General features: G+C 43.2%; 2 protein-coding genes across 5 annotated transcripts in view; one reads left to right on the top strand and one right to left on the bottom strand.

Moving 5' to 3' along the window:
• Window positions 1-7,120: 7,120 nt before the first annotated feature.
• Window positions 7,121-69,296, bottom strand: NFYC (nuclear transcription factor Y subunit gamma). 2 transcript variants are annotated; one of them, XM_081962662.1, is made up of 10 exons: window positions 69,140-69,296; window positions 39,891-40,000; window positions 29,997-30,068; window positions 26,795-26,908; window positions 22,960-23,055; window positions 14,120-14,293; window positions 12,879-13,037; window positions 10,774-10,881; window positions 8,723-8,782; window positions 7,121-7,933 (listed from the first exon to the last, which is right to left on the bottom strand). In XM_081962662.1, the coding sequence occupies exons 2-10, from the start codon at window positions 39,990-39,992 to the stop codon at window positions 7,814-7,816; spliced, it is 1,005 nt and encodes a 334-aa protein (XP_081818788.1). In that variant the 5' UTR covers window positions 39,993-40,000; window positions 69,140-69,296; the 3' UTR covers window positions 7,121-7,813. The 2 variants fall into 2 exon arrangements, with proteins under 2 accessions (XP_081818788.1, XP_081818789.1); XM_081962663.1 differs by lacking the exon at window positions 69,140-69,296 and adding an exon at window positions 61,332-61,609.
• Window positions 69,297-95,710: 26,414 nt separating this feature from the next.
• The window catches only part of LOC309397000 (regulating synaptic membrane exocytosis protein 3-like), an 86,940-nt gene continuing 59,037 nt past the window's right edge, over window positions 95,711-123,613 (top strand). For 2 of the 3 annotated variants that reach the window (XM_081962659.1, XM_081962661.1), the window contains exon 1: window positions 95,711-95,826. In XM_081962659.1, coding sequence (XP_081818785.1) covers window positions 95,764-95,826 — 63 coding nt within the window. In that variant the 5' untranslated portion in view covers window positions 95,711-95,763. Of the gene's footprint in view, window positions 95,827-118,754; window positions 118,864-123,613 lie in introns of those variants that run through there. The other variant, XM_081962660.1, reaches the window with a different exon arrangement.

Below are 123,613 nucleotides of genomic sequence, written 5' to 3'. Positions count from 1 at the left end.
CAGCCAGCTCTGCTGGCTGGGGAATTCTGGGAGTTGAAGTCCACAAGTCTTAAAGTTGCCAAGTTTGGACACCCCTGTCCTAGAGGAAGGCAGTGGCAAACCCCCCTTCTGTGACACTGCAAAAAAATAATAATAATCCTCCCTTGATGCATGCACGAAGTCATCAGAGGTGGTTCTGCACTGGAAAAAAAAGATGTTTGCTTCCATGGAGAGCTTTCAAAATATTGTTGCTTTTAAAAGTAGAAAATCTTCCCTGAAAATTTTGAATTGCTTCTTCTCTGCTTCTGGTCTTTTGCTTCTTCCCTTCCAACTTACCATTCCTAGCATCCCTTAGGGAAAGGGAATGGCTGCCAAAGCTATTTAAAGCCGGGGGGATATGTTGTCCAGAGACAAATGTAACATTTCTCCTCTGGAAATAGGAAGGGGAATTGGCAAGTAATGAGGGCGGGAGGACCAGAAGAGGCACAGAATATGTTGCTGTTGTTGTCACTTGCTCCAATGATAGGAGGTGGATTTGGGTGAAGGAAAAGTAGGAATTTAGAGAAAGTTGATGCAGAGTTTGTTTTAGTATCAGCAGTATATCTGGGGGAGTATATCTCAAACCTACACCAAATGAGAAAATATATCCTGTTGCTCAATGGTGAAATTCAATTTTTTTTTACTACCGGTTCTGTGGGCGTGGCATGGTGGACATGGTGTGGCTTGGTGGGTGTGGCAGGGGAAGGATACTGTAAAATCTCTATTCCCACTCCACTCTGGGGTCAGCCAGAGGTGGCATTTGCTGGTTCTCCGAACTACTCAGAATTTCCACTACCGGTTCTCCTAACCACTCAAAATTTCTGCTACAGGTTCACCAAACTACTCAAAATTTCTGCTACCGGTTCGTCAAACTACTCAAAATTTCCACTACTGGTTCCCCAAACTACTCAAAATTTCCGCTACCAGTTCTCCAAACTACTCAAAATTTCTGCTACCAGTTCTCCAAACTACTCTAAATTTCCACTACCGGGTCTCTGAACTACTCTAAATTTCCGCTACCGCTTCTCCAAACTACTCAAAATTTCCACTACCAGGTCTCAAAACTACTCACAATTTCAGCTATCAGTTCTCCAGAACTTGTCGGGACCTGCTGGATTTCACCCCTGCTCTCACTGGCATTGCCCCACCTAAGATCAGGAGAAATGTAGCAGCAGATGTTGAGAGAACTAAGCAAGAGAAAGATGACATCTCTGGACGGACATGTGGGCCAAGCCCACCAATTCAGATCTAGGAACAGCTTTATGGCGAGGATAAACATTCTTGTGGGTACACAAGAATTAAATTGAGTTGAAAAGTGGAGGAAGGAGACCATCAAGCAAGGAATAACATTAAAGGAGGATATGGCTAACTTTCTCTGAACTTCACAATGCCTGCGAAAAAGGCCCCCATTCCTAAACCAGCATCGGCTCCATCTTCTTCTGTTTCAAGTCCTGTTCCACAACAAACACAACTATCTACCTTTTTATAACCAAAAGCCCCCAAGGGGGAACAGCAGTCTCAAGAAATGTTTCAACAAATGTTCCAGTCAATCTTAAAGGGACAGGACGAAATAAAAAAACAGCTGGCGGACTTAAGGGAAGAACTCAGAGAGAATAAACACCAGACTTGGAGGAGGGTGCTGTGGGGGTGGGAGAAGAGATGAAGGTTTTACAAAAAAAACATACTGGGATTGAGAATTATATGGAAAAAATGGAATTTGAAAGGATGTCTCTCTTTCTTAGATTTCAAAACATACCTGAAATGGAGGGTGAAGATTTAAGGGAGATTATGACAACAATGCTAGCAGATTATATTAAAAGAGATAAGCGACAGCTAGGGTGGGATATGGATCTGATATATAGAATTAACTCAGCATATGCTAGAACACACAATGTTCCAAGGGAAGTTCATGTTAAATTTTTTAGAAAGACCACAAGAGATGAAATTCTAGGAGTTCTAAGGGGGGAACCTTTAAGATATAAGGACAAAGAAATAACCATTCTGAAACAGATACCCGAAAGAATAAGAGATAAGAGGAAAAAATTCTTCTTTCTAACTAAAAAATTATATGAAAAAAATATCTGGTTTAGGTGGTTAATTCCAGAAGGCTTGTTGATTTTCTGGGGGGGGGGGGGGGGTAAAGTGAGAATTAATACAGTAGTGGAGGCAGAAGCCTTCATGGAAAAACACAAGAACCTCCTAGATGAAACAAGAGACATTGCACAAGACATGAAGGGGGGAGGAGCCATGGCTCAGCCAACAGACAGGGGAGAAGAGACAGCAATGAGACTTAGGTCACAGAAATGATTTAAAAACATAGTGCAATTGTTAATATAATGAAATGGTTAGAAGTGATATAAAGTATGGTTGAAAATGTTAAAGAATTTGAAGTAAACCTAAACTGCTAATATGTATGTAATAATGATATTTTGATATATATAAAATAAGAGAGAGATGTAAGACTCCGGGGAAGTACCACCTTCTGTATGATGTAGCTGTCAAAATTTTTCTCCACATTTATGTACCCTTTTCCCCAAAATTGAAAAAACCAATAAAACTTTTTTATTAAAAAAAAACATTAAAGGAGGATATGGCTGAAGGATCCCTTACACTACCTGGGGGACTCTAAATAAGCTGAGAGTTAAGAGTGCCTAAGTGTAAAACCAATATTTATTTGTTTGTTTGTTTATTTATTTGTTTATTTATTTGTTTGTTTATTTATTTATTTATTTGTTTATTTATTTGTTTATTTTATTTTCATGGCGACTCAAAGTGGCTTACAGAATATAAAACCACATTTAAGACAACAAAAACTAACAAAAAGAATCAAATGAACCTTGGTGGTGCAATGGTTAGAGTACAGTACTGCAGGCTATTTCTGCTGACTGCCAGCTGAATGCCATTTGGCAGTTCAAATCCCACCAGGCTCAAGGTTGACTTGAGGCAATTTCTGTTCCACTGATTAATTGTTCTAACTGTCAGGAAATTTCTCCTCAGTTCTAAGTTGCTTCTCTCCTTGATTAGTTTCCACCCATTTCTTCTTGTTCTACCCTCAGGTGCCTTGGAGAATAGTTTGACTCCCTCTTCTTTGTGGCAACCCCTGAGATATTGGAACACTGCTATCATGTCTCCCCTAGTCCTTCTTTCTCTTAAGCTAAACATACCCAGTTCCTGCAACCGTTCTTCATATGTTTTAGCCTCCAGTCCCCTAATCATCTTTGTTGCTCTTCTCTGCACTCTTTCTAGAGTCTCCACATCTAATAATACAAGTAGTCCTCAACTGATGACTACAATTCCAGCTGGAATCTTGGTTGCTAAGTGACTAAATGATGTGACCGTTAAACAAATCATCACGATGATTTTAGATTAATTTTACTGTGGTCATTAATCACATGGTCATTAAGGGAATCCCAATCGACTTTTCTCCTTGGAAGCCAGATGGGAAGGTTATGAACATGTGGCCACAAAACAACTGTTGTAAATGCAAAAAGGCTGCCACGTGCCCACATTCTGACAAGGTGACCAGAGAGGTGGAGTGATAGTTGTTAAGTGGAGGACAGGTAGTAAGTTGCTGTAGAATGATAGTTACATTGAGGACTGCCTATAATTTGATTAAGGTTTATAATTACAAAGTTAAAAGACTGAAACAAACTAAGAAAACTATAGAAAGCAGAAATGAAAAGAAATAGCAAAAAAGGGGGGGGGAGCAGTAAAGATTTTGCTCTAATCCCACATGGAGTTCATTTTCCAACTTCTAGTTGACCACCCTGACATAATTTTTGATGGTTGCCCATCTAAGGAGTAAGGAAGCCCATTCTTGCTTTGGACTTGCAGGGGAAATCATGAGAAAAATGAAATCAAGGGGTGGGGGGATCCTATCATTGCAATTTTGTTGGATTGGTCAGGAAAGAGACTTTTGCTGCTGGTATACAGTCAATATTATTAGGCTTTTTGTGTTGCGTTCTTATTCTTAGCGATTCATTCGGAAGATGATGCTCTAATGGCATAGATCAGTGATGGTGAACCTATCGCACGCGTGCCACCGGAGCCATTTGTCAGGGCACGCAAGGCGCTGCCGTGTCAGCTGGCCAGCGTGCATGTGCGCACTGGCCAACTGAGTTCACCCTTTTTAAAAGCCATTTTTCGCCCTCCCCAGGCTCCAGAGGCTTTATAGGAGCCTGGGGAGGGCGAAAAGAGCCTCCCCCACCCCCCAGAGGCCCTCCAGAAGCTTCATGAGCTTCCCTGAAGCCTCCGGAGAGCAAAAAAACGGCCCTACGGGCAAATCGGAAGTTCAGGAACGGACTTCCGGTTTGCTCGGAGGTTCATTTTGACTGCTCCGGAGGCTTCAGGGAAGCGTCCTGAAGGTCCCTCAATATTCACTCGATCCCTCCTCCTGATTGGGACAATCTCTCCCCAACACCTAGTGGTTGAGCGAGGCATTGAGGGATTTACTATTATCATTGAGTCTGAATAAAGTTTCAGTGTGGTTTTAGTTGATACTCTCCAAAGAGTGAGTCAATTTAGCCAGAGTTCAAATGACCAGAGCTGCTGTGTTAACATTTTGACTACAAAAGTCAGGTTTATGCTTCTTGATCCAAGTCCCACAAATGTCCATATTGCTATGTGTTCCTTTCTTGTTTTCTACACTGATTTATTCTGCAACCAACATTCAGGCAATCTTTATAATTTAGTCTACATTAATGAAAAGAACACAGGAGACAAGTTCAAATGTTGCATTAATATATGATGTGGATGGTTTGCTCTTGCTTCACTGGTCTTGCAATATGTAAATTTAACCACTGGTTTTAAAGCCATATTTACAGTTGAGCCAAAGTACAAACATCCAGGTCTGAAGTCCATATTCTCATGATAATTGTGACCATTTACTCTGAATCAGTTAGCTTTCAACTCTGATTCAGGTTTTGCCACGGTGACGCAGTGGTTAGAGCACAGCACTGCTGGTTGCCTGCAATTTGGCAGTTCGAATCTCACCAGACTCAAGGTTGACTCAGCCTTCCAACCTTCTGAGATCGGTAAAATGAGGACCCAGATTGTTTGGGGGCAATATGACAACTCTGTAAACTGCTTAGAGCGCGCTGTAAAACACTGTGAAGTGGTATATAAGTCTAAGTGCTATTGCTATTGGGTTTTACCTGGTGGTTGTTTCCCAGCCACATGAATTACTATACTTCTCTGCATTTTGCTGGCTCCAGGGTACCTCTATGAATTAAGAGAGTTGGAAGGGATCTTGTAGCTATTCTATTACTCCTACTCCTATTCCCATTCCCTATTCCATTCCATTCTTCTAATTATTCTTAATAATTCTCTCCAGCACAACTAGGAATATTAATAATGGGCCAGCTCCAACTTTCAGAATTAGCCAACCTCGTTTCCCTTACGTAGAAGTTCCTTTCAAGCCCATCGATTTCTACTTATGGACTTGTCTCATTAACTACAGAAGAGTTGTGTGTGTGTGTGTGGGGGGGGGTTACAGCTACTAGAGAACCACTCTGAACCCTCCTACGCATGTCTTCTGAACTTATGGGAAAGGCCATCCAGAAAGACTTTTTGCCAACAATTGCATTCCAAGTACTGGTTTAAAAAAAAAAAACCAAGATAAAAGCACAACAACATTTTTTAAAAATCCAAATTTCCTGTGATCAGCAAGCGAGAAACATGGTTATTGGAAGAGCAGCTCATCTGCCACTGCTAACTTGTGTACTGGTCTGACAAAGTTTGACTGTTACACAAACCAGATGCAGATTAAGACAAAAGACCTTACTAAGGAACAGAGAAACAGATCCAGAAGAGAGAATGTAGTGCCCTCTGGTGGTCCTCAGAAAGATTCTTTCTGAAAGAATTTAGCTCCTCTGGCCTCATCCTGCTATTGCACTAGCAAAACACAACTGGAGACCTGTCGGTTGACTCACCAGGAGAATTGTGCTGAGGTTATTTTGAAAACGTCCAAGGGGTTGATGAGGTATAGCAAAGGCTTCTGGCAGCCTAAGAGGATGTTGATGGGGAAATGCTAAAGCAGATCTACCCAATCCAAAGAGAATCCAATGGGCCTGGCTCCCGATTAAGTACTCATTGGTTTGGAGCCAATTCCCTTGGGTTTACGGTGAGTCACACGTTGAGCTTAAGCACAATTTATTGACAAGGGACAGGTGGCTGAGTTCCCATGCTAAGTCCCAACCAAGATCACAACTCGATGACTGGAGCTAATCACGAATTGCCTCCTTGTTTTGCCCCCCTTAATTTGTTGGGATACGGAAAGTGTGAACAGCAGGCCATATCTGGTAGCTTTCAAGGTTATTCAAGTGCAGCAGCTGAGTACCAAGCACATTTCCCTGTACTCTTGAAGTAGCTCCCTCAAGACATACCGGATGCCTGCAAAAAAAAAGACCTTGTCAGTATAGGAAATTCCTCTCCCTTTCTTCCACTCTTAGTGTTCCCTCAAGTGAAGGCCACAGGGAGAACTGTTCTCACCGAGACTTCCTGAGACAGTAAAAAGCACACACTTAGTCCCAAAAACCCTCTTTTTATTTCAAAGGCTGTGAATTATGTTCATTCACAGCCCGTTCCAAATAGTTGTAGAGTCCTACAGTAGGCTGCAGAGGGATAAGGCTGATAAGCACCCACCTTTATCTTCCTTGAAACGCTGCCAAAGACTTAATTGGCAATTAGCTTGGCAAGGCCACACGGAGCAGAGTCAAAACGGAGCTTCAGAAGGTAAACTGACCAGCATGAACCAAGTTGCTTCCTGCAAAGGCTCACGTGCCTTTGCTCCTCCTTTTATGTCCTATGGGAGGGGCCAGTCACCTCCAAGCCTCACTCCCCAGTCGTCCTTTCTGTCTTAACTGTTCTTGCCTTCTGGAAGCTTTCTGGTGGCCCAAAGATAGGAGTGGGGAATAAAAATGAGATTGGGGTTTACCCATTGGCCAATGGATTGATCTAAGCTTCTTTTAGCATCAACCTAAAATAGATAATTCCGTAGGATTTAGGCAGATTCTGAAGCATTTTGGCAAGTCTAAATCTGGCAAAGCAGAACCTGTTCTGGATCAGGATCAGCTGATGTGAGAAAGACACAAAGTATGGAATGTTATAGAAAAAAAAGGTTTATTGCATTTCATGCATTTTTTAAAAAACATGTCTTGGCTGAATTTTATACCATTACCCAATACATTGCATTTGCATGTCCAAATCCCTTTAAGTCATTCCAAAATAGTTTGAGGCCAAATTTAATGCCTTTAGAAAATAGGTTCATAAAGGAAAAGCTGGGTGTTTCCTGTTTATTTTCATACTTGGGAGCTGCAGTTAGCAGCACCTGGATTTGGGACATTAAAAAAAAAGAGGAATCCCTCGACCCATTCTCTCTTACGTACACACACACACACACGCACGCACACACCGTATATACACATGTGCACACTAACACACTTTCAGATTTAATGATAATGTGATATGCACAATCAGGGATGAAACAGGATAAAGATTTTTTTGATTTCAAATGTAATGGACGGGAGAACAGAAAGGGCAAAGAAAAGATCCCAGACATATAAAAAGAAAATACACATATTGCATTGTAGTCAGTTCCTGTGGCATCCTCTCCTCCCAGCCAACGTAAGCAGTTGATGCAATGCTGATCACAACCCTGGACATCTTTCTATCAATGAAGACACGTGGTAGAGAGGGAATGGACCAGTTAAAGGCTGCTTCTGGACTTGATCTGTGGGAACACCAATCAAGTCACTATGAATTCCGCCACATGAGGAAAGCTTCTGGCTGGAGCTGATCAGTCTCCCGTGACCTGTGGTGCCTGTCCATCTGTCGTCTGATTCGTGGACTGGATGAACATGGGTTGGGTGATATCTTGACCGGCAGGCATAGTCACTTGTTGGATCTGGTAGAGTTGCTGGGAGGGAGGAAGCAAAGAGAAGCTTGTGAAACTGTTTCTGGTGGATCCTTTCAAGGCATGGCCTCTACTGTACCCTCTTAGAGAGAAAGCAGTTCAATTCATGAATACACTTGCTAATGTTATCTACAAGCCCCTTCTTCTATAATAGTCCTCGACTGGGGAAAAACTCAGAACTTTAATCAGAGTCCCCTGAACTGCCGGGGAGCATCCAAAGCATGAAACTCCAAGCTAGTTCTCTCCTTTTTAAAAAATTAAATTATAATATCAAATACAAAAAATCTGAAAGAAAATAGTAGGAAAGATAGGGCGAAAAGGGGAAGGACAAAATTGTAGGAAAAAGGGGAAAAGAAAGACAAGGCGTTCACTTCCAACTCCCTTTGACGCATTAGAATAAGATCATGATATCAAACCTCAAGTTTTTACTTTTACATAAACCAGCCATTTCTAGAACAACAAACCTATCTAATCGGTAAAACCCCAAATCAGTTTCACTTTTTCCCCACCTCGAGCACAAAGTCTAAAAGTGTTTTCCAAGCAGAAACAAAAGTAATTGTGTGTTTTTTTTCTTTAATAAGTCAGTGTAGCTATCTTGACTCCAAGTAGTTCTCAATGAGCAGAACTAATTAATAGGGTAAATATCGTATAATCCACAGAACAATGTCTCTGGCTTCTTCCTGTTGGGTCAATAACCCTCCCAAGAAACTGGCTTCCTTCAGGAGAAATTGACCATGCCAAGCTGCTCCAGCAACCACTCCTTTGCCCAGCCCCAAATGCAAAGACATGTACCTGTCCATCGGTAAACTGGCTGAACTGCTGCTGCCCCTGTTGAACGTCTGTCTGCGCAATCTGGAAAAGACAAGCATGGATGACATTTGCAAGGCTCTGATCAAGAGGAGAATCAGTTTAAAAACGTAAGAGAGCCATTGAACCTCTGGCCTGCTCTTTCTCCTGTGAACCCCTGGCAATTTGTGGTTTTCATGGTTTATTTCCCAAACGAATTTACCTATCGATAGAAATAAATATCACTTCAAAGGAGGTTCAAGACCCTGTCAAAAGTAATATTCCCCACATAGTTGAGGATAAAAGGTGTAGAGGGGTGTGTGTGTGTGTGTATGTGTGTGTGTGAGAGAGAGAGGGGGGGAGAGAACGTGTTCTTTTTGCTGGTGCAATTGGGCACAATGCACAAGCCGTTTAGACAGTCTGTTAAGCAAGAGGCCTATTTGCAGATATAGCTACGAACTTTTCCAAATAAATGGCCTTCAATAAGCAAGGTCTAAAATTCCATGACTGTAGAAACTGGGGCATCTGGGACCCAGAGATCATTGAAGGCACACCCTTTTGGAGAAAAGAGATTGTAGGTACGTGTTAGGAAAGGCAAAGAGGAAAGGGAAGATAAGAGAAAAGCAATCCGATTTGATAATAATCAAGGCAGATCCCAGATTGCAGACAATGAAGGATCCAGATCCCAAAAGAGGTGAAAGCTACTTTTAGCCAGGACCTAAACAAAAGTGCTGCTTTTAATGAATGCATTTAGCAGTTACTAAAAAAGGTTTTGCAAAGCTGGGGAAATTAGATACGGCGCCTGAACACAAAGAATGGCAACGTGAAGGCTGGCAGGTGCTCCAACAGAAAAGCTGACCAATAACAAAGGGCCTGGGATTGTTTGGGGGGGGGGGAGGAAAGGAACGGAGTTTCACTAAATTTGCTGAAAGCTGGATAAAGTTTTGAAGTAGGAAAGAGATTTTGGATTCCAGCCTCCAAACACCAAGCCTTTTAGCATGCTGCGGTATTATTTCATTTTTAACCTACGCGAGGCATTTATTGAGAATAGTGAGGTCCAAGCAGAGGAGGAGGGAGTGTCAAAAAAAAGTCAAGATGTAACTGCATCCACCTTCTTTGACACCTCACAATAGATTCCCCTGAAATGGGGTGTTCACCAAACAAAGCGTGATTTGTATTTTTCACAGCTAAGCAAACATTTTTTAAAAAAAAACTTGTGTCTGGGCAGATTTATGACAATAGCTCTGAGCCAGAAATTTTGTCCCATTCCATATGCAAGGAGCAGGGTTAATACAACTTGTCCAAATGGATGAGGTTTCCTTTTAAAAAAAAGGGGGGGGGGGGCAATACACCATTAAGTAGAAAAGGAGGGGAGGGGGGGGAAATAGGGAAGAAAATAATGATATATAAGTATATATTCAAAAGTAAGATACAAAAGGGGAAAAAAACCAAAATCAGGATAGATTTGAGAAGGAAAGGGAACAAGAAATGATATTCAACTATTTTTAGGTCTGCGGAAATACCACTCCCAAGAAAATAAAAATTAAGACAATAGAACAATAGAAAAAGAAAGGAGGAGAGGAGAGGAAGAGGAGGGAAGGAAGCCAGAGGTGAGGAGAGGAAGATGGAAGGGAGAAGGAGAGAAGGAAGGAAAGGGAAGAGGAAGAGAGGAGTGGGGGAGAGGAAAGGGAAAGAAGGAAAAGGAGAGAGGAAGGAAGAAAGTAGAGGAGGGAGGGAGAAAAGAAAGTGGTATCAAAACAGGCGAGGGATGGTAACAAAGCAACCCAAATGATATGTTATAAATGAAAATGACAAATGTATAATAACGACGAATGCAAAAAAGAATAATAACTATGTGAATGTATACCTATAATTGTATATAGAGAACAAAAAAATAAAAAACTTTTCAGGGGGGGGAAAGGGGGGGGAGGGCAGGAGTCAGCAGAAATTCAAGACCAAAACTCCTCCCACGCTCCCTGGAGAAATCAATCCCTTTCTCAAAAGGGTCAGGGGTATTTTAACAGCTCTCTCAAGAAACCCAGGACATCAGTCTATACCTGCTGTGTGTTGGCGGCGAGCGTCTGGATCTGGCCCTGGACCACCTGAGTTCCGGACACAGGCTGAGCCAAGCGGATATACTGCAGCTGGCCGGCATTAAGTTGGACCTAGAAACAGCAGGAGGGAGAAAGAGGACACAGAACTGGTCACCTGAAAACAGAACTAGCCTCTCGTTTCTCAGAGATGCTGAGAGATTATATATATATATGATGAAACCATAAACGCATGTGCTTGGGGTGGAAAAGCTGCGTCTTCCTGCTATCTTAACTCCCGATTCTCTTTTACAGCAGCTATAAGCATAAATCTAAATTCACCTTATGCTCTACGATAGGAGTCCCCAAACTTGGAAACTTTAAGACTTGTGGACTTCAACCTTCAGAATTCTCCAGCCAGCATAGCTGGCTGGAGAATTCTGAGAGTTGAAGTCTACAAGTCTTAAAGTTTCCAAGTTTGAAGACCTCTGCTCTACCATCACAACTTTTGTTTTTTATTTCTAGAGTCATCTGTATATATATTTTTTTCGGTTCACCAAAACCATAAACCACAAGTTCAACAATGTAAAGACTTTGAGATGAAATTAAGGGGAAACTTGAACAAAGAACCACCTATGGCGCCCGTATCCATACTTCTTTTCCAAACCTGAAAGAATCCAACTTGATTCCTAATTTTCTGATTACTGCAAACCCTGTTCCCTTGTGACGCCCTCAGAACTGTGCCACCAAAATAGGGTATTTAACCATTGATTTTCAGCAGCATAATGCCATTTTTTTTAAAAAAAATGAAACAAGGGGATTTTAAAAAGTGAAGATGGACGCATTAAACCCGGTGTATGCTTAAGGCAATGATTTTGATGCCAGGAATCTCAATCTACCTCCTCTGATGATGGTATGGTGTCACTGCTGGATCTCTCAGGTTCTTCCTTTTGTGTTTTAAAAAGTGCAGCATCCAAAAAATGCTTGCTCAGCTCTGTTTTAGAACAACCTCATTACGTTTAGAAATAGTTAACCTCCTGTCCGCCCTGCTGTATTTGTACGAAACACAATTATATTGTGCCCAGGATAGCATCTTTTTAATCAAGGAACAGGTGGGGAAGATCTTTAGACAATCTGTCATTGATGCTCCAAAGCTCCTCAAGCAGAAATTACAGCCCTTGGACCTTGTCCCTCCACCGACTTCTCTAACATCTGGGATTTTTCTTCTTCTCTCCAAATAACCAGTCCCTAAAGGCAAAGGGCAGCCCCCCTGTTGCAAATGCATACTTTCTGCAAGCGAAAGCTTCTTTACAGCTGTCTTTCTGAAGGCACTGAAATATGCCTGCAGGGAGAAAAGCTGTTTGCAAGGAGAGGCCCTGGTTAGACTTTAACTAGAATAACTAACTTAAAATGGGCAACGCAGAAATTAAGGGCTTCGACTTACTGCTCTGGTGCACACCACCATGGAGCTCCTGTCTGGGAAACCACTTGTTAAAGATAAGAGTGGAAAAGCAGGAGGGGGCACTTTGGAGAAAGACCTTCAAAACGGGCCTGATTATGAAAATAAGCATGAAATGTTTTGCAAATATCTAGGCGTCCCTGGTGATTGCGTGACTTTTAAATGTTAACTCAGAATAGAATGTAAAACTGTTTCACAAGATGAGAGTGAAGGAAGGGGAGAAAGGAAGTCAAGAAACTGTGCTGACGAGTGTGGGGGGGGGGAAGTGGCTTCAGGAAAGGTTTGGACGAGCTGCCTTTTAGGACGGGCTTTCTCTCTGGAAAGGAGATGTCCAACCTTGGCAACTTTTAAGACCTGCAGCCTTCAACTCTTCAGAATAGCTAGCTGGGGAACTCTGGGAACTGAAGTCCACAAGTCTTAGAGTTGCCACAGCCAGGCTCCTCTGCTCTAGAAACTGACAGTCAAGATGCACACATGCAGTTGAGCCTGAACCCAGTCCAGCCAGCACAAAAAGGAGTAGGGTTGGTCATCCAGGGGTTTCTGCAGGAGAGGATACCAACACAGCCACCATGTTTTTTGGCCTTCCCTTGGGACATTGCTGCTGTTATCCACAACTCCCTTCTCAAATCAAGCCCAGGGCTTCTGCAACTTTTAGACCAATGTTGACTCTCACCGGTATTTGCTGGATTTCGCCTGTGTTGGTGATGATTTGCTGCATGACCTGCATAGTTGGCCCGGTCCCACTTTGCGCCGGCTGGGTTTGCCCCTGTGGCTGGGCCTGAACGATCTGCACCTGTTGCCCTTCTCCCACCTGCATGGTCACGGGAGTGGTCTGAAAGAAGAGAGGCACACAAGAGACAGTGGAGGGCATCTCAGATACATCCATCGGCTACGAACATGACCAGGACCAGACAACCAATCTCAGGACAGCAACCAAGTGGAAATGCTCCCTCTGTTCAGTATCACAATCTTTTGAGACAGGGAAGGCCCAGTTATAAAAAAAATCGGATGCTAACACTTCAAAGATTGTCCATTATTTCGTTCTTTTAAAATTCAAAGTATATCCTGCCCTTCCTTCAGTGTTTCAAGGTGGCATCCAAGACGCTGCTCCAATAATTCCCCTTGAGGACAACCTTGGCAAGCAATCATAGTGGCCAAACATCTTCTACGGAGTTGCCACAGTCAGAGATGGGCTTGAATGAAGTGAAAAGGAAGCTCCAGTCTGACCTTGTAAAACAGGAGCAGCCAGGATTGCCTGTTCCAAAATGACTGTCAGCATTAATGAAGAGTGCACTGTTTTTTTCTCATTGGTGTACTATAGGTACAGCCTATGGATCTGCTCCAATAACTAAACTACAGGGGACATGGACAACATACAGGTAGACAGATGTTGCTAGAAAGCTAATTCCATGTAGTCCCAGCCAATATGACCAGGGAGGGAGAACAGGGTCTGTAGCAAACGCCGTCTTCTTTCTTTGCTTCTCACTTAGGAAGGCAGTGAGAAACCTGATCATACTTCCACCCCCAACCTCACCCTCACTGGGTAGTTCTTCCCTTCTGCGAGTCTAAGCAGTTGACTTGAGTCTTAAGACTTGCAGTTTTGCCAACCTCATGAGATTGGTCCTTATAACACAACAAGGGCTAGCCTCAAACCATTCGGCACATTATAGGAATGCAACCACATTGCATTGGTTGAAAGAACCTGGTCTATATACTAAGCCACAATACCTTGGGGAGTTTTTTGTTTGTTTGAATGCTGCAAGGTACCCCAATGCATTGCATTTCGTTAACTTTAAAATGCTGCCTTGATCTCAGCCCACGTCTCCTTCGCAATTCGGAGGGGGCACCTGATGCCGCTTTCCACCTGCTCTCCAAATTCAGCGTGCAAGAGCCACGGAAGGCCTGCATACCAACCTGCCCTTGCTGAGGCTGGGCAATGATAATCTGCCCGGGCTGGATTGTGGTGGTGGATGTGGTTGTCTGTTGGCCCGTCTGCTGGCCCTGGACCTGGACAGCTGCTGGCTGCTGGGCCAGAGTGAAGTAGTACTGGACGGGTTCTGCTGGAGTCACAGCCTGGCGGACCTCCTCCTACGCCAATGGAGAAGAAGGTGGTCAGACACGGCAAGCAAAGCCTGAAGCATGGGATTCCAGCAAGTACGGAAACAGGTATGGCAAAATTAGTATTAGAGGTATACAAATGTTAAGATTTGCTTTCCCTCTGACTAGCCCATCAACTGTCTGTTCTGCCTGTTTTGCTTTCTCCCATCTTGAGAGAATCTTCGGGTCTGTTGGCTGAATTTCCATTTCTTCCTTGAAAGACAAGCAGCATCCAAGAGTGAACAAGGCCTGCTACTCTGGGGGGAAAGCTTTCCAGGCAGATGAAAGGAAAGAGGCATTAGCAGCAGGGAGGCCAACAAGTTGATGAAGAATGCCATTTGCTTACTTAAATGAGATTTGAAACGACAGGTAGTACTCAATTTACAACCATTCGTTTAGCGCAGGGGTGTCCAAACTTGGCAACTTTAAGACTTGTGGACTTCAACTCCCAGAATTCCCCAGCTGGGAGTTGAAGTCCACAAGTCTTAAAGTTGCCAAGTTTGGACACCCCTGGTTTAGCGACTGTTCCAAATTATAACGGCACTGGGGAAAAAAGTGACTTCTGAGCAGCACTTGCATTTACAACTATTCCCCACAATCAGATGATCAAGATTCGGGCACTTGGCAATCAGCATTTATTTATGATGGCTGTAGCATCCCAGGGACAGGCGATCACCATTGGTGGCCTTCCCAGCCAGCTCCTCATAAGCCAAGTCAATGGGGGAAGTTGATTTGCTTAATGACCATGCAATTCACTTTACAACTGCAGTGATTCACTTAACAGCTGTGACAAAAAAAGGTTGCAAGATCAGTTGTGACTCACTTAACAACTGCCTTGCTCTGCAATGGAAATTCTGGCCCCAACTGTCCTTAAGTCAAGGACTCCCTGTATTTGGGGTCCTCGGGGCAGATTATGAAAGCAAACAATAAAATGTACTCATAGCACAGAAAGAGGTAAGAATGAGACCTTAGCACAATGGCTACTGCAGCATAACTAGAGCACTTTATACCTTGAGTGGGAAGCATGTGGCTACCCAAACTCTCCCATGGAGACCTCTCCCCACCTACCTTTCCTGGGTCTCTGCCTCCCTCCAAACGATGAGCTGGGAAACAGAACTGTGAGAGGATAAGCTTGGAGCCACGCGCAGACACTTTTAGAGTCCCACAAGTCATAATGAGGGGTTACAATTTCCGAGAGGACCAGTCCATGCCAGGAGGCGTAAACAACCTTCTCCCAGCCACCACAAAGTCACAGCTGAGAGTGTAGGATGTTTACACACACTGCTACATGGCTAAGGTTAAATTGGTAAAATACACATGCGTGCTACTGGCCAGTTAACTTCTGTGCAAAATGGCTGAGCCCCCCCCCCAAAAAGGGGGGGGGGAGGTTACCAAGGATGCTCACCTCAACTGAGACTAAATTCAGTCTTAGTGACTCATTGTTCAAAAGCGATGCTAAGATCTACTTAGAAAAATAAGTCCCATCTTCAAAGGTTTTAAATAGCAAATCTGGTGAGCTGTTTCCTTCTTGAACTCTTTCAAAAAGACAGGCGTAGTTTTTTAGCATGTCCCTAAACGTGAGTACAATTGTTTAAAATCATTTGGCACTTAGAATGGCTACTAAGTTTGAATGAATCAGTGCTTTAAAAGCACCACACAACTGTTGTCTGGCCGGCTTGCCAGCAATGATGTCAGTGGGCACGACCAAGGGATGCTGCTGCCAAGAATGGATTCCATCAATAACACATAAGGACCTCTTGTGCAAAGTCACTGGCCTGCGTCAAAGCAGCTGACCCTGGACCTACAGGGTGGGAGAAAAACCTTTCTGGGAAAGAAAATCCCTTGCTGACTTCAGAAAAGTTGGAAGCCGTTGTCCAGACAGAATGGAAGCCGACGAGAGTCGCTCCTCTTCCCTTTTATCTAAAACCAGATTCATGTCACTACAAGACATTGAGCACCACACAAATTCCTCTTTGGTCAGTGAACTGGAAAAAAGGGAAGCCGACATAATTGGCTTCCTGCATTTTTTACGGCACCTGTAGAAATGGTGGTTAGGGCCCTGTTCAACCTGAAAGAGGCAACTGTGATGAGAAAGATCCAGCAGGAAAACCATCAGGGCTCAATTATTCCACACGTGGAATCCTGCATTAGGTTTTGTTGCCACAATGTAAAAAAGATGGGGAGACTCTAGAAAGAGTGCAGAGAAGGGCAACAAAGAGGATTAGGGGACTGGAGACTAAAACATATGAAGAACGGTTGCAGGAACTGGGTATGTCTAGTTTAATGAAAAGAAGGACTAGGGGAGACATGATAGCATTGTTCCAATATCTCAGGGGTTGCCACAAAGAAGAGGGAGTCAAACTATTCTCCAAGGCACCTGAGGGCAGAACAAGAAGCAATGGGTGGAAACTAATCAAGGAGAGAAGCAACCTAGAACTAAGGAGAAATTTCCTGACAGTGAGAACAATTAATCAGTGGAACAGCTTGCCTCCAGAAGTTGTGAATGCTCCAACATTGGACGTTTTTAAGAAGATGTTGGATATCCATTTGTCTGAAGTGGTGTAGGGTTTCCTGCCTAGGCAGGGGGTTGGATTAGAAGATCTTCAAGGTCCCTTCCAACTCTGTTTTCTATTCTATTCCATTCCATTCCATTCCATTCTTAAACGACTATGCTAGAAGGCTCAAGGTTTTAAAGGCCACTGGATGCAAATAGGGATGGTTGTGTTTCACAAATCACTGCATTTAGCACAATATGGAAAATGTAGCTGGTGTCTGGAGAACACCAAGCTGAAGGAAGATCCTTTACATAATGACTGGAAGAGGGTTATTTAAGATAAAAACTCCAAACTACAGGAAGAGAGATCTCCCCTTCAATATATCAAGCAATCCAAGTGCTCTTTACATATTTCATCTCCTCCTGTAATAATGCAAGATTGCTCTCCACATCTTGAAAACTCACAGATCCATGAGAAACTGTTTTTAACTTTTCTTCCCCAAGATTCCAATGTGGATACTGGGTACGTGTTTGTACAATAAGGAGACAACTGGTATGTGGAAGTTCCTTATTTTAATTTTAAGCAACTCTATTTTGTTTCAAACTAAAACTTAACTAGCGGAGTGCCTATTAAAGGAATACTATTAAGGTTGAAAACAAGAAGCAGCCCAGGATTGCCAAAATGGGAATCCAAACGCAGCTATTTGATTGCAGTATGATTTTCGTCCAGAGTTCTGCAATGTATGACTCAGGAACATGGTAAAAACATGATAAGAAAGCTCCGTAATGGGCCATCACACTTGTAGAACTCAGTGCAATAAAAAGAAAAAAAAGCAAGACATCCACAAGCATCCAAAGTTGGCTTCATTAAATCTGTTTCTTCAATTTAACCAATTGCAGAGATTACAAAATTCTTCATTACTCTCTCTATGTAGCTATAATTGTGATTGCTGATTCTCCAAATGGCTACAAATGATTATCTCAAAAACACAAAATAGTCACAAAACCTAAACATTAACTTTAAAATGTTGCTATGGGGCGATTTAAAGTGGTCTGCGGTAGTTTCGTAAGTTATATAGATGTCCACAAAGAAAAAAGGAAACACGGATACCTAAAGCTTCCTGGAAGATTTGGGAATAAGGATGTGCCTTTCTGCTCCTCTTATTCAAGGTCTCAAGTATGTCCGTATGCAGACCTGAGGTTAATGGATGTCTACTGCTTTTTTTCCCTTCATTTTATACTTCTGTATCTTTCTCCCTTTGTTAACTCAGTATGGATACCTTATTTAATATGACTCCGAAAGGATTCATATTTATCGTATCAATAAGGATGCATGGTTGTTGTTGTCTTAAATGAGCCAAGAATGCCATCTATTCAAAGCCGCAGAGAATTATTTGAATCTGCTCGTGAAATCTGGAGTCCGGTAACCCTTGCAACTGCCAATCATCCCCACATGTGGCCTCCAGGGACAACAGGAGGAGATCAAATATAAAAGAGTGCCTTGCCTGTTCTATATTTGTCCTCAAGGCTTCTATGAAACCAAAGCAAGCCTTCCTTGGCATTTGCCAAGGAGAGAAAGTGGAACAGACGTCAAAGCACTGCTATCCACCCTGCTGCTGGGAACGTTCATACAGTGCCTTGTTGAATAAATCTGCCTCTCCCCCCAAATCCCTTTGTGGCACACCTGGATCCTTTAGGAATCCTACATAACTGGCAAACTCCTTGCCACTGAGCTTGCCAAGGAGACAGAAGCCTTGATCTAAGTTACCTGCACAGCACTGTTGTTCTCCTCTGTGGCCTAAGGAGATTTGCAATGCTTTTGAAGTACAGGTAGTCCTCAAGGTACGACCACAACTGAGCACAAAATTTATGTTGCTAAGTGAGACGTGTGTTAAGCGAGTCTTGCCCCATTTTACTTTTTTTTTTTTTCTTGCCACATTTGTTAAGTGAATCACTGGAGTTGTTAAAATAGTAACACGGATGTTAAGTGAATCTGGTCTTCTAATTGACTTTGCTTCTCAGAAGGTTGCAGAAAGTCCGGGGACACCGCAGACCATCATAAATATGAACCAGTTCTCAAGCATCCAAGTCTAAATCATGTGACCATGGGGGATGCTGCAACAGTCATAAGTGTGAAAAATGGTCATAACTTTTTTCAGTGCCGTTGTAATTTGAACAGCCACTAAGTGAACTGTTGTAAGTTGAGGACTACCTGTATACTGTTGTCAATGTTCAGAAACGAGGGCTAGCAATCAGCCCTTTTCATTACAAGGTGCTTTGGAACATCAGTAAGGCAAAGGTAAATATTCCCCTCGCACATATGTGCTAGTCGTTCCTGACTCTAGGGGGTGGTGCTCATCTCCGTTTCAAAGCCAAAGAGCCAGCGCTGCCTGAAGACGTTCTCCATGGTCATGTGGCCAGCATGGCTAAACGCCAAAGGTGAACGGAACGCTGTTACCTTCCCACCAAAGTGGTCCCTATTTTTCTACTTGCATTTTTACATGCTTTTGAACTGCTAGGTTGGCAGAAGCTGGGACAAGTAACGGGAGCTCACTCCATTACGCAGCACTAGGGATTCGAACTGCTGAATTGCCAACCTTTCTGATCGACGAGCTCAGCGTCTTAGCCACTGAGTCACCTTGGAATATCAGTGTGATTCCTGATTTTATTTTTATGGAAGGAACAGTATAAATTAAGAACACCTCATAGCAAAGGTGGGAACCGTCCATTATCTCCTTTTCCTGGCATCCAAGCTGGACAGGCTGAGAAGAGCAGCTGAATAACATCTGGAAGATTGCAAGTTCTCCACTTCCAAAGTGAGGCCTCTTGAGGGACACTGCAAATGTACTTGTTATGTAGATATGTCTGCAAAGACATACATGCCTTCTCTGGTCCTCCAGCTGGAACGGTCTGCCTTGTTCTAAGGGGAGGGGAGATTTAAAACCATGGAGAGCAACCACTGTACTAGGACCCGTGTTCTTTTTACACCCTCCCTACAAAAATCCCAGGCTTATACTTGCTATACCAGCAGGAATAACATTTGGACAAGGCTTCTTTGTAGTCACCAAATGTCACAAGTGGAAGTTGATGTACAGACATGGGACTGTATTCCAGTGGCTCTTAGCTGTTCTCCCGCAGTCCTGAAAAGCCAACTTCCCCAACACAGGGGGAGAGGCTTCTCCATGGAATGTCTTAGATCAGGGGTGTCAAACCCCTGGCCCACAGGCCGGATGCATCACATGCCACGCCCAGTTTAGCGAAGGGGAAAGAATGTCGCGATACGTCATTTGATGACGCCGTGACGATGTGAGTTTGACATCCCTGACTTAGATAAAGGACAGACAGCAAACCTCAATCTTAAAAGGTCTGCCTGATTTTCTGTGTGAACATCAAGAATATAAAGCAATGGCTGAGGAAGCAGATATATCATTATGATTCCAGAACGGGGTATTTTCCGAGTACATTTAGCAGTTCAAGAATTTGTTTTCAGTACAACAGTAAAGCTCACAGGTTCCTTCCTCCCCCCCAATCCACCCGCAACCACAACCCCACTCCTAGTTCCCCAATTTTCCCAGGCATTTTTGTACTTCAGAGACCTAATATAGGCGGAAGAAGTGTGTTTTATTTGTTGTTCTTGTGAGTCAGACATCCTTGCTATCAGCCAAACTCTTCTCTGGAGGTCTTCCAAACATATCACCGCTGCCATAGGAAAGCATGTTTTACTAAGAGGCAAAGGAAAGGGACCACATACATTATCTTGAGGTCTCTGGGGGTAGATTACAAGAGCGCTAAATGCTTATGGCCATGATAGTTAAAAGAATATTTGCAGAGATTTTAACTGTCCGATATTCTTCTGCATTCTAAGTCTTGTTTAGCAGAAAGCAGCGACTGACTAGATCCCAAGTCTGGAGCCTTCCCTAGCCAGGTGTCAGCCAAGGGCAACTTTTCAATTCGAACCCATTCTGTTTCAGGAGGACTGTGGCATCCTGCCGCTGTAAACATCCGACTGAAAGCCTCTTTGAGCCTGCACAGCTTCCAGTCAAGGATGTTTACAGGGGCAACAACTGCCCGGATAGATTCACAATGGGCCTCTCCCAGGATGATGGATTCCTTGGGGCAAGAAAATCATGGTATTTGCATGTGTTGGCTGATTCCATGTCAAATGTGCTGGAAGTCCTGGAGTTCTAAGGAAGACGGTGGCTCCCCCTCAGCATAATTCTCTGTTCAAGCAGGAACAGACTGTTACCTTTATAACTCTCTGGCTACCATCTGTCCAGTCAATTGGATAAGGTTTTTTTGACCAAGCAAAATACAAAAGTTCCAAGTGGCTAATTGGAAAATGTGTCCTGTTTCTATGCACAAGGCAGAAACCTGTGACATCATGCACAGGTTATTACTTATGTAACAGAAACCTGCTGTGTAGACAATCAAGTTGTGAGCCCAAGGCAGGGAGGGCACACACTGTGTTGCAAATTTACCCTCAAGCTGCTAAATGCTTTACACAATTCCTAAAACATTCAATTATCTGAAAAGTCAAAAGCAGCAGCAGCAATACCACGTTACATTGTGATGAGAGCAAAATAAATTAAAAAATGAAGGATTCTGGAGAAGAAACGATATTAAATTCAACTGGCAGACTAAACATAATCATGCTTGCTATATACACACATCTGAAAAGAGGAGGACTGCCAAAGCTGGAGGAATAAGCTGTTCCATTCCCAAGACCGAATGTAAAGCTTGGCAGGCCTTCAGGGCAGCTGAAGTTGAAACTGTATTCAACAAGCTGAAGTCCAACTGAATCCTGCAAATACATCTGGGCCCTACACAATCCTGACTGAGTAAAGCTAGTAACATATTTGGCAGCTCCGCCAGTGACTACCCAAGGGCATGGCTAAAATTGCCCTCTAGAGCTGTGATGGCAAACTTATGGCACACATGCCACAGGTGGCAGGCGGAGCCATATTCGCTGCCGAGCCAGCCATAAGCTCTGGTGCACATGTGCACGGCAGCCAGCTGATTTTCAGCCTTCTGGAGGCCGGGGAGGGGTGATGCGCACATGTGCAGGTGGGTCATGTGTGCTTGCGCAGGTGAGCGGGGAGGATTAAATTGGTGTGGGCACACACAATTTTGGCACGCCATAAGAAAAAGGTTCGCCCTCACTGCTCTAAAGTCTAGACCAGTGTTTCTCAAACTTGGCGACTTTAAGTCCTGTGGACTTCAGCTCCCAGAATTCCCCAGCCAGCTATGCTGGCTGGGGGATTCTGGGAGTTGAAGTCCACAGGACTTAAAGTCGCCAAGTTTGAGAAACACTGGTCTAGACTCTGCAAACCCTCATGGGAAATTAAGACTTTTATACTACAATGAACCCCATATATACCCAGAAGCCCATTTCACTAGTTTGCTGAAGCTGAACCCTAATCTAGTCTTTCAGACTGCAGAGCAACAGAGGAGGAACATAAGGCTGCCTTCAAACCTTCAGAGGAGCCAGATTCAGTGGCTTTCAGAAGACGATAACTGAAGAGGAAGCAGGTTTACATCCCTTTGCAGCTGATGGACCCAAACTTTGGGGTTCTTCCTCTGTTTGAACTGCTTCCATTTTAGTTGGCCAGAAGACAATGGCCTATGGCCATCGATGTTAGTTTCACTGCAATTGATATTTGCATCTTTTTTTTTCTTTCTTGTAAGCGGTCTTTTTAGATTGCAAATCTAAGACAAATCTAAGATTTACTGGGTCTATGATTTGCTCCAGGGGGCTTTTGTCTGGGGAATAAGATATAAATCCACTTAATGTCCCATAATATGGTACAGGAAAAAAAAGGAACCTGAGTACTATCAGACAGGAATTTAGCTTGGTTTACACAAAATACTTGCACACCTTGGGAGGAGAAAGAACTTTTCAAACACGTAGAACAGACTTCACATTCTTTTCCATGGATAAAATTACATTTTGGTCTGTGCTGATCTGTTTCCTCAAGTTTTAATCAAGAAGCTTTTTCTCTCTCTCATTAATTTCCACTAACCATGATAACATCACAGTTAATCTGATTTTGGCATGTTACATCCTCAAGAAGGGCAAACAAAGCACGTTTCTTCTGGACTGATCAGATCCAGGTTGCAGACATATAAAGAGAACACACATGCACAGATTCTCTTTTGCCCTCACCTGCCGCTTTGGAGGTTTAAGTTCATCCCTTGGAACGATGTCAATGAGAAAGTCAAACTGATCAAACTTCGTGATGGCCATAGCAATATCATTTCTCTGTAACAAAAAAGAAAGCACAAGTAACATCTGGTTTCTGTAACTCTAGCTGAACGAACACTGTTGACACTGGCTTTAATCAGCTTAACCGGAAAGGTAGAGAGAACAATAGGTGATGAAGATGATGACATAAACTCTTAACAACCTGAAGATACACTAAAACATTTGACAGGAAAACTTTCCAGCTCCCTTTTTTGACATTTTTCTTGCATTGCTCTGCAAGATCAAGCAACACAAATGCTTTGCATTATGCAAAGTTACTTAATCCCAAAGATATGAAACGTTTTCAGTTGCATTCAGTACAAGTAGTCCCCAACTTGCGACCAGTTGCTTAACCACTGAAGTTATGACAGACCTCCCCAGAGGTATTTAAAGTCCTGAAGTTGTGAAGGCTGCTTCCCCCATGATCATGTGACCATATTTCGGGCACTTGATTCGCATTTTACAGCCGTTTACCAAGGTCCCACCGTCCCACAGTTGCTTTTTACAATTATTATTATTATTTTTTGCTGAAAACTGACATTTACTTGCAATTTTCAGCAAAATCAGCCATAGAGAAAAATCGGTTTGCTTAACATTTGTGGTAATCTCTTAACTATTGGAAAAAAAGTTTAAAAAAACCCAAAAAAACAGGTGGATCATGTGGATTACCCTCTTTATGACCATCATAACCTACAGCTCCAATGGGCAGGGTCGAGGACTACTTGTTTTCCATAGATGTTTGTTTGTTTGTTTGTAAAACTTTTAGGCTGCCCTCCTTACCTCAAAGTGACTCTGGGTAATTTTAAAACCCTGCTTTTTTCTACAGCATGCTGGACCACTTACATTTGAACTAGAACTGGAGGCGTGAAGGCTCTCCCATGGAAACGGGGAGAGCAACCTGCCCTCATGTCTATGGAGATTCTCAGCCATCCAGGTCATGGTTGTCGCAAGTGTGCTTTTTCAAGAGACAACTGGACTTTCTGGAAAGTCCAGTTGCCTTTTGAAAAAGCACCTTTGGGACAACCTGCCCTCATCCATTAGCCGGAGCAAGAAAGGTTTGCAGAGAGTTGGCATTACCCTTTCTAGTCAGAATCAACAACTATTTCAAAATTAAACAAGCTGACTCCACGTAATGGCCAAGAAGGCATTTCTGCTCCAATACAGCCGTCTTCTTCCTGCTGCCTCTGTGTTGTGGCTGCTAGATTGTGAGATTACAGCAGAGACTGTGTTATCTATCTGCATGACATTTATTAAGCAGTTAAAGCTTAGCAATAACACCACTAATAATTCCAAAATAGGTGGCCATCTTCTATTTTGCAAGACGGCATGGACCACTTCAAGCATTGGAATTCTTTACTCTCAACTGTAATTAATTCATCTTCAAGCCTGTTAATACAATTTCTATGCAGTTCTCATTTCAAGCATGATAAACTGTGTTGTCAGTCTTCAACAAACAGGCTATTGTACCACAAAAGGGGGGCTAAGATAGCGCACCCTTGTTCTATTCCACAATATCAACACTTGTGGTTGCAAACACCTCTTGGGAAAGGCAAAAGATGGGAACAGGGAAGATTTGAAATGATCTCTGCTGACGCCCAAGGTCATGATACAATATCAATCTTACCCACTTCAGAGGCAGGAGAAAGCAAGGTTTTCCTAAGCGTGTGGCATGAAAAAGACCAATATTCTTTAAACTTTTAAGACACGTGAACTTCAACTCCCAGAATTTTCAAGTCAGCATACTGGGGAATTCTGGGAGTTGAAATTCACACAGTTGAAAGTTGCCAAGTTTGAAAAACACTGCATTGAACACAATCCATCCTGCAACGTGTTTCACAATCTAGCTCAAGAGAAGCAAATTTGAGTATGTTGGTTAAAAGAAAAAAGGGAGGATTGTCAACTTGCAAGATTTGCTGAGCTAAAATAGTCCACCAGGACTGCTGCAATGGTGACATACTGGAATGTAGGCTTTTTCCTCTCCTCCTGTAGATGTTTGCTGACTTGCAAAGTGCTAGAGGTTTTGGGGGCAGAGGAATAAACAGTAACCGGGTGGCTTCAGTGCTCCGCTATCAGTTAGATAAGACAAAAGAGGCACAGGCTAAGTGGTGAACATGTTTGGAAAGTGCAAGGGGAGAAGAGAAAAAGTGGGAAGAGATATATTCAGGAGGTGAGCAAGTGAATCAGCGTATAATGCAACAAAATCTAAAGTGTATAAAAATCAGAAGACAGGAGGATGGACGAGTTTTCTAGTAATCGTGACTTTATCAATAGTTGGCTAGCGTTGTGTTAAATCACGGTCTGGAGGCTTTGGTAGCTTAGGGCACAGAGATTTTCTTGTCTAAATCTCAGTTAAGGGGAAAGTTAGTTTAAGTGATACAAGTCAGTGCAACTCAAAAGACGCCCACCTTGTCCTGCCTCTTTCACAGTAGTGAAATTTACAAGAAATCAAGACTCAGTATGCTGGATTGCTTCCAGAATTCTCCCCTGAACTTGTTTAGAAAGGGTCGGGCTGATGGAATCCATATTGATATAGGGGTGTGTGTGTGTGTGTGTGTGTGTGTGTGTGTCCGTCCGTCAGTACATACATACACACACACACACCAAATAATATACATTTCTAGAGCAGTAGGAGCAACCCCAGATCATCCAGGATTCACCATGGGGTAGCATACGGCTCTTAGTTTCTTATTCTTTCTGTTTCTATGCCTCAGGAGCATCTTGTCCCAGAGCACATGGCCAGTGCCATTTTTTTCAGTATTTATTCATTTATCAAATTTATTTGCCAACCATCTCACGGTTGAGGCGACTCTGAGCCGCTTATATCAAGATAAAACAAATTCTCAGTGATTATAAAGATGGACTAAAATTATAAAAATTAAAACAAGTTAAAACAAGCTTTACCCCTATATTGTGCAATCTTTTCAGTAGTCACGTTACAGGAGATGGGTGGCACAAAAATACATACATACATACATGATATTCAACTTTTGCAAATAAGTCACAGGAAACGTTTGATAAAACACACACACAAACCCCTTCCATGCCCCCTTCAGAAGCATCACTACCACATCTCTTGAAACTGACATGTTAGAGAGGGAGGGAGGGAGAGCAAGAGAGAGAGCAAGAGAAAGAAGGGAGGGGAGGGGAGGGGAGGGGAGGGGAGGGGAGGGGAGAGAGGGAGGGAGGGAGGGAGGGAAGGAAGGAAGGAAGGAAGGAAGGAAGGAAGGAAGGAAGGAAGGAAGGAAGGAAGGAAGGAAGGAAGGAAGGAAGGAAGGAAGGAAGGAAGAAAGAAAGAAAGAAAGAAAGAAAGAAAGAAAGAAAGAAAGAAAGAAAGAAAGAAAGAAAGAAAGAAAGAAGGGGACGGAATCCTCCTGGTACAAAAATGTCACCTATGCCTCTTCTAGAGCAATTCAGTGTTTGTTTCAAATATGCCCTAAATGAATATTGAAGGCAATGCTCAAAAAAGACATAGCTGGTCGCCACTGCTCCATCCTTTCCCCTTATGGGATGCTGGACATGTGTCTGCAGAGACCTAGAAATAGAAACTGAAATAAGAGTTAAGCTCCTGTTAGATGCTTCTTACTGTCAACTGGCTTTGCAAAGGAGATGCTATCATCAGGCCTTTGCATACCAAGACTGGCTAATAAAGATCTCGCTTCAATCTATTCTTGCTTTAATCTAGGCTCCACCCCTAAAGCAGGAACAGGCAAAAAGTAAAGGAGACAGAATAAAGCCAGCATGATGAGCAGTTCTTTACCTGCAAAGTCCTGCGTTTGTTGTCTTCGGTGTGTATCCAAGCTCGTAGTGTCAACTCCGTGATAAATATCTGAGCAGCCTTGGCGAACAGAACAGGAGCTTCTGCACTGATCATCTACAGAAATGAAGGTGCATTTAACCTACTAACTGTATTAAAACAATACAATTGCAGGACCCTGCACTACCCCCCACCCCATCCCATCCCCCCAAAATGCAAAACTTCCTTTGAAATGAATGAGAGCTATTATAACTTATTTATCTTGGAAAATAAAGTATAAATTACTTTATCTTCCAAGAAGATCAGAATGAAGCATATGGAAGTTATCCCTTTGGTTCTCAAAGCAACCCCAAAAGGTTGGATAGACAGAATTAGAGGTTAGTTTGAGGCTACTTGCTGAGTGTTTTGGATTAATTGGGAATTTTACTTGGAAATTCCCCAGGTTTTGCCACCTTGTCAGAGGTTGCCTTCCAGATATGTTAGGATGGAAACATGCCATTTCCCAGCCAGAGAATTCAAGACTTTGAACCTCAAGGGATAGAAATATGAAAGGGCTTCACTTCTGGGGCCTCACCTCGAGCCCAAGAAAACGACAGAGAAGACAAATGTGCATGTCTTGCATTTAAGAACAAGCATATAGCATTATGCTACACCTAAATAGGAAAGGAAGGAAGGAAGGAAGGAAGGGAGGGAGGGAGGGAGGGAGGGAGGGAGGGAGGGAGGGAGGGAGGGAGGGAGGGAGGGAGGGAAGGAAGAACAGCGCAGAGGTTTCTCCTTGGCTCCTGGACAAACCTCTGTTCTTACCAAACTAGATAATAGGAGTTTTGGCTGAAGTGTCGTCTTCGTCTATATAGGTCCTGGGTGGTCTTGTGACTGTCACCTAGTTTGGTAACTAAACGTCCAGGAGCCAAGCAGCAAGCTGGGAGGACATCCTCTGCCTAAATCTACAACCCAAGCTACAAATATTCTCCACAATTTCCAAATAAGAGCGAGCATGACATGTTCCAAGCCTTTGGCAAAGACTAGCCAGCTTCTTCCTCTCTGACACAGGAAATATCTCCCTTAATTTTGATTGCATTGCTGGCCTTGGTGAACTTCCTGTTCTCCTCAAGCTACAATCCCAAGTACAACAAATAATGCTGTCATTATCTGATCCTGGAATTTTAATCAGTGAAATATACTTATGAAGTAATACCACCATTCTGCAGTATTAAGCATGGTGAACCTTGTTTGCAGATGCTTTTCAGGAGAAGCATTTTCTCTAGTGAATAAAGTAAGATTGTACTAAGCATCTAAGATTTTTGTATCTATTCTCATTTTTAAAAAAAGTCTACTGTCCATTATTTTTAAGTGCTCACAGAACCTTTTGAACAAAATATTTTTAATGAAATAATGGACTAAATGTTCGTCCCTTAGGTTTTAAGATGGGAGTGAAAATGATTTCATCTGGTATTTTAAGAAACCTGTTTTAAGGAACCTCTTTGAAGAATTAGTTTTGCACTGAAGGGTAGACATTAAACATGGGCAGCCTTTGAAATCCACCCTGACTCAATCTGTAATTCCTTAGAAATAGGACAATATTTTACACACAGATTACTTCCCAGACAGCTTGGTCTACATGCAAAGCCTGGGCAATTCTGAAATCCTTCTTCTAAAAGGAACAGAGCAAACATTACTCGGTTTTCCAGCATTTGCCTGTTGAGGAAGAGAAGCTACAGCTTCTACTGCAAGGCTGAAGAATGGTCCATGCAATCAGATGCAATGTCTACACAAAAGGGGATAAATTGTTCCAATGAACCATAGGTCATTTGCACAGAAAGTTAAGAGGGGCATACAGACCAAGACTTTTTTTTTAAAAAATCACTATAAAATGTGCCTGTCAGGTGAATCTGTTTTTATCAACTGGAACAATTTGAAAAGTGCCCTGCTCCAAACCAATGAAGATTTTCACTTTTGCAATGGGGGTCAGTTTCAGTGACCCTATTCCCATTCTGTGAGAACTACAGTCAGCCTGGAGAAACCTAATCCTGGTACTAAGAATGGGAGGGGGTGGAGAGGAGAGAAAGGGAGAGAGCGAGTGAAGGAAGGGAAACAGGACTAGGTTTGCTGTTACAGGTTAAAGTGTAAGATCAAGTAAAGTATGGCTTCTCCGTGGTATCAACGGGAGAGTCCAGAATGGGTCATTCTAGCCTGCTAGCTCACTGACTGAAATTAAATTCTGAAGACACGCCTCCATGGCAACGGTGTGATGGACACTAGAAGGTTTTAAAGGAGTTTACTTATATTCAGAAATGGATATCAAGGTCAATCTACAATTAGAAACTTGTTTACTATGGAATGTCAGTTGCTGGGAGTAGCACCAACCAAAGAATGCCCTTATTGTAGACTTCTTAGGGGATCTCACCAGTCCTGGCACTTGTAATGACTAGTGGCGCTTCTGCTCAAACCAGCAATTCCTCAGCTATGATTTAAACAATGTCCATAGTTCTAATTTTAATAGCATATAACAGCATGTCCACCTAGCACGCCACATTGCTTTTCAGTTATATGAGCCTGGTGGCGCAGTATTTAGAATACGGTACTGCAGGCTACTTCCGCTGACTGCCGGCTGCCAGCACTTCGAGTCTCACCAGGCTCAAGGTTGACTCAGCTTTCCATTCTTCCGAGGTCGGTAAAATTGAGGACCCAGATTGTTGGGGGCAATGTGCTAATCTGTAAACTGCTTAGAGAGGTCTGTAAAACACTGTAAAGCGGTATATACGGTAAGTCTAAATGCTATTGCTATATTGCAAAACTTTCCATTTGGCACATATATTCAGAGAGAGAGAAAATAAGGAGAAAGCAACTCCTTCCTTTCCAGAAAACAAATGGACAATCAAACTGGAAAAGTGAAACATGGACAATCAACTTAAAAATGGAAATTTACTCTCTTCAAACCAAAATGTAATCTTCACTTGGTACCCCACCTATCTCCCTCCCTCCCCACCAGCTGCCATTGCCCACCCTCATTTGCCACAACGTCTCTCATGGCAGTATCAACACAACAGCCTGTGCTGCGTCATAAGTTTCCATTCAACTCCAAGCCAGTCTATGTTTAGTTTCTAATTTGAAAATAAAAAGACCGCCTCCAAGAAAGCATGCAGGGAAGTCCAATATACTTAGAACAAATGTTAGAGGTTTACATGTTAAGTGCCATAAAGTTTACCTTCACATCTTCATCTAGTTTCATGATCTTCTTAATGCGTGCCAATGGGAGCTCTTGAACTCTGAAGTCTTTCTGCAGAGAGTAACATAAGAGAAATCTGACATTATTCCCCAAAACCTACAATCAGTAAAGGGTGAGACAGCTGTCCAACTGTTATGGTGGGGGATATTGCAGAAACCTTCCCAAGATATGATAAAGTCTCCTGGGTCAATCTTTTTCATTAGTGATCCATTGTTACAGTTAGGCAAGTGGACCTCAGGACTACAAAGAACAACAGCATGATTTGCTGCAACACAACCAAATTCTCCGGGGATGCTTGGGTAAATACACAACCAGATAGATTGGTCATGGTTTCCATGGATGTTCAACCCGAAGTCTGTTTTACATTGAAATCTATTGAACTATACGGTGGCAACCATCCAGCTAAACAAACTTCTCTTGACAATTCCTTGTCATTCTTTTCCCAAATTAGGTAAACCTTCAAGCCCCTGTACCAGCTCAGGAACCTTCATGTCCCACAGACCAATCTGTGCAATTAAAATTTCAATCTTTCTCTTTCCCCAGAATGAAAATATGTAGCATAACCCAAGGTCTGATACTACAGATTCAATCATGCTTGAACAAATAACATTCTGCCCATTTTCTCCCTAAATATTAGAAGAAGAAAAACATTCCAAAAGCCTGTGGGTAAATATCAGGCACACAGAAAAAGCAAGTGCTTTTTTTACTGATAATTACCAAGGTAATTGGCATATGGCTAGCCTGTTCCTCCCGACTGAAGAAACCTCACTTAGAATAGAATAACAGAGTTGGAAGGGATCTTGGAGGTCTTCTAGTCCAACCCCCTGCTTAGGCAGGAAACCCTACACCACTTCAGACAAATGGATATCCAACATCTTATTAAAAATGTCCAGTCACAACTTCTAGAGGCAAGTTGTTCCACTGATTATTTGTTCTAACTGTCAGGAAATTCCTGCTTAATTCTAAATTGCTTCTCTCCTTGATCAGTTTCATCTGTTGCTTCTTGTCCTCCCTTCAGGTACTTTGGAGAATAGCTTGACTCCCTCTTCTTTGTGGCAGCCCCTGAGATTTTGGAAGACTCCTATCATGTCTCCCCTAGTCCTTCTTTTCATTAAACTAGACATACCATACTTAAGTAATATAAACAGACCAGAATCAAAATACAATAAAGTTCAGTTCCCTCTTTAAACCACTCCCAGAATAACTAAAATGAGGGTAGGATCAGAAGGATATTTGCCAGTTTGAGCTCACTTAGGCTTCTTTTCCTTTTGCAAGTGTATTCTAAGAAGGGATTAAAAGCCAGTCTTCCCACCACCTTGTATTTGTAGCCATTCTTGGCCTTTGCATTTAGCGGTGAAAATATACAAGAGCATCAGAAGGAAGAGCTTGGTTCTTACCATTTTTGTTTTTAACAAGGACCACTTCAGTAAAAATTAACAGGTAGCGAAGGTCATATTAGAGTGTTGGGCATTTTAAAGAGACATAGAAAACCTAACTTTGAGGTAGGCTTTAAAAAAAAACCATTTCGAACCCTGATCCAGCCCTAGAAATTAAAGGTAAATGTTCCCCGTGCACATATGTGCTAGTTGTTCCTGACTCTAAGGGCGGTGCTCATCTCCATTTCAAAGTCAAAGAGCCAGCGCTGTCCGAAGACGTCTCTGTGGTCATGTGGCTGGCATGACTCAACTCCGGAAGGTGCACAGAACGCTGTTACCTTCCCACCAAAGATGGTGCCTATTTTTCTACTTGCATTTTTTACTGGCTTCCGAACTGCTAGATTGGCAGAAGCTGGGACAAGTAATGGGAGCTCACTCCATTATGTGGCGCCAGGGATTCAAACCGCTGAACTGCCAACCTTCTGATTGACAAGCTCAGCGTCTTAGCCACTGAGCCACTGCGTCTCCCTAGAAATTAAAATAGCGTCAGCTAGAGATATTTGTATTTCCTCATTCTTGACAGCAACAAGATTTTGTACTCGCCAAGAGTCTATACTTCCCAAAGCTTGGGGGGGTGGGGGGGGCATAAAGACGACAGCCTGCAGGAAAAGGTGTGGCAGAAGCACCTGAGCTGAGCATTCTCCTTGGGCTCTGAAATCTGAGATGGGTGGGGAAGGCAGCTATTTGCTCCACTAGCAGAAACAAACAAACAAAAAACCCACAAGGCTAGAAATAACACCACCCTGTGTCAGCAACTCCATCAAGCTCCTGTTGCGAGAATTCTGGTTCATTGCTAATTCAGTGTAGCCCAACGATATTTCCTCCAAGTAATCGAAGCAGATCTGGCGGTTCCATGTTGTTGGGACATTTAGAACAGGGGCTGGGATTCTTTTGTTAACCACAACTTTTCAGCAACAGCTATGGTGGCAGAGTATTTTGGGAGTGGAAGGCCACATGCCTGACAAATGCCTGAGCTGAAAATATTGAATTGTAAAGAACAATTACAAGGCACCCTCCCACACACAAAAACAGATGATGTCTGCAACCTTCAGGATGCTCCTTTCTATGAGGTGACTGCAAGATGAGAGGAAGCAGGGGAAGTGCTACGTAGTCCCAGCCCCATAAAAGAAACCTCTCTTGTGCAGGAGTTTCTAGGGAAGACGAGTCAGTCTGCAAGAGAACACTAGGCGAAGTAGGAAACGATTGCTCTAAGAAATACAAGGTGTTCCCTTATTCTCAGCGCAGCAGCCAAGAATGCATGTCTCAGTCAGATCAGATATTCAACTAAGTGCACATCTCTTGTATGGATTACACGCAGCTCAACAATGAACACTGAGGTCACTGCAAATGAAAGGGAACCTGAACTTCTGTACTCTTGCTGATCACTTGGCACAGCTACAACAGAAGACAGGATTATAAACACAAACACACACGCACACACACACAAAATCTAAATTCAAGACATAATTTCAGCACTAGTTACAAGCAAGATAGCAGCAGATAAAGTGTGCTCCCCCCCACCCTTTTGTGGTAAATAACTTTTTCCCATAGCTCTAAGCAGAAAGGTTACGGCTCTGTATTCAAGATTGTACTTAATTAAGTATAGTTCATTGTTTCATACACAAGAATGCTTAAAATTTTAAAAAGCTGCCCTTCCCTGGAAGATTGCAGAGTAACTCTTTTGACTATGCATAGCCAAAATCTTAGGTTGGTTGAACAACTAGCCTCGTGGTGCGACCGGAACAATCTGGAACTGAACACACTCAAAACCGTAAAAATTGTGATAGACTTTAGGAGAAACCCTCCCATACTACCACCTCTTACAATAGTAGACACCACAGTATCAACAGTAGAGACCACCTTCAAATGTCTAGCTTCTATCATATCTCAAGACCTAAAATGGACACCTAACATCAAAAAACGCCATCAAAAAAGCACAACAAAGAATGTTCTTTCTGCACCAACTCAGGAAGCTCAAACTGCCCAAAGAGCTGCTGATTCTGTCCTACAGAGGAATTATTGACTCTGTCATCTGCACCTCCATAACTGTCTGGTTTGACTCTGCAACCCAACAGGACAGACACAGACTTCAGAGGAGAATCAGAACTGCAGAAAAAAACCATTGCTACCAACCTGCCTTCCATTGAGGACCTGTATACTGCATGAGTCAAAAAGAGGGCTGTGGGCAAGAATTGCCTTTGCCCAGAAATGGAAAAACAAACTAACTCCAAGTGAAGATGAAATAATAAGAAAGGTTATGGATTGTGCTGAAATGGACAAACTAACTAAAGAAATTCAGGGAAAAGAAGAATCAGAATTCTACCAGATATGGGATAAATGGCATAGGTGGATGGAGGAAAGAAACAAGAATCGATGAAGGAATATAACAAAACTCAAAAATAATAGTTATAAAATAAGAGAGTTAAGAATGGTGAAACTCAAATGAAATACAATTGAATGGGAAATAATATAAGGTGAGCACTATCGATTGATAATTGCTATTAGAAAGAACAGGAAGCTCCTGTTTGTATTGCATTGTGTAAATGTGGTGTCCGTCTAAGTTTTGTATGTGTATTTTATATGTTTGTTAATAAAATTGAAGATAAAAAAAAAGAGGGCTGTGAAAACATTTACAGACCCCTCACATCCTGGACATAAATTGTTGCAACTCCTACCCTCAAAAGGATGCTATAGAGCATTACACACCAAGACAACTAGACACAAGAACAGTTTTTTCCCAAACACCATCACTCTCCTAAACAAATAATTCCCTCAACACTGTCAAACTATTTACTAAGTCTGCATTACTCTTGTTAGTCTTCTCATTGTTCCTATCACCCATCTCCTCCCACTTATGATTGCAGGACTGTAACTATGTTGCTTATATCCTTACAATTTATATTGATATTGTTTCCTGATTGCTTTTTTGTACCCCATGACTATCATTAAATGTCGTACCTTATGATTCTTGATGAATGTATCTTGTCTTTTTATGTACACTGAGAACATATGCACCAAAGACAAATTCCTTGTGTGTCCAATCACACTTGGCCAATAAAGAATTCTATTCTACTCTATTCCATTCTATTCTAAGCTTCCATGTGGTAAACCTGTGGGAACCAAGCGATCAGAGTAATTAATTCTACTTTTTATGTTCTCTACTAGGCTCCAAGTGTCAAATGAAAATACAAAAGCTTTTCTGTTAGCAAGCTAGTTTTGTGCCCGGTTCTGAGATTTTAATATTTATTTATTTTTAAATGAAAGCATTTAAAATGCTGGAAAGTGGTGGTGGGGGGGGGGATATGTTGAAACTCAACCCTTCCAAGACTGAGTGGCTGTGGGTACCGGTGCCTCGGTTCAGCCAGCTGACCCCATCGCTGGCCATAGGGGGCGAACAGCTGTCCCCTGTGGAGCGGGCGCGCAATTTGGGCATCCTCCTCGATGCCCGGCTGTCAATGGAGGACCATGTGGCAGCCGTGGCAAGGGGGGCGTTCCACCAGGTTCGCCTGGTGCGCCAATTGCGCCCCCTACTGGACCGGAGTGCCCTGCGCACGGTCACTCATGCGCTAGTGACGTCTCGCCTGGACTACTGCAATGCTCTCTACATGGGGCTTCCCTTGGGACGCATCCGGAGACTGCAGCTAGTTCAGAACGCAGCCGCGCGGGTTATTATGGGAAGTACTCGTTACTCCCACGTAACACCTCTCCTGCGCGAGCTGCACTGGCTACCTGTGGCCTTTCGGGTGCGTTTCAAGGTATTGATTACCATCTTTAAAGCGCTCCATGGCATAGGACCTAGGTATCTGCAGGATCGCATCCTACCACACACGTCCCTGCGACCTATCCGCTCACACAGAGAGGGGCTCCTCCTGGTGCCGTCTGCTAGGCAATGCCAGCGGGCGACACCTAGGAGTAGATCCTTCTCTGTGATGGGCCCAACCCTCTGGAATGACCTCCCCCCAGACATTCGAACTACCACCGACCTCCGTTCCTTCCGGCAAAAGTTAAAGACTCACCTATTTCAATCAGCTGGCCTGGCACTTTCTTAGTTTTACCTCCCGGGGATTTATTCATTTTAATTGGGTTTGGGGTTTTAATAAGCTTTTAATGTACTATATTTATTATTCTATATAGTCTTACAACCTCCTTCACCTACGTATTTAATTATTTAACTGTTTTATGTATGTATTTTATAACGCATTTTAATGACTGTACACCGCCCCGAGTCCCTTTCGGGAGAGGGGGCGGTCTATAAATGTGAATAATAAATAAATAAATAAATAAATTAAATTGGACTACGGTTAATGATGTGGAGATGCAATTCTCTTACCAAGTCTTGTTAAGAGTCCCCACATTGAAAAGTTCCAGTTGCTTATTTTTAGCCTCACGCAAGCATTTTAAATAAAGCTTGACAAAATCAGTAGTGCTTCGCGGAGGAGGATTTAATAGATATTATTTAGTTCTCTCCCCTGCAATTAGATGCTAGCCTGGCTTTTCTTTGTCTTTTTTTTCCTCTGAAGAGTTCAATATTCAAGCCGTGGGATGGAAGCTGCAGAACTCTAGAGACAGTCCCATCCTACACAAATCTGTCAGCAGCACAGAAGACCATGAACCAATCAACGTGGAACAGAGGTAGCAGTCTTTTGATTTACGACAACAACTGGGACTGGAATCTCAGTTGTTGAATGGAGCGGTCATTAATGAGATGCTCACGTGACTGCTTCATTCAATGACTGCAATCTCAGCTCTCCTACTTGTGGTTGTTAAGCAACCACACAGATTAGGGGGATTGGCAACTTGCTGTAAGTGCAAATACAGTGATGTGGTAGCAGTGGAGTCTCATCGGAACAGAGCAGAGGTGAGCCGCCAATGCCGCCAAGACTTTCGTGAACGTGTGCGGTGCTGAGGCTAGGCCGAAGGGGAGAGCCCTGTATTGAAAGTGGTGTCCCTTGTGGGAAAACTGAAGGTATCTGCGATGGGCGGGCAGGATCGGGATGTGGAGGTATGCCTCCGTTAGATCCACTGATGCTAGGTAATCTCCACGCCTGATTCCCTGAAGAATAGATCCCAGGGAGGACATTTTGAAGGACTTGTATACTAGAAATTGGTTCAGGCGTTTGAGGTACAGAATGGCTCTCCATCCCCACGAGCTTTTCGGGACAACGAATAGATTGGAATAGTGTCCCAAGCCGTGTTCCATTACCGGGACCAGTTCCACTGCTTGAATGTCTAGCAGGTGTTGTATGGCTTGGGACATCAAGCGGGAACGATTCGGATCCCAGGAGGGATGGAGCACCCGGAAGAAGTTTGGCGGCATGGAGAGAAATTCTAGACGAAGGCCATGTCTGACCATGGTTTGTACCCAGGCATCTGTTGTAATCTGGTCCCACTGATCCGCAGAGTCAGGCAGGCGCCGATGGGAATGCTCGGGTTGGAGTCATTTCCCTTTACGGAAGGGACAGCCCCCCCCCCCGCCCCCCGGCGAAAGGGCTGCCTGGACTGGCCTTGGTACCTGCCCCTATCCTGATAGTATTATCTCTGGGGCTGTGTATCTGATCTATAAGGAAAGTACCTGGGTTGCTGGTACTCAGGTTCAGGAGCTTGTATGAATGTCTGCGGTAAGAAGCCGTCCAATTGTCCAGCCTCTTGGAATTGGTCGGCAGGACCTTCTTTTTATACTTATTCTCAAATGAGAATCGGATCTAATGATTCACCAAAGAGATTAGTCCCTGCGTATGGGGCAGACGCCACATTCCATTTAGACTTGTCCATTTGCCAGTTGCGAAGCCATAGTGGACGCCTAGAAGTCACTGTTGGCTGTATTGGAAAACATGGCCAGGTTAGGGTCCCTGGGTTGAGGGACAGCAGGATCCCCAGTCCCCACCTTAGTGGTCTTTCTGGCTTTGTGAAGCAGAGTTTTAAACATAGGAGGAGAAAAGAAAAGGCTGGAGGATCAGGAAGAAGAGACCCTTCATCCTCTGAAAACCCCATGTCTTGATGAGGGTCTTCGCCTAACACCGATCCCTCGCTAACCACCGAGGGGAGGGAGGCCTGGTAGGGACCTGTCTCTGAACAGAGGAAGAGTCCCTTGGCTGTTGAAAGGAGTGGGTCGCCCTATCCTCTGGAGGGGGGCCTTCTCTTTGAGAGCTGAGGTAACCCCTTCTGATATGGCTGAGGAAATCAGCCTCTTAATGCTCTCAGGCAATAATTTAAATTCTCAAATTCATCCTCATATTTGTCTGCAAGGGACCCCTGGGGAGCTAGGGTGTGATGAGGAAGAAAGTCCCTAGAGGAACCCTCCAATGGTCCCCGTCATCCTCCCGAATCCCTTGGGTAGGTCTGGGAGGAGGAGGAGAGACCTCCATGCCAGTTTGTCTGGAAGACCTAGCAGGGGAGACGGAGAAGAAGGGCTGAAGCCCATGGGAGGAGAGCCCAACTGGTGAGACCCTGGCCTTAATGGGGACCTGGATCTGCTGTGGGAGTGGGTCTGATGACCAGGGTTTGTTGTTCTGCCCTAGCAATCCCCTTTTCGAGGGCACACTGGTGCCTCAATTCATTCCTTTGGGCTGCCCTGGATGGTTGTTGAGCAGCAGACGGCTTAGCTGCTGCTGCCCTTGGTTCTAGGGCCTTCCATTCCCCCTGTTCCAGCCTCATTGAGTGCTTCCCCTAGGGCCTGTGATTCAGCCATCAGGCCACTCACTCGTCCGGACACTGTGGGATTGCCTGGGAGACACCAGCCGGTGAAAAGCAGACTGCCAGAGAACAAATTGCCAGCCCGACACTGGCTGCGATGCAATTATGAAATGAAATGAAATTTAATTTGTTAGCCGCACCCTCTCCAAGCGGACTCGGGGCGGCGTACAATAAAACACATACAATATACATATAAAATACATATACAAATACAAATAAACACATACACATACATATATACCTGGAGGAGGTAACACTCATAAAATATATATTAAAAATACAATTAAAATAGCTATTTAAAACACCCTCAGTTAAATTACAAAATTTAAAAAACCCGTCAGGAGCAATAGGATAAAACTATGGTTGAGCCAGGCCAGCTAATTGGAAGAGGTGGGTCTTGAGCTTTACACGGAAGGAGCGGAGATCAGAGGTAATCCTGATATCAGGGGGGAGGTCATTCCACAGGGCTGGGCCCGCCACAGAGAAGGCTCTGCTCCTAGGCGCCGCCCCCCGACACTGTTTGGTGGACGGCACCTGGAGAAGTCCCTCTCTGTGCGAGCGAATTGGTCGTAGGGATGTATAGGGCAGGACGCGATCCCGCAGGTAACTAGGTCCTGTGCCATGGAGCGCTTTAAAGATCGTTATCAAAACCTTGAAACGCACCCGATAGACCACAGGAAGCCAGTGCAGCTCGCGCAGGAGAGGTGTTACATGGGAGTACCTAGTACTCCCCATAATCACCCGCGCGGCCGCATTCTGGACCAACTGCAGTCTCCGAGTGCATCTCAAGGGAAGCCCCATGTAGAGAGCATTGCAGTAGTACAGGCGAGACGTCACCAGCGCATGAGTGACTGTGCGTAAGGCATCCTGGTCCAATAGGGGGTGCAATTGGCGCACCAGGCGAACCTGGTGGAACGCCCCCCTTGCCACGGCTGTCACATGGTCAATTAGGCGCAATTAGTGTCCAAAATGGCCGCCTCCACGTGCATGCTCCAAAATGGCCAACGCAGGTTCCCTGCGCACCTTAAAGCTTTCTTTCTCTTCGCCACGGCTTGTTTGAATAGCCACGGCTCCTTGGAGGGCACGCGGCTGAGATAGAGAAAAGGCGCTAATAGCCCAATCCAGCGCTTTCCGCTTTGTCACCTCACCCGCAGAGCTGCTGGAAGGAGCCCAACACCCCCGTAGTTCCAGGGATTGGTTGGAGTTCCCAGTGCCACGAGGAGAGAGCGAAAGGCCAATTAGCTCTCCTTTGAAGCGCTGCGAGACAGAGTACCCTGTCCCTGTGAGGCAGCAGCTTTCTTTGGAATTTAGAATGCCCAATGGATCAAATAGAATGATAAATAAATTTACCTATTTCTCTCAAATGATGCACTGGGAACCAAAGCAGTTGTTTGGACCAAAGACTGAGAGGAACTGGGAGCCATCAGGGAAAAGAGGAGGTTAAAAGAAATTTCCCTCAGTCTTTGGACCAATCAGGCTTTCGGAATATCCCATGTGTAGCCCCTCCCTCGAGTCTACTGGAAAAAAGGGTGAGTTTCCCACTCTAGTTGTTCTAGTAACTAGCAACCCATGGAGGAGATTGTTAAGGGTTGTTTTTTTTTAATTTTACAGTAACATTGTAAAAAGTCAGAACTTTCTCTCCTTCAAAAACACAACATGAAAAATCACTAAATGCTCATGGACGTAGCTAGTAAGAGGTCTATTAACAATTTCTCTGTGGGATGGTATGAAAAAAAAATCTTACCACTGTTAGGTTTCGAATCTCATCCATGACCCGAGGCCAGAAAGACTGAAGACACTGCTGTGCATCACTGTTTCCTCCTGCAAAACCCCCATCCGTGGACATTATGGTAACTGGAAAGAAACCAAGAAAATATATTAAATGTAAAGATGGTTTGGATAAGATACATTTTAAAAGATATATAGTATATGGTGAATTGTAAAGTAAAATAAAGATCTTCCATAAAGCTTCAAAGCAAGAATCTAGGGAGGATCTTGCAAAAATCCCTTCCAACAACATAAATTTTATTCCATCAAACCTTGGAATAAAGTAATTTTGTTAGTCAAGGATTTTTAAGGTCTGATTCTATTCCTATTTCCTATTCTGCTTGGTACACTTCAAGGTATATTTTCTGTGAGTGATCAATGCAGGGAGTACCTTTTCTCTCAGAGTTTTTTTTTAATCTTTTATAGATATACATCCTGATATTCCTTTTTCTTGCACAAGGCCATGAAGATCCTTCTCTACCAAGCATTTATCTTTACTATAATCTGTCAAGGAACATTCTATCTTCTCTTCCACTGATTTAATCCAGATACTTTTATTAGTCTTAGACCAGGGGTGGAGAACGATGACCCCTTTATGACTTGTGGACTTCAACTCCCAGAATTCCCGAGCCAACCAGGAATTCTGGGAGTTGTTGAAGTGCACAAATCATAAAGGGGCCATCGTTCCTCACTCCTGGTCTAAGACAAGGATAAACTTATTTCATATGAAGATGTTATCCTCGGCTAAGCACAGTAGGACTCCTTCAAATAATCTGTTTGCCTAACTTCTAAGTTCACCTGTACTGACTTGTTGTGCATGTATATGCATTTGTGTATGGTTACATCATCATGCATTTTGAATATTACTGCTTGAAGCATTCGTTCTGACTGCAAATTAACTTCTTTTTATAATGCTCTGGGAAACCCAAGATTGTATGGCTCCTCTACAGAGTGACAGTAGGCCCAAGCAGCCATGAAATCCTGGAAAAAGGTATGGCTTCTTAAAGGAGTATCCAAAGATGCTATCTTCAATCTCCCAGACAATTTTGGGAGTCAAATCTAAAGCTCTACACAACCCTGCTAGTGAAACAAGAGGAAATAGAAGTGAGGATCCTAAATCAGCTTTAAAAAAAAAACTCAGTATTTTGCTTTGGGGTGCAGTCTTTATTTTATTACCAACAGACAGGAGAGACAAATTATCTTTCAAGGATTAATTTCTGAACAATGTAGAAGAAAACATAAATAATTAATTAAAGTCTGTGGTTGGCCCAAAAGTATTCACTCATAAGAGACTACTCTCTGTGTCTTCCTATGATTCTTCTCTTTTTCCTGCTTTTATTTTCAGCTTTTTCTGATATGAATAATTTATTTTTATTTATGTATTCAATTTATATCCCACATTTCTTCTCATAGCAGCAGGTATTCCATATTTTACATTTCTCAATATTTGGTGCAGCTTAAAGCTTAAATCCAATGCAGAGAAATGTTGTGGCGATTGAATATATCCAGGTTTAGAAGATATCTGTAACTTCTCTGTAAGGGTCTGGCCTTGGCTTTTTCCATTCAGATGGAAAATCAAGATCAAATGTAAATTCATTCTAAATCCAACAAGTTAATTCCTTTGAGAGAATTATAAACATTCGTATCACAGACTTTGGGGGGTGGGGGTGAATAAGAGCCTTATAGCATTCTTTTTTTTTTAGGAACAATATTAGCAGCAATCAGAGTAGAGGAATCCCCAAATAAGGTCAGCTTTTATTATGGGAAATCCTTCTGCCGAATGTAGCAACTTCAGAAGCAAGCATACATACAAAGCACTCCAGGTACACATTGTGTGAAGAGTTTGTAGCAGCATACAAATCTAATAAATAAAGGATATGGACTGATGTTAATCCAGGAAGCATCCTGAAAGCTATAGCACATGTAGCTAACCTTTGAGGAGAAAGGCTCATCAGTTTACACTGATGACGTGACCTAGCTTTGTAATGAAATGTCTGCAAGAAAACCACAAAGTTTGGAGAACAACAAGGACATCAAATTTCATACTATTTTGGAGTGATTTTATTTAATCCTCTCCATAAAAACACAATAAAAGCTCTAGCTGGATTCACAAAATATACTGTAACCCAAAAGTGTTTAGCAAAACACAATGGCTTGTTTATCATGTAGTTGCATATGAAACATTATTTATTACATTTATTCCTTGTTTTTGTTCAGAAGCTTATTGCAATATATATAGTGGTCACATTTCACTGTTTCCCCCATAGCAACCACCCTGTGAAATGAATTGAGGTAGGTGAATGAGTATGAAGGACCCTAAACTGCCTAATGAACCTCTTTGGTTAAGAACTGAACTGCAGTCCAACACCTAAACCAGAAAACCACAATATTTATTTATTTAAATGGTTTAGCTGTCCATCTCAACACTAGTGACTCAGGGTGCAAACAACAAATGGATAAAAGCCACAGCTATATAAACAAGAGATATAAAAATATATGAGACAAGAGCACATAGTCACCTATGGTGATTCATACCACATGCTAAAATAATAGTGGTGTTTTCATACTAAAAGCCAAAAAGTAGCAAACGATATTTTAGCCTATCTTATTATTGCTGAGTAAATTTTACTGATAAAGATTATATCCTTCCCTTATTAGCTCCAAATTGAACCATGAAAGGATACATATTAACATACAAGGTGAGTAGAACCTAAGAGTTGTTCAATCAACATGTCAGCTCATCATCTATTATTGATCTGGATTTGAAAAAGAAACATGACAATTTACTTACCAAAAATTGCAGAATACTGACTTTCATGTGTAACCGTACAGAAAATATTGTTGGGTTACTTTGCCCTCATGAATGATATTCTAGTTTGAATGAAAGTGGGGAGGAAAAACCCATCTACCTCAATTAAGTAATATTTCCTTAAGAATGAGCTCTTCCAATGCACCACAACTGCAGAGTCAAAAGACACAACTGAAAGTGCAATGAACAAATTTGAAATACTGTATTTTTCGGATTATAAGACACTCTGAAGTATAAAATGCACCTCGCTTTTGGGGAGTAAAACAAGGGGAAAAGATCTGCCTCTGCCTCCCAGTAATTTTCCTCTTTGAAGCAAACAGCAAACAATACAGATGATATACACTGTTTGTGGTGTTACATTTCAGACTATACTTGTACACATTCTGTTAAAATTGATGTGGCTTTCTGGAAGTTACGTTATTCTCTGCTATTTAAAAGAAGATGGAATAGCACTAGGCCTCTTCAGATTAAGCATTTATTTTAAAAAGCTTCTTCATTTTGTTGTCTAGAATAATAATAAAGAAGTTTTTTAAAAAAAAGTCTAATAATTTGAACTTTCTAAAGGCAATTGTAGTTATTGACTTATCTCCTTGCAGCAAACAGTCTGTTTCAGTTTAGCCTGATTAGAAGAAGAAAAATCTGCCTCTGCCTCCCAGCAATTTGCCTCCTTGCAGAAAACAACCTGATTCACTTTCAATTTCGGCATTGGCCTCCAGATGATCAACTGTTACAGGCTGCAGGGATTACCATATAGCCTACTGCCACCTCTGCAGGCCCCATTTTCCCATTTGCTGCTAAGAGGTAAATTGCTGGGAGGCAGAGGCCAAAGGGTGGGGGCCAGCAGGTGGGTGGGGCTGCATTCAGTATATAAGACGCACCCAAATTTTCACCCTCTTTTAGGGGGGGAAGGTGCGTCTTATACTCCAAAAATATGGTACATCATATTTGCAAATAACCCTAAAGTTGTGGGTGTAAAGAGATATCACAAAGGGGCTTTCTTTGTTTTCCCTTGAAGATGTTTCGCTTCTCATCCAAGAAGTTTCATCAGTTCTGGCAGGATGGTGGGGGAAAATGGAAGGATGATGGGAGGGGGGCAAGGGAGAATGGAAGATGGATCCTTCCATACCCCCCCCCCCATCATCCTGTCCCAACCAATGAAGCTTCTTAGATGAGAGGCGAAACATTTTCAAGGAAAAACAAAGAAAGTGCAGTTACCTTTTGAGAAAGCACCTTTAAGACAATCATGATCTGGATGACGGAGAATCTCCATAGACATGTAAACAGATAACACCCTTTCTCTAACAAGCTGGGATGCTTGTTAAGGTTGCTATATGGTTTATGATTAGAGCAACATAAGTGTTTTTAATAACGTCAACTTTCTTTGGAAACAAGGCCCACATATGGAGGATGGCCTGGATAAGGTGGTGAAGGCATCAAATTATTTAAAAAGAACATTTACAGAACTCAGAACTCTATTTAAGAGCAAAACTGAACGTCTGCTTCTATACAGAAACAATCTGGATCAGAGTCAATTGTAAGGGATGTAAATTTAGGAGAGGATATGGAGGTTTTAAAAGAGGTCAGGTGTCTGCCAGGTGCTACTGCCAGCAGAGACAAGAGGCGTATTCTTAAGAATGCAAGTAAGGACTGTGACGTTGATGCTATTATACATCTTGGCACTAATGATCTGTCCCAGAAAGATGTACTTTCTGTGCAGAATGATTTCCAGAACTTGGGGTATGAACTTAATAGTATAGGTTGTAGGCTTATCTTTTCAGAGGTTCTGCCAGTATATAAGGAACAAAAAGGGAAGGCCCAGTGTGTAGCAGAGTTTAATGTGTGGCTAAAGGAGTGGTGTAAAAGGGAAGGCTTTGGTTTTATTAGTCATGATGTCTGCAGCTGGTCCAATGAAAAACTGTACAAAAGAAATGGTTTGCACCCATCCAAGAAAGGGACTGAGTTACTTGGCATTAAATTCACAGATTTTCTGGATAAACATTTAAACTGAACAGTGGGGACAGAGAATTAATTGATGCAGAACATTTCTGTCCCCAGCAATCTAAAATTCATAGGGTTATCAGTACATGTAACATAGATGTTTGTGCGGGTAAGATTATCACTTCTGCTGTCAAGCAAAACCAAGCATTTAATAGTGAGTGCCATACCATGTGCATGAATCATACAAGTTGCAAGAAACTAGGTGCAGTCAGGCATAATACAGGTTATGTAGACAGTAAACACAGAGTCAATCAAAATGGACTCGAATAAACAGGGTGAATTAGAAATTCAAGTAAATGAGGACAGATACGATATTGTTGCCATTACAGAAACTTGGTGGGATGAAACCCACAAATGGAACAGGACATTCAAACGGGGTCAGGACATCTGTTATGGGGATGCGTCACTGTATTTCCTGCAGCCACAGCAAGGATGATTGGTTGATGAAGGAGGCTGTGGTGGCTGCTTTCACCGCCCAAGCGGCCACCTGATGACCCCTCTGCAAGGTGAGGTCCGCCTTCCTGCCCTCCAACTTTAGAGCATCCTCTCGTTCCCCGGGCATGGTGGTAGTCGCGTGCAGAGCCACGACTGGAGCGTCGATGGAGGGTTCTGCAAGCATCTGTGCCATCTCCTGGTCCACGTTAAAGAAGACTCTGTCTGTGGATGAAGGTGAAGGGCCCGAAGTGGGGGATGCCCACTGGCCCTTGACCAGGTAGAGGAAGGCCTTGGGCATAGGTATCGTGTCAGCCTCGATGGCCTGCTCATTAAAGATGTTCTCCACTGAGAAGCCCTGGCGTTGAGGTGGAAACTCTGTAGCTTTGTTGCTCAGCTTGGCTGCTGTCTTGGCCTTGAAGAGCAGGGATTTGAACAGCGAAGGCTGGAACAACCTGGTGAATGTAGGGGATTGGGAGGTGGCATGCCTTCATCATCAGACAGCTTGTTCTCCTTGATCTCTCCCTCCTCACTTTCCAGGTCGCTGTCCTCCTGGGATGAGGCTGAGGAACTGGGAAGATCTGCCTCCTGGACATCCAGGTAGTCAGGAGCCCTGGGAGGGAGGGAAGGGGCCCCCTGTGGCTCTGGCTGTTGGAATGCCGCTGCCATGCATTGCTGAAAGGCCCCCATCATCATCTCTTGGAAATTGGGTGCCACTATGGGAGGGGGCTGGCCCATGCCTCCCTGTGCCGGAAGAGTGCCCAGGCCTGGAGGTCCTGTGGGCAGGGCTGCTCCCACTGCAGAAAGCGAGGGGGCTTGCCTCGCCTGAGCAGAGCCCCAAAGGCCAGAGGTGTCTATAGGGATCCTAGCTTGCCTAGCTGGATTCCCCTCTATGGCTCCAATGGGGGAGGGAGTCCCTGGAGTCTTCCCCTCTGTGCCCATGCCTGGGGTGCTCTTGTGGCAGCTTGCCTTCTTGCAGAGCCTTTCCAAGGCCTTATGCCTTCGCCTCTCGTACTTGGAAGGAGGCTTGGAAGGCTTCTGACCCCCCCCCCTGCCTTCCTTTGGATCTGCCCTGGGGGAGAGGTTTGGATTTAGCCTTTCCTCCCCGCCTCCTATGGGCAGTCTCTGGGGGGGCCACTGACCTGGTTGAATGCTTCTCTGCCCCCCCCCGGTAGGGCTGCTGGCTGGGTTTGAAGCTGCCTGGCTTCCTTCCTCCTCGGAGCTGCTGGGCGCCGCCATCTTGGACCATGTGGGTCCTCCCGGCTTCAAAATGGCGCTGCGCAGCTTGGAAGAAAGGGTGTGACTTTTAAAAGTGCTCACCTAGCCGCTGGGGCTCTCCGGAGCTGCCGCACACCCTTGCCGCTTGAATCCGAGCCTCCTGCCTCTGTCCGGTGCTGCTGTGGCCAGGGATCTCCTCTTCAGCTGCTCTGCGCTCTTCTGGCCATGTGGAGGGAGCGCGGGTGCTCCGTGGTGCTGGTAAAACTGCGGTTCGCTGCTTGACCCCTGAGGGGAGCAGCGGAGCGCTCCTGCGCTTGGAGAGCCTCCGCGGCAGGGCTTGCCTCCAGGAGGCTTGTGCCCTCTTTTTTTGCTTGCCCAGCAACGATCCTCACTGAGTGACTCCTGTCTCACTCAGTGGCCAGGGCACTGTGCCACCCCAGGGGGCTTTTGGCAGTCCTTGCTGGTGATCAGAGGCTATAGGTGGTACTGGGAAGCAAAATCCACGGCTCCAAATCTTTTTCTTTGATTTTTTAAAAAATTTCCTGGAGATCCAGAATGGTCAACCGTCCAGTGAGTGGACTGAGTCGATAACTGGGTAGTACCTGGTGACCAGTGGGCGTTCCCAAAGAGCTTATCTGACTCAGTCCAATCAATGAGAGGACAAGGTTAACCCAGTCTGGATACTCCTCCCCCTCACTATGGAGAACATAACTATTTAACTCATTTTCTGCATCTGTCTTTATGCAAAGAGATAAAACAGTCCAACCTATCAAAAACAGCAACACAAAAATCAGATTAGGAATACAAGTTAAAATAGGGAAGAAAATGGTGAGCACCTGTCTACCCTAGACGAATTCAAATCAACAGGACCGGATGGATTACACCCCAGGGTTCTGAAGGAACTGGCAGATGATATCTCAGAACCACTGAACTATATCTTTCAGAGATCCTGGAGCACTGGGGAACTGCCAGAGGACTGGAAAAGAGCTGATGTGGTTCCCATCTTCAAAAAAGGGGGAAAAAATAGATCCAGGAAACTACAGTCCCATCAGCCTGACCTCAATACCAGGAAAGATTCTGGAAAAGATAATCAAGCAACGAATTAGTGAACACCTAGAAGTAAACAAAGTAATAGCCAAAAGCCAACATGGGTTTGTCAAAAACAGATCATGCCGGACTAATCTTATTGCATTCTTTGACAAAGTGACAAAATTAGTGGACCAGAGGAATGCTGTAGATATAGTTTACTTGGAGTTCAGTAAGGCATTTGATAAGGTAGACCATAACCTACTACTAGATAAAGTAGAAGAATGTGGGTTAGAGAGCATCACCACCAGATGGATTCCTAACTGGCTGACCAACCGCACTCAACGTGTAGTCCTCAATGGAACTGCATCTACATGGAGGGAAGTATGCAGTGGAGTACCACAAGGCTCTGTTTTAGGCCCAGTACTCTTCAACATCTTCCTCAATGATTTGGATGAGGGAATAAATGGGGAACTCATCAAATTTGCAAATGACATTATGCTTGCAAGAATAGCCAACACTCCCGAAGATAGGCTTAAGATACAGAAGGATCTTGACAAACTTGAACATTGGGCACTATCTAATAAAATGAAATTCAATGGTGAAAAGAGTAAGGTTCTACATTTAGGCAACAAAAATGAAATGCACAGGTACAGTATAGATGGTACCTTGGTCAATAGTAGTAACTGCGAGAGGGATCTTGGAGTCCTAGTGGACAACCACTTAAATATGAGCCAGCAGTGTGCAGCAGCTGCCAAAAAAGCCAACACAGTTCTAAGCTACATAAACAGAGGGATAGAATCAAGATCCTGTGAAGTGTTAATACCACTTTATAATGCCTTGGTAAGGCCACACTTGGAATACTGCATCCAGTTTTGGTCGCCACGATGTAGAAAAGATGTGGAGACTCTAGAAAGAGTGCAGAGAAGAGCAACAAAGATGATTAGGGGACTGGAGACTAAAACATATGAAGAACGATTGCAGGAACTGGGTATGTCTAGTTTAATGAAAAGAAGGACTAGGGGAGACAGGATAGCAGTGCTCCAATATCTCAGGGATTGCCACAAAGAAGAGGGAGTCAAACTATTCTCCAAGGCACCTGAGGGTAGAACAAGAATCAATGGGTGGAAACTAATCAAGGAGAGAAGCAACTTAGAACTGAGGAGAAATTTTCTGACAGTTAGAACAATTAATCAGTGGAACAGCTTGCCCCAACACTGGAAGTCTTTAAGAAGATGTTGGATAGCCATTTGTCTGAAACGCTATAGGGTTTCCTGCCTAGGCAGGGGGTTGGACTAGAAGACCTCCAAGGTCCCTTCCAACTCTGCTATCGTATTGTATTGTATTACAAAGTGATTGTTTGCTTTTAAAATAAGATTAAAAACAACGTTCAACCAATGAAATTTAAATCTAAATGTTCTCTTCGAAAATAATGCCAAAGGTACTTTTAGAAATGACTGTGTTAACTATATCATTCAAAGTTTGCATAGAAGAGTGAGAGAAATAAAAGACTGCTTTATTTAAAAGATTCAATGCCTACAATCTTTTTATGCAGTGGCGTAATGGGAAATGGCTTAAGGCCAAGAACAATTCTAACATAAGTGGATATGATTCCCACTGACTTATGATCCATTGTGTGCGGTGGATTTTATTTTGGCCTTCTCTCCCGCCAAACACAAGTCTATTGTTTGGAACAAAATTGTCCAGAAACCATTACTGCATGTATTTTCACTCATGCGGTGTAAAACAGCAAGTACTTTTTTTAAAATAAAAACTACCTCTAAATCACCTATGGGGAAATTAATAGCAGTTAGGTTACTTATATGCACCAATGAAGAACAATTCTTCTCATACATAACTTTTTTAAAAAAAAATTATCTACAATTACTTAAAATTTCTAAGTGTCCAGGTTAAAAAAGTTTGGTGAATATTCTTTAATATGAAGAGCATCATAGCTTGCAGAAGTAGGAATTTGTTAAAAGGTATCTAAAGAATTGGCTAGCATAAATACACAAAATGTAATCAGGTCTTTCAAATGTACATTTAGTTGACAATCATAATACATGAAGCAAACAATGATAATGTATACAATATCTATATACTGTAGAAAGCATGGGAAATAAGCAAACTCACAACACAGAAAGCATCTGCAGTTTTAAAAACTGCCCAGTGTTAAGTCTATAGTGACATGCAATCTCAACTCTAGCTGCTAAAGTTAATTAAGTCAGGATGCAGTGAAAATACTTTGTAGATGGTCATAAGGGAGGGCAGGTCAGGTTTTTTTTTTTTTTTGGTTAATTGAAGGCACTTTAAAATATCTTCCCTATATTCAGAATCCGCAGTGATGTGCTAGAGTTTCATAGCAATTGCACATGGATTCATCAGCATAAGCTAAATTGGAAATGATTCTAATGAAGCCAGAGGAAATCCACTAATTTAAAGATTCTTCTTCTACACTCCACCATTAAATTCACTGAGGGATTTACATTTTTTCATTAGAGCCTATTTGCAGTATTAACCTTTATAATGTTTGAGAGCATCAGACTGAAATGAGCACCAATTTATTCCCTATGTCAAGATATCCAATATGGATTTTATACAGCCCGGACCTATCCATCAAATCTGCTTTGACCTGGCAGGAGTTGGTTATATAACTAAACTTCCTATATTAGCTATTGACATAGAATTTTCTCTTCCCAAGCAGCAAAGCAATTGCCTTAAAAGACAAAATTAGGCTACAATTACTAACAGTAATTTTGCCCTTTGTCAAATCCATTTTGTCCCTTAAATTAGTTAATTCAAATACTATGCTGACATAGAAAGAAAGAAAAAAGAAAATTGTATTACTTAGACCTCTACTACAGCCGTCAATTCAGAAAGACTAAGGGTTGCTCTCTATCTCAATTGCCATTGTTTTTCCACAGGCTACATATTACATTAACATTGAAATTTATGAGATGGTGCTAACTATGAGAGAGATCCTTGCTTCAGTTGTGTACTTCCCCACAACACTGGAAATTCTCTCTACCTTATATTATTTATATAGGTGTGGTAGGGAAGGCTTCTAAAATAATAGCCTATGATTACCAAGTATGCTCAAGTAAGAAGCAAGGTTTTCAGAAAGAGTTTGTTTTTGGTTTAGTCATTAGTCTTCTATCCAAGGAGTAGCGTAGCTAAAGGCTATACTTCTTAGTAGGCATGCCTTAAAGCAAGTTCTTAAGCCATTAGAATCAGAAAAAAAAAATATACAAAACAAGTAGTAGTTGACTTACGACCACAAGCGAGTCCAAATTTCCATTGCTGAGCAAGATAGTTGTTGAGTGAGTTTTGCCTCATTTTACAACATGTCTTGCCAGTTAAGGGAATCATTGCATTTGTTAAGCTAGTAACATGACTATTAAATGAATCTGGCTTTTCCCTTGATTTTGCTTGTCAGAAGGTCGCAAAAGGCGATCACATGTCCCAGGGCACTGCAACCGTCATTAATACATGTTGGCTGCAAAACATCCAATTTCTTATAACATGACCATGGGGATGCTGCAACAGTTGTAAGTGTGAAATATGGCCGTAAGTCACTTTTTTTCAGAGCCATTGCAACATTGAATGGTGACTAAACGAATGGCTGAAGTTGAGAGCTGTACAGCCTTTTGAGCCCTTAAGAGTTTTGAAAGTCTCACTCATGCTCTGATTTTTCATTGATGTGGAATTGCATCTCCATTTAATTTAAATAGTTGATTCTGAACTACTGCAATATTTTTCTCTGTACAATGTAAAAGAAATGCCATTTACAGAACAACAGTATCAAAATATGATATTGTTAGTAAGAAAAACATTATGATAACTGGAGAGAAAATAATATGATAATTCACCCAAATTCAAAGTCAGGGACAAACTTTGCCTAAAATGCTCAGGTGACAGTTCTGCAAAACCAGACAATAATGGTAATCATTCAAAAAAAAAAATCTTCCATTTTGTTTCTAACGCAGTTTAAACCCTTGATTTAAAATGTCCCCTTTTACCAGATTTTTATTTCATAATGGCCACATCTGCCTGAGTGGCTTAAATATCTTCTAATAAATAGTACAGTATTAAAAAAAACTGCAGATATTAAGAGGAATATTTAAAATATTTAACTGAATTTGAGAATCTTCTACCATAACATGAAACTTGGAGCATTTGTTGGGCCTTATCTACAAACTATTGCTAAAATGTGACCCAAAAATAGAACACGTTAAAGATTACATAGTAAAATAGATGCAGAATGTAGATGTAATAATTGATACACAAGACGATAATTTTGAATGTAAGAAGAGCATCAGATAGACTGGCACGACATATACAGAAAATATTTAATTTATTTTCCAGGCTGATATCCACTGTTCTATAGTTGTGTTATATATGGACCTTCTAAGTAAAAACCATCTGATGATGGAATATTCTCTCAAAACGGAAGCTAGGCTACTCCCTACAATACCTTCTTTCAGAAAACAACTGAAATTTCTGTTCAGTCAGGCATTCCTGGAATAACTATAATTACCTGACCAAACTGCCTTTATGTTTGCCTCTTATTCAACTTTTCTATTTTTAAAAAAGTAAGCATTTTTGTCATTTAAAAAATCTCTGTTGGTTTATAGGATTGACTTTAATACCCCCCAATTTATCTTGTAAATTGCTTTGGGGGTATAGAAATAAAGCAAAATAAAATATCTTCCAGAACAATATTGAAACAGAAGGCTGTATATTTTCAGCAGAAGTTATTTCCAAAATATGTTATTTTTATGTTTGCTTTTCTTAGATCAGCTTCTGTCAATAGTTCTCCAATTGATAAGAGGGGAAAAGGAGGGATGAGGAATAATTCAAGATAATGTCTGAACATACATAAATCCCAAAGATTGGTTTTCTTCAAGGTTTATTTCATTCCATCATTCCAATGTTATTTTCCCTTTTTAAACCACTACTAAAAAATAGAAATACAGAATTATTAACTGCTGTTAATCAATTACATGGCATGTGACCCTATAAAAGAGGATGTCAACAAACATGGTTGAAGAAACTAACATCAATGCCGGTGCTGCACATCATAACCATAAAGACAGCCCATATCAGGGTTGAGAAAGGGACAAGAATTCCTCATCCAAAGAAGCACTAGAAATACCTGAGGGTTGTTCACAAACTGCCATTAAATTACTATTAGATTTTTTTATCCCATCATTTTTACATATATAAAACTCAAATTGGCAAACATACCTAATACTCTTGTCTTCTATTTTCCCCACAGCAACAACCTTGTGAGGTGGGTTGGGCTGAGAGAGAGAGAGTATGGCTGGTTCAAAGTTACCCACCTGGTTTTCATGTCTCATGAAATATATTTACCCCATTTTTTCAGAGTATAAGACGCACCTTTTCCCCCCGAAAAAAAGAGGGTGAAAATCTGGGTGCGTCTTATACACTGAATGCAGCATTTTTGGCCTCCCAAAACCCCGCCCCCTTTGCAAAAATGGATGTGCAGAGGGTTTGGGAGGCTTACAAAGTGCTCCTAGGGGCTGGGGAAGGCAAAAATGAGCACAAAATGGACCATTTTTGCTCATCATCCCCCCCCCGGCACCCAGGACCACTCTACAAGCCTCCCAAAGCTCTGCATGCCCCCCCATTTTTTCCCAAAAACCAAGGAGTGCAGAAGGTTTGGGAGGCCTGCAGAGTGCAAAAACATTTCTTTTTAATTTACCTCTTCAAAATCATGGTGCATCTTATAGTCCGAAAAATATGGTATGTGCTTGTAAGTCTGGTCAGACACCTCTTCACTTTAACAAAAGTTTATATCCACGCTATGGCACACGATTGGCTATTGACCTAGACATATGGCTGAGTCTTTATTTACTACCCACAATTGGGATTGGCAACGCTACTAACTGAGACCATGACTATACTTACTTCACCTTTACTTACTTTATTTTTGCTTTACAGACCTACAAAGGATGTACCGTATTTTTCAGAGTGTAAGACGCACCGGAGTATAAGACACCCCAAGATTTTGAAGAAGCAATTTTTTTAAAAAATGTTTTTGCACTCTGCAGACCTCCCAAAAATGGCCCATTTTTCGCAAAAACGGGCCCGTTGCTCATCACAAGGTGGCTTATAAAGTGCTCCTGGGGGCTGGGGGGGCAGAAAATGGCCTGTTTTCGTTCATTTTTGTCCTCCCCAGCCTTCAGGAGCACTCTATAAGCCTCCTAAACGCTATACACAGTCATTTTTGCAAATGGTGTGGGGTTTCAGGCGGCCAAAAATGCTGTATTCAGTATATAAGATGCACCCAGATTTTCAGCCTCTTTTTTGAGGGAAAAAGGTGCGTCTTATACTCCAAAAAATATGGTAAATACAAAGGACTGGTCATTATTTTTTCATTAGCATCATTAATTGTGAATGGTGTATGAAGCAGTTGCTAAATGAGGACTACCTGTAATTGAAAGCCCATCCACACCTTATCTGTCACCTTACTAATATAATCAAATGCTTTCCTCCACAAAACTTTGTTTCTGGGCAACAAGGAGATTAAATTATCTCAGTTCTCATGGTTGCATAGAGAAGTTGGAGAACCTGCTTGGGAAGAATCTGTTAGGAACAAGAGCCAGAATAAACTGAAGCAGATCCAGAATGTGGGTACCTATGAGAAGGTCTACAAATTAACTTTATTCTCAGCACATCTATTCTTAACCTCAAAACCTTTACTACTTTTTTTGTGGAGTTTAGCTGAAATAATACCCATTGCTGATTTAAATTATCTCTGTCAAACCCTACCCACATACGTTTGTGGTAAAATATATGATGGGTAAAGTACCTTCCAGCATTTGGCAAGAATTATCATTTTTCCCAGTTTTTAGGTCAGTATCAGAATTATTAGATAATATTGAATGAGTATACATCTGTGGCTCATGAGAAAGTCTCTTTTTTGCCAGCTTATTCTCACTAAGTGTTCATAATGTATGTGTTTTAATTAAGGCAGAATGAGTATAATGGATTTATATCACATCACACAGAATTAAATAAAACTTTACACTGCATAACTCGCTGCTGCACAAAATTTAATATCAGAGCACTACATAACACTTTCCCACTGCAAAGTTTTTTTCAGGGTACAACTGAACAATAAAGCTGTATACCAGTCAGAACCAGCAAGCAACCATGTTCCAGAAGGAAAGTGGTCAGCCGCATGCCAGAGAAGAAATGACCTTTCCTTCATGGCCCACCTCAATTGGAAAATGCTTCACTTGCTAGTTTTAAAAAGTAATGTATTAAGAGAGGAGTAAGACATATTGGCATTGCTATTTCCATCAATTATTGTGCTTGCCTTTAAACCAAGCAGTTCAAGGGCATATTTAAAAATGGTACTTTAAAAGTTAAACATTTACTTTGACTGGTTTTGTTAAACCTGTCACTATGTAACATATTTTCCTACTTTACAAGTTTTCCTTGGTGAGCAAGGCACTTTCCAAGAGCAGAATCAGTGCAGAAAAAGAAGCAAATGTTACCACTGCATATTACAGGTAATCCTCACCTTACAACCACAATTGAGCCCAAAATTTCTGTTGTTAAGTGAGACATTTGTTAAGTGAATTTTGCCCCATTTTACAACTTTTCTTGCCACGGTTGTTGTAAATCACTGCAGTTGATAAGTTAGTAACCCAGTTGTTAAGTGAATCTGGCTTCCCCATTGACTTTGCTTGTCAAACGGTTGAAAAAGGTGATCACATGACACAGCAACGGTCATAAATATGAACCAGTTGCCAAGCATCTGAATTTTGATATGATCATAGGGATCCTGCAAAGGTTGTAACTGTGAAAAATGGTCATAACTCACATTTTTCAGTACATGGTAATTTGAACGTCACTAAGTGAACTGTTGTAAGTGAAGGACTACCTGTGTTAAAGGCAGGTTCAACAAGACAAGAGATAGTGTAACACAGATCACACTTTTTCAGATTCTATTGTAAAGGCTGTGCCATTTTTTATCTTGCTTTTGTTGTTTTTATAACACAAGGAAACAAACACACCTAATACTCCTTCTTCCTCTTATTTTCTCAACAATCACCCTATACTATAAGGTAAGTTGACTGGCCCAAAGTCACCCAGCCAATAATTGTATTATCAATTAAAGTGATATAATTCTGACACACGGTAAACTTCAATCTCCAGAAACTATTTCTAGTTCAATCTTTATCTGCTCCTAGGCATGCAACCTTTTGTGGTGCTAAAGGATATTTAGTTTTGAATATCCTACAAAACTATTAAAAACAGTTACTTTTGATGCTTAAAAATGCAGAAAGGCAGGGGTGGCGAACACGCGGCTCACGAGCCGCATGCGGCTCGCGGCCAAAATAAATGAGGCTCTTTGCCTCTTACCATTATTTAGTTTACTGTGGCTCGGATCGCGCGCTAAACCCGGAAGTACGGTCGACGCGACGACGCTTGCCTGCACTCCACCAGCTCTCCACCAGTACTTCCGGGTTTATCTCAACAGCGCCCTCTGCTGCGCCCAAAAAAATAATGCTTCAAAGTCTAGCACAGTTGCTGCAGGATTCCGGTGAGGTTCTAATGATTGCTCAAATTAATAATAATGGTTGCATATTGAAGCTCTGGGTTCAGGAGCAGCAGAGTTTTAAATAGGAGAAAACATTTAATTGAATTTCCATGGTTAGTATATTTCCCAAAATTCTACGAGTGTTTTTCTCACAGCCTGTAATTGTAATAGATATCAAAGATAATCCAAACTCATATATATATTATAATACATATATTAGGTTAAAGGAAGATAATATTAGGACCAGGCTTTACCCATGTATAGGTTGTACTCGATTTACAATCACAATCTCGTCACTGAGCAAAGCAGTCATTAAGCGAGATATGTGACTGCTTTGTTTAATGATTGCAAGTGTGGCATTCCTGGTTGTGGTCATCAAGTAATCTTGTAGGTTGTTAGGTGGACAGAGATTCCACTTATTTATGGATTTAAAAGTTATACAGCAGCTCTAATGGGTTTATAAAAATTTATAACAAAAAACACCTGACTGAGCATGTTATATTATGTGTTTAATATATTATTGTTAAAATTATATGCTTTTGTGTGAGTGTTTGTCTGTTTTGGCAGGTCACTGCGTGGTGTGGCTCTCTGACTCTCACAGTTTAAAATTTTGGCTCTTTTTGTCGAACTTGTTCGCCACCCCTGCAGAAAGGCATAATATATACTTTTAGAATTGTAAAATTTACAATGAAGAATGGCCCACTTTCCAAATATAAGACAAGTCACGAGCCTGTGGCATAGCATGAAAGACTGAGATAGAAATCCTCATTATTTCATAAGTTTGAGAAAGATCATAAAAATGATCCATTATGAAATACTGCCAGTCTTTCGAGAAACACATATAGGGGAATGTTCTAATTTTTCCCATAGTCTAAATTACAATTGTGAGGGATCCTGGGAGTGGGCAGGACATTTTATAAACTTCATTTATTAATGTGTAATCAGAGCTCATAAGATTGTGACTGAAAAGATAATAAAGACTCTTTATATCTACCTTCCCAAATTGAACGCCATGAAAATGCACTGCCAGGGTATCATAATTTTAAATGCAGATGAGAGGGAATGTTGCAGTGAACTTTGGAACAGGAAGATCTGGACCAAAATAATTTAGTAGATATACAAAACTCAGCAAGCTTGTGAAATAAGATCATGGCTATAAAATGCTATTTTTCCTTCATCACATTCTTGAGTTATTAACTAGGCAGTTAATTTATACTACTTCCAAGGGCAAAGTTACCAGCCTTAAGCCCTTTCCTTATTTATGTATCGAGCAAATTTATATAGCTGTCCATCTCACCAAAAGTGACTCTGAGCGGCTTAAAATAATGCAGTTGTAATATAAGATACCTTTTTTACTGTATGCCAGTCAAAGAAGAGACAGTTCACAGAACTATTAGGAAGCCAATCGTATACATTTTGTAACACCATCCTTGTTCTCTATCAAGAACCATATAATCCAACATCATCACTTATTCTTTATTGGCCAAGTGTAATTGAACACACAAGGAATTGTCCCCGGAGCATAAGCTCTCATTGTACATACAAGCAGCCAAGTGATAGATAGAGATCATACATCATAATGACTTTTAAGTCATTTTCAAGAAGTAGATTGCTTTATGAAAAGCTACAAAAAAGCACATGAAAAATTTGAACCAACAAGAAGAGCACTTTTTACCCATTTAAAGGCAATTGTGGGTTCCTCAGAACTTTAAGGAACATAGGAAATAATTCATTTTCTCTGCTTAGATTTTGGGTTTCTGCAACAACTGTGGCATTGGACATGCACCAAACATCACCTTCAACAAATGTGGATTTTCTCAGCTTTTAATATCTTCCTAATCATTATTTGTATTGTTATCTAATAAACCATATTTTCAACTGTTCCAAAAAGGCTCCACACCAATTTGCACCACTTAGGTGACCCTGATAAACCTTCAGGTGACCTTAATGACCCGCTAAACGAATGCAAATGACCAGCTGTCTGCAAGGAGTATAAATCCTTCCATTCCTCACCATCCAGTCAGAGCAGAAGAAGCTTCTTGGATGAGAAGTTCAATGTCTTCAAAGAAAAAACAGAAAGTCCAGTTGCCTCTTGAAAAAAGCACCATTGGGACATTGGTAGATTTGTATATTCTGATCCTTATGTTACATATTATATAGTATGCAATAGTCTGTTTTCATTTACAGATCATAAATATGAGCTAGCCATCTTCAGTGTTCATAAAAAGGTAGAAAAACATTTCAGCTGGGGGGAAAGCATCTGTGATTCTGAAGAACAGTCACTGGTTGTACACAGTACGCCAAACCATGGCTTTACTTATGTTTATTAACACAAATTACAAGCAGCTGATTTATATAACACTAACCTATAGACCACAATTTACTAACAACAGTAGTAGTTGAGATCATGTATCAAAATGCCAAGAAAAAATAAGAGTCTAATATAATTATGTCAAACCAATATCATGGTTGTGTTCACAACCATGGTTAACAAACCACAGTATTTAAGTTAGCTACTAACTGAGGGAACCAAATGGAAGCAATTCAATAGCAACAACCGTAATATATGAAAACAACCCAAAATGTACATACTATTACACAAGGCCTATGCAAATGTATCAACACGCAAGAACACATGCAAAATGTTAATTAGAATGCTGAACAGATTAAAAAATGAAAGCAAAAATCATGGATTTTTGTTTGGAGAAATGGAAGAGATCGTTAGGGCCTCTGTGGCTATCAAAAATTGTTGCTGGGGTGAGGGAGAAAAAAATAATTCAGCAAAATTGTACTGCAAGCCAGCTTGTTTGCCATTACTAATAACCCTCATAATAAAATATCTAAAAGTTGCTAATGAAACCAAGTTATTTGACAGACATGAACATAGTTGCTTAGAAATGGCATAAGAGAAAATAGAATAAGCAATTTTTAAACTGGAACAAAGGGATGGAAGCAACCAGGTCTTATAAACTGTGGGCACTGTCACATATTGCACCAGGGCATGATGGTTTCCACACATCACATTAGCACATTTTATGAAGCCAAGTACTATGGTTGCTAAACTTTGGATCATACATTAGTATACATTAAGTATTTTGTCTGTACATACAAGTACAGTATACCTTTTGGTATACTGTACAGTATACAAAAGTATACCTTTTGGGTCACAACGGGATTGTATGAATCCGATCAAACTGAAACTACTACTTGTAAAAGAAAGGAAAAGGAAATAAGCTTCTAGGTGTAATCAAACTACATGAGAAGTAAAATCCAAAAGGAAACATGGAATACCTAGTGAAATAAACAATGACTTTGTACAGTTCCCATAAGTTCAAAGATGCACATGGAAAGCTTCAGCTGTGCACTACATTTTTTATATTATGCACAACAATGGATAACCTTGTTTTCCAAAACTTCACTGGCAAATGGGAAACCTGAACATACTTTTAGAGCTCTCACGGTAGTTTATTGAAAGATGCTATTAGAAGTACAGCATTTGTTTGTAAGATTGCTTCCAACCATAGTTATTTCCTGAAAAGGAAAAAGAAAAAAGAGGAAGCAAACAGCAATCTGACACAAAGCAGAACAGGCAGGAAGAAACCTGCTTCCTCCTCCCTTTAGCAAGCCAGGTGAGTGCCAAGGCCACTTCTGAATAACTATGATGCGTAGATTCCTTATTATTAACTGAAACCTTTATTTGGTAGTCCCCATTTGGTGAAATTTATTCCCAGGAGGCGGTCCTAAATTGTGATGGTGCTTAATAAGTTCAGAAAAGATTTTGCATTGCTAAACCGTCACACATGACAGCTTTTAAGGAAAAAGAACAGATAGCCTATCTGAACTTTCAAAATGGTGCTCAAGGCCCAGTAAATGAAGGTTATGGATGAGAGAAAGGCATAAATGTGTCATATTTCTGGATTTCTGAAGAGTTAAAATACTCCCCCCTCTTGAAACCTTTGAGAATAAGGAGAATAGTGGGGCAGAGAAGACATAAGGGAATAAGTAGTTCAAAGCTCTTCATTAAAATGGCTTTAGTTTCAGATGCTTATGTTATTTATAGTGACTTTCTCAGGTACTAGTAACCCACTGTTTCTTCCTTCCAACTGATTCTTTTCACCAGCTTCAAACAGCATAAACAAACCCTGTCCTTCAACAGTTAAAACCCAGAGAAGCTGTGCTTCAAGGTCACTCTTGCTTGCACAGGCAGGCCTTGCTTCAGCAACTTTTACTGCAACACTATTCCACTCAGATGAAAGGGAAGGGAAAAAATGTAAAGAACTCAGGTGTAACTCTTTACTTAAGACAAACAGGTAAGCCCTTTGTTATAAAAGCATTCCAGGGTACACTTATATACCTTAATCCATTAAAGGATGAGATATCTCAATATCAGGAACATTCCAGTGACCTTCATCACTGACTTTAAAAAAACCCAAAGTATTCTTATGAAAAGGCACAGCAAGTTAGAAGAGAAGCAAGTCTTCAGCTATCCCACACAAACTTTTTCTTCAGTTGTTTGTCAGGTTTCCCTTTTACTTAAAGTAGATCTGGGATGAAACTAAGGGAACCGATGAGTTCTTTCCTTACTACTTTCCAAACCCAACATAATGTAACGAAGGTCCGAAGACCATACTGGGAAATTAGCTTTATGATAGGTAACATATTGTTATGACTCATGTTGCTTAAAACATGTGTCATTTTTAAAAAAATAACCCTTTCAATCCTGCAGCCCCATCAGTCAAGCTACATAATATTTGGATGTGGGTGGAGACAAGGAGGAAAAAGGAATGACAGATGAAAGAGATGTCAACATGCAAGAACTGTTGCAAATTCAGATGTGCAAACATATCAGTCCAAATACTTTACATCGAAATGGAGCATCCTGATTTGACACCTCAACCCCCTCCCAAGCTTGCTGCCAATGTCCTCTTTCCTAAAATCAAGAGAAGATGAAGAATACCCTGCTTACATTTTTTTAGCCTTCCACAAAAGCTGCTGTGCATTTCAAAAAAGATAAATTACTAGAAAGTGGATGAGAGAAGAGTTCCAGCTTTTTCGACCCAGATTTTATGCAAAGGGGGGGGGGGGCAACCCCACAAGCCCATGCATCTCTGTAAAAAATGCTCTTCGTTTTCACAGCTATTAAAATAGGAGAGAGAGAGAGAGAGAGACAAGCTGGGCTTAAGCCAAGGACAGCAAGGTATGAGATAGGTGCTCCCTTAAGCTTGCCAAGCAAGGGGCCATTTTCTGAGACAGTTTCAACTTATCTGCACTTTGGGATTGCATGACCACTCCGGAGGATTGCTAAATTAAGAAAGCAAAAAAGAAAAGCAATGCAAAAAAAACAAACCCCAAAAACTTACCAGGGATAGCGTTAATTTTACAGGCAGCTAATTATGCCTCCTCTGACAGAGCTAATTTAGCCATTCCTAGTCCTTCTCCACACACAAAAAGAAGAGAAGAGAGACGTGGATCAAGAGGAAACAAAAGGCAGCAGGAGATGCAGGCCAGCCTCTCTGGAATGTCCACTGTGGCACAGAACCGAGCAGCTGCCCTCCCAAACTATTCGCCATTTTTCTTTGTCTTTCAGCTGACCCCTGCCTCAGTGCAAAACTCCCAGGGACTCCAATGAGACACGGTGCAGCCTCCTTCCACTTTAACGGTGAAAGGCATTCAGTCTAGCTTGCTACCCGACACCGGACCTCCCCCTCAGCCGGCCCCTGGTTGGCTGGGCGCCTTCCCTGCGGAGGCTCCCCGCGCCCGGATTGGCCGCTCGGCTCGTCGCTCAGCGCTCCTTTTGTACACTTCCTGTTTGACAAGTTACCTTGAGAAGGCAGGACAGGGGTCAGACGCGGAGACTTGCAAGCCCCGGGAGCAACTTATGTAAAAGGCGGATCTCGTGCGGGGGGGGGATGGGGACGCGCCAGGGTCACAAGGGAGTAAAGCGGGGCAGGCAGGCGGGGGGCGTAAAGGGGAAAAGCAGATGGAATGGAGTCTATTGAATAGACCAGTGTTTCCCAACCGTGGCAACTTGGAAGATGCCTGGATTAGAAGGAGTTGAAGTCCAGACATCTTCCAAGTTGCCACGGTTGGGGGAACACTGGAATAGACGATCTTTGGCGTGGCTGACCCTGGGAGTTTGGGTGGGGGTGGGATGTGGGGGTTTCTTTCTAAAAAAATGATTAAGGTTCCATTTTTGAAGTTGGGGGGAGGGGTTTAGGAGCACTGCGATGGGATCCGGGGGGGGGGGGCTGTCGGTGAAAAAGGCAGCTTGGCTTTTACAAGCAGCGAAATGCAGCGCCTCCAGAAATAAGAGCTTTAATGCTTGAGCATGGGAAGGAGGCAGCGAGTCCTCCTGAGGTTTAGTTTTTTAGAGGCTCGTTATTTCGCCATCACGAATAATGGGGAATTCTGGCGAGGTGTGTGTGTGTGCAAATGCTCAGTTTCTCCCGACCCCCCCCCCCTTTTAAAGTGCTGCTTAGGCGCTCCTGGGATTTCCCTCCCCCGCAGTTCTCATCCTGGCTCAGCAGTTTACCAACCCTGCCGATTTCTTGGATGAGGGCAACTCTTTTTCTCAACTGCATCTGTGTTGCTTGAATGGCAAGCAGGGAAGGGTTAAAACAAGGGATGGGATGGGGGGGGTGGCCATTGGAATGAAAGAAGAGAGGGAAAGGGGCAGGACCAGAAAGAGAAAAGGAGGTACACTCAGCAAAGAGGGTTTGGCCATGAGAGGGCTGGCAAAACCCCCAGGGGTGGCTTTAAGGTTTCCTTTCAAAAGTTCTTCCCAAAACTCTTGAGGGTTCCCAAGGTAGGTTTTTCCTTTACAAAAAAAAGGGTTTTTTAAAAAAAATGTATTGTGAAATGCAGAATTCCTTGCATGGGTGCTTAACCTCAAAATTGCAAAGTTATTCAAGCCATTCAGAAAATTAAAAAAAATAAACATAATGCAAATATTTCATACACAAAATGCCCTGAGATTATAGACATTTTAGGTAGAATCCCCAAGGCTGTAATTTAAAACCAAGACTAAACCTAAATAGAAGATTGAAAAGGCATCTGTAATGTTCATAGAAAGGGCAGCAAACAAATGTCATCTTAAATTATGGAAATGTGCCATAACTAGGAACGGAGAGGCAGTCCAAGAGATACACAAGGAGAGCAAAACTACTTTCCTGCATTCGATAGCAAAAGTTTACTAGGAAACAGAGAATTCCCCAGCCAGCTCTGGTGGTTGCTGGGGAAATCTAGGAGTTGCTATGCACACATCTGTAATTTGCCAGTTTTGAAAATCACTGATTTGCAGGAGGGTTTACAGGTAGTCCGGGGCTATCAAACTTGTGGCCTGCAGGCCAGATGCATCACGCTCTGGCCATTCGCAAACCCAGTTTAGCAAAGGGGGGAAAAGTCACAATATGTCACATACCACCACTGTGACGATGCAAGTTTGACACTCCTGATCTAGTCCAAGCAATGCTTCCAAATACGGTAAGTAGCTGAAAAGATATTCTTGTCATATTATCAGTTAACCACATTTCTGTAAGATGTTTTTTTCTAAAACTCAAAGCATTTCAAGTCAGGAGAAAGGTCATTTTTCCCCACCTTTGGATCAAAAGTTTATTGTGGAAATAAACAATACAAAGAGACAATACAAACAAAACTAAGTGTGTTGCAGACTTGGAAGAGGTCTGGAAAATTCAAGACTTTCTCCAGCACTCCACAGTGACTTCAACATGATTTGGCTCAGGTGTGTGTATGTGTTTAATAATTCTTTAAAGAGAAGTGACAGCATATCAGCTACTGTAAAAAAGGTTGGGATGCTGTTACATAGCACTAACAAGTAGCTATGAGATACTTCAATCATCTAGCACTAGAAAATAAGTCATTTACGCATGGCTCATGCCAAACTGACCTATGCAGATTGTGCAAATATGTTCCTTGTTTTCTTGATGTTAGCATCTCCACTTTTCCAGCCAAATAGGTCTACCTGATCTGCCATTATCTAGTCCCACTTTTAGACTTAGAATAACATTATTCTCACTTTGTACACTAATCAACATACATGAAAATGAAATTTCATTGCATACAGCTCTCAAAGGCTCTCCACCTCTAATATGCACATGACTAAATAAATAAATACAAAATTATGCATATACCCACATATAGATTTTCTGGTCCTTTGCTTGTGCTAGAATCAGCACTTAGCTGCAACCCTTGTTGAGGCTTAATCATGTTCTGACATATACTTTCTCTTGAAATTTTTAAATGAGCTTTGCACCTCCTATTTAAGTCTTGAGATATTAAATGATCATTATATTTTATGTAAATAGCATTTTAAATTCTCCAATAGCAGAGAGAAAAGAAAAAAGTTGAAATGAGTTCGACATACAACAGCCAAACATTTGGAAAGTAGTGATATTTCAATAAACAGTCCAATTCAGCACTAATTCTCAGTGAACAATGGAATAAATGAAGATAAACTGAACAATTGCCTACATAGTATCTATTTCTAAGTGAACTAGATTTTTAAAAACTTGAAATTACCTATGTAAGACACTGTCATTAACAGAAAAAAACCCTTTTGAAAATATTACTGCAGCCCATCACAGCAGCTTATTCAGTAGCTTATTCAGATAACCATGGTGCTGACTTCAGTACATAACTGTAATGTTTACATCATTTCAGGTTCATAACACTTTACAAGATAGTATGCTGATAATGGTCACAGGGAAAACAGAATGAACTTTGAAAGTGATATGACCAGGCTAAGGTTTGGTTTAAACCTTGGCAGCTTTAAGATAGGTGGAATTCAGCTTCCAGAATTTCCCAGATAGCTGTGGCATGCTAGCTGGAAGAATTCTGGGAGTTGAAGTCCATTTATTTTAAAATTTGCAATGAGTCAGAAACCCTGCTTTAAAATTATGGGCAAAACTCGTTATTGCTCTGGACCACAGTATAAAAATAATGCTCTCCATATACACAAAACCTGCTGGACACATACATGCTTCAAAAAGGTGCTGCAGTGTCAGAAGACACTATTAACTACAGGAACATCCAGAGTATTTTTTTCCATCCCAATAAACTCTTCTGTTTTGATGCAAAACAAAACACGGGTATCCAGCAAGCAATCTGGTCTACAGCCAAGATGTAACCTTACCTCTAAAGAAGAAGAACAAAGAACTGGAAGAGATCAGGAGAAGTGCTTATGGGAAGAGAGGCAAGAATGAAATGAAGAGGGGGGGGGGAGAACTAAAAGGACGGAACTTACCTGGAGATGACATATATAAACATGAAAGGGTAAAAAAAAAAGGCTTTTGAATTAGAATACAATTCAATGTATGTTTAATTGGAAATAAATCTCCTATATCTTTAATCGTGATTAGTATACAGCTGTATTAAGAAGAAAAGGGAAAAAGGAAGTTATGTTTCACCACTACAAGAGCTAAACTCGCTCCAGGCAGATTTGATATTATTTGATCAATGGCCCATATTCTCTTATTGTTTTTGCCGTCAAGATTATTTTAGCCTGGGCTGGCTGCATGAGTCAATGTTATTATCTGTTTTTATGTTTTCCCTAGATTTGGATGCTGCCCAGAGTCCACTGGAGTTGGACGGCCAGTAAATTTAAATAAATATTTAATTTTAAAAAATTAAGCATAAGCTCTCATGAGATGCATCTAGGTAACTGCCATGTCTTTCCCTTCATTCTTCTCTCCCTCACCTCCCCAAATGAAATTAAATCCCACATCTGTCAAGCCATTCTACGCAATTGATGAAGTGAAGGATGGGAAGCTATCACTCTCCAAGACAAATGGATCCAGAAGAATTTTGGAACACCTTGAAAGTTTCCAACAAACTGAACTATGTGCATTATCTATTAGAAGCATTATTTTCTTCAGCATAGAACAGAAACTCTTGACTTAGGGTTATGAAATTCTTGAACTGATAAGTAGATGCCAGAAACCGGGCTGTGCAAACAAGCGAAGTCCCACCCATGGGATACAGGCAGCACATAAAATCACGCCCCCTCAGGTCTGCAGAAAAACCTCTCCACAGAACCAGTCCCTGGTCCCCAAATGGTTGTGGGATGCTGCTTACAGTATGCTAAGACCGAAGGGAGTTAAGAAGAAGTTGGAACATTACCCAATTCTGCTTTAAGGTATCTATTCAAAAGTGGTCTTGGTAGATACATAAATTATATATTTAGAAGTGTTTAAAAACTAGAATCAAGCTAAAATGTAATTTCTGCAAAGTTAGCTGACACATACTTAAGGTCATTTATGAAGCAAATTCAAATTTGTTACTGAATCCAATTCAAATTGCTCATTTTTTCTGTTAAAGACTTTTAGATTCACATCTCACTTTCATTTTGTGTAACTCAAGGCAGCTAATTAATACTTGTCTCTTATTTTCCCCACAACAGTACTGGGAAGTAGGTTGGGCTCAGTGAGTGTGACTGGCTCAAAACCTAACTTTTAAAACTGGCTTTCTTGTCTAAAGGACAATTAAACCTCATGGTCTCATAGTTTTTAGACCAGCACTTTAATAACTACATTAAACTCTCTCTCCTTACGACTTGGATTTTCCTATGTTCAACAGAAATCCTTTAAGAAAAGTTGTATTCTTTCTTGTAAGAAACGGTATCTTTTGGACATTGTATCCTACTAGACATGCAACAAATCCAAGCAGGTTTGGATATCGTTTAAATGACACTTTGTTAAATAGTTGCAGTTTAGACAATTTATATTTAAACAAGTGACACCTGAGACAGCAATGGAAGTCAACAGACAATAATACATAATCAAGGTAAACAGCTCACAAGTCAACAAAACCAATCAACTTCAACAAACATCACAATTAACTAGGCAGAAAAGAACAAACTTTGGGGCTTCAAATATAATTTTAATTCCTTGGAGACACAATTCTTTAAGGTAGAATTCATGGTTCCACAGTATTGCCAGTTACAATTGGCATCATTTTCTGAAATAATCATTACTTTTCCAACAGAAAAACATGATATAAACTACTTCAATAATCAGAATGTAACTGCAGAAACTGGAGCAATAAACACAGAGGTTTAAATCTTTTTTTCTTTTTTTTTTTGCATTCTATATAAAAGGTAAAGGTTCCCCTCGCACATATGTGTTAGTCATTCCTGACTTTAGGGAGCAGTGCTCATCTCTGTTTCAAAGTTGAAGAGCCAGTGCTGTCTGACGTCTTCATGGTCATGTGGCCAGCATGACTAAATGCATAAAGCGCACGGAACACTCTTACCTTCCCACCAAAGATGGTTCTTCTTTTTCTACTTGCATTTTTTTACATGCTTTCGAACTGCTAGAAGCTGGGACAAGTAACCAGAGCTCACTCTGTTACACAGCGCCAGGGATTCAAACTTCTGAAGTGCCAACCTTTCTGATGGACAAGTTCAGTGTCTTAGCCACCTCTTATTGCCAGTTACAATTGGCATTATTTTCTGAAATAATCAGTGCTTTTCCAACAGAAAAATGTGATATAAACTACTTCAATAATCAGAATGTAACTGCAGAAACTGGAGCAACGAAGCACAGAGGTTTAAATTTTATTTTATTTTTTTGCATTCAATATACCCTTCTTCTAATCCCAATCATAGCCATAGGAAGTAAGAGGCTTTCAAGAGCCAGTGATCAATACGAGTTTGAATCAACACCACCAGTTCTTCCTGAGAGTCATGCAATTCCAAGAGATGAAACCCACGCTTTGCCTCCTTCTTAAGAGGATACAGGCAGTGAGCATGCACAAAAAGCTTACCATGATTAAATGAATCATGGTTTACTGAATGAAAGAGTTGCCAACCTAATCTTGCGCAGCTTCTTCTCCAGTAATATTGTACTGCAAACTAGAGCATACAAAACCTTTGCCAGACCAATCGTCTGCCTGGAATCCACACTGTATATTGGATATTAATTCAATGGAGAGGGCCCAGAGGTATTTCACGGGAAGAGTCCTCCACTCCTCTGCTCACAACAGAATACCTTATTCCACCAGGCTTGAAATTTTGGGCTTGGACAATCTAGAACTATGGTCTGACCAAAGCATAGTACACAAAATTATCTGCTATGTCTTACCTGTCAATGACTACTTCACTTCAACCTCAATAATCCACAAGCAAACAATAGATACAAACTTAACGTAAACCACTACAAACTCTATTGCAGAAAATACGACTCCAACCACAATGCTTGGAACGCACTATCTGACTCTGTTGTTGCATCCTCAAACCCCCATAACTTTAATCTTAAACTGTTTAGCGTGGACTTCACCCCATTCCTAAAAGGTCTGTAAGGGGGCGTGCATAAGTGCACTAGTATGCCTACTGTCCCTGTCCCGCTGTCTCCATTTCTTCGTACCCATTTCCTGTGTTCATATTTATGTTTATACTTATACCTGTTGTCTTTTACATCAGGGGAGTCCAAACTTGGGAACTTTAAGACTTATGGACTTCAACTCCCAGAATTCCCCAGCCAGCCATGTTTGTGGATTTGGCTGGCTGGGGAATTCTGGGAGTTGAAGTCAACAAGCATGGCTGGCTGGGGAATTCTGGGAGTTGAAGTCCACAAGTCTTAAAGTTCCCAAATTTGGACAGCCCTGTTTTACATGCTTGACAAACTAAATAAAATAAATACATAAAAATAAAACTACATCACTGGGGCTCATGCAATGCCCATACAAGCACAGATTAACGGCTCGGGGCAACGTCTGAGACCAGCCAGAATTCTGACTTTCTTAGCTGTTTAGAACCCAAGAGAAATTCAGGTTCCTTCCACTTAAGCCCCGCCTCTCACTGAGGCCCTGCCGGCCTCTATGCTCTCCTCTATGGTAAGTTACCCATGGTCACAAGCCCCGCCCTTTCCGATGTCCACCTCGGGGATTGGGAGAGGGGCGGGGGGGAAGGCTCTTTCCGTTGCACGCTTGTTTCCTCCACGGTCCGCCCGCAACCTTTACCCAATGGCCTAGCGACAGTTCCGCCCATTCGTCTATCCCGCCGGCGGCCAATCAGGAACGACAGCGGGGGGCCACTCCAGCCAATCAGAAGGACGGGCAAGGTGAATGGCGGCGACGGGAGAAGGGGGAAGGGAAAGAGAAGCCTAACCGCCACTCCACCGCGGAGCCTTCCTTCGCCCTGCTTTAAACTCACCGTCCAGCTCCGAGTCCGTGCCTCACGTCGCGCTTCGGCTGCAGCGGAGAGTCCCAGTGGTTTAGCTGCAGCACGGGCGCCTCCCACCGAAACGAGCGGGAGGGGGCGGGGATGTGAGGGAACGGAGCGAGCGCGAAAGTGGCGGCGAAACAAGATGGCGGCGGGGCCGAGACTGAGGAGAACGGCAAGCCCCGCCCCCTTCCCTCTGTTCGGACTTTCAGCTAATGCGCAGGCGCGACGTTCAAACTTCGTTTACGTCTCCATTCTCTCGGAAGTGTAGGTTACCGCGAGAATTCACCAAAAGCCGAGATATTTTTTTTCTTGCCGCTCCTGTGGAATTGTGGGAAGTGTAGTTAGGGCGGACATGGATCCGCAGATACTGTAGTTCAGAGGTTTTCAAACTTGGCAACTTTTAAGACTTCAGCTGGCTGGAGAATTCTGGGAGTTGAAGTCCACAAGTCTTAAAGTTGCCAAGTTTGGGGACCCCTGCTGTAGTTGAATTCTGTCCCCACTGTTGCTGCTGGCTTTACCAGCTATTGTAGCATCTCCAGTCATGAAAACAAAAATTGGATGCAAGGGCAACTGGCAGGGATTTGCAACGATTGCAGTGTCCTGGGGTCACGGGAATGCTATTTGCCACATTCCCAGTTGGCTTTCCACGAGGAAGACGATGGAGAAAGCTGGATTCGCTTAACAACCGTCTTTTTGCTGAACAGCTGCAGTGATTCACTTAACAATATGGCAAAAAAGGTTATAAAGTGGAGCATGATTCACTAAACAATCTCCTTCATTAGCAATGGGAATTTTGGTTCCAGTTTTGGTCCCACGTCGAGGACTATTTAATTCCATTCCTGGAGTTACTGTATGGCAATATGTTTTCTGGTTTGCTCCTTAACTAAAGTGTCTTCCCACCTCCCAAGGCAAATGGGGAGCAAAGGAGATTAGGTGTCTGTGCAGTGCTTGTTCCCAGCCCAGGATTTGGGGGGAGGCTCTTGATTCTGCAAATTGGCATGGGGACCCAAATGGAGAAGTTCAACTCTGGAGGTGGTGCTAGATTGACAGCAGATTCCACTTTCCCCCACCCCTTGCTCCCCACATGGCCATTTTTTTTATTAGTCATATGTATTGTCTTTGTTTTCAGTCTCCTTGTTTTATTCTATTATTTTCCTTTCATTTTGTTGAATCTTCTTTTTTATTTCTTCATTTTTTATGTTATGAGTTGCCCAGAGTGGCCATGGTGAGATAGGTGGCAAATAAAATTAATAATAATAATAACAATAATAATAATAATCGATACTCTGCAGGAATAATTGACTGGACCCAGTTGGAGTTGGACAATTTGGACAGAAAAACAAGGAAGCTTATGACAATGAATCATGCTTTGCACCCTAAAAGTGATGTTGACCGATTGCATCTACCAAGAGCAGAGAGTGGTCGAGGACTCCTACAAGTAAAACAGTGGAAGAAGAAAAACACAGCTTGAATGATTACATCCAGAAAAGTGAAGAACCAATGATTGAGGAAGTAAATAAAGGAGGCCTTTTAAAGACAACTAAGTCAACGCTGAATATAAGAAAGAAGTAATTGAGAAGCGAACTTCAGAATCCAGACTGACAGGCACTTTGCCCACAACACAGCTGACATAACAATAGTTGAAAAGAAAAAAGTATGGTTCATTGACATTGCAATACCTGGAGATGCACGAATTGAAGATAAACAGCAAGGAAAAATCACAAAGTACCAGGACTTGCAAATTGAAGTTGAACGACTGTGGAAAAAGAAATCGTGTGTTGTCCCGATTGTAATTGGAGCCCTTGGAGCAATACCTAAAGGACTACCTCGCTATTTGGAAATTTTAAATTTATCAGATTTGAACATTCTGATTCTACAAAAAACCGCCCTACTTGGAACAGCTTATATCCTTCGACGTTACCTTAACAGTTCCTAGGTCCTTGGTTAGGACTCGAGCTGCTGAGCTACCAACCAGCCCCAAAGGCTGTGAATCTCACCAAAGATTAACCACGCAATTGTTATTATTATCATTATTATTATTATTAATAATAATAATAATAGGAGGAGAGGGAGGAAAGAACGAAGAAAGAAAGAAGAAAGAAAAAGAAAGAAAGAAAGGGAAGGTTTAATACTGGCTGCTCAAAAACAAGCACTACAAACTAATGCCATGAAAGCGAAGATACAAAAATCCACTGACAACCCAAACTGCCGACTTGGCAATAACAAAGTCGAAACTGTTTCACATTTAATATGTGAATGCAGCAAAATCACATAAACAGATTACAAAACTAGACATGACCGAGTTGCTAAATTAATCCACTAGTCATTATATAAAAAATATGATTTACCTGTATCCAGAAAGTCATGGGAATATAAAGTGGAAAAAGTTATTGAAAATGAGGTGAAGATCTTGAGGGACTTTCAAATACAAATGGATCGTCATTTGGAGCACAACACGCCAGATATCACAGTTGTAGAGGGCCAAAGTGTACAGTTTATTGATATCGCTGTTCCTGGTGATGCCAGAGTCGAAGAAAAAGAACTAGAAAAAATAATGAAATATCGCGACCTGGCCATCGAAACTACACGGCTATGGATGAAGCATGTAACAGTGATACCCATTGTCATCGGAGCACTTGGCACCATGTCCAAGAATTTTACAAGATACATCAACAAATTCAAGCTTCCTGCAATAACACCAGCGGAACTGCAAAAAACTGCGCTACTCGGAACATCTTATATTTTAAGAAGGTACTTGGTTGATACCTAAGACGCTGGCAGCAAACCGTATCAACCATTAGCACCAGTCACTGATATTTGTAATGCATCTTTGAATGTTCATTTGGCTGAGTTTCATGTTTAATGAATAAAGTATATAATAATACCTTAATTATATTAATACCTAAACGCCTATCTCTCTTATTTGGAAATTCTAAATTTATCGCACTTGAACATTCTGATTCTACAAAAAACCGCCCTACTTGGAACAGCTTATATCCTTCGACGTTACCTTAACAGTTCCTAGGTCCTTGGTTAGGACTCAAGCTGTTGAGCTACCAACCAGTCCCAAAGGCTGCGAATCTCACCAAAGATTAACCAGTAATCATCATCATAAAATTACTGTGGTTGTGTTTACACAATATATTAACTCAAAACACAATTATAACAGAGTGCCTAGTTAACACACTAAGACATCATGACTGTGTTTACACAGCATGTTTAACTTGGTTCTTACATTTTATTTGGGGTTCATCATACTAACTAACCAAACAGGCTAGGTTTAAAAAATAGATGCAACTAACCAAAATGTTGTGTGAAGGCATCATTTGGCTAAGGATATTATGACAGCAAAATGAGCATAATATCATAATAACTAAATGTTGAATGAACATAGTTTGGTTTGTTTGGCTTTGGCTTATTTTATTTACATAAAATTTTACATGCCATCTGCTTCACAGGACTCAAGGACATTTGCTATGATGCATACAATTGATAAATAGAAATTGAGTTAATTTCCCACAAGAAACATCTATTTGAAGGCAGTGCTATTCCCATTTGTACGCAGACACTTTGCAAAATAAGATAGTTCTTCCGTGTCATCTAAAAAGCCAGAAAGTTAGGGGCACCATGTATCCCAGAAGCATGTGGGAAGTCCCAGAAGAGTGTCCTCAGCACACTCATGTGGTGAAGCCATTTCTAAGGTATCAGGACAAGTTGAAACTTGGTGGGAGAAATAAGCACTTGAGAACCAAGTCATGTAGGGCTCTATAAGTGATAACCAGCATTTTCAATCAGACATAGAAGCACATTGGTAGCCAATGAAGCTACTGTAGCCTATACAGTAGTGCCTCCCCAAACCTTTGGGCACCAGGGAGCACCAAAAAGTGAGAAAGACAATAAACCATCACAGCTACCTCGGCTGTTATCATTCTAGCTTCTTCTCTTGCACACTGGAATTGGACAATGGCCTTCATGGTATTATCCCTAGGGAAATAGACTTTCCTTTAAAAAGACCAGTCTTACCCAGGGCTAACTTGATCCACCCATATTCTAGAAATACCTAACCTCAGTCCCTGACTGTTTTCCATATCTAGTTCTCTAAGATGAAAAAGGAGTGGCTTGAAAAAAGAAGCCAGACCATAAGAGCATTCATTCCCTAGACTTGGACCAGAGAACAAATCACCCAAATGATTGCATACAAAAGAATTGTATTGACTGCGTTGACCAACCCATGCCTACTGTTGCCTGCTTGGCCAACGAAAAAGGCTGGAGCCTTGCCAGAACTCTCCTGCTGTCAAAGTGCATGGATTGCTGGGCACTTCCTGGAGAAAGGGTGGCACATGTAATACCTTTGCGGCACAATTGGGAGCTGGTGTGCTTCCAGGTCCAGTTCAAAGTGTTGATCATCATCTTTAAAGCCCTTCATGACACGGGACATGAATACCTGAAGAACTGTCTCATCCCATTACATCAACCTGTCCAACCTTCCTATTGGAATGGGAGGTAATAAAGAAGACACTAGATTGTGCAGAAATGAGCAGGTTGACATTGAGAATAAAGGACAAAGAGGAATCAGTGTATTACAGGACATGGGGGCGATTTTACGGTTGGCTTGAAAAAAAAGATATAAATAGAAAGAGAAAGGAACAAAACATGAAATATATAACTCAGATGACACATTATTTAATTAGGGGGAGGAGAAATAAGAAAATATTAAAATGTGAATATACTAGTGGAAAAATGACGTAAGTGGAACTAATATTAGAAATAAAAATGTAAACAGAGAAAATTATTTGTATTTATTATTTATTATTTATTTATTTGAACTTGTTAGTCACCCCTTCTCCCCACAGGGACTCGGGGCGACGTACAAAAGCAACAATCAAAACAGTATCATATAGAGGAGGTAAAAATAAATAAATAAATTACAGTGCTTAGAAAAAGTTAAAACCCCAATAGCATTAAAAATTTAAAAACTAAAATTAACAGTTAAAAAATGACCAAGGGGTGGAGAAGCTGTAGAGTTATGCCAGGCCGGCTAGTCGAAACAGGTAGGTCTTCAGTTTCATACGGAAGGAGCGGAGGTCGGTTGTTGTCCTAATGTCTGGGGGGAGGTCATTCCAAAGGGTAGGGCCCACCACAGAGAAGGCCCTACTCCTGGGCACCGCCCTCTGACACTCTCTGGAGGACGGCACCCGGAGGAGTCCCTCTCTGTGTGAGCGAATGGGTCGCAGGGATGTATGGGGCAGGACACGATCCCGTATGAAAATATAAAGTTGGGATTGCTGAAATGCCACCCCGAGAACCCATCAGAGAAAACAAATAAGTAAGGGCAACAACGGAAAGGAGGGGAGATGAGGAGGGAAAAGAAGAAAGGGTGAAGCAGAGAAAGTAAGGGAGGGGAATTAAGAGCAGGAGAGAGGGCAAGAAAGAGGAGAAGGGAGGAGGAGAGGGGAAAGAGAGGGGAAGAAGAAAGGAAGGAGAGGAGGAAAGAAGAAGGTAGAGAAGGGAGGTTGAGAAGATGGAAGGAGTAAGGTTGTTGCAAAATAAGATGCAGGCACGGGGTGGCAAGAAAGTGACCCAAACTATTTTATATATGTGTGTGTGTAAAAATGAGTATAGAGACTAATGATGAATGGACAAATGTTAAATAGTGATTATAAGAATGTATATCTAGGAATGAATTTGAAAGGGAAAAATAAAAAACTTTTAAAAAAACCTGTGCCACCTGCTCGGGCAGGAGGACACATTGTGCATCCTGTTGGTCAAGGACTTTTGAGTAGCCTTCTCTGCTTTGGAACAGCTTACCCCCAGAGGTGAGGTGAGCCCCCTACTCTTCTGGTTTTCCAGAAGGATGTAAAGACCTGACTCTGCCCTGGGGATGTCTGGTGGCTTCAGCTGCTTTGTTAACCTTTTTTTAGCCTTCTGAATTTGATGACTTTGGATTTTTACTTTTAACTTCTAGGTTTTAACTTGTTCTTAACTCTATTTTTTTAATCCGTGCTTTTATTCAGGTGTGTATGTTCTGCACTGCTGTAAAACACCCACAATCATTTACTGTAGGTAAGTAGAGGGTGTCGAAATTTAACAAATAAAATGGGCAGGAACTTTTTTTTTTCCAGAAAAGAATACTTTTAACCCGGTTAATGTGATAATGAATTATAAGAACCACTGAAAAAGCTTACCTGAGTTAGAGACTCACTGGGTGAAACATCCTTTGGAAAAAGGACCACTATCTTTTGTAGGAAGTTATAACCCACCCCTCTCGTAGAAAAATGAAATATCCTGGGAAATATTGAAAAGGCAAAATATTATATTTCCTTGGATGTGAAAATGGAGAAACATATTTTTAGGCAAGAAACAGACTCACTCTTAATAGCCCCCACTTTTGTCCATGGGCCATTAAAAAAGCCTGAGCCAGTCTATTCTACATAACAAAGATCTCCCCCACTCCAGCTCCAGGGTGATGGGATTAAGGCACGCTCAACCAAACTTGGACTCAAAACACAGCCTACAGAGTTGCCCCTGTACGGCCCCATGGGAGTCTGACAGCCAATCAAAGTGCATTTTTTGCACAGGAGCGGAGGGCATAAAACCAGGGACTTTCAACATCTCGGTCCCTTTTCCTTCTTCACCCAACATCTTGAAGCATGTGACCCCCTTTTCCCCAGGACCTCAAACCATGTGGCCCCGTCCACCATTAAAACCATCTTTTCCAGTGTTTCCAGTGTCGTTTTCCCCACTTGGAACTGAACCCAGAAGGACATTTCTTCCAACAATTTAAGACTCAGAAGTCAGGGTAACAATAAAGGAAGGTTATTGCTCCATATCCTGTTAATGACATTTTCCAGAAGCCATGGGAAGATCAGAAAAATATTATTATTTTTTTCTAACAAGTCATTACCTTGGCTCTTTTTTCTACACTTACCCTTAACTGGGTCAACGAGGGAATCAAATGTGGCTACACACCCAAAGGGTTAATTGATCCCAACTGACTAAATTTGGCAAGATTCAGTTCAACCCAGAGCAAACCCAGTCAAGTACAAGATTAAAATAACTTCACTCAGCTGCCATTCATATCCTGGGAACACCTAAACTCAGCTGACCCTGTGATTATACCCCCATCTGCCAAGAAAAAGAGCTGATCAACATTTGGGAAAGCAGCAGCATTGACCCTCAACCCCTTCAGATCTCCCTGAGGATCCCTGGTTGCAAGAGAACTGCCCGCTTAGTGCTTTCAGACTCGGTTTCTGTCAGCACTTACAAAAAAAAACAGCAAAGACTCCAAATGAAGAGAAACTTTAGTGATGGTAACTTGTGACTCAGCTACCGAAAATCCAAAATAAACAAAGAGGACTCAACAAGAGATTCCTCCCTAGGTTCCCAATAAGGGCAACCCTTGGCCTTGCGTCTCTCGAAATTCTGCCAGCTGACTCCAGGATCCTCTAGAAAGGTTGACCCATTCCATAACAACTAACCATGCCCTCAAGGGAATTTACTGGGTGAACCCAAGGGGATAACCAGTCACCTTAACCATCTATTCACCATCAAGATTGATTAAGTGCTAATGTTCTTTGAGTAACTACATCAACAGACTTTCTCCTGAGTTCATGCTGACCTTTGAAGTAACTCAGTGGTGTACTTAGCTGCTGCTACAATTAGGTCTACCCACTTTGCTCCTAGTCATCTTCTTCCCTTCTACATTTCACCCATTGTGGATTTCTCAAGAGAACTACCGTATTTTTTGGAGTATAAGATGCACCTTCTCCCCCTCCCCAAAAGATGTTGGAAATGGAAATGTTGGTGCGTCTTATACACCGAATACAGCCATTTTTGGCCTCCTGAGGTTGAAGCCCACTTCCACATCCCTTTTTTGGGGAAAATGGGCTGGTTTTCACAGAAACTGAGGTGCTTTTGCCTTCTCCCAGCCCCCAGAAGCACTCTGCAAACTTCAGCAGGGCTGGGGAAAGGCAAAAAAAAAACCATCAATTTTTGAGAAAAGACCCATTTTCCACCCATTTTTCGTAAAAACAGGTGTGTTTTTGCCTTCCCCCAGTCTTGCTGAAGCTTGCAGAGTGCTCCTGGGGGCCGGAGAGGACAAAAACTTTTTTTTCTTACTTACCTCTTCGAAATCTTGGTGTCTTATACACCGGTGCGTCTTATAGTCTGAAAAATACGGTAAATCTTTACATAAGATCATTTGCGCCTTGAGTTAAAATTCTGGGTTCAGTTTGCTTTCTTTGATCCGTTTGCTTAACTGGCTGTCTTTGGTACCCTTCTGGGTCTTCTCCAGCATCAAAGTTCAAAAACCATCAATATTCTTGTTATCCTGCTTCTTCAGAGTTCAACTTTGCTTCCATAGATTGTCAGAGGGGGAAAAAAATCAAAGATTCTAAAGTTTATAGAGATTCTCAAGTCACAGTTATCATGATTGTCCCAAAGTTGCTTTTTCCAAAAGGCAACTGGACCTTCTTGGTTTTTTTCTTTGAAAATGTTTCAATTCTCACTCAAGAAACTTCTTGGGTTCTTAACTCAGAACTGAATAAGCTTCCTGGATGACAAGCAAAATGTTTTCAAAGAAAAAAACAAGGAAGTCCAGTTGCCTTTTGGAAAAAGTACCTCTGGGATAGGGACGCGGTGGCTCAGTGGCTAAGACACTGAGCTTGTCGATCAGAAAGATTGGCAGTCTGGCAGTTCAAATCCCTAGTCCTGCCTAACGGAGTGAACTCCCGTTACTTGTCCCAGCTTCTGCCAACCTAGCAGTTCGGAAGCACATAAAAATGCAAGTAGAAAAATAGGAACCACCTTTGGTGGGAAGGTAACAGCATTCCATGCTCCTTTGGCGTTTAGTCATGCCAGCCACATGACCACAGAGACGTCTTCAGACAGCATTGGCTCTTCCACTTTGAAATAGAGATGAGCACCGCCCCCTAGAGTCAGGAAAGACTAGCACATATGTGTGAGGGGAACCTTTACCTCTGGGACAAAGATTCTAATATTTAGAGGCATAGATATATCAAAACCTCTCAATATCTTTTCCAGGCACTTCATTGCCAAGTGTTGGACTGTGATGTATTTCTTGAGTGCTGATTCCTTTGCTGTTGACAGTTGATCTTAAAAGGCAGGATCTATTTCAATCAAACAACACCAAAATGATTGCCATAAATTCCCCCTCTATTCCTATTGGAGAAGCATGTAGCAGTCTCGTTTGGTTGCAAGTGTCAAGGAGCAGAAGCCAAACCCCAAATCCACAAAAAAAGTGGCTATTGTCCACTGTCCCCACCAACTCTGTACAGACAGTGAAAGCAGTGAAGAAGCTGTTTAAAATGTAGAAAAATGAAATATCCTGGGAAATATTGAAAAGGCAGAATATTATATTTACCTGGATCAGGAATGGAGAAACATGTTTTTAGGCAGGAAGCAGACTCACTCTTAATAGCCCCCACCTTTGTCAATGGGCCATTAAAAAAGCCTGGGCCAGTCTATTCTACATAACAAAGATCTCCCCCACTTCAGCTCCAGGGTGATGGGATTAAGGCATGATAGAATTATAGCCCTTTACCCATCTTGCCACAGGGCGCCTGGGAAGAAGCAACGCTCAACCAAACGTGGACTCAAGACAGCCTACAGCCTCATGGCCCCATAGGAGTCTGACAACCAGTCAGAATACAAGCTCAAGATCAAAGGCCAGAGAGGGCATAAAACCAGGAACTTTCAGCATCTCTGTCTCTTTTTCTTCTTCACCCAACATCTGGAAGCATCTGATCCCCCTTTTATGTTCAGGAGCTCAAACCATGTGGTTCTGTCCACCATTAAACCATCTTTCCAAGCAGCCTCCATGTTTCTAGTGTCTTTCCCCCCCACTTGGAACTGAACCCAGGAGGACATTTCTTCCAACATTCTCCAGCTCAATCTCTAATAGAATTCAGCTTCATTTTCTTCCCAGCAGCCTTCTCATAAAAAAAAAATCCTAAATGCTAAGAGTGGCTATTTTACAGTAGAAAATATCCCTCCTCCTTTTTTTTTTTTTTTGCTTTTTGCAAATCAAGGAGTCTGCCTCTCCAAGGGAAGTAAAGTTTTCTGCATTCTGAGCATCTGAACAGAGTTGCAAAATTGCTGACCTCCTCCTTTATCAGGGAGATACTCCTTCATCGTCAGCCACATATTGTAGGGGGGGGAGGCAGTTGCTTAAATCCGGTGGTTTGCAGTTTGCTTTTTAAAAGATGCAAAGTTCAGCAGTGGAAAACCAGCCTGCTGAGCAGGCTTTGGGCCGCTATCTTCTGCTCTTTGTAATTACTATAGTAAAGAAAATACAGTTCTAACAAAGTTGTGGAAAACTTTGAAAATGAATGGCCGGCAGGGAAGCAGCTGGTAGCTTTCCCTCTGCTTGTCTGGTTATTAGGGAATTTTTTTAAAAAAAAAGTCAAGATGGTGGTACGATCAAACTCTACCCATTTTTTTCAAATTTATGTTGGAAATGTGCACAACATGAAGGGACATTTTACCATGTTTGGTGGACATGTAGAAAAACTAGCAGCTGTTTAAGATGTTGACTACATACAGGCAAAGAATTGGGGTCAAACCAAAAACTATGCCACGCATTACCAGCTGACTATCTTCCTGCTGTGGAGGAATGGACAGATGTTATTATGGGATACACATTTGGTTGCAGAAATCCAAAACTGATGGCAGGAGTTCTGCTGATTAAGGAGCAGGTTCTGACAGCTTCTGGAGAACAGGTAGTGGAAATTTTGAGTAGTTCGAAGAACTGGCATATGCCGCCTCTGGTTTGCCCCGGGGTGGGAGGGGGGATGGAGATTTTGCAGTATCCTTCCCCTGGAGTGGGGATGGAATGGAGATTTTACAGTCTCCTTCCCCTGGAGTGGGGTGGGAATGGAGATTTTACACTATCCTTCCCCTGGAGTGGGGAGGGAATGAGGATTTTGCACTATCCTTCCCCTGGAGTGGGGTGGGAATGGAATAGAGATTTGGCAGTATCCTTCCCCTGGAGTGTGGAGGGAAGGGAGATTTTACAGTATCCTTCCCCTGGAGTGGGGAGGGAATGGGGATTTTGCAGTATCCTTTCCCTGGAGTGGGGAGGGAATGGAGATTTTACAGTATCCTTTCCCTGGAGTGGGGTGGGAATGGAGATTTTACAGTATCCTTTCCCTGGAGTGGGGAGGGAATGGAGATTTTACAGTATCCTTTCCCTGGAGTGTGGAGGGAAGGGAGATTTTACAGTATCCTTCCCCTGGAGTGGGGAGGGAATGGGGATTTTACATTATCCTTACCCTGGAGTGCGGAGGGAATGGAGATTTTACAGTATCCTTTCCCTAGAGTGGGGATGGAATGGAGATCTTACACTATCCTTCCCCTGGAGTGGGGTGGGAATGGAGATCTTACAGTATCCTTCCCCTGCAGTGGGGAGGGAATGGGGAGTTTGCAGTATCCTTCCCCTGGAGTGGGGTGGGAATGGAAATTTTACAGAATCCTTTCCCTAGAGTGGGGATGGAATGGAGATTTTGCAGTATCCTTCCCCTGCAGTGGGGAGGGAATGGGGATTTTGCAGTATCCTTCCCCTGCAGTGGGGAGGGAATGGAGATTTTACAGTATCCTTCCCCTGGAGTGGAGAGGGAATGGGGAGTTTGCAGTATCCTTCCCCTACCACACCTGCCCACAAAGCCACACCATGCCCACAAAGTCACACCCACAGAACCAGTAGTGAAAAAAATTGAATTCCACCACTGCTAAGGAGGGAGGAAGAAGGGCATTTGGGGGTAGAGGAGGGCCTCGAGAAGAGGATGGGAGAAGATGGGGATCACTTAACATCCATGATTCCAGATCTACCTACTAATTGCCACCCAAGATCCATTGTTTTGACTGAAGTGGAGAATATGGAAAATGGGGTGAGATCTGCTGCTGGAATTGATATTCCCAGGAATGTGGTTGCCCTGGATGCTGTTGATGTTGGCATAGGAGAAGCAGAAAAAGCACTCAAAACTATCCAAATGTCTAGAAAGTTACCATTCAGGAGAAAGAATGATAAACTTCAATAAACTACTGAAAACCATCACAAAGGAATAAGACTATATATACAAATATACAAAGATATACACTAATTCAGTGGAACTTGCAAAGATGGCTAAAATGACTTCTTTGATTAGAGAAAAGACAGTTTCTGCATTTATGGCTTACTAGAAACCACTTATAGACATTTTGCATGAAACAACAACAAAAAAGCTTATGACCTGATGATTAGAAAAAGTACATAGTAGAAAAAGAGAGGTTTTTTTTTCTAAGCATAGAGTTAAGAGGTAGGTTTGTATTTGTACTTAGAATTGCTGTAAAGAAAATATATATGAAGATATTTCTATTTCTTTTCAATCTTTCTTTTTGCACTTTTGTTTATTTCTGGTTATTTCCTTTTTTCCTTATGCTACTTTGTTAGTTTTACCTCCTTTTAAAAATTCTTAATAAATATATCTGCTGTCATTAAGCAAGGACTACCTTGAATGGCAAAAAGAAACCATTCCTAAGTAGAAAAGGGAGATATAGATCCAGTGTGTCAAATTGAAATCCTTTTAAAAACAATATTTTATTTGAAGAAACAATTTCAAACAATTCAAAGAGCTGAAAGCATTAATAAAAGCATGCATTATGTTGTATAAAATATAAGATAAAATAGGCAGTAAAATATAAAGATAATAACAGAGAGTAAAATCAGTAATGTAATTTTTTTAAATATCACAGCAGAATTAACAGATCCTTTGAACCTCCAAAAGTTGTGAATGCTCCAACATGGGAAGTTTTTAAGAAGAGTATGGACACCATTTGTCTGAAACGGTACAGGGTTTCCTGCCTGAGCAGAGGGCTGGACTAGAAGACCTCCAAGGTCCCTTCCAACTCTGTTATTCTGTCTAGGGAAAATTAACTATCTCTATGTTGCACAGAAAAGACAATAAATGCACCTGATGTATCTTCTTAGGTTTTGGGTAAAGATCAAATGTTGTACCTATTCTTACAAATTTAGTATCTCTTCTCTATTCAAACTGACACCTTTGATCATGAATGTGTCTCCCTCATTACAGGTTGTCCTCGACTTACAATCACAATGGAGCCCATAATGTATGTTGCTAAGTGAGAAATTTGTTAAGTGAGTTTTGCCCCGTGTTACGACTTTTCTTGTCACATTTAAATGAATCACGACAGTCAGTGGTGGAATCCTTCCGGTTTAACAACCGGTTTGGTGATCGTGCGATTTGCGCATGCGCGCTTTGCAATGCCCGCACCTGACATGCACTGCACTCACGGGTGCAGTTTGAAGAAATCTTCACTTCCGGGTTTCTTCAGAAGAGTAACGCAGCTGATTCGTGCGGCAATCAGCTCTGCCGCGGGAATCAGCGGGGAGGATAAAGGTAGGAAAATAGCGCGGGCGGGCAGGTGGGCCCATCTGATCATTGGGGCAAACCGGTTTCTCTCCCAGCTGATTGTCGGATCTATCAATTTGCCTGAACCGGTCCGAACTGGTCAAATCCCACCCGTGACTACAGTTGTCAAATTAGGACCACGGTTGTTAAGTGAGTCTGACTTCCCCAACAACTTTGCTCATCAGAAGTTTGGAAAAGATGATCACATGACCCTGGGGACACTGCAACCGTCGTACATTTGAACCCGTTGTCAAGCATCTGAATCAGAGGTGGTCCTCTGCCAGTTCGCCCCAGTTTGGGCAAACCGGTAGTGGAAGCAGTGGGAGGCTCTGCCCACCCACCCAGATGTCACCACAGACGTTCTGCACATGTACAGAAGCCCACTGCACGCTCCCAGTTCCGAACTGTTAGCGAAGATTAGAGCATTTCATCCCTGATCCGAACGTGGAGGAATGGACAGATGTTATTATGGGATACACATTTGGTTGCAGAAATCCAAAACTGATGGCAGGAGAAGTTCTGCTGACTCATGAGATGCTGCAATGTTCATATGTGTGAAAAAGGATCGTAAGTCGCTTTTCCCAGTGCCGTCGTAACTTTGGTCACTAAATGAACTGTTGTAAGTCGAGGACTGCCTGTCCTGGGTCAGTCCCTTCCATCAGCTTTTGCTCCTCTCTGCCTTGAAGAGATTCTGCAACGGGAGACGGAATTGGTTTTCAATATCTTCGCACCACTAATGCATTTCTGTTCATGATGTTCTTTGCCCTCTTCTATTTTAAGGCAAATGTTCTATGAATTGACAGCAAAGGTTTTGGTATAAGGCTGGTGTTTTGTTCTTGGAACTGTAACCGCTGGTGTAATTCTTCAAGAAAAATATCAGGAGAAAATGTATGGGCTAGAAAATGGAGGGGGAATTCGAAAACACTCCCAATGAAGACAAATAATTGAAGTTATAATAAGAGATTTAAAAATTTGGGGTGCTCATTTGGCTATCTACGATGGAAGCATACATACACCCAAATTTAATTAATATGGAAATATAGTTACATATAAAGAGTTATTGAACAGACAGGGGGAGATCAAAACTAGATTAGAATTGGCATCACAAGGGGTACAAGTAGAATGGTGGTCCTACTTACAGATACAATCAAGGTTTGCACAGGATAGGAAGAAGGAAGGTATTGCCAAAGATTACACAATATTAAATAAACTTTTGATGCAGACAGAAAACAGGCTGATCAAAGTGTTGTATAGATTTTTGTTGGAATATAAGCTAGAGGAGGAACATGTCAAAGAAACTATGGTCGCCTGGGCGAAAAATTTCAGTTATAATGTGGAATTGGCTAAGTGGGAAAAACTTTGGATACTTAATCAGAAACTAACAATGGCTATGGCGAATAAAGAAAATCTTTATAAGATGTTCTACAGATGGCATCTCCTTTCAGCACGACTCTCCAAAATGTTTAAAAATCTGGCCCCAAATTGTTGGAAGTGTAAAAAACCACCAGGCACTTTTTATCATATGTGGTGGACGTGCAATGAGGCAAAAAATATTGGACAATGATTCAATCATTGTTAGTTAGAACAAATGGTGGAAGACCAAATCTTGTTTAAAGCAGAAATTTTTCTCCTAGACCTAGGTATAATACCGGAGGGGTTTAAGAAAGATACACTTTATCTAATTATACATGTACTAACTGCAGCGTGCATAACTTATGCACAATATTGGAAAAAAGAAAATACACCATCAGAGCTTGATATAATCAGAAAAGTGTTGGTCTCTGCAGAAGCAGATAGGCTCACTCTTGAACCTAAAAATAAAGGGGAATCAGAATATTTTGAAGTCTGGAACAGATTTTATGATTGGCATAAGACAAGGTGACAAGACTGGAACAAACTGTATATATTGTGACTGGACAGAAGGATAGACAATGTATTAAGTAGGCTAATTGTTAATGGTTGAGACTAGCTGTATATAATGTGAATGTATGGTCACTTCGACTTTGCGGTACTGCATTGTTTTAAATGTAAAAATAATAAACATATATTCAAAAAATAAAAATAAAAATGTGGGGTGCTTAACAATGTACAACTATGTAAATATTACTATGAGGATTGCTGAAAACTTGAACCCGGCTCACACTTTGGCCAAAAAATATGCTTTTGGGGTGGATGGGGGGGAACAATGGAATTCTTGTATATGTATACCGTTAAAAGGAGGACATAGGTAAAGCTATTAATATGGAAGATGTTTATTAGAATGCAATTATAAATACCATCAATATTAAATGAAGCTTGCTCGGATGCTGAAATACTCCATGCAAACTAAGCGGAGAGAGTGGAAAGGAGGAAGGAAGAGGAAAGGAGGAAGAGAGGGGATAGGAGAGAGGGAAACAGAAGGGAGAGAAAGAGTAGGAGAGAGAGGAGGAGTGGAGAGAGGAAGGGGAGGTAGAGAAGAGAGGGATGGTAGAGGGAAGAAAGGCGGTAGGGAGGAGAAGAGAGGGAGAGGAGAGAGGGCGGAGGTGAAATAAGGTATAATATGAAGTATGGAAAGCAGAAGAGCAAACGATAGTTGTTGTGGATTGATGGCAGGAGGAATCAATATAATATTGGATAATACAAAATAGTGATTGTTAAGATGTAATGGTATACTTGGGATTACATGTATGAAAATAAAAATAAAAAAAATCTTTTTCAAGAAAAAAGAAGAATATCAGGCGTTGTGGGTGGTGTTTCTGCATGCTTGGAGGGGCAGGGGTGTGTATTTTATGCTGTATTTCTCTAAATTTGGAGCTGTAACATTAGGCCTGAAGAGGGGCGAACTGTACAATGAAATCTAAGTATAGACCACATTTGAAATGCAAAGTTTGGTTGCTGGATTGGCATAGCACCAAAGGAATGCATTATGAACTTTACAAAAGACAAGGTGCCACTTGTTAAAATTCTTTCAAATGTTTAATTACGGTGCAGGGTGAATAGAATGCTAGAAGGTTGGAAACAAGAACAACTCAATTTTTTTCAATATTAGGAAAGAGAAAAGGTATAACCGGATTATATAACCCAAATGCAAAAGTGGCTTACTGGGGAATGTTTTGCACTGTTCGAGTCAGTGGTGGGATTCAAAGTGTTTTACTACCCGTTTTGTGGGCGTGGCTCAGTGGGCGTGGTGTGGCTTAGTGGGCGTGGCAGGGGAAGGATACTGCAAAATCCCCATTTCCTCCCCATCAGCTGGGATTCGGGAGGCAGAGAATAGATGGGGGCGGGGCCAGCCAGAGGTGGTATTTGCTGGTTCTCCAAACTACTCAAAATTTCCACTACCGGTTCTCCAGAACTGGTCAGAACCTGCTGAATGCCACCCTTGGCTCAAGTATAGGTAGTTGTCAAATTATGATTGTAATGGAGCCTGCTGATGAAGTCATAAGTCATAACAGGTTACCCACATGGACTTGACGGATTTGATGATCTTTTGGGGAGGGGTTGTTAACTGAAAGCTGCAGTCATTAAGCAAACCAATGGTTCACCATTTATTTATTTATTTGTAAAATTTATTGAAACCCTCTCTCAACAGAGGCGGAGGGACACGACGCCGTCTATCTCCAGCCTACAATACAGTCCTTTCAACAGTTCCAAGAAGGCTCCACACCCATTTGCACCACTCAGGTGACCCTGAGGACATAGATAAACCTTAATGACAGGCCTCAATGACTCTCTAAGGTAAAGGTAAAGGTTCCTCTCGCACATAGGTGCTAGTCATTCCTGACTCTAGGGGGCGGTGCTCATCTCCGTTTCAAAGCCAAAGAGCCAGCGCTGTCCGAAGACGTCTCCGTGGTCATGTGGCTGGCATGACTAAATGCGGAAGGTGCACAGGAAAACTATTACCTTCCCACCAAAGGTGGTTCCTATTTTTCTACTTGCAGTTTTTATGTGCTTTCAAACTGCTAGGTTGGCAGAAGCTGGGACAAGTAATGGGAGCTCACTCCGTTATGCAGTGCTAGGGATTCGAACCGCCAAACTGCCATCCTGTCTGATCAACAAACTCAGCATCCTCGCTATTGAGCCACCACGTCCCTTATCAACAACTCTCTAAAAGGATGTAACCAGCTGCCTGCAAGGTGTATAAATCCTTCCATTCTAGTCAGAGCTGAAGAAGCTTCTTGGAGGAGAAGTGAAACGTCTTCAAAGAAAAATCAAAGTCCAGTTGCTTCTTGAAAAAGCACCTTTGGGTTCAGAATCAGTAAATACCCCTGGGACGTTCATCATAACTTTCAATGGTCACTAAGTGATCACAAGTCATAAGTCAAGGATTACCTTACTGGTTGGGAGCTGCTGATTTCATTTTGGAGCCCTGCTGCATCAGACTACCGTCCCACTGAGTCCAATGTTTTGTTCTTACGTTGGCCAACCAACGTAAGATTGTGGGGCGCAGTATAAACACAATTATGTCATAATATCCTCATATGACTGAAACTATCATAATAAAAATAAGGATCCTAATAATTTTTGTGATGTCATCATGACATCCCTTGCTCCCCCTGTGCCTCATCCTCACAAGCAGAGCTGGGCAAATAATTCTGCTTGATCTGCATGAATTTATCTCACCTGCTCAGGTTCTCCAAACTGATGATCACAGATCTCATCGTTTCAATCTGGTCTGTGAAAAATGCTTGTCTGCCTAATATATTAGTTTAAACAGATTAACAGAGTTGGAAGGGACCTTGTAGGTTATCTAGTCCAACCCCCCCACTCAAGCAGGAGACCCTACACCATTTCTGACAAATGGCAGTCCAGTTTCTTCTTGAAAGTCTCAAGTGATGAAGCCTCCACAACTTCTGAAGGCAACGTCTGTTCCATGGGTTGATTGTTCTCACTGTCGGAAAGTTCCTCCTTGTTTCTAGGTTGAATCTCTCCTTGGTCAGTTTCCATCCATTGTTCCTTCTCTGGCCTTCAGGTGCTTTGGAAAATAGCTGGACCCCCTCCTCTCTGTGGCAGCCCCTCAAATATTGGAAGAATGCTATCATGTCTCCCCTGGTCCTTCTCTTCATTAAACTAGCCATGCCCAGTTCCCGCACCTGTTCATCATATGTTTTAGTCTCCAGTCCCCTAATTATCTTTGTTGCTCTTCTCTGCACTCTTTCTAGAGTCTCCACATCTTTTTTACAATGTGGTTTTTTTTATAGTGTGGTGACCAAAATTGGATGCAAAGACCAAAATTCTAGGTATGGTCTTACTAATGCTTTATAGAGTGATATTAGTACCTCACTTGATCCTGACTGAATACCTCTGTTAATGCAAATTAGTATTGTGTTGGCTTTTTTGGCTGCCGCTGCACACTGCTGGCTCATATTTAATTGGTTGTCACTAAGACTCCACATTTTGGTGGAGTGTATGTGTGAAAGCTTCCTATCCTGCTGTGATCCCATCCTGTTTGCAAGCTGGGGCTTATGCACAAGGCCTATTTAAAAGCTGAACATCCTGCAAGCCAAGTTAAGCTGACATTGGGTGTTTTCAACCCCATCCTACATAGTCAGCCCCACCCAGAACTGGAAATTTATGCAGGTGATCCTCATGTAGAGATTACACTAACAACTCAGTTGTTAAGTGAAACAGTTATTAAGCGAAACTATGACTCTGATTAGGATCAGCTTTTCTTTGCTTTACAGACCTGCGAAGATCATAAATGTGAAGACTGGGTCACAAAGTTACTTTTTCATCTCCTTTTACCATCGGTACCTTGGTGCTCAACTGCTTTAAAACTCATCAAATTTGGTACTCAACGCATTTTTACACCAACATCTTGTCCCCGTACTCATGGTTTGTTTGGTACTCAATGCACAACCTAGAACTCGTCATGCCTGCCAGAACCAATTCATGATGAGTACTGAGGCACCACTGTACGTGCAAGTGGTCATTAAACCAGGCAGTTGCTAAATGAGAACAACTTGTATTTTATTTTCAGGATTCCACGCTCTCAAATAGACTGTAAAAGCTGCCAACTCTCTTTGTGCCTCTAGGTGGAGGCAGAGAGCAACCATTGAGGCTGTTGCTGAAAAGAAGGTGTGTGTGTGTGTTGATTGGTGATGCTCAAATCTGAGGAGTTGCTGTGAAACGCTGCATCAGGGACCAGCAGCAGGAATCTCAAAACAGAGGAGCATCTGCTCTGCAGTCAAGAGGAACAGTTGGCTAGCAGAAGGCTACAGATACCATCTGAGTTTCAGCAACAGAATAACAGAGATGGAAGGGACCTTGATGGTCTTCTAGTCCAACCCCCTGCTCAAGCAGGAGACTCTATATCCATGAGGTGAACCTATGGCATGCGTCCCAGAGGTGGCACACAGGGCCCTCTGTGGGCACGTGCGCTGTCGCCAGCTGCTCTTCTGGTTTCCAGCGTGCACATGCGCTCCTGGCCAGCTGGTCTTCGTGCACGCTGGAGTGCCAGAAACCCAAAACCAGCTGGCCAGTGCGCATGCATGCACCAGCCACTTGGTCTTCAGTGTTTCCGGCATGTGCATGTATGTCGGGCTGCTGGTCTTCAGGTTTCCGGTCCTCTGGCCAGTGCGCGCATGCATGCACACACATTTTGGTTTGGGTACCAGGGGTGGGTTCCTGCCAGTTCTAACCTCTTCTGTAGAAGAGGTTCCACAAATCTACCGTGCCGTTTAGAACTGGTTCCAGCTCCCTCCCCCCCCCGCCCGTCCGCATATCATCAAGATGAAAAGCGAGAGGAGGAATTCTGGGAGTTGAAGTCCACAAGTCTTAAAGCTGTCAAGTTTGAACACCCCTGGGGTTTTTTTTTCTAAAGGGTTAGGGGTGAAGGTTCTTGTAACTTGACAGCTTTAAGACTTGTGTGCTTCTAATGCCAGAGTTCCTAAGCCAACATGACTGGAGGAGGAATTCTGGGAGTTGAAGTCCACAAGTCTTAAAGTTATCAAGTTTGAACACCCTTGGGTTTTTTTTTTCTAAAGGGTTAAGGGTGCAAGGGTCTTGTAACTTGACAGCTTTAAGATTTGCACACTTCAATGCCAGAGTTTCTGAGCCAACATTTTGGTTGCTAAGCAAGAGCGTTGTTAAGTGAGTTTCACCACATTTTGCAAGTTGGCCACGCCCACCCGGTCACATGGTTGAGAAGCCACCCCCCCCACCCAGTCACATGGCCGGCAAGCCACTCCCACAAAGCAGGCCACACCTACAGAAGAGGTTCTAAAAAAATTTTGAAACCCACCACTGTTGGGCAATCAGTGTTGAAAAGGTTCACCACCATTGTCCTATACCGTTTCAGACAAATGGCTATCCAACATCTTCTTAAGGACTTCCAGTGTTGGGGCATTCACAACTTCTGGAGGCAATTTCTGTTCCACTGATTAATTGTTCTAACTGTCAGGAAATTTCTCCTTAGTTCGAAGTTGCTTCTCTCCTTGATTAGTTTCCACCCATTGCTTCTGGTTCTACCCTCAGGTGCCTTGGAGGATAGCTTGACTCCCTCTTCTTTGTGGCAACCCCTGAGATATTGGAAGACTGCTACCATGTCTCCCCTAGTCCTTCTTTCTCTTAAGCTAGACATACCCAATTTCTGCAATCGTTCTTTGTATGTTTTACCTGGTAAAATCCAGTACCTGGATTGGCACCAAAGCAGCACTTAGTTAGTATCCAAGACCAGACAAAGCTCAGGTTTTTCCAGGTATCTGTGATGTCTGTCAATCCTGGCTGAAGAGCACCTTGAAAGGAAGCAGAATGCAGTGGGGTCTTGGTTCTAGTTTTCTGAGCATGCACAGATTTCTCTGGGTGTTGCATTCATGCCCACCTTGCAAATTATGAGGAGCCGAGAGACAACACTCACAAATCACCCTATGAGCTCAATGCTCAAGTGGAAATTTGAACCCAGTCCTGCTTGACCTTTGAACTACAGCTCCAAATGTGTTTTAAAAATAAGGAGCCCTCAAGCAAAGAAGAGGCAAATTGGACGGCATTAAAAGCTTTAGGGAGCATCTTGGAAAGCGGCAATTGCAAGCTTTTGTGTTGTTGTCCTTCTTAACGCCATTAACACCTCCGCTCTGTGTTAGTAGTATCCCTGTCTTAATCCAGCACTAAAACATTGCGCCACTATTGTGTTCTGTCTTTTTCAAAGCGAATTATTTTGTAGATCAGCTTTTAAAAGTGAACCAAATATGATGGCCGATTAATGTTTTGCAAAATGAAACACACAGATTTGATTAGAAGGGTGGGGGGGACAACCCCTTTTCTGCACAACTCTGGCAAAGGAAACAGACTCGCAACTGAAGACTTAATGACATCCTGTCCAAAGCCATCCAGAAGGGTAGAAAAACATCTGGCATGGGGAAATTTGTTTTCAAGGATGGAGAAAAAAAAAAACATGATTGATGAATGACTCCTAAATGGATCAGAGCTCAAAGAAGAATAGAAGGACAGATCCCAAAACAATGAGGACGTATATAATTTTTTTTCTGGGTTTTAAAAGGCTTGCTGAGTAGTCTCCTGCCCAAACACAGTGCCACTGATATCAAGGACACAGTCCATTTATATTCCAGTTTCATGAATTTTGTGGAGGCTGTGCTGCAGTGATGGGCTCCTACTGGTTTGGACCGCTTCAGCTGAACCGGTAGTGGTTTGGCAGGCTGGATTGCTGGAACCGTCCGCGACCCAGGCCTGCCACACCCTTAAACCGGTTCTCCGTACGGCGCCATAGGTGCCGCCATCTTGTTTTTCAGTTCTGCGCATGCGCAGAACGATTTTAATTGCACACCTTTAATTCCTCCCCCATTTTCAAACTTTTCGTACATGCGCAGACCTATTTATGGTCAACTGTGTGCACACGTGCAGCGCAACAAAATTATGAGCGCACCGAAGCGGCAGTAATGCTGGCAGCAACCCACCCCCGGTGTGTCCAGTTCTGTTTCAGAGGCCCTAATCTCTAAAACAGGGGCTCTCAAACTTTTTAAACAGGGGGCCAATTCAGGGTCCCTCAGAGTGTTGGGGGGGGGCATACCGGTTGAGGGGATGTGGCTAGGTGGTAATGTGACTGGGTGCACGTGGCCAAATATAGTAGTCTATTAAACAATACACACAAATTAAACTTTACTTTGTTATGCTCCTTGGGGTGGAAAGCAGGTTAGTTAAGAGATGTGGCTGCTTTTTTTGGGGGGGGGGCTGTGAGGGACTTCTGTTTGTGTCTGTCTGTCTCTCTCTACCTCCCTCCATCTATCTGTATCTCTAGAAGCAGGGAGCAGGGGTGAAATCCAGCAGGTTCTGACAGGTTCTGGAGAACCAGTAGTGGACATTTTGAGTAGTTCAGTGAACCAGCAAAGGCCACTCCCGGCTGGCCTCAGAGTGGGGTAGGAATGAAGATTTTGCAGTATCCTTCCCCTGCCATGCCCACCAAGCCACACCATGCCCACCAAGCCACACCATGCTCACCAAGCCACGCCCACCAAGCCACACCATGCACACCAAGCCACGGCCACAGAACCGGTAGTAAAAAAAAAATCAATTTCACCACTGGCGGGGAGGCCTGTTTTTGGCCTCCTGGGCCTCCAGAAGGTGGGGCGATATGGGTGGGACAGCCTCGTGGTCCCACACGGGCTGGATGAATGACTTTGGCAGGCCATATCCGGCCCCCGGGCCTTAGTTTGAGGACCCCTGCTCTAAAACAAGGTTGAGGAACGAGGGTAACCAGGAGATGAATAAAGGCCCATTGGTAAAATAATGTCCTCTTTCAGGACCAAGGAAGGATGCTTTCCCCGTTGCAGCAGTTGGCCTCTGGAACAGCCTCCCCCAAGAGGCTGGCTCCCACCCTGATGATGCTCATACTGGCTGTTCTCTCAGCCCTTCAGGCAAAGTGCTGGGTGACCTCCTGATGCCAGAGGCTGTTACACAGAGTTTGCCTTCTGGGTTGTCATTACGTTGTCATTCTCCTTACAGTGTTTTATCTTTTCATGCAACCTGCCCAGAGTCATCTGGAATCAGACAGCCTCTGACCTGGATATACGTAAATAACTAGGAGACAACTAACTTCATGAAAGTGGGGAGAGGCATTTCATCAAAGTGGGACAGGGCTTGGTTTTCCAGATTTGGGGGGGCTGACTTGGAAGGAAGGAAAGGAGTCCCTGTGGATTTTATTCCACTGGTCATTGCTGATTATAGAGGTTTTTTTTTTTTTTGCTCATCTCCGTTTTAAGGCCATTGAGCCTGCACTGTCCAAAGATGTTCCTATGGTCATTGGCCAGCAATGTTTCCACCCCTACTGAAGTGGTACCTATTTATCTATCCGCATTTGCATGCTTTCAAGCTGCTTAGATGGGCAGGAGCTAGGCAAAGATAGGTGCTCACCCTGTTGCATGATGCTTGGGGCTCAAAGTGGTTAAGTATCTTAACCACTGAGCCATCACGCCACTACTTGGAAATTTGTTTTTATCATCATCATCATCATCTTGGTCGATACCTCGGATGCTGGCATCAACCCATATCAACCATTAGCACCAGTCAATGATATTTGTGACATATTTTTAAATGTTCAGTTGACAGAGTTTCATGTTTAATGAATAAAGTATATAACAATATGGCATACCTGTATCTAAAAAGTCATGGGAGCACAAAGTGGAAAAAGTTGCCAAAAATGAGAAGGTGAAGATCTTGTGGGACTTTCGAATACAGACGGTTCATCATTTGGAATGCAACGTGCCAGATTTCACAGTTGTTGAAAACTGAAGTGTACAGTTTATTGATTATCGCTGTACCAGGAGACGCCAGAGTTGAAGAAAAAGAACCGGAAAGAATCACAAAATATTGCGACCTGGCCACCGAAAGCACAGTACATGGCTATGGATGAAGAGTGTAACAATGATATTCATTGTCATCGGGGCACTTGGCACCATGTCCAAGAATTTTACAAAACATATAAAGAAATTGCAACTTCCTGCAATAACACCAGCGGAACTGCAAAAAACTGTGCTACTAGGAACATCATATATTTTAAGAAGATATCTGGTTGATACCTAAGACACTGGCAGTAACCCGTATCAACCATTAGCACCAGTCAATAGTATTTGTGATGCATTTTTGAACGTTCAGTTGACTGTTTCATGTTTAATGAATAAATGAAATAATAATAATAAAACAAGAAAAAGCTTCTTTCAGTGCATGCATAATCATTTGTAGGAAGATAAGTGGGAAGCCGTGCTACCCATGTCTACAGGAATCTCTGGGGTGATGTCCAAAGAAGGAGCCTCAGGAGCCCTAAATGGACAAGAGCTCTAAGACTCATTTTTGAAAGCACATTGCTTCTGTAATACCACACCTAAACAGAAGGGCATCCCTAAGGTGCTTTGGTTTTGTTGTGCAATTCGGAGCATCCTAAATGCTTCAAATAAGAGCCAGTTGGGTGTAGTGGTTAGGACAGTGTTTCACAACCTTGGCATCTTGAAGATGGCTGGCTGGGGAATTCTGGGAGTTGAAGTCCACACATCTTCAAGTTGCCAAAGTTGAAAAATACTGGGCTAAGGCATCAGGCTAGACACTGGGAGACTGTGAGTTCTAGTCCCACCTTGGGCACAAAGCCAGTTGGGTGACCTTGAGCCAGTCACTTTCTGTCAGCCCAAGGAAGGAGACAATAACAAACCCTTCTGAAAAAATTTTGTCAAGAGGTTTGCAGGGAATTATCCAGGTCACCTCTGAAAAACGGACATCATCTAACAGAAGGGGGGGAGACAGAGGATCCTCTTCAGACAGAGGATGCTTGACACAGTCAAAATATTTTCCATGTTTTTCTTCTTAATGGATTTGGGTGTATTTTTGTTTCTGCTAAGGAAAATAAAAATTGAAACACAGAGGGTTTCAAGTGGAAGATGACATCTTCTGGCACCATCAGAAAAATACTGTGAATCAGTAGCGCAATGGTTTATTAAACTTCTCTGGATGCCCAAATCCTGCTAAATCATGGTCTATTTAAGCTGGTGGATGGTTGAACAAGGCACAAATAGAAGGGCTGAATTTGCACGCCACACTGAGCCCAAACTAACTTCTTCGTGGTCGGTGGGATGAGTGAGGCTTCCATTCTGACTTTCAAGCTGGGTTCAGACAATCATATCAGCCCAAGGGTGATTTTCCCCCTGCAGCTGATCACTCGCATCTCTGTCCCCAGGTACAAGCCTACCTTCCTTATGCCAAGAAGAAAAGAAAGGGGCACTGGGTTGGTGTGCCAGGCTGAATCAGGGGGCCACTTAGCAGCCCATCAGCTATAGTCGCAGACTTCAGAGGATAATCAGAACTGCAGAAAAAATAATGGCTACCAACCTGCCTTCCATTGAGGACCTGGACACTGCAAGAGTCAAAAAGAGGGCTGTGAAAATATTTACAGACCCCTCGCATCCTGGACATAAATTGTTTCAACTCCTACCCTCAAAACGACGCTATAGAGCACTGCACACCAAGACAACTAGACACAAGGACAGTTTTTCTCTGGACGCCATCACTCTGCTAAACAAATAATTCCCTCAAAAATGTCAAACTATTCACTAAGGCTGCATTACTATTACTATTAGTCTTCTCATCGTTCCTATCACTCACCTCCTCCCACTTATGAATGCAGGACTGTAATTTTATTGCTTGTATCCTTACTATTTATGTTGATATTGATTGTTTCCTGATTGTTGATTTGTACCCCATGACTATCATTAAGTGTTGCACCTTATGATTCTTGATGAATGTATCTTGTCTTTTTATGTACACTGAGAGCATCTGCACCAAATTCCTTGTGTGTCCAATCACACTTGGCCAATAAAGAATTCTATTCTATTCTATTATATTCCAATTCCAATTCTATTCACATAACATCCTAACAACGCAGCGCGAGGTGTCAACCTGGGCTTCGCATCTGGTCCGAGGCGCGGCGCAGAGCCCTTTCCCGGGTCCCCTCCAGCCAGCGGTTCCAGCCAGCCGCGGGAAGGCAGCTCAGGTGCGTGTGGGCACCGGAGCTGCAGCCGCCTCCACCCCCCCGCCTCCCCGGCGTGGCCCAGCCCTTCTCCAGCCCGGCTTCTCTGGCCGCCGCCCCGGCTGCGGAGGCTGGGCCGCCTGCGGGAGAGGCCACGGCCGGTCCCCACCCCGCGCGCTTAAAGCTGCCAGCCGAGCGCCTAGCAGCATCTTTCTCCGCGGCTGGCCAGGGCGCCGGGTGGGCGGATGCAGGAGGCCGCGGGGAGCAGCTCGGCGCCGCTGCCGCCGGCGAGAGCCCAGCGGCGGGAGGTGAGTCAGCGGCTCCGGCCGTTCTCCAGGAAGGCAGCCGCTCGGTCCGTCTCGGGGCACCAGCTTGGCCGGGAAGCGGGAAGAAGCAGCTCTTGGTTGGAAGCCTTCCCTGACGCCTCCCCCCGAAAGAGCTAGAACCCCTCTCCAGCCCAGCGCCTCCTCGGGACCCCCGAGCCCATCGTCCACATCGCGCGAAGGCTAGTCCGGGGTGCGATGCGCTACGACTTCGCCCGGGGGGCTAAAGCCGGTTAAGGCTGGCGGGCTTTATCCTCCGTTATGCTCCCTTCTCCCCGTTTCCCGCTGGCTCGGGCGATCCGTGTCTCTCGGATTTCATTCGCGCTGAAACGGCCGGGGATCCGCCAATCATACTTTAGTTCAGCGGGTTGTGTGCGGATGCTGCACATCTGGTCCATTTGGAGCCCTCTCCCTCGCGCCGACCCTAAAAAGAAAATGGCAATCGTATTTTTCTTTTAGGAGCCCTGGCTGAATTCAAACTGGGTGTGCGCCTTGGACCATCGCAAACCGCTCGCTCTTCTTTTTTTTTTCTTGACTGGGCTTTTACAAACACTTTCGCAGCAGAAAGAAGAGAGTGCACAATTGCAGCCTCAAACGTAGTTAGCGGGGACCGTCGTTTATTCCATTAGCCTTCCTTTGCTGGTTCTGCCTTAAGCCGGCTCTTCCATAAGGGAACGTCTCGCCTGAATTTCCCTGGAATTGGCTAAGATGAAATAAGGCCGATCGGTTTATGCAAGGTTTACCGAGCTGGTTACACATCTTTTTATGGCATTTCATCTACTGAGTTGAGCTAACATTTACCTGGGTTTGATTTCGGGTGACTTAAACTGTTGAGTGACTCCCAGCTTGCTTAGATAGTTTAGGGCTCAATGTAATGTGCAAGATGGCTTCATACAATAACCAAGTTAAAACTGTTGTGTGAACGTTGTCTACTTTGAGCTATGCACCCTATTTTTTCTGTGCCTGAAAAAAATGCTTTAGCTAGGCTTTTCAGGGTGGGGGGGGGTCTGTGGCGTTTGTTGCAAGTATTGAATTGGACACAGCTTAAATATAGTCCAATCCTAATTAGCTATTCTGGAGCTCTAAATCTCCTTTTATTTTCCAAGATAAGAATAATCAATCATGGTACTTAACTCAGTATTTGCAACATTAAATATTGAATTGCAGTTTCCTGTTTCAACAATAAACAATGTAATGCTCAGAGTAAAAAGGCAGTGATTTCATGGGAGGGTGGGTTAGGGAGGGTGGCTGAATTGAAGGGTGGGGTTTTAAGTTCATTGGTCAGTCTTAAATAAAGGCCTGGATTTCACCTGTTTCTTGTCCAAAACTCCAGCAATACCTTCCGTTTAATTTTCTTGTCTTGACTGTTAAGAATTGTGATCGTTATATTTATGTAGCTCATTATCTTTGCTAGGAGCATGACTTTTAAGCACCATTGAATGCTAATTGGTTTTAAAAGTAGTTGAAAAGTGTTTTTTTTTTAAAAAAAAATGCCCCAGATTCTGTAAATTCAGCGTAATCTAGTTTCACATGTATCACTACTGTGCAACTGTTTATTTTATTTGACTTGGATGTCTGGGGAACTCAGTCTGAAAAAACAAAAACAAATATACAATAAAAAATAGAGCATTCTCCTGCTGTCATTACAAAATGCTTGTTCAGATTCTGATCAAGTTCTGAGCCTAGGTAGATATACTCTTTTTAAGAAGAGATAAGCATAATTTAAATAAATAAAACAGTAAAGATCTCGGTAGTGAAAAGGTTCAACCTTCTATTTATTGTAGCTTCTATTAAGGACTAAAGGAGACGGCTTTTTATTTATTTTAATCCCATCTTTATTGTTTTTTAATAAATAACTCAAGTTGGCAAACATATCTAATCCTCCTTCTTCTCTTATTTCTTTCCACAACAACCCTGTGAGGTAGGTTGGGCTGAGAGGGGGGGGGGACTGGCCCAAAATCACCCAACCAGCTTTCACTCTAAGGCGGGAGTAGAATTCACTGTCTCCTAGTGATTGGCCCAAAGACTCCCAGCCAGCTTTCATACCTAAGGCAGGACTCGAACTCTTGATTTTCTGGTTTCTAGCATGGTGTTTTAATCTCAAATCCAAACTGGTTGAATCATGGATTCAGTGTGCTCTCTTATGTGGCGCCTTCCAGATGACCTGGGAAACAGTTATGAATTCCTAGCTATGGGAATACAAGTGATCCTTGATTTACAACCACAGCTGAGCCCAACATTTCCACTGATGAACAAGACAGTTGTTAAGTAATCCCCCTCCCTCTTATTTTACTGTCTTTCTTGCCACAGTATCATTGCAGCTTTTAGTATCACAGTTGTGAAGTGGATCTGGCTTCCTCATTGACTTTGCTTGTCAGAAAGTGGCAAAAGGTGGCTGCAACAGTCATTTAGTGTGAAAAATAGTCATAAGTCACTTTTTTTCGGCAGTGTGTGAACTTCGAACAGTCACTACACAAATGGCTGTAAGTGGAGAAACACCTCTGGCACCCCACCTAGAGAAGTGGAAAACCTGTTTGCATGATTCGAATCGGCACTGGAGAAAAATCCTTTTTCAAATCATCCCTGGATTTGAATCCTATATTAAAAGAACTGTCCAACTCACACACAGTGATTCTGGGTGACTTACACTGGCAGTCTCCAAACTTTCTGGTTTGGCAGACTGCTGGCAGCAGCAGTGGGGGTGGGAGGGGGGAGAGAAGGGATGGTTTCGTGCATGCGTGTGCTCACCCATCACTTCCATGGCCCAGTTTTGAACAGGCTGCGCCTGGCACTGGGCTGCGGCCCAGCGGTTGGAGACCTCTGGCTTGCACTATTAGAATTTCACAATATAAAAAATACCCTACCTCCCCCACCTCTGCGATGGCAGCAAACATAATCATAATTAGTCCCTTTTGGGAGAGGGGGCGGTCTAGAAGTGCGAAGAAATAAATAAATAAATACCACTCACTTGATGGCCTTTCTGTTAACCTGGGGTCCTCAGCAGAGGTGGCATTCAGCAGGTTCTGACCAGTTCTGGAGAAGGAATGGAATGGGGATTTTGCAGTATCCTTCCCCTGGAGTGGAGAGGGAATGGAGATTTTGTAGTATCCTTCCCCTGGAGTGGGGAGGGAATGGGGATTTTACAGTATCCTTCCCCTGGAGCAGGGAGGGAATGGAGATTTTGCAGTATTCTTCCCCTGGAGTGGGGAGGGAATGGGGATTTTGCAGTATCCTTTCCCTGGAGTGGGGAGGGAATGGAGATTTTACAGAATCCTTCCCCTGGAGTGGGGAGGGAATGGAGATTTTGCAGTATCCTTCCCCTGTAGTGGAGAGGGAATGGAGATTTTGCAGTATCCTTCCCCTGTAGTGGGGAGGAATATGGATTTTGCAGTATCTTTCCCCTGGAGTGGGGAGGGAATGGGGATATTACAATATCCTTCCCCTGGAGTGGGGAGGGAATAGAGATTTTGCAGTATCCTTCCCCTGGAGCGGGGAAGGAATGGAGATTTTGCAGTATCCTTTCCCTGGAGTGGGGAGGGAATAGAGATTTGGCAGTATCCTTCCCCTGGAGTGGGGAGGGAATTGGGATTTTATAGTATCCTTCCCTTGCGATACCCACCAAGCCGCACCCACAGAACCAGTAGTAAAAGATTTTGAAACCCACTGCTGGTCCTTAGGCTCATTGGCAGAACCATGTATTCAGGGCTTTCTGGAAAACTATCCATGCAGGAGCCATTCTTATCTCTTGGGAGAAAGATATTGCAGAGGAAGGGAGCCACCACATAGAAGGCCTTTCTTCTTGTTCTCCCTGGTTAGATGACACCTGTAACTTATCCCGCCTGTCCTCTCTGGTGGGCCAGGTAGCTGTAACTGGGGCAAGGGGTCCTTCATATAACTTGGCCACAAGCCATGTAGGCCTTCAAAAGTAATAACCAGCGCCTTGAATGGCACCCAGAAGCAAACCCATCATTGCAAATGAAGCAGTGGTGGGATTGAATTTTTTTTTACTACCGGTTCTGTAGGCATGGCTTGGTGGGTGTGGCTTGGTGAAGGGGAAGGATACTGCAAAGTCCCCATTTCCTCCTGATCAGCTGGGACCTGCGAGGCAGGGAATAGATGGGGCAGGGCCAGCCAGAGGTGGTATTTGCCGGTTCTCTAAACTACTCAAAATTTCTGCTACCAATTCTCCAGAAATGCTCCAAACCGGCTGAATCTCACCTCTGCAAATGAAGGCATGGGCTTCAGAAGGGCAATGTTCACTCAATGCACTCAACTTAGTTCCTGAATTAATCCATTTTTTAAATGGCTTTGCCCAATGTGTGGAACCAGGCAAGGGGTGGGTTTACACAATGCATCCATCCCCACAACTAAATTGAATCGAAGGTCTTTTTTGTGTAGCCTAGTGAACAACATGCAACTGCTCAGTTTCCAACTGACTTGGTTAAACATGTTGAGGGAATGCAACCAGTGTGTTTGCTGGAAAATGTGTTACCAGACTGAGGCTGTCTGCCTTTGTCCAAAGGAGGGTGTGGCATGCAACAGGCCAGGATTGTCAGGGGAAAATGAAAAGCGAGGCTCTTTTGCAAAAGCCTGGCCAGCCAAGGGTTAACATGTTACCTTTAGACACCAGAAGTTCCCTTCCAATTAGCTGTAATAAGGCTGTGGCAGGAGTCCCTTTGGGGATATGTGGCCAGGACTAACTGGTGGCAAGCTGAAACGGTTTGCCCTGTTGCTGGGATCTTAAAACCAAACTGGAAGGAGGGACGGAAGAAGGAAGGAAAGAAAAGGTTGGAAGAAAGAGCCAAGAATGAACGCTGGAAGGTTTCTGTGCTCTAACTGGCACCTTCTTTCTCTGGCAGGGCTTTTGAGGCCTGCAAACGGTTGCATAAATGGCAAGGATCCAATAGATTGAGCTGTCACCTCTCCAGCGCTTCCTGGACTGTTGCACATCTTGCCTAAGAATGTGTCTTTCTAGGTTTAATTGCTCGAAAGAGAAATGCTGGAAAATTTAGCCAGAGTGGTTGGTAGGGAAAGTAAAAATGTTTCGTATATTTTAGAGTTAGTAGAGAATAAACCCTCTGTACAGGGGTGAAATCCAGCAGGTTCTGACAGGTTCTGGAGAACCGGTAGCGGAAATTTTGAGTAGTTCGGAGAACCGGCAAATGCCACCTCTGGCTGGCCCCAGAGTGGGGAGGGAATGGGGATTTTGCACTATCCTTCCCCTGCCATGCCCAGAGAACCAGTAGTTAAAAAAAATTGAATTTCACCACTGCCTCTGTATATTCTCCAGGAGGGACGCAGTAACTCAGTGGCTATGATGCCGAGCTTGTCGATCAGAAAGATCAGCAGTACGGCGGTTTGAATCCTTAGCGTCGTGTAACGGAGTGAGTCCCGTTACTTGACCCAGCTTCTGCCAACCTAGCAGTTCGAAAGCACTTTAAAAATGCAAGTAGAAAAAGAGGAACCACCTTTGGTGGGAAGGTCACACCGTTCCATGCATGAAGGTGCATTGAGTCATGCCGGCCACATGACCATGACCTTCGGACAGCGCTGGCTCTTCCGCTTTGAAATGGAGATGAGCACTGCCCCCTAGAGTTGGGAATGACTAGCACATATGTGTGAGCAGAATCTTTATCTTTATATTCTCCCGGGCTCTGCTGGCTGAGCTTTACACGTTCCAGCATGGGCGCTATAGGTCTGAATTTCGGGGGTTCGGGATCTTAAGCCATGCGGCCCTTTCAAGGCTCTTCCTCTTTAGATACTTGACTCACTTGGTCAGAACAGCTGCCCTGGGTCAGCCTCTGTGTTGCCTCTTTCAGACATTGAGTGAGTATTCAGGAAATTAATGCAATTCTGGTTGATTAATGTTGAGCAGGCTTGGTGAAAGCTGTATCTTTTGCTCTTACTCACTTGCTGTGAGCCTCCCTGCCTGTGTTTTGAAATGCAAGGAGAACCCTTGGAAAATGGATCTTGCTGAAAGGGGTCTTCTTCAGCGTGTGCCCTCCAAGGGGGTTGAGCTTCAGGAGGACCCGCCCTCTCCCCAGCTACTCTTAATGGCTGGCTGGCTGGGAAGGGATGGGAATTGGTCCCGAGGAGGCAGAGAGATTTGCAATGCTTCTTCCAAGATCGGCTAAACAAGCAATTAGCCCAGTGCTGGCTTGCATCACCCGCTGCCCTGGGAGAGGATCTTGTGAGTCCAGAGTGGCTGATTTCATTAGCAGCAGAGCAAGGTTGCAGCATGACATCTCCCAGCTATGCTGCTGCTTTCTTTTCTTTCAAAGCTAACCTATTCAGTTCAGCAGATACAAATGAAGTAGAAAAAAGCCAGAATCTGGGTCACACAATGTCTGAAATTCTGATTTACTTAACCGCAATTTGTTCAATGAGCCAGAAGTACTACTTACTGTACAGTGAACTACTGTAAGTGGTACTTACTGAATCCAGTTGGTGGAATCCAGTTCAGAAGAAAAGGCCAGAAACAGGAATAAATAATTTGCACTGAAGATCATTAGAAGCCTCTAAATTATTTCAGCAATGGAAGCAGCTCAAAAACATGTACAATTCATAGAAATAGGGTTTAAAAACTTGTATTTCGCTGTCATTCCTGCCAAATGTAAAATAAATAAATAAATGAATACTTGCACGCTTTTTGGAAGAGGGCGTACCCATTCTAACAGTGTGAGATCTCTTGCGGGAAAGTCAGGATCTTCTCCAGAATAGTCACCTCTAGGTGGTCACTAATAGGATAGGTGAACCACTACACAGCAGGGGTGAAATGCTACTGGTTTGGGCCAGTTCGCCTGAACCGGTAGTAAAAAATACTAAAAAAAAGTTTTTTTAAAAAAAGTTCTGATGCACAGATGATCTTCAGAACTTTTTTTTAAAAAAAACTTTTTAAGCATTTTTTTTACTACAGGTTCTCCAGAAACGCAGGGATGGGGGGGGGGGTGCTCAGAAAGAAAGAAGGAGAGAGAGAGAGAGAGACAGAGACAGAAAGAAAGGGAGAAAGAAAGAGAAAGAAAGAAAAAGAAAGAAAGGGAGGGAGGGAAAAAGGAGAGGAAGGAAGGACTACAAACCTGGCACTAGACGCAGCTTCAGAGGATAATCCAGGACTGGAAGGGATCTGGAGGTCATCTAGTCCAACCCTGCTCCAGCAGGACATTGTTAAAGTGAGTTTCTGTCTTTTGATCCCCCAGTTACATGACTACATAGCCACGCCCAACCAGTCACATGAAGTCTTCAGGTGATGGTTTACCTATTAAGACATGAACCTTTTCCTGCATTGTTGAGGGTGATGTTCTTTTCTTGGGTTTGAGCTTCTGTCACTAGGCCTCCACCTGCTGGGTACAAGCAAGTTCTTGCCCACTGCCCAGTGTCTTAGCCATTTTTTTTTACTGAATTTCATGCCTTCTTGCTGGTGAAATCCAGCCTCGTAGGGTTTTGTGCTAAGCCAAAATGGGTTTTGGCTTTACGCGGTTCATGAAGACTACAGCTAGTCTTCAACGTACAACCACAGTTGAAACCAGAATGCAGTGGTCAAGTGAGGTGTGGCTAATTTTATGACCTTTTTGCCAGGGTTGGTAAGTGAATCACCCGGATGTTAAGTAAATCTGGCTTCCCCTGTTGGAACAAACATCCATCTGGGTTCAGTTCCAAGTGAGGAGAAAGACACTGGAAACATGGAAGGATGGTTTAATGGTGGACAGGATCACGTGGTTTGAGGTCCTGGGGAAAAATGGGGATCACATACCTTGAAGATCTTGAAGAAAAAAAGTGCAGAGATGCTGAGAGTCCCTGGGTTTTATACCCCCCCTTGGAGCTTCCTGTTCCTGTGCAAGAAATGTATTCTGATTGGTGGTCAGACTCCCGGGGGGTGGGGGTCTTAGCTAACCGTAGGCTGTCTGTCTCCCAGTCTTGGTTGAGCTGTTGCTGGCTGATGATGTAATGAAAGGGCTTTGGGATTCCTACTATGGGTCTGCCTGAAGGAGGTAGATCTTTGTTATGCAGAATAGACTGGCTCAGGCCTTAATGGCCCATTGACAAAGGTGGGGGGATCTATTAAGAGTGAGTCTGTTTCCTACCTTAAAACATGTTTCTCTGGCTCAGGCCTTAATGGCCCTTTGACATAGGTGGGGGAATGAGTTTCTGCCTCTCTTTTAGAGGGAATATTCTGTCCTTTTTAATATTTCCTAAAATATTTCATTTTTCTAGGAGAGGGGTGGGTGCTAGCTTCCTACACCGCCATGGACTTTGCTTGTCGGAAGCTGGCTGGGAAGGTCGCAAATGGTGGTCCTGTGACCCCCGTGATGCTGCCGGCTGCCAAGTGCTCAAATCACAATCAAGTCATCCTGGGGATGCTACGGTTGGCCATATTAAGTACAAGGACGAGTTGCAAGTTACTTTTTTCAGTGCCGTCTTACCTTTGAATGGTTTCTAAATGAATGGTCGTAAAACGAGGACTACACATAATCCAAGGGTTAATGATAGTATATGCAAAGGCAGTCCTGTTTGGCTCCTGAATATTAATGTGTTTCCCCGAAAATAAGACAGGGTCTTATTTTCTTTTGACCCCCGAAATAAACGATTGGCCTTATTTTTGGGGAGGTCTTATTATTTTTGAGGTACAGGAGGCCCCCTTAACCTCAGTCTGTGGCCCACGGATCCAGAGAGGGCCAGAAGTTCAGTTTCTGTTTCTGGCACATTCTTGCCAGCCCTAGCGTCACTGGGCACGCCACCCTTTTTGCAGCTGCCACTAAGAAAAGGGGGCGGTAGCTGGGGTCTCAGGCCTGCAGCCATCTTTTCTTTTGGATCTTTGGCCTGCCACGCTTTCTATTATTCTACTATGCCATTTCTATTGTGGGAAAATGGGAGGGGGGATTGTACGGAGTTAGATGATATGTAGCCATAACAAAATTCTTTCTATAAAGCCAAGGTCATCCTTTGTCTCTGCACTTCTGCACCTGACTGGAACTGGATGGGTGGAACTGCCAGCCTGGCAGTGGGAGATTGGGCCATGTGATGGACTTGTGGGTGTGGGGGCAAGATCTTGAACTTTCAACTGGGTGGGGAAACTCGGGAAGCTTTCAGATTCGGGTTTTCCCAGATGTGCCAACATGGCTCTCTTAATAAATTGGAACTTTGAGAAATACTTTGCCTTGGACTCTGATTTAATTTTGGATGCCATTTGGAACCCTGACACGGGTTTTGCAGGAGCGGCCACTATGAGGCCATTCCATATGTATGGCAGGTGCATGCAGGGCATGTGGGGCATGTCCCCCCAGGAAATGGCGGGGACCGGCTGTGCATGCGTTTAAATATTTTTGGGGAGGGCTTATTTTCAAGGAAGGGCTTATTTTAGTGCATGTGCTAAAAAGCCCGATTGGACTTATTGTCTGGGGAGGTCTTATTTTCGGGGGGAAAGGGTAGCGATATTTGGCAGTAAATCTCCTGTATTCTCCATCCAGCACAACCATTGATCTGGCCTAGTTGCAGTATCGCATATCAGGATGTAAAGCAATTAGTGGTACTAATTGCCTCTGGATTGTGGTGGGAGGTGTCCCCTGGAGCTCTTTCTTTTTAATGCTTTCATATGATCCTGATCACCAGAGTGTTTCCTGGCAGAGCTTTTCTTGGCCTCATTCGAAACATTTTGGAGGGGGAAACTCAGATAGCGTGCTCTTCTCTTCGTAGCCTACTCAATTTTCCCATAAACACTTCTGGTTCCCCCTCCCCCACTAATATAAATAATCCATTAAGCAGAAGAAGATGAAAGAAGCCTGTAATACCTGCTGGTATGGAAACACCTTTCAACGTCTAATCCATTAAACAGCGGCAATCAATCAAGGCTAGAGAGAACCATTCCCCTGTATGAATATTCCTTTTTTCCCCCTGTACCAGTTCTTGTGAACGCAAAGGAAACCTCTCATCCACGCATTCTTTCCAATGAGAGGGAGAGGAGGTTCTTTCAGGTGTGCTGCAAAACATTTTCTGGCACATATTTCATAACCAAAGTGGCCAAAAACGGTTATGAAAATCTCGCTTTACCTTGAAGAATTGGTTTTCCTGTGGTCTTTGGCCTCCTTGGATGTCCACACTCAAAAGACTTCTAGGAAAAAAGAAAACGATTCCCACAAATTTGAGAGAGGATTTTGAAAGGCTGCTTGTGGCTAGCGGTAACTGGAACTGAGTGAGAATAAGAGAGTAACTGAGTTGGAAGGGACTTTGGAGGCCTTCAAATCCAACCCTTGCTCAAGCAGGAGACCCTATTCCAGTGATGGTGAGCCTTTTCCTTATAGCGTGCCAAAATTATGTGTGTGTGCTCTATCGTGCACGCACATGTGACCACACCTATTCAACCCTCTCTGCCCACCTGTGCATGTGTGTGCCACCACCCCAGCTTTGGAGGCTTTTCCTGAAGCCTGGGGAGGGCGAAAATGGCCTCTGCTGCCCCGCCAGAAGCCCTCCGGAAGCCAGAAACAGATCATTTCCGAACTTCCGGGTGGCTTGTTGGGGCTGTTTTGTCCTCCCCAGCCTCTGGAGGCTTTCCTGAAGCCTGGGAGAGGGAAAACGCCCCCGCCCTCCAGAAGGCCAAAAATCAGCTGGCCAGTGTGCGCATGCGCGCCAGAGCTAACTGCTGTCGTGCCCGCAAACATGGCTCTGCATGCCACCTGCAGCATGCATGCCATAGGTTCCCCATCACAGCCCTATACAATTTTGGACAAGTGACTGTCCAGTCTCTTCTTAAAGTGGCGCAGTGGTTAGAGTGCAGTACTACAGGATACTCCAGCTGACTGCTAGCTGCAGTTCAGCAGTTCAAATCCCAGCAGGCTCAAGGTTGACTCATCCTTCCATCCTTCCAAGGTGGGTAAAATGAGGACCCAGATTGTTGGGGGCAAGGGGCTGACTCTGTAAACCGCTTAGAGAGAGCTGTAAAAGCACTGTGAAGCGGTATATAAGTCTTAAGTGCTATTGCTATTGCTATTAAAAGCTCCCATTGATGGAGCAGGCTGTTCCCTTGGTTAATTGTTCTGATTGTTAGCAAATTTCTTCTTTGTTCTAAGTTGTCTCTCTCTTTCATTAGTTTCCATCCATTGCTTCTTGTTCTGCCTTCTGGTCCTTTGGAAATCAAGTTGACCCCCTCTTCTTTGCGGTAGCCATTCAAACATTGGGACACTGCTATCTTGTCACCCCTGGTCCTTCTTTTCATTCGACTAGACATACCAGTTCCTGCAACCGTTCTTCATATGTTTTAGCCTTTAGGCCCCTAATCATCTTCGTTCCTAGTCACAACCCAGTGCACTTTGGTATTAAAACGAGGATCCGATCTATGCCACTGAAAGATACTCTGCAACAGAAAAATTAAAAGGCACAGTTTTGTCATGTGTACGGCCTGCCAGAAGAACTGAATTACCATATTTTTCAGAGTTTAAGATGCTCCGGAGTATAAGACGCACCTTAATTTGGGGGGAGGAAAATAAGAAAATAAGAAAAAGTAAGAAAAATAAGAAAAAGTAAGAAAAATAAGAAAAAGTAAGAAAAAGTAAATTCTGCCTCCGCCGACCAGCATCCATTGGTTTTCATCTGCCTAGCATCCTTGCAGCAAATGGCTTGCTCAGCTTCACCACATTAGCCTGATTCAGCACGAGCAGTTTGAGAGGCTGCCTTTGCAAATGGAGCTTTTGGAGACTGTTTGAGAGGCTCTCTGTTTGAGCAAACCTCCATTTGGGAGGACATGCGGAGGCTGAAGGGTGGGGACCGGTGGGTGGGTGGGTGGGTGGGTGGCAGTGGTGGGTGGGTTTCAATTTTTTTAGAACCTCTTCTGTAGGTGTGCTGCTTTGTGGGAGTGGCTTGCCAGCCATGTGACTGGGTGGGCATGGCCAACTTGTAAAATGTGGTGAAACTCACTTAACAACTCTCTTGCTTAGCAACCAGAATGTTGGCTCAGAAACTCTGGCATTGAAGTGTGCAAGTCTTAAAGGTGTCATGTTATAAGACCCTTGCAGCCATAACCCTTTAGAAAAAAAAATCCCAGGGGTGTTCAAACTTGACAGCTTTAAGACTTATGGACTTCAACTCCCAGAATTCCTCCTCCAGTCATATTGACTCAGGAACTCTGGCATTGAAGTGGGCAAGTCTTAAAGCTGTCAAGTTACAAGACCCTTGCACCCCTAACCCTTTAGAAAAAAACCCCCAGGGATGTTCAAACTTAACAGCTTTAAGACTTTAAGGTTTAGATAGGACTCATAGAGGCAGGCGGGGTGATTGGTGAGCCAGCCAATCAATGAGCGGTGGGCGGGGCAAGAGTGGTGCGGACGGGCGGGGGGAGGGAGCTGGAACCAGTTCTAAGCAGCATGGTAGATTTGTGGAACCTCTTCTATAGAAGAGGTTAGAACTAGCAGGAACCCACCCCTGGTGGGTGGGCAGGGCTACATTTGTAGTATAAGACACACCCAAATTTTCACCCTCTTTTGTGGGGGGGGGGGAAGTGTGTCTTATACTCTGAAAAATACGGTATATCTTTCAGGGTTTCCACCTAGCCAAGCCACGGAGAATAAGGGGAATTATATTCTGGCAAATGTCCAGGAATTGAAGCTTCTGCAGAATGTGGATTGGGTAATTGGCACTTAATTTGGAAGGAGTATTTTCTGTAAAAATGTACTAAAAGAAAGCGTCCCCCTACCTCTTTGAAGAAGTAGGCTTAGTGCACTGTGCTAAAGCGTGTATTGGTTTCTCTGATTTTGGGTTAACATGATATGTGAAACTATAGATATATCCTGAAGCATGATTGATTATATGACTGCTGCACTTTTCTTGACTTATAAAGTCACTGCTTCAGTTCATTCAATCCCTAAGCTGAACTGTGGCTGATTACATTGCGCTCTCTTGTGTGTTGTATGAATCCAGGCAATTAGGAGAAGTCAAACTAGAGTAAGCATGCTGAGTGAACCAATTTATGTCTCTCTCTCACACACAAACACATGGACCTTTCTATTGTTTGTAATACACACTATCTCCTCTAGGGTTTTGCACCAATCTCTTTAGAGGTCTCCCAAAGGAGAGATTACATTCTCATTGGTGAGGTTGCATTGGCCTAATGAAACTTGGGGACGTGGTTTTTTTTTTTTTTTTTTAAGATCAGCCAAATGCTTCAGAAGTAGGCATCAAACAACAAAAATACGGATTGCAAATCTCTTGCAGGACCTAATCTGGCTTTCTGGACAGTCCAGTAGGTCCACAGTTTGATAGACGAGGCTCTGTAACGGAGATGAGCTCTGCTCCCTAGATTTGGGAATAACTAGCACATATGTGGGAGGGGTACCTTTACCTTATGATGAAAACAGTTTGGGTTGAATTAGGAATTCGTGGAGTTGTACTCAACATCGCTGACAGATTCTGTTTTGGTGAAAATTGTTTATTCATGGATGAATCTCATCTTCCGCTATCTAAGGAGTAAGTGACAGCTTGGGTGAGTAAGTCTTGCCATCCGTGCCAAACAGAAAGTCAAATGTGACCATTTAGATCAGTGTTTCTCAAACTTGGCGACTTTAAGTCCTGTGGACTTCAACTCCCAGAATCCCCCAGCCAGCATAGCTGGCTGGGGAATTCTGGGAGTTGAAGTCCACAGGACTTAAAGTCGCCAAGTTTGAGAAACACTGATTTAGATGCATACAAGGATGTGCACGCAAGTGGATAACCAAGGAAATCCAAGTACGCTTTTTTTGCGATAAGCCGATGGAACAGGATACAAATAACATCCTATCCTCCAAGCACACACTAAGATATTGATAGGCCTCATTTTCTTCTCATTTTTCTGTGTCACTCTCTTCCTTTTTCTCCCCCTGAAAATAAGACCCCCAGAGGCCCCCTCTTTACACCTTGTAAAAATGTTTCCCCTTGAGCAGCGGTGGGGTTCACTCATTTTTACCACTGGTTCACCGCACGCGCATAGCTTCCACATATGCACCCAGCCCTCTGTGCATGCACTTTGCTCACGCAAGTGCCCGGCCTCAAAAACATGCCTAAATAGGACGGCATAGTGCAGGGGAGGGGGGTGGGGTAGGCCCACCCATGATCTCCGCTATCGGCTTGTTTGAACGGCTTCAAACCGGTTGGATACTACCTCTGCCTTTGAGACAGTAGAGAAGATCAGATGGTTTGATGATCCAAGGTGGCCACACACGAAGGCCTTGTAAAGGTAATTCAGTTATCTGGAGCTCCCCACCTCTTGTTGTTAGTTGCGAAGTCGTGTCTGACCCATCCTGACCCAATGGACAACATCCCTCCAGGCCTTCTTGTCCTCTACCCTTTTCTGGCTCACTGGCTTAATTGCTCGAGCTGCACTTTGCACTGGGTTCCTGATAGACCCTTCCAATTCCAGTAATAAAACCAGCCAACTCTACGAATTTGTGCTCAAATGGAGGCAAATTCTTGGGTCCACCTTCTCTTCTGTTGGTCTTAAGCCATCTGATTCATGAAGTGGAGGGGCAGGATGGTGGCCAAGCCTCATAGCATGTTCCCAACATAGCTGAACGTCATTGGCACACTAGAGCCAGGGAGTTAGAACAGCCTGATACCTCCCTGCCTTCCCCTTTTCTATTCCCCAAACATTTATTGCAACAATATAAAATGCAGCCTCGTGAAATGTGCCATCATCTGAATTAAGGGTGGAATCACCTGATGTATGGATGATACCCAAGCAAGCCGCTGGCTGCCTCTTCCCCTCCCTTCTTTCCCCTCCCATGAATTTTTTTTTGGGGGGGGGCATGCCTCCCCTGCTTTCAAAACCTCCCTCATTTGCATGCTTCTCTGTGATTGGGCATCCGATGCTGCAGAGTACGAGCAGATGGCAGTTTGGCGAGAGCCGGTCAATTGTAGCATCTATTCTGGTTCCCATGTCCAAATTTTCCCACCTTCTTCCTGTACCTCCCAGTTGGAGCGTCCAAGACCTCTTTGAGCATGTGCATCCCACAGAAATTGCTTCTGGCTGTCCTTTCTGTTGTTAACTGGATTAGGGAAGTTAATCTGCCATTTCATAAAAGTCTCCGCCTTTTCTGCGCCTGGGATTAAGGAAACTACTGGCAGAGATGGCAATCCCTGCTCGGACATCACAACTGTTGTTTAGCTGCAGTTCTTCCAATCCCTTTCTCTTATTTTTTCTTTCCTTTCTGCCTGGTGGGAACAATTTCATTTCTGGAGGGAGAAAGAACCATGGAAGAAATTATGTTGTTTCAGGGGTATCCAGTGATGGATTAGTATTCTTGTTTGACTGTATTGTGTTGGGATGCTATTTTTAATTGGATTGATAAAATCACTGCTATTTAACGTTTGAGAGGCTGAAATCTTGGAACCTGGCCGGTGTACAAATGTATATAAATAATAATAAACAGATTTAGCAGACTAGCAGAGTTCGAAGGTACCTTATAGGTCATCTAGTCCAATGGTGGGTTGTAGGTGGTACGCCCCCATACGAGCATACCGCTGCCTTCCCGGAGCACCAGGTACTGTTCCGATATAGTGCTCCAGAGGGCCCACCCGCCCACCAGAGCTCCTTACCTGTATTTGAGCTTTTTGGAGCTTCCGCGTATGGAGCGCATGGCACCTGTGCAATGCTCCGCCGTACTGGTTGCAACGAGATCTGGAACCCACCACTGAGTCCAATCCCCCCTCAAGCAGGAGATCCTATACCATTTCTGACTGATGGCAGTCCAGTCTCTTCTTGAAAGAATCCAGGGATGAAGCTCCCGCAACTTCCGAAGGCAACTTCTGTTCCATTGGTTGATTGTTCTGTCCGAAAATCTCTCCTTATTTCCAGGTTGAATCTCTTCTTGGTCAGTTTCCATCCATTGTTCCTTATCTGGCCTTCGGGTCCTTTGGAAAATAGCTTGACCCCTCCTCTCTGTTTGCAGCCCCTCAAATATTGGAAGACTGCTCTCATGTCTCCCCTGGTCCTTCTCTTCACTAGGCTAGTCATGCCCACTTCCTGCAACAGTTCATCATATTTTAGTCTCCAGGCCCTTAACCACCTTGTTGCTCTTCTCTGCACTTTTTCTAGAGTCTCAACATCTGGATCTGTCTGATCTTGCAACATTGATTGTGTTCAGGAGCTGGTTTCTGGCCTAGAAGTAATGCATCTTGACTGTCAGCCAAGAACTTATTTTTCTGTGCCTTCTACATTTCTGCAGAGTTTGTGAATGCTCTTTTCCTCATTTGCAAGAATTTTTCCTTATCCCACCACGCAGATCTTGTTGCACGGCATCTTTTCAACAAAGCAGACGAATGGGGGCTTTTCAGTTTTGCAGTCCCCCCTCATAGCAACACAAAGTGTGCTGTCTTGGTGGCAAGTGTGGGTGAGTGGTGAGTGGGGGAGACCTTCCCTTCACAAGAAGAAGATGTGACAATTTCATTTATCCTTTGATAAACACGTTGCACAACCTGTGTAGATGCCAATTGCAACATTACCCTTTTGAGCACAGAGTAGCTCATGGTCTCCTTGGGAATATATTTCCCCGAAAGGATGGGAAGCCATATTCAACAGATAGTTCCAGGGTGGAATTTAGTGTTTGAATATTGAGCTAAATGAAATTTCTGAGCAGTCTTCAAGGATGGCCCTAATCATATAACACGTTGCACGAATCTGACTTTTCAAGTTTCCACAGCACAATCAGAGTTGCCATGTTATATAGAGGGACATTTTCCACAATCTTTGCTTGCAATAGATCTTGATTATCTTTTTTTTCTGAGAATACCGAGAATATCAGAAACCTCAGAAAAATAATCTTTCTGGGCAGTGGTAGGATTCAATTATTTTTACTACCAGTTCTGTGGGCATGGCTTGGTGGGCGTGGCATGACTTGGTGGGCATGGCTTGGTGGGCGTGGCAGGGGAAGGATACTGCAAAATCTCCATTTCCTCCCGATCAGCTGGGACTCGGGAGACAGAGAATAGATGGGGGCGGGCCACTAAGAGGTGGTATTTACCGGTTCTCCAAACTACTCAAATTTTTCGCTACCGGTTCTCCAGAACTGGTCAGAACCTGCTAAATGTGGATGAGATGGTGCCATTAACCAGCTCTGTTTCTGAGCTTCCCCCCATGCTACTTCTGGCCTTGGAATAACATACATCTTTTGTTTCCCAGTCTACAAAAAATGAGAGAAAAGACAGTTAATGGCACCATGTCATCCACATTTTTTCTTCATGTTGTTGCTATGAGGGGGGGACTGCTAAACTGAAAAGCCCCCATTCCTCTGTTTTGTTGAAAAAATGCCGTGCAACAAGATCTGCATGGTGGGATAAGGAAAAATTCTTGCAAATGAGGAGAAGAGCGTTCACAAACTCTGCAGAAGTGTAGAAGGCACAGAAAAATAAGATCTTGGCTGACAGTCAAGATGCATTACTTCTAGGCCAGAAACCAGCTCCGGAACACAATCAGTGTTGCAAGATCAGACAGATCCAGATGTTGAGACTCTAAGAAAAAGTGCAGAGGAGAGCAACCAGGATGTTTAGGGGACTGGAGGCTAAAATATGAAGAACAGTTGCAGGAACTGGGCACGGCTAGTCTAGGGAAGAGAAGGACCAGGGGAAACATGAGAGCAGTCTTCCAATATTTGAGGGGTTGCAAACAGAGGGGAGGGGTCAAGCTATTTTCCAAAGCCCCTGAAGGCCAGACAAGGAATAATGGATGGAAACTGACCAAGGAGAGATTCAACCTGGAAATAAGGAGGAACTTTCTGACAGTGGGAACAATCAACCCATGGAACAGAAGTTGCCCTTGGAAGTTGTGGGAGCTTCATCACCGGAAGATTTCAAGAAGAGATTGGACTGCCATCAGTCAGAAATGGTGTAGTATCTCCTGCTTGGGCGGGGGTGGTGGTGGTGGTGGACTAGATGACCTGTAAGGCCCATTCCCATTCCCACTCTGTTAATCTGTTAAATCTGTTTATAAGTTTATTATTTATATACATTTGTACAGTGATGTGCGGTGAGGTTTATGGCTGGTGAGGCTGGTGATGTCATCAGGAAGGCAGAGAATGGGACGACGTGTGCAGGAGGCTGAGGCAGCCTCAGCCTCCTGCACACGTGGTCCCATTCCCCGCCTTCCTGAGTCAACATGAAGGGGACCGCAGAGTGCGAGCCGGCGGAGCGTGCTCCGCGGTCCCCTTCATGTTGATTCAGGAAGGCAGGGAATCGGACCACGTGTGCCTTTTCCCTTTTCCCTTTTCTTTTCTTTTCATGATGAGAGCGGTGAGGCTCTGCCTCCCCTGCCTCCCCTGACCGCACGTCCCTGCATTTGTACACCGGCCAGGTTCCAAGATTTCAGTCTGTCAAACATTAAATACCAGTGATTGTATCAACGCAATTAAAAATGGCAGCCCAATACAATACAGTCGAACAAGAATACTAATCAGGTTGAATCTCTCCTAGTTCAGTTTCCATCCATTATTCCTCGTCTGGCCTTCAGGTGCTTTGTAAGATAGCTTTTTTTTTTAGATTTATATGCCGCCCTTCTCCCAAGAACTCAGGGCGGCGTACAGCATTAAAAAACACATAGTACAAAAGTTAAAAGGAAATTAGAAACAGTCCAAAAAACAAATCCAGCTTGACCCCCTCTTCTCTGTGGCAGCCCCTCAAATATTGGAAGACTGCTATCATGTTTCCCCTGGTCCTTCTCTTCACTAGACAAGCCATGCCCAATTCCTGCAGCCGTTCAGGTCTTGTTTATCCAATGAAGTTCACATCTAATGTCTCACTGATTTTTTATTTGGGGGTGTTTTTGAGCTGCTGGCTGGCTCTGTTTGCCAAATCAGTTACAAATTTAATGTCTGCGTTTACACAACAGAACTACACACGGAGAGTTTCCTTGTGGCTTAATATGTTGTCCGAAACCAACCTATTTGGTTAGTTTATTGTGCAAACTGAGAAAAATGGGTCAGTTCAGGACATAGCAAGAATTAAGGCAATGACTTTCCACTTTACTGAATAAGCTCAAAAGACTCCAACATTTTGCTAAGCTTTTTTTAAAAAGTGTTTTGTGTGAACTCAGCTTTGTAAACTACGGTTTAGATTTTAAAGCTTTATGTAAGTCAAGAAAATTTAGTGGGTTCAGTAAATCATTGCTAAAAAAACCCAAATGTCTTAGTAATGTGCGAAATCAGCCATTTTGTGCATTAATTTAAAAATTGTACTCTCTGAGTATGGATACAATGGACGATAATCAGTATTTTGTTTCAGGTTGCTTGATTTCATTAACACAGAGGAAGAATGCAGAGTCTCATGCACCCAATGTCCCCAAAAACTTCCCTTTGATGCAGTGGTGGGATTCAAAATTTTTTACTACCATTTCTGTGGGCGTGGCTTGGTGATTTGGTGTGGCTTATTGGGCATGGGAGGGGAAGGATACTGCAAAATCTCCATTTCTTCCCCACTCCAGGGGAAGGATACTGTAAAATGTCCATTTCCTCCCCACTTCAGGGGAAGGATACTGCAAAATTCCCTTTCCCTCCCCACTCCAGGGGAAGGTTACTGCAAAATTCCCTTTCCCTCCCCACTCCAGGGGAAGGTTACTGCAAAATCCCCATTCCCTGCCACTCCAGGGGAAGGATACTGAAAAATCCCCATTCCCTCCCACTCGAGGGGAAGGATACTGCAAAATCCCCATTCACTCCCCACTCCACGGGAAGGATACTGTAAAATCTCCATTCCCTCCCCACTCCAGGGGAAGGATACTGCAAAATCCCCATTCCCTCCCCACTTCAGGGGAAGGATACTGCAAAATTCCCTTTCCCTCCCCACTCCAGGGGAAGGTTACTGCAAAATTCCCTTTCCCTCCCCACTCCAGGGGAAGGTTACTGCAAAATCCCCATTCCCTGCCACTCCAGGGGAAGGATACTGAAAAATCCCCATTCCCTCCCACTCGAGGGGAAGGATACTGCAAAATCCCCATTCACTCCCCACTCCACGGGAAGGATACTGTAAAATCTCCATTCCCTCCCCACTCCAGGGGAAGGATACTGCAAAATCCCCATTCCCTCCCCACTCCAGGGGAAGGATACTGCAAAATCCCCATTCCCTCCCCACTCCAGGGGAAGGATACTGCAAAATTCCCTTTCCCTCCCCACTCCAGGGGAAGGTTACTGCAAAATCCCCATTCCCTGCCACTCCAGGGGAAGGATACTGAAAAATCCCCATTCCCTCCCACTCGAGGGGAAGGATACTGCAAAATCCCCATTCACTCCCCACTCCACGGGAAGGATACTGTAAAATCTCCATTCCCTCCCCACTCCAGGGGAAGGATACTGCAAAATCCCCATTCCCTCCCCACTCCAGGGGAAGGATACTGCAAAATCCCCATTCCCTCCCCACTCCAGGGGAAGGATACTGCAAAATTCCCTTTCCCTCCCCACTCCAGGGGAAGGATACTGCAAAATCCCCATTCCTTCCCCACTCCAGGGGAAGGATACTGCAAAATCCCCATTCACTCCCCACTCCACGGGAAGGATACTGTAAAATCTCCATTCCCTCCCCACTCCAGGGGAAGGATACTGCAAAATCCCCATTCCCAACCCACGCCAGGGGAAGGATATTGCAAAATCCCCATTCCCTCCCCACTCCAGGGGAAGGATACTGTAAAATCTCCATTCCCTCCCACTCCAGGGGAAGGATACTGCAAAATCCCCATTCCCTCCCCACTCCAGGGGAAGGATACTGCAAAATCCCCATTCCTTCCCCACTCCAGGGGAAGGATACTGCAAACTCCCAATTCCCTCCTGATCAGCTCGGACTCAGGAGGCAGAGAATGGATGGGGTGGGGCCAATCAGAGGTGGTATTTGCCTGTTCTCCGAACTACTCAAAATTTCTGTTACCAGAACCTGCTGAATTCCACCTCTGCTTTGAAGGCTATAAGCTTAAATTTAAGGAAAGACAAAAGATATGATCAAAACTAGCAGCAAACAGTGCCTTCAAAATGGACTTTTAGCAGTTGCTGGAGTCGAATGCCAAGAGCTTAAGAAAAGGGGGTGCAGTAAGGATCAGGCACAGAAGAAGAGAGGGCTCTGATTTTTCTTCTCCAGGGAACAGAGTGTGCTTGAGTTGTTGAGAGATTATGTCAGTCCAAAAACTCTGTCCCTGGCATTGAACCTGTCGTTCTTGGTTCATACCCAAGAAATCTGCCTGATGTAGTCATAGTTAAAAGATGCACATTTATGAATCAAAGCAATTTGTCCATTTGACCCAGGCGTGGCTGACATGGTGGCATCTCTCCAGGGTTTCAGGAACCAAGATTTCCCTTCCTTCTAGGAGAGGACAGGCTTTCCACAGACATTTTCCTTACCCCCAATTTTAGGTATAACTCCACACTAATAGTACTTAATGCTGTAGATTCCTTGGTGCTCTCTTGGTCGCTCCCTTGCTGAGGCTTCATTACCCAACTAGGTAACGTCATCAGTTACCTTGGTAACTTGAGCACTGATGATATTACCTAGTTGGGTATTGAAACCTCTACAAGAAAACAACAAAGATTAGGGAGCATCAAGGACTCCACAGTTCAAGCTACAAATATTCTCTTCTATTGGTACTTAATGCTCTGTTTGGAAAGAGACTTGAAATATGCCCCTTCATGTTTGAAACATCTGGCCTGATGTGTGAGCTTCTTGATTCCTCCCCATCTCTGGCTTTTGGTTATCATCGTGCATGGCCAAGAATTCTGGAGAACTCAGAAACATGCAGGCTCTTTTAGAATATAGAATAACAGAGTTGGAAGGGACCTTGAGGTCTTCTAGTCCAACCCTCTCCTTAGGCAGGAAATCCTACACCACTTCAGACAAATGGTTATCCAAAATTTTCTTAAAAACTTCCAGCGTTGGAGCATTCACAACTTCTGGAGGCAAGTTGTTCCACTGATTAATTGTTCTAACTGTCAGGAAATTTCTCCTTAGTTTTAAGTTGCTTCTCTCCTTGATTAGTTTCCACCTATTGCTTCTTGTTCTACCCTCAGGTGCTTTGGAAAATAGTTTGACTCCCTCTTCTTTGTGGCAACCCCTGAGATATTGGAAGACTGCTATCATGTCTCCCCTAGTCCTTCTTTCTATTAAACTAGACATACCCAGTTCCTGCAACCGTTCTTCAAATGTTTTAGCCTCCAGTCCCCTAATCCTCTTTGTTGCTCTTCTCTGCACTCTTTCCAGAGTCTCCACATCTTTTTTACATCGTGGCGACCAAAACTGGATGCAGTATTCCAAGTGTGGCCTTACCAAGGCATTCTTCCTCTTTCATTAGTTCTAATCAAAGTCTCACCCTATGGATTTGGAGGGTGGAAGCTTCCCCTCTTGAGGATCAAGATTCCTATGATTACATTACTATTGCTGTAATTTAACCAAGAAATTGTTTCTAATACCAGAAGCCAGACTAAGCTGCTCTTTCAGATAGAATGGCGATGTTGGCCTACCCGTGCCAATTTCCTGGAACTGCCCTCCAAATTCGTTGACCGGACCTCTTGCTATTCCCTCCAGTGGGGCACTAAAGACTCAACACATTCAGAGGATACCAGACTGTGCAAGATGGCTGTATATTCCTTCCCCCTCAACTCAGAGGAAGGGCCACTGGGCACCATGGGAAGAAAGCTTTGTTTGCTTGCTCCTGGATGCCGCTTCTCCCGCCGTGCCCACTCTGTTCTTCCTGTCTTATTTTCTGCCACTTCTATGCCCCCCCCTCCCCATCTCTCTGCTTTTGGGTGTGAGAAGAACTGGGTCAGGGAAGTAACCATGGCAATGCTTAAGCAAAGACAGTTTCCCATATCATCCACTCCCCCCCCCTGCCCGCCTGCCTGCTTTCTCTCCCTGCTCTCGCCATCCAGAAGAAACCTTGATTGTCACAGATGGGACTAGATTCATCAGTCGGAAGATCTGAGTTGCAGTCCTGGGCGTAGGAGCAAAGCACTGCCTGCCTGCTTCAGCCTGGGAGTTGTGTCGGTGGTCGAGGCCTGGTGGATGAGTCCGTTCCATGCCTCCTCGGCTGCTGCGTGTCTCTTGGTAAGGAGAAACTTCCTTCTCTCGTAGCAGTGGTTGATCTTCTCCAGGGTTGGGTGAATGATGGAGGGAGGGAGGGCAGGTGGGGAGAGAGAGAGGCAAAGGACCCATGCTCTGGGTCTTCATCCTTGCCAGAAACCTTCCTGGACTGACAGGACTAGGGGGAAATGACAGGTTTATCACGCAAGGATCAATGAAGTTGTTTCTTGTTGCGAAAGCCTTGCATTCCTGCCCGAGCATTGCGTTCTTGTTGCTAGAGCATTGTTGTTTGTGTGCGGCATGTTGTTATCACCATGAGGAGGGAGGAGAATTTATGTGCACCCCCCTTCCTCTCTCTCTCTCTCTACTTTTTAAAAGAATATCCAAGTGACTCCCACCGATGTAAAGACAGGTTTAATATCATCATCCACTTCTTCGTCACTGCAAAGGAAATAATAATAATAATAATAATAATAATAATAATAATAATAATAATAATAATAATAATAATAATAATAATAAAAAACAACAACAACAGGTACATTGAAGAAAGAAACAGAGTCACTAATCCTGGCTGCGCAAGAACAAGCTATCTGAACAAATGCCATTAAGGCCAAAATCGAAAAATCCTCTGATGATGCCAAATGCAGACTCTGCAAAGAAGTTGATGAAAGTGTTGACCACATACTCAGCTGCTGTAAAAAAATCACGCAGACTGATTATAAATTGCGACACAATTCAATAGCACAAATGATAAACTGGAATTTCTGCAAAAATTATAATATTAAAACAACAACAAACTGGTGGGAACATAGGCCTGAAAAAGTCACCGAAAATCAAATGGTCAAGATCCTATGGGATTTTCGTATACAAACAGACAAAATACTGGTGCATAACACACCAGACATCACACTGGTTGAGAAAAATAAGGTTACAATCATAGACATCGCAATGCCAGGTGATAGCAGGGTCGACGAGAAGGAATATGAAAAAATCACAAAATACCAGGACTTAAAAATCGAAATCCAACGATTATGGCACAAACCAGCAGTGGTAATTCCAGTGGTAATCGGCACACTGGGTGCTATTCCAAAAGCACTGGAATTACATTTAAAACAGTTAAAAATTGACAAAATCACCATCAGTCAAATGCAAAAGGCTGCACTGCTTGGATCTGCACGTATATTACGAAAATACGTTACGACGTCCTAGGCCCCTGGGTGGGGCCCGACTAGTAATTAATGCCAAATCCGGCGAAACAACTGGCCGCTGTGATACACTTCTGATAATAATAATAATAATAATAATAATAATAATAATAATAATAATAATAATAATAATAATAATAATAATAATAATAATAATAATAATAATAATGTTAGCAAACCATATCAACCATTAGCACCAGTCACTGGTATTTGTAATGCATTTTTTAATGTTCAGTTGGCTGAGTTTCATATTTAATGAATAAAGTATATAACAACAACAACAACAACAACAACAACAATAATAATAATCTGTTGTTCTTTCCAGAGGGAGGTCTAAATATCATTCACTTGTTTTCTGAATGGTTTAAAGAGGGTTTCCGAAAGAATATCTGGCTTTACAATCTTCAACCTTGTTTAGGCGTCCAGGAATGCATCCCCCAGAGGGATGTCGATTAGAAAAGTCGGCATTTTGGTGGTTCAAATCCCTAGTGCCACGTAACAGAGTGAGCGCCCGTTACTTGTCCCAGCTTCTGCAGTTTGAGAGCATGAAAAAATGCAAGTAAAAAATAGGGACCACCTTTGTTGGGAAGGGAATAGCATTCCATGCGCTTTCGGCATATAGTCATGCTGGCCACATGACCATGGTGAGTGCTGGCTTTTCAGCTTTGAAATTGAGATGAGCACCGCCCCCTAGAGTCGGGAACTACTAGCACATATGTGCGAGGAGAACCTTTACCTTACCTTTAGCCCCAGGAAGGTTACTCAATGGGGGATAATCTCAGGCATTTAGACAGGATGAAATTAGTCATTTAGCCATTTGTGAACCCAGCTGTGAATCCATCGCCTCCTCCACTCCTGAAATAAGATCTTAGCTGCTGGTAAGATGACTCCCTCCAGATGTGTTGGATGGCTACTCCCACCATGTTACAGCTTCAGCCATCCTGCCTGGGGCTGGTGGGGATTGTCCTCAAGCACATATAGTGAGGAACAAATCGGAAAAGGCTTAGTGTTGCACCGCAGAAATGGACAGATGATACCACTTGGAGGAAGAAACAGACACAGAACTGAGACCGTGCTGAATTTACCAACTCTCACCTTCTACCTGGAGCAATCTCAAACTTGTGAACTTTGACGTGTGTGAACTTCAACTCCCAGAATTCCCCAGTCGTGGAATACTGGGAATTGAAATCTGTACATCTTCAAGTGGCCAAGGTTGAGAAACCAAGCACAGATCAATCCCCATGGATGGATTCTTACTTTGACACACCCACCCACTGCAACCTCCACATAACTTCAACAAGACACCCATCCAATGTTACTTTGAATACGGCTTGTACAGTGCAAAAATTCTTTCACATTGGCGTGAGAAATATCTTTAAGCATTTGACGCTTATCTTAAGTCCACATCTAAAGTTGGGTGACATGTAAAAGCTCATTTCCCCTTAAAAACATGGAGGGGAAAATCTAGTTTCCTCCAGGAATATTGTTCACACAACCCTGTGGTTCTCTTGAAAACGACATAGGGCCCACAGGTGGGTTGCTTCTGGTTTGCCCCTGGGAAGTGTGGGCAAAGCAAACAGGTAGTAAAACTGGGAGCAACCCACCTCTGATAGGGCTGTGATGGTGAACCTATGGCATGCGTGCCACAGGTGGCACACGGAGTCATCTCTGCGGGCATGCAAACTGATGCCCTATGCCAGCTCCAGTGAGCATGAGCGTGCCAACCAGCTGATTTTCAACCTCTCTGGAGGGCTGGGGGGAGCCGTTTTCGCCCTCCCCAGACTCCAGGAAAGCCTCTGGAGCCTGAGGAGGGCAAAAAATGGGCCTACCGGATTGTTTCCAGCTTCTGGTAGGTCCATTTTCCACCCTCCCCAGGCTCTAGAGGCTTTCCTGGAGTCTGGGGAGGGCGAAAACAGCTTCCCTCAGCCCCCCAGAGGAAATACCAAGCTCTTCAAGTTGCCAAGTTTGGACACTCCTGATACAGAGGGAGAATATCTCTATTGCTGCTTTCTGGATATATTCTTTAACTTCCCAGCATTGCCTTACAACCCAGGGATTTTCTGATAGCCCCCTGTTCAAATGCTAACTAGATCTGATCTGCCCCTATGTAAGTTTTCAAGCTGAACCAAGATTGGTGCTAACTCCTCGAAATGATTCATAGCTTAAATTCCCTTTGTGTATAAAAGCTGCTAAAAGGTTTGGACTTTTAAAATCCGCTCAAGAGCTTTTTCTCCCTAAGGGACTTCAGACACTATAGCTCTGAGATGGGATAAAGGACTTGCTAACAGAGAATCCTCCATGCTTTTTCTAAGCTAAAATATCTACCTCTGTCTCTGCAACTACAGCAGGCAAAAGCCCTGCAAAGCCAATGGATGCATATGTGATGGAACAACGATTAAGGCGGTGCTGGCTGGGGAATTCTGGGAGTTGAAGTCCAGACGGTCACCAAGGTTGAGCCACGCGCATGTAAGGGGCGACTATAGATGCGGGGTGGGGTGCATGTCATGTTAAGTGGTTGAGCTTGGATCTAGGAAATTTGGGCTCAAATTCTCACTTGACCACAGAGTTCCATGGGTGATCTTGAGCCAGTCATTCATTCACTCTGTCCCACTTACCGTATTTTTTGGAGTATAAGACGCCTTTTTTTCTCAAAAAAGAGGGTGAAAATCTGGGTGTGTCTTATACACTGAATACAGCATTTTTAGCCTCCCCAAACCCCACCCTCTTTGCAAAAATGGCAATTCATAGCCTTTAGGAGGCTTCCAGAGTGCTCCTGGGGAAGGCATTTTTGCCCCACCCCCCCAGTAGCATTCTACAAGCCTCCTAAAGACTATGCATGGCCATTTTTGCAAAGGGGGTGGGGTTTCAGGACGCCAAACATCCCATTTTCGTGAAAAAGGCCCATTTTTGGGAGGTCTGCAGAGTGCAAAACTTTTTTAATTTGCCTCTTCAAAATCTTGGTGCATCTTATACTCCGGTGCATCTTATACTCCAAAAAATATGGTACATTATAGGCTTTTGCTGTAGGGAAACCTGGTTATAAACAGAGGAAGTCATCCATGGATTGCTGCCACATCATGAAAAGATATTTGGACTTTGTTGTTCCGTCACTAAGGCGTGCCTGACTCTTCACGACCCCATAGATATAGCCCAGACAGGCCCCCCTGTCCTCCACTGTCTCCTGGAGTCTGCCCAAATTCATGCTCATTGCGTCAATGACGCTATCTAATCATCTCGGCCTCTGCCGTCCCCTTTTCTTCAGTGTGCTTGGAGCTAAGTTCTTCCATTTGTTTATTTATTTATAGAAATTTCATATTGCTGTCTACTTGCACACAGTGACTCAAGGTGGCTAAACAAAGATATAAAAACAGCATGTAAAAGAAATGAGAAATAATAAAAAGAAAAATAATGAAATAATAATCCTCCACCACCACCCATCCACCCTGGTGACAAGACACATTCATAGTAACCATTGAATGGGCTTCATCCTGCTCTGCGTTCCCCAGGCCAACTGAGAGAACCACATCTTCAGGGCCTTCCGAAAGAGTGGTGGGGGGAGCCATTCT

The sequence above is a fragment of the Natrix helvetica genome, assembly GCF_964273705.1.
Source record: "Natrix helvetica genome assembly, chromosome: 9".
NCBI lineage: Eukaryota > Metazoa > Chordata > Lepidosauria > Squamata > Natricidae > Natrix > Natrix helvetica.
The sequence above is the reverse complement of the archived record's forward strand: the minus strand, read 5'-3'. Positions and strand labels throughout refer to the sequence as shown.

Coding starts and splice junctions, on each gene's coding strand:
- NFYC (XM_081962662.1), bottom strand. CDS start 39,992: ATGTCCACGGATGGGGGTTTTGCAGGAGGAAACAGTGATGCACAGCAG. Junction 14,294..22,959: donor TTAAACCTCCAAAGCGGCAG/GTGAGGGCAAAA, acceptor CCATTGGCGTAG/GAGGAGGTCCGCCAGGCTGT. Junction 8,783..10,773: donor TCGCCGCCAACACACAGCAG/GTATAGACTGAT, acceptor TGTCTTTTCCAG/ATTGCGCAGACAGACGTTCA.